At 37.6% G+C, this 144,179-nt stretch overlaps 3 protein-coding genes across 22 annotated transcripts in view; 1 reads left to right on the forward strand and 2 right to left on the reverse strand.

Annotated features, from left to right (window-relative positions):
• Positions 1 to 233: 233 nt before the first annotated feature.
• R3HDM1 (R3H domain containing 1) lies at positions 234 to 54,799 on the reverse strand. Of its 14 annotated transcripts, none has more exons than XM_086750299.1 (27): positions 54,662 to 54,799; positions 53,539 to 53,749; positions 45,893 to 45,934; positions 45,360 to 45,449; positions 39,529 to 39,643; positions 35,845 to 35,923; positions 34,215 to 34,274; positions 33,993 to 34,133; positions 31,364 to 31,472; positions 31,172 to 31,267; positions 29,739 to 29,776; positions 29,606 to 29,656; positions 29,232 to 29,458; positions 26,233 to 26,487; positions 22,663 to 22,817; positions 21,112 to 21,210; positions 17,639 to 17,899; positions 17,028 to 17,148; positions 11,867 to 12,021; positions 11,153 to 11,301; positions 8,760 to 8,863; positions 7,976 to 8,143; positions 5,451 to 5,620; positions 5,083 to 5,233; positions 3,561 to 3,643; positions 2,631 to 2,715; positions 234 to 1,655 (listed from the first exon to the last, which is right to left on the reverse strand). In XM_086750299.1, the coding sequence occupies exons 2-27, from the start codon at positions 53,707 to 53,709 to the stop codon at positions 1,288 to 1,290; spliced, it is 3,543 nt and encodes a 1,180-aa protein (XP_086606425.1). In that variant the 5' UTR covers positions 53,710 to 53,749; positions 54,662 to 54,799; the 3' UTR covers positions 234 to 1,287. The 14 variants fall into 14 exon arrangements, with proteins under 14 accessions (XP_086606425.1, XP_086606427.1, XP_086606423.1 ...); XM_086750301.1 differs by having other exon boundaries at positions 3,561 to 3,640; positions 21,109 to 21,210; XM_086750297.1 differs by having other exon boundaries at positions 21,109 to 21,210.
• A 31,054-nt stretch (positions 54,800 to 85,853) lies between these two features.
• Positions 85,854 to 134,719, forward strand: ZRANB3 (zinc finger RANBP2-type containing 3). 5 transcript variants are annotated; one of them, XM_086751123.1, is made up of 21 exons: positions 85,854 to 85,891; positions 92,879 to 93,037; positions 105,299 to 105,317; positions 107,768 to 107,946; positions 111,237 to 111,468; positions 113,265 to 113,350; positions 116,744 to 116,915; positions 117,294 to 117,422; positions 118,873 to 118,992; positions 119,615 to 119,734; positions 120,242 to 120,421; positions 121,921 to 122,073; positions 122,715 to 123,183; positions 124,170 to 124,361; positions 125,060 to 125,151; positions 126,571 to 126,672; positions 128,974 to 129,116; positions 130,576 to 130,719; positions 131,599 to 131,992; positions 133,232 to 133,363; positions 133,885 to 134,719. In XM_086751123.1, exons 2-21 carry the CDS (start codon positions 92,886 to 92,888, stop codon positions 133,981 to 133,983), a joined length of 3,309 nt encoding a protein of 1,102 aa, XP_086607249.1. In that variant the 5' UTR covers positions 85,854 to 85,891; positions 92,879 to 92,885; the 3' UTR covers positions 133,984 to 134,719. The 5 variants fall into 5 exon arrangements, with proteins under 5 accessions (XP_086607249.1, XP_086607247.1, XP_086607248.1 ...); XM_086751121.1 differs by lacking the exon at positions 133,885 to 134,719 and having other exon boundaries at positions 133,232 to 133,878; XM_086751122.1 differs by lacking the exon at positions 133,885 to 134,719 and having other exon boundaries at positions 111,240 to 111,468; positions 133,232 to 133,878.
• An 892-nt stretch (positions 134,720 to 135,611) lies between these two features.
• Positions 135,612 to 144,179, reverse strand: part of RAB3GAP1 (RAB3 GTPase activating protein catalytic subunit 1) — a 22,591-nt gene continuing 14,023 nt past the window's right edge. The window contains exons 17-25 of one of the 3 annotated variants that reach the window (XM_086750921.1): positions 143,935 to 144,179; positions 142,695 to 142,832; positions 141,370 to 141,597; positions 140,738 to 140,834; positions 140,551 to 140,654; positions 140,322 to 140,437; positions 139,684 to 139,786; positions 138,100 to 138,120; positions 135,612 to 136,807 (exon numbers count right to left, since the gene is read on the reverse strand). The exon at positions 143,935 to 144,179 is cut by the window's right edge and continues 124 nt beyond it. In XM_086750921.1, the coding sequence (XP_086607047.1) occupies positions 136,565 to 136,807; positions 138,100 to 138,120; positions 139,684 to 139,786; positions 140,322 to 140,437; positions 140,551 to 140,654; positions 140,738 to 140,834; positions 141,370 to 141,597; positions 142,695 to 142,832; positions 143,935 to 144,179 (1,295 nt within the window). In that variant the 3' untranslated portion in view covers positions 135,612 to 136,564. Of the gene's footprint in view, positions 136,808 to 138,099; positions 138,121 to 139,683; positions 139,787 to 140,321; positions 140,438 to 140,550; positions 140,655 to 140,737; positions 140,835 to 141,369; positions 141,598 to 142,694; positions 142,833 to 143,934 lie in introns of those variants that run through there. The other 2 variants (XM_086750922.1, XR_015258916.1) reach the window with 2 other exon arrangements.

Raw genomic sequence — 144,179 nt, forward strand, 5'->3', positions numbered from 1 at the left:
TCAATTTCTCTCTCTTTTTACTTATATAGGGAAACATTTAAAAATTATGAAGGGCAGGATAATGTAAATGTATGTTTCAGGAAGAGGAACAGTGATAGTGGTTCTTTGAGAAGTTCTAGTATTTGTGTTATTTTCAAGTTATTTTCTCACATTTTAAGGGATCCAAACCATTAACACGCGTCCATCCAGGTTTCAGAAGACTCCGAGAAGTTTAAACAAGTGCACTGGAAAAGTTTGTGTTTGTAAACATTTATTTTCTTGAACTGAAAAAGGCTTGCATCAGCACACATTGTACAGCCTTGCAAATTACACAAATTGAAAAAAGTTTGTTTCATTTATGTGCAATGAATTTTTAATGTCCAGTGAGCATCTGCAAATGATGAAAACTCAAACCATTAAAAAGGTTTCCAGCACTTATCAAACACAATTATCTTAGCGTGAAAAGGAAGAGAAAGAGATCCATACTGGTGGGAACACAATTAAAGTGCAAACATTTTGTCACTTGTGAAGATACATTTTAGTTTCTTCACACTTTTTGCTAAAAAGAAGAAATATTAAAATGTGATTCAGTGAACATTCTTTGTAACCTATTCATATTCCCCTTTAAATAATTATTAAACTTGTTGGATCAGAAGCAAATCCTTCAAGGGTACAACCTACTTGTAATTTCTTTTGACACTGCTTGAATGAATCTCAAAAGAAAATGACCATCTAAGGAGTTAGTTACTAAATTTTTTTTTTTTTTTAAGGAAAAAAATAAAGAAAAACACAAGGGACAAAGAACAGGTTAATTTGAAGATTTGGGGCAGTTTGCTAGAAAATGAGTGTAATTCCTTGAAAATGGCTCTCTTTTTCCCTCCACCAATCCTCAGGTTCCTGCCTTGGAATGGACAGCTGTGTGCTGGCTGTGAAAAGGGATTATAAAATACAAATCTGAATATGGATTTTTATGAACGTTTGCTGTACAATAGAACTTTGGATCTGATACAAGAATTCAAAAATATAAAACAAAACTACTATAAAAGTAGGGGGCATTTCAACAGCATTCCTTGTAGAAAGCTGCCTGTCTCTAAGATGATTCCTTGTTATTGTCTGGGATTAACTCTGCTTTTTTTTTTTTTCTTCATCCTGTTGGATCACGGGGTTACTTATTCTTCAATGGCTAATGTCATATGACAAAACATCCCAGGAGTGTCTATGAAGAGAACAGAAACCCCATAACATCAAGCCAATCAAGGAGAGGAGGACGTGGAAGTAGTAAAGGCTGAGTGTCCACTGATGGAACTGCTACTGAGAACTGGCCCTTTCCAGAACATGAAAGTCGTAGTGCTTCTTGCTTGTTCTCAGCCTGAACTTGTTCACTGAGGTACTACTTTGTTTCTTCAATGCATTCTGAGCAGCTGACATGGTAGGGAACGTAGCTAGAACCGTGTAAGTGGAGGCCAAGTCACTAGGTTTGGATGGCTCAGTGTTCACGCTACTATCTCCGCTGCCACAGTAACGACGATGGTGCTGCTGCTGTGTTTGTAGACACTGCGAATCCCTTAGCCACCGAATCTTGGCACCAACTTTTAAAAGTTCTCCAAATAGTTTTTCTGCTTCCATCCGAGTTATGCCTTCTGGCAGTTCAGTAATTTCTAGAACTTTTCCCACAACTGGAACAAGAAAAACATTGGATCTAAATTGGTCATTGTGCTCAATGATACAACAAATACAATGGAAAACGAGTTATTTCATACTTGTATTTCCAGTTGGCTGATACCAAATACACAGGCATTCCATTTCTGGTATTCCAGAGGGCCTTTTGCTTTCACATTTAACACTGCTTACAGCTACAGCGTACAAATAAAGACTGAGAATACAAAGAGGGCCCTCAAAAGAGACAGGGAGAAATAATAAAATAATCAACACCTAATTTTGCAGCAGGTTTGAGAACTCACTATAGCTTTTCACTGGCTTTGCCTGTTAACTCTTCACACATCACTGTGCTAAAGAAATTGTCTTCTCTCAGAAAATCCTCTCTAGTAAATTGTTAGAAAAAGTTCATTTATCTGTAACTTTCTGGAAAGAGTTGATAATAGGTAACACTTGCACCAAAAATTCTTTCCAATAAAGATACAAAGATAGATGATGTCAGGTTTTATTTGGATGACATCTTTATGAGCTCCAAGGAGCTGATCTGTAGATCTCCTAATATGTCCCCCAAATCCATATGCTTATTTATATTAGGGGGGAGAAAACCAAGGACAAACTAATTTGTGGTTTATGTTATTTCACACTTCACGCAAGTAAAAGGAAGCAGGGCTATGTATATGTAATTTAACAATATTTAATGTAACAATATAGTAAACTGATAAACTTGCTTTTCCTTTTAGTTCTGTCTAATCCTGCTCTTCTCTGGTCTTCTCTCCAGCCTTCAAAATCACACTTTTATAGTTTAAGCCCCCTCTTTGCCTCCCTCAAAATCAAATCTTCCTCTCCAGCCTGACGACTGCAGTGTTTGCCATGTCCATTCTGTCCAACTGCTTTTCATTCTGTCCCTTTTCTCACCTGTGCTTTTCTTGTTACATTCCCAGCCCATCACCATAATTCATTTTGTTGGAGGACTGTGTCAATCAGCAGTTCCATACCTGGTTCTCCTGCACCAAGATCTGCTGAAGCAGCCTTCTTTGCTGGTTTCTTTCCCCTGTTTCCATGTCTGTTTCCAGGCTGACACTGGAAAGATTGACATAAATGAGGTACTTGAATGACATTGTTCTAGTATCTCAAAATCTCTTTGTTAGCTCAGTGAAAAATGGTGCAGGGGAATGTCTAGAAAATAGCCTGCTCTACCATGATACAGAAAAGATTTTCATGTCTAATTTTAGTTTTGGAGTTTAGTAATCCTGCAGTCAGGCACATTCAGTCCTTGCCTTCAGAAGAAAGAGGAAATGGTGACCAAAAACCCCTTTAAATCTTCTTGGAAGAACAACACCCCCCCAAATCCATCACATCTTCTGCCTGATCTGGGGTAGAACTGAGCAATGTAGAGGGGTAGGAGGTCAGTGTGTTTGTCCCCAAAATTAAATACAAAGCAAAACATTTTAGCTTTGCTAAAAGTAATATTGTGGTTTTGTTTTTCTTGTAAGAAACAAAGCCACTCTTTGTTTAGAAATACCCACATGTATTTTCTATTTTTTAAAAAATCTTTATTCAAATAAAAGAAAATCCTTTTAGCAAATGTTCTCTCTTGTGATTTTTGGAAGTGCTGTCAGATTGCTTAAAAAAAAACAAAACAAAACAAAAAAAACAGAAAAAAACCCCATGTTCAACACTGTGCCTAAATCTAAATCTGAGGAATTTTTTTTTTTTAAGACAACATATAAGAACAATGGGAAGTATCAACACAAAATGAAACTGTTATTGGAAAGCAAGCACCTTCCACTCAACTACGTTTCTAATGCAATAAAATATTCCCCTGTTCGTGGTGGTTATAACGGTAGTCCCGAACTGTTGGGTTTTTTGGTTTTGCGTTTGTTTCCCCCCACCCAGTGTTGCCAGAAAATTGCTCTCTTTAATACCTGTTGGCTTGTTACTTGTCCACGTAACAAAGATGGTGGATTGTATTGCAAGGGTTGGCCAAGCAATGGGTATCTGGCATCTCCTTAAAGAAAAAGGTAATCAGAAGGGTTTTACTGCTATGTGAAATCTGCCTCCAAGTTCCTCTTACGATGTGTATCTTGCACAGAAGAGGAAGCAGAATAACTATGCACAAAGTAGTATATTTGGCTAGGCTAACAAAATAAGATTTGGCGTGGTTAAATAAATGTCAGTCAGTCACGTACCGATCACAAGGTGAAAAGGTAAAGCTTTCTTGCCTTTAAAGATTACACTGAAAAACACAGTAAAAGTTTTTCTTCATTGCAGTCTTATCTAAATTCTCTCATTTCAAAGTGAGCTTAATAAGGCTAAAGTTCCTCTCGGTGTACTAATTTAATTATTTTCATGGTTATATCCCTGATTAGTGCCAGGTACATCTTCACATTCCTGTTTGCTGCAAGGATCCGTAAAGACAATGGAACAGAAGTTTTTAGTAATCACAGAAGATTAAGAAAGTTGAGAGGTACACTTTAGAACAGGCAACCTGGAATTTTTACAACAGCGGAATACAAAGCAAATGACAAATATTATGCAGAAGGTCAGACGAGGACAGACAAGAACATAAGGTTTTCTTTCTCAATAAGGAAGACATACAGAACTTTCTGTAAGTTTTGCTTTAAAGTAAATCTTTCTGGAAAACAGACTCGTTAATTCTGAATTTGGGAACTATACCAGGATGTCTTTTCTCGCTGACAGAGGGCGTTTTTTATCATTTGATTTAAAAATGTTTTTAAACTGTCACATCTCAGTGAAAATTCCCTACTTCCTGTTTTTCTGTTAACATGGCAGTAGAAGATTGAAACTCTTCTACAAGGAATTTTTCCTTTGGGTCGGTACTATCTGAAACACTAACAGAAGTAGTAGTATTGGCTCGGGGCTCTAGTCCCATCATGCTAGTTTTTCTGCAAAGGAATGAAGAACTCTCACTTAGGCAGTGGTTTCACTCAGTGCATCATCAACTGCATTTGGCAGAACATCCATCTCAACACTGCATTTCTGTCCTTTCCCCAAAAGATAACATGCCCACCTAATGTATTAACATCAGCTGCTCCCACATTACTTATCTTTGTAGCTCTAAAATTATATCCTTTGTGACAGTGTGTGCCAAGTTCTTGATTTATGGTTAAAACTTGAAGCTAAATTATATAAAACATTTTATTAATATTTTCAATGCTGAAATGGGGATTTCACGTTGAGAGAGCTAGCGGGTTATAGAAGCTCTCACAATAAGAAGATCAAAAGCTTCTGGGAATACGAGGGACAGTATCAGTGCAGAGAGATGTGTAATTTTCCATGATGCTTGAGTGGATAATTTTGACAATCTCGCTTTAAGAGCATTACTACTCAAGTGAGCTATAATTAACCACAAAATCCTAATATAACTTGTATTTTAAAACATTCAAATAAAAAGCACACACGCATTTTAGTTAAGTAAAAATATACCTTGTCCAGGGACAAAAGGTCTAGAAAACTGGGACACAATAGAAAGAGGTGTTAATGCGGGACGGATGTTCTTCATGTTTGATAGCTGAGCTGGTGCTGGTGATTGGGCCGGTGAGGTGACAGGACTACCTAGTTGAGGACTATGCTGCAACTGGAATAGAAAACAAGTTAGTGTTTTAAAAGGTAGCTAGCTGACCAAGCTAAACACCAGCTACAGCACTGAAAGACTGCAGCAAAGTTAAAATAGCTGTATGGAGTTTTATCAGGGCAGATTTTTATTCCACAAAAAGAACTTTTGAAAAAATATGCAAAGATGCAATTTATGCAAATTGTAAGTTACACTGGAAAACAAAACAAAAAACTCATACCTGTGCAGCACTGTCTAAAGTGCTAAGTTCTGTGGACTTCTGCCCCCTCTGATGATCACAGTAATATTTATTCTGTTTCCATTGTGGAGGTGAATGGTTGCGAGGCTGAGGGTTGTTAGGTATATTTAGCTGCATCATTACTACTCCTCCACCTGGTGGTGGTGCTACTGCTGCAAGACAAGAAATCAGCAGCATACTGTTAGTTCTTCATACATTCAATCTTCATTTTAGCAGAACAGACATGAATTAAAGGAATAACATAATGAATGTTTTGCAAAATCAGCTGAATTCTAGAAAATTAGAGTAGTGTCTCGTGTACAATTATATTCCTGCTATCGGATAAATCTGCAATCATTAACCTAGGGCTTCCCAGAATCAGAAAAGATAAGTAGAACCACTGAAACTCATTATGGAGAATATTTTTGAAAGAAATCATTCTATTTGATAGTAGTTGAAAGTATTCTGCATTCACTGTAGTTACTGCCAGAGCAATGTGTTGAAGAACATGTCGTATTAAGCAAAAAAAAAAAAAAAAAAAGCTTTAATTAAAACTAGACGTTAACTAGTTAGTTTTACATGATATACAGCAATATGGACTCAAAATGTTTTCTCTGATATGATGGAAATACCTGGAATCAACCTTCAGTCTGATGTTACCCTCATTTACAAGTTTTATATATGAAGTTTTTCTGGGCAGACTGCAAATGGCTCCCCACATCCCATAGCACTCAGCTACCGTAGTAGCGACAGGAATGCCAAAGTCAGGGGAGAACAGCCAAACAGGCAGCGTTGTTCCATAAGGTTTCACGTGAGGAGTTGTGATGAGAGGTTGCCTGAGAGAAGAACTGTCTTCCCCCTTTGACCTGGCTCTGTCCCAGTAAACTTATGTAATCTCTACATGTAAACCCAAGATGCTCCAGACAAACATCTATATACACAATACATTTTACATAAGAAAATTGGTTTAATTTTAATATTTTATGCATATATACAAATATTATGATACCTATTTAAATCTCACTGTTTTATTTTATAGCATTTTATTCTGCAGCACTCAGCATACAACTCTTGACTTCTCTATTCTGCAAGAACTGAACACTCAACAAAAAACATGCTTGTCTTTCAAAATCATCTACAGCACTGTTTCTAAAAAAGTGTCACAATCTGAGAATGCTATTTAAACTGCAAAAGAAAACTCTGTGGATCCAGAAAGACTTGTTCTTTCTATTACTTCTAGTTCCACTAGCATTTCAGTTAATCAAAATAAATGGAATTCTTTTCCTAAACAAGCATGCTGATGAAGCGTCACAGAATGCCTAAGTCAGTTTGCAGACACTTGACCCCTGTCAAAACCCATTAGAAGGAAAACCCAGAAGAAATCCTTGAAAGGCTCCCCAGATCTGCAGTCTGGTCCTGCAACTTTTTCAAATGAAAAGAAACACAACTCTGCTGCTTCTCTGCATATATCCTCGTTGTCTGTACCTCAGTGGCCTTGATTCATCATCTCAATATCACTTACTGAAAAGCATGCTTTTCTTTGTTCTCTCAAAATTTGTTTTCCCTATATCATAGAGGGCTTCCCCCTTCCCCAACTACTTTAAATCACAGTTTAACAGGTTTGAATCAGGCTTCCAAAACAGAAACCAGCATTACTAGGATAGATTAGGAGTGTAGAAGAACAAACTAGTGAGAGACCAATTTTGGACATCCTGAAATGACAATCTTCCAGAATTAAAGCCAAACTAACTTGAAGCAAAGTGGAAACAAAACCAAGCCTGCCCACAAACTAAAATACACTGCCAATCCAGCTATCTTACTACTTAACTGCATGTTATCTGTTTACTAATAAACAGGGTCCAAAAATATCTTAAATGTTGGTAAGAAACTCAACATCTGTAGTGGAGTCTAGGTCATTGACCTAGGGTTGTTTAATCTATTGCTTGCAAAACAGGGAGATAGCAGTATTTGTGATCAGAGGTTTGGCTGCCCAAAAACAAGTAATGTATCAAATTCCCTACTAGTAAAATAAGGACAGTGCCGCCATGATCACAGGATTGTTCTGTAGCCTCTTGTTTGGAGGCTAACACTAGTGCTCTTTGTTTTGGTTGGAAATTCAGAGTTTTCAAGTGTTTAGATGTTAACATTTATGAACATTTCATGGATATGACAAGCTCTGTGTCACTGCTGTTTTCACTCACCATTGAGGCTGCTATTTATAACGCTTTTTAAAAAAATACCTAAATATTTTGTAGATCAAAACATTCTGAACCTGATTTAAGTGCTTTTGCTAGCACTCTTATCTGCTGCCTCCAAGCTGCCCCCATGAAATTGTCTATTGCTTCACTTAAGTTCCAAGTTGTCATAAGTTACATTAATAGCAGTTCAGATGAAGAATTACTAAAAAAGTATTTGCAGAGATGGCACTCAAGTGGAGTTGTTCTAGCAGTTAGCCATGAAATAAATCTGGTAATTTACAACAGATTTCTAGACAGAATGGCTTAGATGAAAATCCCAATAAAATATACCTTTTATTGGCTGCATGATGGAAAGACCAGTGGGCGAACTTTTACAGGATGAGGGTGAAGACACTATGCTGTAGTGCACAATGGAAGCAGCCTGTTGTGGCTTTGACTTTGATGAAGGTGGCAATAATGTAGGAGGAGATGGCTTCTGACTTGAATGGTTGCTATAAACTATGAAAGTAAAAGCAGTAAATGAGGCTACCGTAAGAACAAAACCAAAACACCCCACACAGCTTTGGAAGATTTTGTTTAGCCTTTCAGCAGGGTCGCAAAGCTGCCTCTTCTCCCTGTCCAAATCCAGAATGCTTACAATGTTCACCCTCTTCTCCGGGAATCTTAAGAAAATTGCTACTCCTACTCCATTAAGTGCAATCTAGAATGCTTCTTGAGTAGAAGAGCCAAGCATACTGCTTCTCCTAGATGTACCTTGCTCTTGTTCTATGAAATGTAAACCCAAATCTCAAATTTTTCAGACCCATGTAGCTATTCAGGAAAAGATGAAAGTCATTCTACAGACAACGTATAGTTCCCACACCTGCCTCAACTCACAAGCAGACATGCAAGGCATTATGAAGTTCATTATTGAATTCTGAGAAACTTGAGAGCTTTTAATGATAAACAAATTGAGATGTCAAGTTGACCTGCCTCCAGTATAACTTCAGAAACGGAACACAGAAGGAAATATAACATCACAGTTAATTCTAAATCAAACCCTTAATAGCAACTATCCAATGACCCAGTGTAATAATAGCTAGACATTTTTGAATAAAAACTTTATTCCCCCAACCTGCACACTGCTGTCCTTGAAGCTGCTGGGAGTTGCATGGTGATGATGTTCTAGGAAACTGTATCTGCTCTGATCCAGGAGGCTGTAAATATCCTACCGATGAACTGTAATAATAACAAAAAAAAGAACATGACAGGCATTTATGCTACACTCATTTATTTAATCATCACTGCTGCATTTGCTGTCTATATGTACTGCAAATCACTCAGACTTCATTAATTTTAAAATCAATAATACCCCCACCTGCCCCTGAATCTACTTTCTTGAGAAGACAGAAGTTTCACATCTCTTCCCTGGGAAAAACTTATGCCCTGCACACATTGCGAAGAAGCTGTACCAATTCACCTATTTTGATACGCTCTTTTTGTGTCGCTAGAGCTATATCAGTATAAAGACATGTGGAATAAGAATAGAGACAATTTGTTGTCTTGCCCAATTACCCAGAATTAGGTCTCAGTTAAATGATCACCACAGAACCTGCCACGAGGATTTCAGATGCAGTCTCTCAGCTGGAGGCTGGCCCCACGCAGCTGAGCCAGCTTATTCAGCACACCAACCAAGTACAGACCTGCTTCAGTGGGAGTAACACAGCCTAAAGAGATGATTGCCTTTCCACGGCTTCAGCAAATAGCGCGTGGGAAAAGGAAAAATAACCAGTCATGGAAAGTTATTCAAAGAGATAAACCACCTCTCATTTGTTTGCAGTGTGTAGGAAAAAGATAACTTTAAAAATTCATTTATGCCACGTGCTTTCTCAGGGCATTGAGGCGAAAAATGGGTTACAGACATAGGCACATTCTACCGTACCACTGTGATCATACTGCCAGAGCCAGAACAGTAGGTTGGTGGGCCATAATCAGAATGGTGCCTATATAATGCTGTACTTCATTTCTGTACTAGCAGATAAAGTAAAAATTCTGAGGGAATGAGAAAAAAAAATATTACTTCATATTGTGGGAAAAAAAAAAAAAAGGAGGTGTAATCCTATTGGACTTACCATTTTTACCTATATCGTCACAAGAAGTTTGTTCCATCCTTTGTCCCACAGTTCAATTGTATAATGTTAAGATTGTCTTCCATTAAAGGAAACAAAACTGAGCGAAAATTAAATCAGGTGGTTTAATATCTGCATGAGATGTGTGCTCTCACACAGCTCCTCATCTGTCTACTGATTATCGTTTTCAGTAGTGACCTGTAGGTTTGAGACTATTCAGTTCCTGCAGAACAGTATTCTGCTTTCCTTGTCAAAGTGCTGCAGCGTAACTATTTTGATAAAAGCAAGATGCTGTCACTAGCTGCTAGTCTGCTCTGAATTCCTAACAGCTGTTTCTCTGTTCAAGAGCGGGACACTCTAAGTGACGCAAAAGATCAAGCGACAAAACTTACTTCAAAGAAGTCTGGGATTATGTCTGCCTATGACTTCACTGAACCTCAAATATAAACTACAGAAGAAAAGGATTAAAAGAACCTTCAGATACAAAGAACAAGAATTCAGATTTAAGTAGGTGAAGCCATGCAGCAGTGACACAAATACTGTTTATGTCTCTGCACTCACAAAAGGATGAAGCAAGCTCCATGCTATTGCTGCTTGTTTAAAAGCTGCAAGCAAGGTATTTTTAAATGAAGCACGTTTCCAAGTTAAAAAAACTCGAGAAAGAAAAATTTCTAACAAGCATTAATTCTAATGAATTCTCTCAGGTATTCGCCTATCTGTTCTCTCATAAATACTCAAATTGTATTGGGGACACAGATACATACACAGGGAGGTCTGTACACATAGACTAGTTTGCTGTTATGAGGTAGGTTAAAAAAAAAGAAAAAAAAAAGAAAAGAGTAAAAATTATCAAACAGACCCCAAGCACAGGAAAGTTCCTATACTTGTTTCATAGCCAGCTTTGTGCCAGCAGGCCTTGTTACCTACACAAGGTAAGCTAACATCCTTCCAGACAAAGCTCCAAAAAAAGAAGTTAGTCAGTCGTCTTCTGAGATTCCGATCTTTTCTCTACCTTATTAAAGTAGTATCTTTGACAAAATCAATGAATATGGGCAGTCATCTTAAATGTTACTGCAAAAAAACCCTAAAAGGCATTGCTAATGAGGTGTTGCATCCTAAAAAAAGGAATGCAAAGAACTTAAGAAATGGAACTAGAGTAAAGCATTGCTGAAAGTGATACGGAAACAACGTTTTCCAGTCTAACAAGTTTGTCCCAATTAAAGCAGAACTGGTTGCTTTAGTTAATTGCATAAGAGCAAAAATAAATAGATAATACAGTGTCTGTAAGACTACCTTTAAAATACATTTTAATATATGCAATACTATAGCAGATCCTGTCAATTATTACAAGGCAATTAAGCCTCGTTGCTGATAAATCAAATAACCCAGTTAAACTCACCTTAAATTATTCTGTTGACCGGATGGAATGACACTGTAGTAAACTGGCATTCCTGTTGCTGGCAATCCTTGATTTGACTGACTGGGAATTATAACAGGCTGTTGATACGTCTGCTGGGGCACTGCTTGGGAACCTTGAGGCACGGAAACCTAAAATTGAGAACACATTAAGATTTTCTTCTACAGACCATGTTTCTTTCTGCCTCTTGACCATCACCTAGCTTATATAAGAATTTTTTAAAAACCCAGAAACTGGAAGATCTGCTGGAGTTCTGTAAAGCCAGAAAACTAGCAATAACAATAGTTGAAATACTGTTTTATTAAAAAAAAAAAAAATTATCTTCTTCCCCTAAAATGGAAATGTTGGTTGCAAGGGACTCCATAAACTGAAAAAAAAAGATATTTTTTTCTACACAGAAAGTGGGGTGGTAGGGAGGGAAATCTTATGAGCTCTTTCTTCCCCATCCTCTGAACCTCAATTAACACAGCACTTGGCATTCAACAAGACCAGAACTTGTACACTTGTGACAGATTTTCTTCTCACTTCAGTTGTGGGTTTGTTTGTTTGTTTAATTTCTGTCCCCAGAGTCACCTCTGACACCTGCTTGTAGCTTTTTACCAGTTACAAAGCAATGCACTTAAAGTTTTTTTTTTTTTTTTAAAGCCATTCAAACACAAAGAAAAATGACTGGAAACTTCGGAATAAATTACCCACCTGATAAGATGGCACTGAAGGATATGGAACAATCACACCTTGAATTTGATTCCCAACGTTGTTGTGTTGGCCACTGACTAGATTTTGATTCTGAGACTGCTGAACTCCAACTAAACCCTGGTAGTTTTGCTGCTGGTTAGGCAAAACCTGGTAACCTGAAATTATATATTTAAATTTTATTTTGAAATAATGAACATATTTTATATACAGTTGCCTATGTGAAAATGTACGTGTAGCATTTTCCAATGGCTTTTTAAATCTGGCAACTTCATAAAAGAGTTGAACTTATCATGCATATAAAAAGAAATTAACATGAAAATTAACAATTTTTTCGTTGGATCCAGCATGAAATACTATACATACTATTTGCAATGCTGATCTCACATGCTTGCAATATTTATTTACACTCTAATGAGTAACATGCAGTAACACCTTGATTTGATAGGTGAAAGCCAGAACATTTGAACAAAGCATGCTAGATAACATCAGAGCCAATTAATTGTCTATTATTACAAACAAGGCCATTCTAGTTACGCTACATTCCACTAGTACCTCAGGTGCCCTAGGGATGAGAGTATCTTGACTAAGATTCAAAATGGAATCACACTTGAAGAAAATTTGTATAAAGCACCTGTGCAAATCTTAAAAAGGGCAATTCCTAATGAAATCTGTAATGCTAGAAACAACTGGGAACTGAGACAAATCTTCCAGGTAAAAGCCATGTTCATACACAATGGAAGACATTTTATATTCAAAGTTTTACTGGGGGAGAAAAAGAAAGATGTTCATATTCACCCCTCTGCAGTGCCTCTACAGCAATTTATTATCGTTTAAACTGGTATCCTCTGCTATCTTTAAAAAATGGCCTAAAAAAGTTCCCAACCCCCCCCAAAACCCAAACAGGAAATCTGTGCACTTATTAGGTCCAAACTTAGCTCCTGCTTTTTTAAAAAACATAGAGCAGGTAACTGCTACCATGATCAAGACATATGCAGAGCACAAGTAAAGTTCTTCCTGTCATATTCTATTACACAAGTATGTGCTACTTACCACATCAGCAAAAACCCACAAGTAACTATCAGTGTTTCTAAGACAAACCCAGTTATCGTTCCAGAATAACAAAACTGGGCTCGTCAAGATGCACTGACAGCAAGAAGAGTCTGTGTTTAACTTGGACACATTCACAGTCTACTGATCTTGATGTTCCCCATGCTCCCTACCTTGGTATGGAACTATAATAAAGGCAGATATAGCTGCAAAAACTCATTGGATTTTTTTTTTTTTTTAAACTGTGTTTAAAAAATTGCACGGTCTATTTTGAAAATAATTAGTCAGTTAACAGAAAATACTTTTTTTTGTAAACAAAACCCACCAATGTTCACTGATTACATACATATAGGGTACAATGAAGATTGTGATTAACTGTCTCAGCTGGCGTTCTCTACAGAAATTGCAAGAATGAAGACTAAAAAAGACTGTTAATGTCATCAAATATTGCTTCCGAAAATTAAAGGGAAAAAGGTTTCATTTGTTAAAACCAAGAGAGCTATTCATTAGAAACACACAACACACTATAAATGTTTTCAGAGTACTACACAAAACTTCAGAACAACACATGCTTGAATCAGGATTAGTAATTAGAATTTTTAATAAGTTTGAACTATGTACAAAAAAAGACATATCTGTAATAAATGCTTAAATCTACTTTGTTACAAAATGATCTGTGGCACCTAAAAAGCAGCAGAATGCAAAGTTGCAGTATATGACAGATACAATCAATACATCTGCAAGCCAAACCCCTCATTTCCCAGAAATTGCAATGTAGCTGTGAATACTTTTCAGCTTTTTCTGGCACTTCCAGAGACAGACATAATCAATTTTGCAAGCAGGGAGAAGTGGAACAATATAAATTGACTGCCAAGAAGGCTCCCCACAGCGTTCCAAAGAACGGTCTATTTTCAGCTTCACAGTTTCACCTCTGCATAGAGTGGTCTGACAGAAATGCAGCACTCAGCAGAAACCCCACACCTGCCACAGCAGATTGTCTCATTACACAGAAATACTCTAAAATAGTAGATAAAAAAAGAAGCATGGTTCTTAATATTTACATGATTAAAATGAAATCGCTGTTAGTGTAATAAAAGTTAACTTACAGAAACAGAAATACATTTTTTTAATAACACATCAAGAGTGGGAAATAACCTTTATTCAAACAGAAAAGCAAATACAATCGTTTGGGTAACAAGCTGTGAGTACAGCTTGAGTACAGCTATTTCAGCTACAGCTCTTACTACAACTGTAATAGTTTTATCACTGGCCCTTGTGACGCAGAAGCTAGTTGAACTTGAGCTGATGTTTCTACAGTAATTGTAGTTCCGATAATGTTTTTAATCAACATGGTTAGGTCTCATGGTAACTGGGCCCTCATTATCATGGCAATCAGAAATGCCTTTTTCTTAAAGAGAGTTTTCTTCTCCCAACATCTCTTGGACAACCAAAGCATTCTTATTAGAAGTGAAATCCTCAACTATTTCACCTGAAACCCCTTTAAAAAGGAAGCCAGGAAGCAGCTGAAAAAGAGACCGGTTCACTGTGAGAAATGTAAACCTCTCAGACAGTGTTACGGCCCCGAATCCAACAGCTCATAAATAAAGTCGGGCCACTCTGTAATATTAAACCAAAAGTGGCTTCAGTTGCCACGCTGCCAGAAGCTGTCATCTTTTATCTAAATCTGTGTTTGGAAAGTTATTTCGTAGTTAGTAACCACTTCATAAGATGAATAAAACCCACAGCTTTTATGTAATGCAAGATTTGTTCATTCTAGTTTTCGACCAGACACATGGCTATTTTAGCCAAGGAACACGCTGCCTTTTCTCTCAAAACCAGCTGTTGCTAATAAGCATCGACCATTTCGGATGTAGCTCTGTGTCAACTTAATACAAATATTTAAGGTTTAAAATAAATCTACAAGAGAGACAATTTCAAAAGACACCATCTCATGAGCAGTTCACAGGACAGAGAACATGACGTGAAACCTTCCATCTCTAGTGTGCCGATTCAGATGTGGCTATAAAGCAGTAAATGAGAGCCAGCAATGACTAGGTAGCAATTTAGAGATTTTGAGTTAAACGCTAATTACGTAGTTGGTAGTAAAATACTTCTTTCTACCATTAGTGCTAGTAAACACCAAGTAACCAAACAGAACTGAACAGAATCATTGGCTGGACCACCCCTTCACTACTTGAGCATGATCCCCTGATGTCAGGTTACAGGTACAAGGTACATTATCAGAGCCGTAAAGCAGCTGTCTGCACAGCTCTCTCTTTCTTATTTTATTTCTTCTACGACACAGAGGGAGATGATGATGCTTTTTACCCTGTCCACATTAGATGCAGTGAAATCCAGTTGAAACAAAGAGCTAAAAAACAGACAGGAGAGAAACTTACCTAACAGCAACTGATTTCTCCCTTTGCATCTTGGTGCTGATGCACCATCACCCCACACATTCAAATTCAGATGGTTTTGTTGAGCACATACATACACCGGGCTCTCTCTGACTGACAGAGTTTGTGTGCTATTCACATGGGGCGTCCCGTAAATGGGGACGGAACCTCAGCTGAGCCTCAGACTTACTGCTACTAAGCAGTGTAGTTATTCAAAATTCTGAGGAAGGAAAGCAAGTTGTGCAATACAATTGGATAACACATCCTTAACACCAATGGATAAAACAGGCTACAAAACCAAGTAATTTGTTTTCCTTTGAATAAATGTCAATATACTTTCACTTCCTAAGGGTGAAAAGCGGTGATCTATTTCGCAGTAAGCAGGTATAAGAGCACTTAAATGATCCGACAACCCTACCATAAATGGGCATCACATCTTGATGATTCTGCAATGAAATAATCCTGCCTAAATTTGTGAACTGAACCTTGAACAACAACTTCACGTGTTTCTGCTACTGGGCACTTCCTAGAAGGACTGCAGAAGAGGGAGCCATCCCTCTTACAGGCTACTTCATAGAACAGCGATAAAGAAATCGAGTTAGTATTTGTAAAAGCTGGAAAGAGCTGGGAAGCAGGGAGAGGAATTGAAAAAAAAAATCCTTCTTCCTGAAGGAAATTCAAAAGGACAAAGTCTAACACATTCAACTAAGACACAGTATAAAAGCCTGACTTTTAAGGATCTCTCCCTCCAAAAATCACTGATTACTTTCAAAAGTTTTGACTGTGAGTCAAGATATTACTCATAAGTAAATTTCAGGAATCCAAATCCTACTGAAGAAGTCAACAATATTTTAAAGTACAGATTATCAGAATAATGTTAGCTACAGTTACCATTTGTAAGGAAAAAAGACAATAGGAGAAAGGAGACAGAAATACAGCTTGATAACAATTATAGAAAGGTAACTCAAACAGCAGAAAAGTCTTTACAGAAATAGGAAGAGCAGGAAACTAATTCTAACCAGTTAAGTCTCGGTATGCATTCTATTCAATAACCAGGTATCTTTCATCGTAGGACAGAAAGACAAATTAAAACAGTATCACTATGGTTTTGTGGGTTTGGCTGGGATAGAGTTAATTTTCTGCCTAGTAGCTGGTAGAGTGCTATATTTTGGATTTAGTATGACAATAATGTTGATAACACACGGATGCTTCAGCTGTTGCCGCCTGGGGTTAAACCACAACACACAGGTATCTTCTGCCCAGCAGTCTTCTCATCCCACAACATCTGAAATTCCTCTCTTTTGTTTAGAGCTTTCAAGTTAAGGTATGTCTGTAATGTTACATCATTTAAAGGTACTAATTCATCTTGCTTTGCAAGTTACTAAGAAGTTAGTAACTAAGTTACAAGTTTTAAAAGTTGTTCAGTTATAAACTTAAAAAAAAAATCATCCTATAATTGAAGTTACAGCATGAGCCACTTATAGTAATGGCTCACATCTCAAGTTTCATGGACAGCTGCTCAAATTCTCCCACCTCAGTTATCCCATATTTGGGGATATTCTCCCACCACTTTGTATCCCATATTTGAACTTCCACTTTCTTTGAAATTATGCAGTAAAACACGTTTAAAAAGCAAAACCAGTAGAAAATACACATGACATGTTCTGATGAAATGCTGGGGAAAAAAAAAAAATAAAAAAAAAAAAAAATCAACAAACCTGTCTGCTGTCCAGGCTGTGCCAACGGTTGGTTTTGCTGTGTGTTGTAATGGACAGAAACAGGTCGATATTGTTGACTGGAGTGCGGATACTGATTGGGGGCACAATAACAAGCTGGCATCTAAAAACAAACAACAATTAAAGAGATTCGCTACCTGCAAGTTTATAGAAGGCAGACATCTAAATGCAAAAAGAATCACATGATAAAAGAAAGATGCAACTTATAGAAAGGTGCAACTAATGTTAAACGGTTTAGCGATTAAAAAATACTTGTACTACACAAATTCCCTCTTAAACAGTTTATTTCTTCTGCTTTCACTGTAGAAGTAACAATTCCTAATTTCTACAAAGAAACATCTGAATTACTAGAAAACCATGCAAGACTTGAGCTTTACCAGCTACAGGTAAATAGGAAAACCTGGGTGATTATTCCTCCTCAAGTAAATTTAAGTCTTTCATTTCAAAGCATGTTAGCCAGAAAAAAACCCCAACCCCAGAATAAATGTACACAGCTGCAACTTAACAGTCCCACACCATATAAAAAGCTCATTAATAGAAAGCATGATCCATTTTTAAATATAGCTTTAAGGAGGATGACAGAGCCGTTGTACCTGTGGCACAGGTTGCTGCATAAATCCCTGCTGCTGGAGTACTTGCTGGTTGACAGGGTGGCTAGATGTCGAGTAGCCTGGAGCAGAAACTGGCTGGCCAGAGGGTGGTGGAGGTGGAGCAGCTGCGATGATATAACCAGGCTGCTGTGGGGGCTGGAGGACTACAGTGGACTGGAACATAGCAGTATGGGGTTCAGCTGGATCAGCAGGTGGCTGGCGGGCAAGACTCATATGGCTAAATTGTGACCCTAGGTTGTCTTGCTGTAATAGTTAGGGAAAAAAAAAAAAAAAAGGTACATTCACAAATGTTCATTCAAGAAAAAAAAAGAAGAAATAGACAAGTATCTCAGTAGGTTTCAGATATGTATGTCTCAAATTATTATGCATTAGCAACATCAGCCAAGGAACAACAGGAAAGAACAAGAGGGAACACAGTTGTAAATTATCTTCAGGGCTGACAGCAGGAGAGAACATCCACATTCAGAAACTTCACTCGTTTCACTGCAAATATTTGATTTATGGATTGCATCTGCATCTATCTACTTATTGTAAGAATTCAGTTGTCAAAAATAAAGTCAGAATTTGTGTCACATTTTCTGATTGGACTCCAAAGCTTGAGTGAACACATCTCACTCCAGTTAGAATAGCAGAAGACATTAGCATTGCTAAAGTAATTTTTGGTTTTAAGAGCTCAAGTTAACAAGGCTCTAGTCCCGAGTGACAAGGTACATTCCTCTGACTTGGTATTATACTACAAGCAAGGATTACTTTTTTTTTAGACTGAAATCAAGTAAAAGCTACAAGAAATGTATTCTAGTGGTTACCTATTATCTGTATTTTATTAACATCTGAAACTATAATACTGACTGCGCTGAGCACTGCAGGAGCCCTGTGAAATTTGAAACTTCTATGACTGTAACACCAAGCTCCTTTTCTTTACAAGCAACTTATCATCAAATTATCAACATCTTGGAAATTAAAAGTGATCACTAGTATTGTATTTTTTTTGCTAAACAGGAAGATTTGGTTCATACTTCAAAAGCAGACTCTCCAAACATGGAAGAACACTAAAAATACTTTCAGACCACTCAATCTTCTCTTAGATCATGATGAAAAAGATAGGAGTTAATCAAGAAATATGAAGTGTAAGTTCTGTCTCTTACTGATCAGCTATGTTCACATTTTATGATTAAATTTTATAGTTCTCAGGCTAAAGGTATTCTCAATTATCACTGGAAAAATGAATTTGCACCTAAAATTTTATTTAGAATACCTTTACAGCTTAAAAAGCCCTGTTTTCATTATGGCAACAATCTAACTTGGCCTTTGGCATTTCATTCTTTAATGATGCCTATTAACGCAACTGTAATGCTTTTCTACATTGGATTTTGGATTCTGTTTTTCATAATTCCTAGTTTAGAGAGGAGATGCTGTATTTAATTATGAGGCAATACTACCTCTGAAAGTGTCCAAAGGATAAACCCGAGCAATGCACATTTATTTCTGTCACACTACCAATATGCGTAAACTCTGATCTGATGCGTTTGTCCTACAGTGGTACGTACAGTACAAGCATGATTAACCACTAAAACATGGTATTGCCAATAAATGCATAAACTAGACTTTCCTGGTACCAACTACAGATGTGTTGCATTTAGGTTACGAACCAAGATCACCAATCCTTTTCACTATGTTACCTAAGTTACCATCAAGACTAAATTTTTGAAATTGCCAGCACACTTAGTATTTGAACCCATTTCCTGAACGTGAAATGCTTTGAAACTATTATAGACCTGGAAGGAGTTTTAGTCTCTGCTGTAACAACCACATGGCTAACAATGATTGTGACTCACACTGGAACTACTTGCTACTAACAGCAATTTACTCATATGCTAAACTCATGCAGGAAGCTCACATGGGTTACTTAACCGTTCTCATTTCATTACTAAGGAGGTAAGTTATACTGGCTGCAGTTCAAACTCTGAAATAACACGAGAAGCATGGCTAATAACAAAACACTCTCCGTGAAGTGCAATTCCTTATAGAATTGTATACCTAAAGTACAGATAACAGTTAGAATGCAGTTTTAATTATATGCAGGCTTTTGAATTCAGATAAATCTGTATCTATTATTAGAAAACACTTCTGATTAATGTTGAAAATAATAACAAAATAGAACTCCTGCATACATACTAAAGTAGCTATTGTAGAGCACTGTGGTGGGTTAACATTGGCTGGCGGCCAGGTGCCCACCAAGCCGCTCCATCACTCTCCTATCCTTAGCAATACAGGGGGAGAAAATAAGATAAAAAGCTGATGGGTCGAGAAGAGGACAGGGAAGTCGCTCACCAGTTACCATCACAGGCAAAGCAGGCCTGACTTGGGGAAGATTAATTTAATTTATTGCCAATTAATAACAGAGGAGGATAGTGAGAAATAAAAACAGAACTAAAGACAGCTTCCTCCAATCTCCCTGCTTCTTCCCAGGCTCAGTTTCACTCCCAACTCTTCTACCTCCTCCATCAAGTGTAACAGGAGGATGGGGAATGGGGGTTGTGATCAGTTCACAGCACTTTGTTTCTGCCTCTCCTTCCTCCTCACACTCTCCCCCTGCTCCAGCGTGGGGTCCCAGCCACGGGATACAGTCCTTCATGAACCTCTGCCATGTGAGCCCTTCCCAGGAGCTGCCAGAAATTGGCTCTGACACGGGGCAGCTCCTGGTCTCTTCTAGCAGAAACCATCCCTGCAGCCCCCTTCACTATCAAACATGTATTCATGTTCGCCACATAAACCCAATACAAACATGTATTCATTAGAGTACGAGAGCAGTATGAGGAGTTAGGAAGCTTCAATTTTTGACCTGGACTCTATTTCAGATTCTGCCTTGGGTAACTCTTCTCCTTTACTAGGTTTCAGTTTCAATTTGTCTGTGGGTTTTTTTTGTTGGTTGTTTTTTTTAAAACACAAAAGACTAAGATATTTCATTCCCAGCTTCTAATTATTAAACAAAGGATGCTAGTGAAGTAGGAGTGTTAAGAGTTCTGGCAAAGAGACTAGAAAAAAGTAACCTCCAAAAAACAGCACAGCTGATCCCTCAAAATATATTACGGTTCAGCAGAAGAAAGAGCAGACAGAAAGAAACAAGAAGAAAAGATGGAAAGATGTTAATCTGGAGACATAAAGAGGTACTGATTGGCTAACAAAACAACAGCATTGAAAAGCTGTAACTTTCCAGAGGGAAATAATATATATCTAAATAGAGCCTTAATTGTATATATTTCTGCTGAACTTGAAATGAGCACATTAAAATCTCAGGAACTCTTTTTCCCCACTCAGGTAATACTTTACCGTGAGTGAAAAGCTAGCCAGTCATTACACGGGTATCACACACCACTGAAACAACCAAGCAAAGGTCAGCATCCACTAAAGATTAACCCATGCAGAGAGGAGATGAACAGAAGGTATAATACCACAGAGTATTGCTGTGTAGAGGAGACTGGCAGGAGCGGGGGTGGATAGGAGACTGCAGAGTACTGAACAGGCTGGGAAGAAGGCTGCAGAGGCCGCATAGGCTGAAGAAACAACAGGTTTATAAACATGGTTAACATCAGAGTAAGAGAAGGGAAAACAAAGACAAAGTCTTTTGTAATAGAAAAAAACAACTATGCTCCATTATCAGAAAGAGAATGGATACTTCTTTTTTGAGGAAGTCTTAACGCTAAAGACTGCACAGAATTAAAATGAAAGTAATTTTCAATATCTCAGTCTACCAGCAGAAATACATTTGCTTTATTTGTTACACATTATATTAGCTGTAAGTCAGCAAATTGCTTCTGTTTAACCTTTACCGTTTCTTTTAAAGAGATTTTTTTTAAATTATAAAAACTACACGTGCATTCTAAACACAAGTTGTTTCAAAGCATCTAAAGGCAGAATGAATTTACTACTAACCACAGATTAAAACATATTACTTCCACTTATTCAACACCGCTAAAATATTTTCTGTAGATTGTGGTTATTTGAATATCACAGGTGTCATTGCTGATAATATTTCAGGCAGGTTCAACTCCAGTATCCACTGAGAAGGCAGTAACAGAAGTGAAGTAGCAAAGAATTGGTGAAAAAAAACTGCAAATACCACACACACACTTTTGTCAACTAGATAAGGAGAAAGAGTACAAGTGAGCTTTTTTCAAAACAGACCATCTCGACTGCGGCATACGCAGGTATCCTGTACAGAAGATTTAAGCTAGGAAAAATGAACAAGGATGAAGGTTTATATGAAATTCTATAAATAACTTTGATAAAATTTGAGTACAATTTGAAAATACCACAGGAGACTATAGCCAGTAGCTTGGTACCTGAAATAGCTGCTGTAAAAAGAGGTGGATCCCTCCCTTCCCCTGCCCATACACACTCTGTTTCTTTTCTTCTTCATGGGCTGAGGTCATCTTTAGTCCGGCCTGTTTTACTAAATTGCTCTTGTACAAGACAAGACAGATAAAATATATCCTGTTCTTCAGTGTGCAGTTTTGTAAGCAGAGAAAGCCTGAGCTACCTCTTTTGTGCCACCAGTACTGCTTGTGTGGTACAGTCCAAGAATTCATCTGCCTGAAATATAACCTTAAGATGAGGAAACAAAGATGTCAGTTGGATTAACTCTCTTCCCAGATTGCTGACTGCACTGCTGTTAATGCCAGGGGTAACCATGCAGTGTGACTAAGGACAAAGACAGAACCTCTTTTCCAGAGCAATCTAGGCTTGGTATGTTCTTGACACCGTAACATTTCCATACTAAAGTATTTTCTGTATTTTTAAGACGAGGCTGCCTACCATGCTCAGTTATTAGCAGAACTGACAGTTCCAAGGACTGCGTGCATGGAAAAGTCCAGTTACCCATATCTGTGTACCTATTATTTCTTAACATACGCTTCAACACAACAAACCTACTGATCCCTTGTTATCAGACAGCGATATGATGGTATCAGTCATCAACACGAGCACCACGTGTTTGACATGTGCACCTGTGAGAGGATGTGATTAGCTGCTGGCTGTTGCTGAGGTGGTCCAGGAAGAGGTGGCTGTTGCGGAGGTCCAGGCACTTGGGTCCTAACAGGTTGCTGAGGCATAGGAGGATTGTACACAACTGGAGTGCCATCTGGATTAAGGAATGGCTGACCTGAACAGTGGGAAGAGAAGAAACACAACCAAATGACAGCCAGTTGCAGCATCTAAGTTTGGAGACAATAAAAAGACAAATGTATTTAGCAGTAGGCAAAATGAATAAAATAATACAAACTGAAAATAAGTGAAGTCATACTTATACAATTTATGCCAAATCCCCACAACTACATTTATAAAAGCAATGACTAAACAGGCCTCATTGGACAAACTGCATGCAGTTAAAAAACAAAGCATTTAAGATAAACAAAGATATCCCAGTCTTTAATTAGTGAACACAGATAAATATTTGCTGTACCCTGCTTGTCTTGAAAATTCATTTTTAATAAAGTGGGTTGAAAAGAGCAGGTGTAATAAAGGAAAATCTACTGAAATACTATTTTAAGGACCTTTTAAAAGGCAGTTAAACGAATCTCATTTAATCAGTTTGAACACCAATCAGAACAGCAGAGCTTAAAGGCAAATATTTTGAAAAAGTACACATAAAGCACTGGCTGCAATGGTACTCCCATAACTCCTAATGAGATTACTGGTAAAGGACTCTCTTCCCCTATTCATAGATGAACCGGCTTTTAGCTTTCAGATGAAATAATGCAGTATTTAATAAATTGCAACTTCAATATTACAGCAGAGGACTAATGAAAAAAATAAAAAATAAGGTATTTAAAAGTAAATTATAAACAAGCAGTGGTTTGTTTTTGTGCCTGGGTTGGGAAAAAAAAAAACCAAATCACAGGAAGAAAAGATTAGCTAGCGACGACCTGTGTCTAGCTGCTTAACGACATGTGTCTTGCATTGCCTTATTTTGATGCTTAAGGTCCAAATACTGATGTAAATTTTTCTCTCCTCCAATATAAATGTTTTCTTGTCTGAGATTCTTTCCAGAAAGGTATAAACTGAGACTAAAGCCTTTGCACCCTAGCTGGGGCTCTGTCAAAGTAGACCAATGCTCCTTCAGACTTCTGTGTCCCCACCGTATTTAAGTGCAACTGGCCAACATCAAAGTGTAAAAGTTACTGAAGAGAGGACTGAGGTAATTCATGCAAGAGATGCACAGGAAGCATGAACAGACTTCCTATATTCACTTTAGCTTAACAGGTTTATCTTTAAGGCTCAAGAATTGGGAATGCTCACATAAATAGGGAGCCAGATTTTCTTATTTCCTTCTACCACTTTCTAGTAATCACTGGAGCTTAGCTTGCTGCCTGTAGTGGCTGAATAAGAACTAATTATCGTCTTCAACTACTGAGAATGACGACTCTGTTAACCTAAGGTCACAAGATCCTCTGTTAGAAATGCTGGAGAAACTAATCTCTGTTTTTTGAACTCTGACTGTCATTTGGAACAATAAAGTCAGATGAACAATTACAGAATATGACGACTGGAGTACATTACAAGTGGAAAGTTTATCTGAACCTAGATACTCCTTGTTCTGGAAGTGCACTTGATCTTCTATTAGACACTCATTACATATTAACATAATCTTCTGTTATGATGGACTATTAATGACTGGTTTAAATACATTAAAAATGGCTAAAACGTAGGAAGAATCATAATTTGGAAATCGAGGTAATCTTAATGAATATTAAAGAGCGAAGCCTGCAATTCTGCTGCCTTTTCTGAGGAGGGTGGAAGTACAAGATGCTTTCAGCTGAAAAACCTTCACAACCACTTCTGTTTCTCTGTCCTTCCCTGTTGCTATGAGCAAGTCCCATCAACGTAACAGGGAAAATGACCAACAGCACAGGAGGAAGAAAGTTAAACTAGTCACATGCGAAATATGGACAAGCACATAACAGAAGATAACTCAAGACTCACTATTTTTTAAATTAAAAAATGATCATGTTTTACATGTTTACACTTCCAGGCTGGTGGTATTGTTTCAGTGCCTGCAATATCTGTTCTGCTGTACAGTAGCTCTAACAATTTTGGCATGGTCATGCTCTAAACTCATAACATGAAATATGACAGCCAACATTCTTCATATTTAATGTTGAGTACGAAGTACCCCAGTGTATACAAACGCTAACCCCTCTTATTTTTCTAGCAAAATTTGTTCACTAATCATTGTATTTGCCTTCAGATGGTCAACATCGCCAATGCAAAATTCACGTATAAGAAGTGCAACTACTACATTAGAACTAGAAAAACTAAGTCAGTAGCGCTATTATCCAGAACTTACATCTAAGATGGCAAATACATCCTCTTCCAAATGCAACGGCTATGTATGAAAATCAGATGCTACAGCTAGTCATTTGTAAACCATGTTTTAGCAGGGTTGGTTTAAACTATTCATTTATACAGTAAGGTATTTAAGAGAAACCTGATACTGCATATTGATATGCAGTATCATTAAGAATAATAATTAAAAAAAAATCAAGTTTTGTATACAACAGTAATTGATTGATATAATGGGAAAAAATATATTGATCTATTTCAATGTCAAACTTTTTTAGATATAAAACGATCAGTTTTTAAAATTATTTCTCTTCTAACAACTCTAATAATAAAAATTTAATTTAAAACATCACATGCAGTAATAAAGTCCATCTACAGAATAATGGGAAATATATCCTGAGGTATTTCCTTTTCTAAAAGGAAAACAAATCTTTAGACTAAATTAAAATATAATAAATTTGCCAAAGACTATGATGTGTTGCATAAAAAGTAAATTAAATTTTTGAGGATCTCTTAACTTCTACAGGAAAGTAAAAGCTTGCCCAGAGAATGCTAACTAGTAATTTAATCCAAACAAGTAGTTACACATCTCCTTGCATCTACATTAAGCATCAATTTCCTACTACTTTCTAAAAATATCAATATTGGCCAATTTGCCAAGATTGATTTAATCCTGTTTTAGGATCCTGACAAAGAGAAGTTTAGAAATAGCATGTAATCTCATGCTATTTCTTTCACTTCTATTAAGTCCATGTCATGAGCATAGAGAGACAAGAATATGTTGTGACAAACCAAATGAAGGATGATAAATTCTGTCAAGTCAACATGAACACTTCTTCAAGCCCTCTCCCCTCACTGAAACTGTTTTATACTAGCAATGGGACAGACTTTTCCCTCTCTGAAAAAAAAAAAAGCCAAAACAATTGATTTAAGTTATTCTGCATCCTGGATACTAAATTACAGGATTTTCATATTTTGTGCTCATTACTCATTAAAATTTTACACGTAAGTTAAAACTCTACTAGAGAAAATTAAATGAGTTTACTTGTTCCTTTTATCCTAGAGCCATGCTTTCTTTTTACATTAAATGCACTGAACGAACACAACCACAAAAAAAAATAAAGAGGAAAAAAAAAAAAAAAAGGACAATACTGACATTCAGGCTTATGTAAACACTCGTGCATTTTTGTCCAAGTTCTCAATTGTAACAACAACATCCACAAGCATGTACCAACCTGTTTGAGGGTTGATCAGAATACTGCCAGGCGGTATGCCTGCCGCTTCCAAGGGAAGCAAAAAGAAGCTAGTGCTAGTAGGTGCCACTTGCCCGCTTATGCCACCATCAAAGGAAAGAGAGTTACTAGTGCTGACAGTTGGATAGACGGCAGGCGTGCCATGAGAAGGCTGGCTTAGAGCTGGCACTGGAAGAGGCTGCTGGGTGTGAGAAAGAGAACCCGTGGATGACCCTACACTACTAGAAGACTCTGAACCTAGGAAAGGAGTAATGAGAAATTGTTTTTATCTAGAGACAGAAACATCATGCTCACTTAAAATATATACTTGTAAACGCTTACCCTTAAAGCTCAGCATTTAAGCACATTATTAAACAGTGGCCTTTTCAATGCACTCCTCCCTCCATCTCCCCTGGAATGCCATTACAAGATCCCTTTTGTGAACCAAGGGTCAATTCAGCACTGCTTTGCACTGTAAAGTGAGGCTTTCATATCTAGCTCTGATTTTCTGGACAGAAAATACATGCCTGTACACATGCACATGTGCTCATGTTCAGTTCACCCACAAATCATTTGAGTGACTGTTCACCTACTCCAAGATGATGCATGCACATGTATCAGTTGGACACACCCCAGTGATGCACACACAGCCTACAACTACTGCATACGTGCAGGCCATGGGGTCATGCAGATGTAGTGGGCCCAGTGTCCCTTCAGGTACTCTAGCCGAATTCACATGCTCTGTAGATGTAGCCTGCATGCAAGCAATGAGCATTTTCTTTTCACTACTAGATGTCAGAGATCTTCTCTGACTCATCTGCTGGACAAATCACAGAATACTAAAAAAACTCCAATATTTTTTTCTTCCTCTGACAATTTTCAAACCAATATCAAGAATTCAGTTGGAAAAAGTTATGGCAATATGGCAGCTTTAGCCTAGTTTATGTAACAATTCAAAGTTCAGAAGGGGTATGAAATAGCTGATTGAAAGCAATAATCATTTTACAGATATGAGTGACTGTAAACATTGCAAGGCAGTGGAGAACCAGACCCTGAGCTTCCTGAAAGCCAATGCATGCAGCTAAAAGCAATATGCCAAAGGTCCAATATGGAGAGGCATGTAGAACTGTACTGTTCCTAGACCACCGGATACCTACATCTCTAGGTATACCATTTATCATACTTTTAAAGTCTTTGCTATGATACTTGCAATACTTAGAGACAGAATGTAGTTTAAATTTAAGAACTCTTCCTTAGCAGTCTCTATATAATCTAGAAGAGAAAGCAAGACTCAAAAGGGCTGTGATGAAATTTATCTACTGTTTGAAGTTACTTTGCAGTCCTTCATAAAACTTTCCAATTGTAACCCGTTTACTTGGCTGTATGAAAAAAGAGCATAGCTTGAAGCATTTGCTCATGCTGACTATCAACCTTTTTTCTCTTGCTAGATGAAGTGAAACACAAGTTATTAATAGTAAACTAGGCAACATAGCATATCTCAGCTCTGTAGAACAGTCTTCACTGATCAGAATTACTTTAATTTGTTCACAAGTCTACCCACTTCTAGATTATGTAGAGAAATTAGGCTGAAACCATCACAATTAGAGCAAATGACACCCTTGATCAATATGAACAAACAAAACCAACACATGCAAAATCACCACAACCTGCAACTGCAGTAAAGCAACAACCATCAAGATAGGCATTCTGAACTTTGAATGTTAACTCTCTGAATGCCAAAATAAAGTTTCCAGTGAAATTTTAAGAATCCATTTGTGTTCTTGCAATTTAGAAAACAAAGATTTCTAAGAATGTGTTTTATATATATATTATTGTCAGGTTGCAGTTTATTTTCAAGCTGTGCCAAACAGTACTACTACATTGTTAAATGAAATAACTCAATAAGATGGCACAATTTTACAGCATATGCTGAAGTACCTTGGAATGCAATTTTTGATACAAGTATACACTGGACAGACAAAATTTCTGTTGTACTGCATTAAGATATAGAAGTGTGGTGATATAAGGTAGCAGTGGTTTAAGGGAAAGCAAAAAATTTAAATAGATCCTCATTAGAAACCAGTTTCATAAATAAGATCAAAGCCAAGCATAACACAGGCAAGCAATAATATTCTGCTTTTTTTTATAGTTCTGTTTCAAATTCTGAGGTAATGCATCTGTAACCCACCCATATATTACAAGCCTCAAAATTCTCCTGCAAGATTATCTATGGAATCAAATTATGTTGGCATTTAGAATACAAATATTTACTGATTTTCATTTTTGACCCACAGATCATTTATACCCATATTTACTGAGATTTTGGTTTGACATTAACTACAAGTTAACACACCTTTGAAACCCAGAATCTTATAAAATAAGCATTTTCTCGCAACATTTCTGAAACTTAAACAGTATGTTTTGTTCCACTGATCTGATTTTTCAGGAATCTAAAAATTAAGTAAGCTTTCTAGCCATATCAATTTAAGTTTAACAATAGCACTGAATGATAACACAACAAATAGCTAACAACTTGTAGGCTTTAATGCTGGCTTTTCCTAGCTAGTAGGATTGCAGCACACAGTTTCCTAAGACTGCACAATGCAGCTTTGCCACACTGCAACTAAAGAGTTGAACTCTAAATTTTTATTTTTAATAAAGTCCATATATTGATAAAAATTTCCAGATCCTTTGTATGAAATGAAACGCATTTAGCTTAAAGCGGTTTATAATGCACGTTAAAATTCTACTTCCAAAGTCTAAAGTGTTTATTTAATTCGTTACTTGAATTTTAGCCCTCTGGGGCAGTTACGCGCTACAGAGCTAGGTCTGTAGTCATTCTGTGTATGCAGCACCCACTGCATCCAGAAGGAGCTGGATGCACGGAGCACCTACAAGAGTGAGGCCTCTACATATGTACACATCTGCAACACGCATCGAGCATCAAACCGTCGGGTACTTCACTGCTATGTCACTATGTATTTGTACAGATTTTATTATACCTGTCTTAGACAGCCTGCCTGTGCTTTTGCTGCTTCCAGAGCTATCTCCTCTTGTCAGAACTGATATCCCACTGAAGCTGCTGGCTTTCGTTACAGCTGGCTTCAGATTGCGGATGGAGCTATCAGAGTCGGTGCTGCTCCAGGGACGAGGTTCACAGTACTTCAGCTCATTCTCAGTACTGCTCTGATGGCTGTTGGCTGATCTCCCTGATGTTTCCTTATTGATTCTGTAAGTTATAAACTAAACTTTTAGCACAAGCATCAATTGCAAAATAAGGGAAAAGATAAAAGAAAAAAAAAGAAAGAAAAGAAAAGGTGAAATGCATGCAGAATACTTTAGAATTTTTTTTTTTTTTAAAGAAAACATCAAATACCTAAGTATCTGTCGTCTTTGTTGTGTACTATTAGTTTCTTCCTCCTGGATTCTGTTGACATTTTAATAAGATAGCTTAATATTTATTAAGAAAATAGGAAAATGAAACAGAATTAGACTGCAAATTTGCTTACCTTTTATCAGTGAAATAATTCTCTTGGGAACACAGGGACTGAGGGGCAAAGAAGCGTAGAAATTAATATGAATGGCATCAGAACCGCTACCATAGCGCAGTAATAAAACATGCTGCAATTTGGATTCTTTTGTATTATACATGGACTTTTACAGCATCCTCTTTATATTAAGTTGCCTGAAAACTAAACCTCTTTGGTGGATGTGGGGGGGTGGGGGGGGGAAGGGGGGAAAAAAAATAGACAAAATAAAAAGGGCCATCTGCAGGAGATAAAAAGTTATTAGAATAGTTACAATGCTGACCACTTTGCTTATATCAGTATTTTTCTGAAGTTACAGTTCCTCCATTGGGCTTTCACTGCCTCATGTAACTTCCAGCTGATGTGTGACTTCACCAGTTGGTTGACACCACCTGAGCTGTCTTGTCTTCCGCTTTAAAGTGTGATGTAGAAGATGATGCTGGCTACTGTAATAACTGTACTGAATTCTTTGGGTACAAGTATGCATATGCTAAAAAGCAGACAGAATATACAATCAAAAAGGCTATTACTAACTTCAATTACGTTGTCCTTGACTGCGACTTCTAACATTTGGCACAAAGCTTCTAAGGGTACAATACACGGTAAATGAGTACGCAAAAGGAAAAGGTAATTTTATATCCAGAAGTCCATTCTTTTTGTTTGTAACCAACGTGAACAAAACCAACCAAAACCACACAAACCGAAACACTTTTGGAAAATACTTGGATATAGCAAATTAGCCTCTTGGAGCTCATTACTCTTTCTTCAGAACAAGAATCTAGTTTTGGATGTGTAACAGCTATAGATAAATGTCAGAAAAAGTGGATTATTAGAATTAACATGCAAGACATTTGTTCTGTTTCACTCAATATAACAAAACACAATCACTACTTGTGATTGAATCATAGTTTACAATGTTGTCAAGATAAACTAGATTTCTGACTGAAATTCCACAAATGTGACTACTGTATTATATATACACAAGTGAGAAAAAAACCAATGTTTTGGTTTTTGTTTGGTTGGTTGTTTTGTTTTTTGTTTTTTTTTTTTTTTTTTAAAGTAATTATTGCTCTGAGTAACAACTGAATTATTACAGTACCAAATCTCTGTAACTTAAATTTCAGTAAGGGGCAAAATAATGCATTGGAATAGGTAATGCTATATAATGCACCAAAATAATTCTTGGAAGTTCCTTGAGTTCCATACAGTAGTGACTGGAGAAAACAAAAAATTTTCAGTAACTTCAGTATTATTTAAAACTCACTCAGGCCACACACTAATGATTCTTGTCTGCTCAGTCCCCTTCAGATACTGAAAGCTTCCCAGAAAGAAGTAACTTTTAACAAAAGCCACACACGTATGTATGTGTGAGAAGTATTCATATAAAACACTATAGGATTTTCTTTGATACATACATCTTGTGCAAATATTCTTTCTCTAGCTCTCTGATATTCTTCTTCACGTTCTTCTATGGATTTACTTCTTCTATCATCTTTTAATCGTATTCTCATCTAAATTAAATGATATAGTGTCAACTTCTACAGGAAAATAGTATAAATACACAGTCAAATACAGCAAGTGCAAGGAAATAATCCGTGTGTCTTTACCTGGTTGTCATCTTTATCTAAACTAGAGTTATCTCTTTTAAGGATGTACCGCTTCTGGAAATCATCACTCTTCTCATCCTTTATATGCTCACAAAACTTTTGATCAGGTCTATGAAAAGTCGTTAGAAAGAAAAGATTTATGGTTTTGTAAAGATTTACCATACACAGTGGAAGAAACTGAAATATACTCAAGATTAACATTCAGTATACTTAATATTCTAACTGAAGTGATAGATTTTGGTTGTCCAGGCAATGGAAGAGGTACGAAAAACATAAGATGATGTACCCCTAACAAGTCCTGTTCCTGAAGCATAACAAACCTGCTTTTAAAATCTCTTCCTCCTTCAAAGCTTTTGCTTCAATTTCCAACTAAGGTGGCAAGCAAATCACATGCCTTTGGGGAATCAGAAGTGCTCTTGAATCCAGACTGGTGCCATGCAATGGATATTGGGCATGCATGGGAGTGAAGATAGGTGCTTTCTGCTAGAGCTGTAATACCTCAGAATTCATTTCAAGGGAAAACAGAAGATAAGAAGATAGAGGAGAAAGCATTGAAACTTACAAACTTCTAAAACAAAATTAAATAGAAATAAGTAAGAGAAGAAGAACAGTATAATGCAGGCAAGCAAGAGCTTTACAAGACCACAGTGAGAGGATGAAGCATCAAGTCATATATACTGTTTCAGTATTTTATCTGCTTCATGAAAGAAAATGAGATATTTTGCAAACTGGTTATCGAAAATAGATACCAAGTACCTATACAATAAAACTACTACTATCATAATAAAAGTTCTCAGACAATCAGGAAAAATGTGCCTAATGAAAGACAAAACATAGGTATCCTCTTCTCTATTTCTGCTTCTTTACTCATCACCCAAGACATCTGTATAAATCAGACCTTTTTCTATAAAACAGCCAATCCTAACTATGAATTTACTGGATGCCCAGACATAATTAGCAGGCATTTCAGAGAACCTTTAGACTGTCTTACCTCTTTCTTTTAAAGGTCCCTGAATTTACTGCCCTGCAATCACCAACTTCCCACTCCACTGAGACGTCCCAGTATGCACTGGGTTGTTGATGTCAGTAACATCACTGATCGGCGATGGAGCCGGGAATCTGCCTATGAGGAAAAGGTAAGTTTGGTTTTATTCAACATGGAGCAGATCTCCAAGGTTTTCTTTCTAAATTCTTATTTTATATCCAAAGCGATTTAAAATAAGAATACTGAAAACATTCAGAATCTTAATGTCTGCAGGTTAGATGAAATGCCTGCTAATTAGTAACTACACCTATAGGGGGCTTCCAGAGGCCATAAATTATTTAAATATGGTCTATAAAAAAAAAAAAATGCATAAAAAGGAAGAAACCATCTTTTAATAGTTCTTATTCCATACTTAAAGTGCTAGACTGAAGCTTCAGTCTAGAGGTGCTGGTAGAAGCAAAGGCAACAGATTTGAAGTGTATGGCTTTGTAAGTTAATTTAGATAGAGAATGTATAGCCAAAGCAAAACACACACATGAATATATAATTTAACATATATTTAGGCTCTCTATATTTTTCTAGAAACTTTTGAGGAGGAAACTGCTTAGTTAAGTGCAATTTCAGTGTGGTATGTTATTTCAGTTCTACTGACTCTAAAATTAGAGTGGACAAAGCTCCCCAAAGCTAAAGAGGGCGTACAGAGAGACTGGGATTAGGATGCAGGAGCTGTAAACTCCTCTCTTCATGTTCAAATCATAGAGTACTTATTAAAAAAAATCCCAATAAAAAATGGCGTCAGGCAAATGCTTGAAGTAAAAACTAGAAAGTAGGTGGCATAAATACACCAACAGAGCAGTCCTTTGTCTTTCTGAGACAGAATGAGGAGATAGAATGAGTGCAGGACAGAGAGAACAGCTGAGTCCTTTGAACGAAAATGTCAACTACACATCGGTTTTGGGGTTGCTGTGGCCCCAGTGCTACTTTTTCGGTAATATGGATTTGCCTAGTGGTTTCTCCAAGAACTCCCCAGCCCTCACAGTAAAGTAGCACGCCGTTGTTAACTTGGTTGACACTTCCATTGATGAGATACCCGTCTTCCCTGCTACATTTATTTTATAAGGCCATGCGAGATATGTAAGCAACATTATTCCAACAAAAGCCTTCAATGCCTCAGTTTTCCCAGGAGATTTTTACAGTACAAAAGCCAGAGTGGTGCAAGTCTTGTCCCCTCCCTTCACCAAATCAGAAATGACCCTGTTCTAAGTTAAGGGCAGGTTCTGCTTTCCAAAAGAAACAAAGAATGTACTTTCAAGATTTACACCAGTAAAGTGTACAAACATATAAACAGTTGATATAAATTCATATTTCATGGAAACAAAAAGTTAGCAATGAATCTCTGCAAGAAAACCAAGAAAAATTCTTAATTTAGAAAATAACATTATTTTTTCCCCTAAAAGTTTAAACATGAAACAGATCACATGATTACACAGCACTGGAACTCAAACGCTCAAGATCTTGCAGCTACCTCTCCCTGCTGCATGGTTCCCAATGACCTCTGCTGCTACAGATGCAGCATCATTGCATTATGTACCCCAGGTGTTAAATCTACGCACCAAAAAGTTTCTTCAAGACTTTCACACTTACATTCTTGTATTGCTAGTTTTATTTACTATGACTGACTTCCCACTCTGGTCCACGTTGTGCTCTAATCCAAAGTAAGCAGCTACCCTGTGCAACAGCATTCTATGGTAAGATGTCATTGGGGGAAACTTTTTTCTTGGAACTCTAGAAGAAAGGAATAGTAGCTTTATTAAATAAACAAGAACACTCTTGAATGCTTTTTTCCTATAAGAGTACAGTACTTACTCATTATTACCAATGAAATCTAAAATTTCCTGTTCTAATTTCAGCAGCATCATTCTGTCCCTGAAAATAAAAACACAGCAACTCACATATGAGACACTCCAATAACTGCAGCTGTATTCATCTTAAGAATACACAGATAGATCTGCGATTAAGGGATGATGACAGACTGTAAGTAGGACCACCAGTTGTCAAATGCAGTGCTTTTAGGACAAAGTATTCATTTTTTCACTAGCCTATATTTCATTGACCCCGGCCTACTGAACCATGCTGTTCTCATCTCAGAAACCAGAATACAGAGATCCTCCAAGTAATCTCTGCCCAACAGAAAGTGCAGTCATTGAGAAGAAAGTCTCAAGAAGAAGGAAAAGCTATGACTAGGTTGTTTCTTGTTGGCTAGCATGGGTAGTAAGGTTTGCAGAGGCCTGAACCAGCCCTTGGATTGTGAAGCACATCATGGGACCATCAAGAGACAGTGACTGAATACTGGTAACAGGAAGCACTACTACAACATAGCACCAACCAAGTGGTTAAAAGCTGGCACTCACTGCGGTGCGATGAGGTATCAATGGAAGATTAAAAAGATAAAACTCAAGGTGATAAAAATGAACATTAGCTGAAACATCTTAAACAAGAGTCTTAAAAATGCTTATGCCAGTTCCCATAAATCATTAACGTGTAATGAAATTAACTGTCCCACTGTTCATAATGCACATCTGCACATCAGATGACTAAGCTTCCCTGTTACTGTAAACCCACAGCAGACCTTCACCTACAATTTCTTATTCTCATGGGGATGCTTTATGACTTCAAATAAGAACAACATAAGAGTTTAGCAGAGGTCTGTGCTTTCTAATTTTACTCTATAGAACGATATAGCATTGGCCCCTTGTTATAGCTCATTTTATGTTTTTTTTTTTTTGCCAATAAAATGGAATCCTAATACATTATGACATTGGAAATCCTAACTATAATATTAATGAATAACAAATAGCATGTGCGCCAGCAGCACGATTCCACTGAGTTAATTTCTTGCCTTGTGTGCGTAGCTACAGATCTAGTATGAAACCCTGTTGTGGCAAAGAATAAACAAGAAACGCAGCAATGTACTGCAAACCTCAAAGCAGCAAAACCACATCAACTCTGTTGTTAACAAATTATGGACTTGAATCAGATCAGGTTTGGTTTCTGATGTGCAGAGTGAAGATGTGTATCTCTAACTACGACTATATGGTACAGACTAAAACAAGTTCCTTTGTCTATACATTCATGCAAGGCAAATTAAGAGAAGACAGTTTAGTCTCTAAGAAGCAGATGCTGAAAGAGTTCAAGTTTTAGAGACATAGTATGAGAGTCCCTTCAGATAGAGACCCGCACACAGACAACTCATTATTTGCTTATTAAGCACTAGAAGTTTTTAAACCATTTCAGTGTCCTGAATCTCTGTTCATATAAAACACAAATTATAGTGGATTGGTGCTTCAAATAGCCTGTGCAACAAAATCTCATCCTAAATAACTGACATACAGTGTTAGACATGGAGGAGGGGATAACAAAAAACCAACAGGTGGTGTTACACCTGAAACAAGGTGACAAGGAAAAATCCCAGAAAGTTGAGATTACTGATGCTTACCTGGGATTGTTTTTTAATGTATTTACTAAAAATTCATGAAGATCTATACCAGTGGAATCTGTGTATTCTTGGCTGGAATCTAAGGAGGAGGAAGAGAGCAAAATTACATTTTGAAAAACATTAATACTATTTTTTTTTTGACAATTACAGCTGAACATGGTATTTATGACTCAATACTATATAACTATTAGGCATATTATTTCCAAAATTAAACACTTCTGGTTTCCAGGAAAAAGGCTCACAAGTAAAAAAAAAAAAACCAAACCCAAACAAAACAGAAAACCCAATAACACTTCCCATAATTAAAGCATACTACAGAAGCAGAAGTTTCAGTAACACTGCCAATCTGTGACAAATTGCTATATATTTTGAAGCAGTGTGTCACCATGAGTCACCTGATTTCTCAATATCCTACATTGCACTGCTGTATGCACTTCCATGGACCAGCAGCTCTTCTACAGAATTAGTAGATGTTGCCTGAAGAAATATTGTCATTCAGAATGTAACAGTTTAACTTTCACAAATGTTATTTTGTATTATTAAAAATCCTTGCTCTGTTGGGCTTTGTTTTCACAACGTAATGTTTACAAGTTTTCAAAAAGAAGTCTCACAACCTTCTGTCTCCTTTCTGGTTTCAGTGAAACAAAATATTCAAAGTTACATTTTATTCTCTAACACCTATCACTGAAAGAAATTATTTAACACCAAATCTGTCCTCACATGAGCACCTTCCAGAGCTCCAGGTCTTACAAGTAAAAGCTAGAGGTACTTTAACAATATTTTTGGAACTAGATTTCTTCCAGGCCTTACTTATGTGTCAACCTAGTCTCAAGTTAGGCACAGCTCAAACTGAACGCCTACATAGTAACTGTTCCAGGTCTTTTTGTGGTCAGTACAAGAATGCAGTGTTCTGGTTTTGTTGGGTGAGGGGGGGCCTAAGGTGGCAGCTTCTGTAGGAAACTGCTAGAAGTTGCTCATCTTTGTTCAGTGGACTTGGCCGGGCCTAGGGTGGACCCGCTGCTGGCCAAGGCCAAGCCAACTGGTAGCAGAATGTCCCGTGATAACGCCTCTGCGATAACGTATTTCAGAAGGGGAAAACAGAAAAAAAAAAAAAAAAAAAAAAAAAGAGAAGATGTGAAGCAGCTGAGTGGGGGCAGAGAGGGGGAGGTGCAGGCCTCATGGGCCTTGCAGGCCTCACCCTCTGGCCTCTCGCCAGGCGCCTGACTGGGCCCAACTCGGCCCGGCCTGGCTGCAAGAAGTGGAGAGGAGATGAGAAGTTGAAGTGAATAAGATGTAAAAAGGATCCTGAGAGGCATCTGCCAGCCTGTTGTGAGGAACAGCTGCAGACGCCAAGGTCAGTGAAGAAGGAGGGGGAGGAGTAATGCAGCTCCTGGCCAAGATTCCCCTGCAGCCTGTGGTGATGACCATGGTGGAGCAGGTTGTCCCCCTGCAGCCCATGGAGGTCCACGGAGGGGCAGAGATCCACCTGCAGCTCAGGGAGGACCCCACGCTGGAGCAGGTGGATGCCTGAAGGAGGCTGTGGCCCGTGGAGGGCCCGCTGGGACAGCTGTTCTGGAGGGACTGCACCCCATGGAAGAGATGACCCACGCTGGAACAGTTTCACGAAGGACTGTGGCCCGTGGGAGGGACCCCACGATGGAGCAGAGGAGGAATGCGAGGAGTTCTTCCCCTGACGATGACACAGCGGCGTAAAACAGATGAACTGACCGCAACCCCCATTCCCTCTTCCCCCCTGTGCCGCTCGGGGTGGGGGAGAACGTAGTAGAAATAATGTTAAGCCCAGGAAGAGGGAGGGGTGGGGGGAGGTTATCTTGTTCCCTGTCTTGTTCTCCTGCTAGTTTTAGAAATAAAAGACTAGTTTTCCCTAAGTCGAGTCTGTTTTGCCTGTGATGGTAACTTTAAGGATTTCTCCCTGTCCTTTATCTCAAACCCCGAGCCGTTTTTCTTATATCATCTCCCCCTGTTCTCTCAGAGGGTGGGGGGAGTGAGAGAGAGAGACTGCGTAGTCTGGTCCCGATCAGGGCTGAACTACGACAGCAGTCATTGCAAATTAGCTTCTATTAGCAATGAGGGGACTACTGCACAAAGAAGAGTAGGATTCATTGGAGACAGAATCTATGCAGGCTTTTTCATCAGAAGCAACAGTGCCGGCAGCCCAGCTTCTTGGCATAGTGGGAAACCAGGTGACCAAAGTGTCCAATTTTCAAAAATGAGATCTAATTTTTTTTTTTCCTGGAGAGAATCCAAATCCACCTGAGGACAAGGAATCTCTAGTTCGCTAAAGAAGAATGACAGTGAGTTCCTTTATCTGCAGAGCTCCTTATGCTCTCAATTGTGTTCACGTATTATCAAGAGAGTATAAATGAAACCAAGCAAGCATTTATGGTTTGAGATTACTTTCGAACCTGAGGAAGGGAAGGAAAAAAAAAGGGTACGCCTCATAAAACAACTGGAAGATTTAATTATTATTTACTTTAATTTTCTTAATTTGCAAGTGAGCAGTAATTTAGTTATCATTACTAAAAGACTGATGCTTAAATTCCATTATTTTCTATTTTGGCACATCCTAAATTGGGAAATAATTAACCTCCAGAGGAGATACGGGGTGAATTTAAACCAGCTACCTCGACATTAGGCATTTTGTCACTTTGCTCTCAATTCTTCATCATTACGTAAGATGTTGGTTTGCCTTTTTTTTTTAAGGGTGGATGGGGGTGGGGTTCGGTTTTGGTTTTTTTTTCCTTAATTTTAGAAGGTGGGCATGTACTTTAAAGGTTGAGCAAGTTCGCTCTGAACAACCTATTATTTTAAGTCATCATTTCAAAGACTGAGATTTCTAAATGCAGTTAAGTTCTCCATCCCAGTGCTTTTTCTTTCACAAATACCTGGCTGCTAGCCGGGACAAGATGCACTGCAATGCCACGTGAGGAAGGCCTCATGGAATTGAGGGACACAAGATTGACAAGTGCTACCTGTCCCAAAAAGAATTCTAGCTTTAAAGATATTTCCTAAGCATTGGTCTATCTAAAATATATAAACAAACATTCTGGATCATTTGCTTAGAGCAAGAGCTGTACAATGTTTTGCCAACTTAAATGCATGAAGTCCTCAACCTTTAGGAAGTATTACAAAACATGGGCAGAGACAGGCTTATGCCATTAATTTTGTAGTTGTGTTCCAAGTTTAAAAAATTAAGGTTTTTAGTAGATAGAATAGACCTTCAATCCAGAATGCAGGAATAGTAAAGTGAAAACATATCAGAACAAGCACAAAGGTAATTGTCATTTTCACTTAAGTTTCACCAAACTTGTAACAACAAAGTCTAGGAATAAGATAGTAACTTCTACTGACTAGTAAAGTTGGTTTTCCAAATAACACTTGGACACAACTGAGGCAACACAATTGCTGTTATTGTGATCTGCATAGCTACACAGGTAAGAAAGGAAAAGCGTTTGCTGGAGTATGTGTGTCTGATGAAACCTCGAAAGCACCGTATCCTCTGGGAACAATTCCTTCTCCAGCTCAAAGATGTCTGATTTATTTGCTCACTTTGCTAAAAAAGAGCAATGTTTATGCAGTGATGTCCTGAAAGCAAACTGCATTTTCTGTAAATATTCTTTATCTCCACAGTACATTTAAAAAGCGTAATGACAGATAGCAAACCTCTTGACAACATTTTTCTGGATAGTTTATCACTGGATTTTTCCTTTTCCGTTTCATCTTTTGCAGGCTTTTCTTCTTTTTCAAAAGACTGTGACAACTGGATCTGAATTTTCTCCTGTCAAAAGTAAAAATCAGTCATCATGGAAATTATTTCAAACAATACCTGCAGGAGAACTGTTTTGTACTCTATTACCTGAAAAAAATTAAGAAGTAACAAGGAAAATAATTGCCTTCATATTCTTTCTAATCCCACATATACTTTATGCAACCACAAAACACAATTATTTATCAGCAAATCAAGAACTATAGAGAAGACAAAGTGCCATACACATTTTAGAATTTACACACACTTCCAGGCCCTGAATGCTATTTCAAAATGAATCTGAAGTATCTTGTTTGATACACATAGGAAAATATTCCAGTTTTTCAGATGTATAAGTTTATACAGCTTTACATTTTTAAGTAATGCACGATCCACAATGCTTTTTTTCCCCCAATCTTCACAATTCTTGACTATAAAAACTTGTTTCAAGTTTCAGTTTGGTTTATATCAAAAAGAAAAAAAATAAAATAAACATTACAATCATTCTCAGATCCACAAAAAAGGGAAACATTTACAGTATGATGTATCAAGGCAAAATTTGCAAATCTTACTGTTATCAAGACTTAGATTGTTAACTTCCTTTAATGTTCTGACAGAGTAGCTTTGTGTGTATATCATCTCAAAATCCACAATTTTATCCAGGTAAGTGAGCTATCATAAAACATCTTTCCCAAATACAGCAAAAAAGAGCTTCTCTTTTAATTTATAGTGACATAATGGCCCCTTAAACAGTGGAAGACTGTAATTTGTTTTTCACCCCTCTTTTTAACAAGACTGTCAGTGAAGGACTAACATATTTCAGACAGTAAAACCAGAGGAGGTAGGGGGAAATGGAGACACCATGTGTCTATATGACTCAAAGAGAAGCGGCAAATTCCTGTTAAAGCAACACTCCCTCATTACTTTTTATCTTGAACTCCCTCAAATGCCAGTTTTGCTCTCCTAAATGCCAACTGCGTTGATGCTGTCACCCCTGCCACTCAAGAACATCTGATCCTCCCCAACCCAAAGAACCTGCCTCTCATTCATTCTCGCCTATTGCTCTTCTGTCCCACACCTAGTCCTTTCCCATGCAAGTCCTCACCTTCCTTCAAACCTGTTCTTACCCATATCTAGGCACCTGCTCTAAGCTTCTCCTCACGTCATTCCAGACTTGATCTCACTGATATAAGCTGGCCAGAGTTAAATATAGTCAGGATTCACCACTGCTAACAGCTGTTTCACATGCAACACATCCTTGCACAACCTCTAGTAATGCTCTTCCCTGCCCAAGGACACTAAATTTGCTCTCTGCCCCTTGGTCCCTTCAGAACTGGACAATGGAAACCCTATACTAATGAGGTTATGGTTAAGAACTAGTTTCAATATGCATTTTTGGAGTAACAACTTTTTCAATTGAGAAAAAAAAAATTAGCTGACAGTTTTATCAGCTCTCTCTCATTTTGATTTTTCCCCCTGTATTATGTTCTAATTAAACATACTAATTCATATACACCCTGCAAAACAGCATTACAAGTGTGAAGATTTCTCAGCTTTTACGAGATTATCTATACCCAAGTCTGATAAAACCATTACCAATCACTAATAATGAACTCTTTTGTATAATTCTTTCCTAGTCTTGAGAATTCACTTGGCTACAAACTTTAAAGAGTCCAAACGAAGTCTTTGCATTCCTCACCTCACAAACCTGAGTACAATTCAAGTGAGCAATTTATTTGCCACTACAAGTGCATTACACCTACTGGTCACCTAGTAGCTGCGTAACAGTTATTTGAAAAAGAAAGAAACAAATGTGGTTTATGTCTTACAAATAAGTTACTTCTGACTTGGATCCGCCAATATTGAATCACAAAATCACAGAATGGTTTGGGTTGGAAGGGACCTTTAAAGGCCATCCAGTCCAACCCCCCTGCAAGGAGCAGGGACATCTCCAACCAGATCAGGTTGCTCAGAGCCCCGTCCAACCTGGCCTTGAATGTTTCCAGAGACGGAGCATCAACCACAATGGACAATGTGTTATTCTCCATTTTAAAATACTACTCTAAAAAACTACCAGTAAATTAAGGAAAGTTTCATAGTCTGATTTTCCTTCATTAAAAAATTGTTTGGCTGCATACTTTATACTCATCCAAAGTAAAAGCACACAGCAATAGTTTAGTCAAAGGATTTGAGCAAGTAATCATTTTCGTACTTCTTTCCCCAACAAGAGCTAAAACAGGAACAGCCATCTGAACAGTTGGTTCTTCTACTACCACCAATTCTACTTCAAAGTGTGATACCACAGAACTGTGTACCAAAAGGCACTTTCTTGTGATGTCATGCTATAAAAACTGTAGCATCTAATTAAATGTGACCTACTTGACTAGAAAGCTGCTGAAAAATCTTTTTACTTCTATTCCCTAAAATTCTTTTAATCCCACCCTGTTTGTAGCAGGTCTCTACCAGCATACTGATTTAACAGACTCTTCGTTGTAACTCAGGCCATGTATCTGAAGTCCTCATTGTAGCATTAGAAATTGTCACCAAATCCTGATTAAACAAGAAAAAGCTGAACAAAAAGCAAACCCCCCAAAACTATCAAAACTTGCTACATTCCTCTAGCTTTAAACACTTGGGGAAAAAAAAAAAAAAAAAGAAAACAAAAAAGAAAAAAAAAGGTAAGAGTTAGGAAACATTACAGAATATTACTTAAAGGCCCTACGTCCTGGGATCTTGGCCTTTTAGCAGCAATTTCTAAAACCAACAACAACCTGAAATTAAACAAATCAGTATAAACTAACATTAGAGGCTCTGGTCTTCTCGCCCCTCCCCCTGCCTGCTTTGGGTTGCTTTATTTTGCTAAAGAAGAAAAAGTTCAATGATTTGAAGGTTTATAAACTTGTTACCCATAATAATAACTCTTATTCATATGAAATCAGCCTTTCCTAAAAAAACCTGAAAGATATCATCCTTTGCTAGTGTTCATTTTAGAGCACAGAGAATCAGAACAGCTCCAGTACCTAAGATTTAGACAAAGGAGTGCAAGAGAATAAAGAGTTAAGTGTGTTTAAAAAGATAAAAGATCAAATAAATCAGTTTCTTTCTTCCTCCTGCAATACATTGTTAAGTTTGTACTTTCATAGCACCTTTTAGTAACAGGTCACCAGTGCTTTTTAACAATTAAGACTTAAAACTCTGTGAGCTCTTACTTAGGTTTCTCAGTAATGAACAGTATCTTTTTTTTTCATGTTGCAATTGCTCAAGAATATATAAACAAGTATATCAGAAAATAAATTGATCTGCTTGAGACAATTTGTCTGGTCTGTCAACCTCTTTCATTACAGCCTTCTGCGGCGGAGCTGCCAGCAGTGGCAGCAGTGACTTGCTAAGTGACATCTACACCTGGGTGTGCCCAGGAGTTTCACTTTGCTAAGAGCTGCTGTACAACTAGTGTGGAAGGCGTGACTGAAACAGTCACAGGCAAGACTATAGACTTATCCCAAAACTCACACCAGTTCCTAGTTGAGTAAGTATATTTTTCATCCTACCAAGGCTAACACTTTCTAATCATTAAAAATTGGGATTCTTCAAGCATTATCAGTAGCTTTATTCTGCATATTTTTCTTCTGAACTCTTAAAATCCATTTTAAGTATAAACACTAAACTGGACGCCATTTTTCAGTTGCAATCACTGATACAAGAGAGCAGTGACTTTTCCAGCAAGGGGAAGCAATCACAGAGGTTATTCTTGTGTTGCCAGAGAGGGCTGTGCAAGATAGTCTCTCACTTCACCTAGCCACTGGACATCCCACGTACAATTAATGCATACACATCATGCTTCTAAGTGTGGGGCTCGAGGCAGCCAGCAGCCAATTGGTGCTTACAGAACTCTTCCATGCCATTCCCAAAGATTATCTGGGAAAGAAAGCAAAACAGGTGAAGAAATTGCCTGTATGAGTTGTCACTGAGGGTCATGAAAGACCTGTGCCCCATAGGACATGCGCTACAGCACAAGAGCTTATGACAAATTCCTACTTCTAACTCTTTTTTTCAACATATATTTCTCCACTCTACAGGGAAGAATTAAATTTGTTCTCTCAATTATTTGCATAGTTATTGGGATTCATAAGCCATTTTTTCTAGATTACTGTTTCTAAGGAAAACTTGCAGCTAGATCTAATTTTGTTTCTTAATATACAATTTAGTTTATAGCATTCCTTTCGTACTAACTTAGATTAACACACAATTCAATTCATTCTACAGAACTGGCCTTTGCCTCTCTTCTACTAGCGCAATAATTCCTTTCAAGAAGAACTTTGCAGTACGCAGCTGAGGGTAGATTCCCAAAGGACACAGTAACAAATGCCATCTGCAGAGAATGCTTATTACAAATTTCTGATTTTAAACCATTAAATACATGGTGGAGTTCTAAAAATCCTAACATATCTTATGATTGAAATTTACTGTGGATGAACAGTCCATCAAATTAGGATTCTCTCTTCCTGTAGTTAGATATAGTGACTGAAAAAGTTAAACTCTACTGCTTCAGACTAAACAGCTAAGCCTGAACTAGATCTCATAGTCAATTTTGTTAATCTTACACAAAACTTTACAACAAGGTTGCAGCATTATCTTTTCTGTTCTTTTAGTCTCTTACTCTGCAGCGTATACCCATCTAGGACTTAGATTTTCATCAGATTAGGAGGTCTAGTTTCAAAATTTCTCTGATCAACTCTAAGTATTGGTATAGTAGTGAAGACTACGAAAAAGACTATTTTCTCGGTTTTCCCAAGGGAAGAAGCAACCTAGATATTTGTGGTTCAATCCTACAAAATGTCAGTTAGCTTGACAAATACCTACAGGAGTTTCCAACCTCCCTCCCTCCCTCCCCAAAACTGAATTACCAGTCCCCCAGCAAGACCTCATCACACCTTGGTGCTATTCTACTGGTTCCTTCTGCTTATTAAGACAAGCGAGATTTTTCAGAAAAAGGCGGTTTAGAAACTTTTCAAATAGCAGTAAAATAAGTCAACATGCTTTATGAGTAAGCCGCTAAGGATCATTTCAGTTTTGTTAGGAGGGAAAAAAGAGCATCAAGAAAAGCATTTTGATGCACCTCATTCACACGCAGAACTAAAACCACAGTAGTATTTTGCTCTAAAATAGAGACAGGTAGGAAGGCAAAGTCAGGAAAGACAGATTTTTTTTTTTTTTTAATTCTCTCAAGTATTTTTACGTATTTTACACAGCATTTAGGAACTTCCTTAAGTCTGTTATACAATCTTAATAGATTAGTTTTCAGACACACCTCAGGCATGTGTTAATAGAACTATCAGCAATTTCAGCTAATATGCAGGAATTCAGTTAGAACAACAGAACTTAGAACTGTTTAGATTTTCTAAATATAAAAAAGGCAACAAGTTATACTGCATATTAATAATAATTTTTCTGTCTTACTGATGGCACAGCACTTAAACAGTTTAAAACTGCCTCAAGTGCACTGTAATTCCAGAAAGTTAAAACAACAAAACCCCTCTTCCTGTTCCCCAGATATCAACCATTATCGTTCAGAAAAACAAAGCAGCGAATTCTTCATCTGATATTACCACCTCTATTAAAGCCGTATTAAAAAAATAATTAAAATCATATGGTGCCTGCATATTTAAAAAGAGTACTGCAAAGATTTTTTTTTTTTTAAACAATAAGTTACTTCAAATTGTTTCAGAAACTTCAGTAACATGATTTTTACCTGGAGGTCCTGTGATATTTCAGCTGTGGGAGGTGGTGGATATTCTTCACATACAGCAAGGCTCCGAACTAACTTTAACTTTGTGTTTGACTAAAGGAAAGTATGTAAAATTAAAAACTATGGCTTATAAAAAATTATATAAATATACCATAAGCCATTATTTTCCCATTCATTTTATGTAAAACAAAATGGCTGAAAACTGCATTTTAAATATTTTCAATAGAATAAATTTCCTTTAGAAAGAAAATATCCAAGCAATTGCAGCTATTGAAGGCACTTTCAGCACAATAGAGCACATCTAATGTAAAATAAATAAAATCTTTGGGAAAGTGTTTCTGTCCGTAACAATAAAAAGCCACCAAAAATACAAAGGCAAACCACAAAAGCAGACAACTAGGCAAGACAGAAATCCAACAGAATAAAACAAAGCTTCAATGCCAAAAAATAAAACTAAAGGCACTTTTCACAAAGTAACAAAGCTTCATCAAGCATGAAGGGCTTCCTTAGCATGCCAGCACACAAGTCTACTGTACCTTTGACCTTTTTGCTGTCTGTCCAAAAGACTGCACTGGCCGCTGAATGATAGGCACAACAGAAAAGGTTTATATTAAACTTAATAGTACAGTTTTATTAATGCAAAAGTCTGTATAAGATAAAGCTTTAACAGTTATTACTGACACGATGTGAAAGGAACAGCAGGTGCTTTTGGCTGAAGGATTATATGCTCTCCCATTTTCATTGTGCTGGTCCTTGATTTCTCTTCTTCATTTATCAACAACTGATGTTTTGAGAATTCAACAGGAAGCAAGCATTATTCTTGTTCAGTAAGATCCAAGCAGTTCACTCTCTCAGCCAGCTCCTACATTTTAAATTCTCATGTCCTAATTTCCCTGGCAATATGACATGCCTTTTATAAATTTTCTTCCTATTCCTGAAACCTACCTAGAAAAATGATATTAAAAAAAAAAAAATAAAAAAAAAAAAAAGAGGGGAAAAAAACCCCAAACCCATTACCTCCACCAGATAAGCAGGTTAAAACAGATGGTTTTTTTTTCCTTTCATCTTGAGAGCTATGAAAGTGGACTTTAATATAGGCTACTGGTCAATTTTTTTTTTCTTTAATTTAGTAGCTTACTATGCATTAATTTGCTCTTTCTCCTCCTAGATCCTTTCTTCTATTACTATTGTTTCTTCTTTTTTTTTTTTTTTAAAAAAAAAAAAAAGGAACATTACTGGAATCTTGCTACAGTATGCATGATTGAAAGATACATTTGAATCAATGACGTGTTTAACAATTTCTTAACTGTATCATCAAAACTAACTCAACCCTCCGTGACAGTTACTTGTCTATTAAGTGCCTTAATTTCTTAGCAGGACACGCACATTGCTAAAAAGAATACCTAACCTAAAGGGTTCTACCATGTAAAGGCAGAAGAACTGCTATTTCTCCCATTTACCTCACGTCTCAAGTGTCTTTTTTGGATGTTGTGCTAGCTTAGCTGAAGAGGAGCAAAGAGAGCTAATTTAAGCTCATTTCACTGTATGAAAGGATTTTAAACAGCAGCACTGAAAACTAACTGAACTCCTCATCAGTTTTTTAAAGGAAGCTTGCTGAGATTTCGAGCAGTAAAGACAGTTCAAATGGTCTCATACCTGGCACAACACAAAGACTGAGTTTTGCTGGTACCTGTAAAACGTTTTTTCCATTCAATTGACTATGCTGAAAGCGTACATTGCATATTGAAAGTTGGCACTCCACATATCCCTAGCAAAGTTTCTACGATACCAGGCTACTAAACTTTAAAGAACTGGAAGATTTCCCAGGCTCAGATCAATTACTCCATCATCAATTCTCTTATGCAGGTTCAAATCTAGTTGTTTAAAGTTAAAATCAAATCAGCACTTCAAGCAGAGTCCTCAGTTCACTGTCAAAACAGCTGGCAAAAGAACCAACACTGGGGCAATTGTTTACCTTCTGCAAAAATTCGGAAGCTTTGAAGCCTGTATATAACTGAAAAGAGTATATGGAAGCAAACACCCCAGATCCTCCATTTTGGGAGTGGGGAGATCAACTTAGTTATACAGGACACAAGACATTTTAAACTAGCCAAACAGAATTGATAATACTGTTAACCAAGACTTTCCATGTAAGTTACTGTTCACTAATTAGGTAAGACATACATATTTTATCACTTTTAATTTTAATTAAAATAAACCAGATGAGATATTGTTGCTGGGAAGCAGGAACCATATAATAATAAAATTTAATTTGGATCTGTACAAAGCACATCTCTTCCTCACCTTGCCTCAGTAAACTCTCAAGTTTTGACTGCAGTGGATTCCTAAGTATGTTTGTTCATGTCAGATAAAGTGAAGCAAATGCCTCAAAATTTGAGAATTGAAAATGAAATTATCTAGTATCAAATCTGAATGCTTTGCAAGAATGTTTGAAATTAATGCAGGTTTCAGACGTCAATCACAATAGCACTAGTTTGATGGTACATTCTTTTAAGTTTTTTACATGTCTTGTAGCTCATCTTCCATTTTTCTTGCAGAATTACAGTTCCGTTTCCAAGCTGGAAAGCCAAACCAACTGACACTGTCAACTATGCTGCATGGCAAGATTTCCTAAGGATAGGTGTTTGAATACCATAGCACTCAATATCATGACCATCTGACAATTTTCAGGGACCAAATCAACATCAATACTACTGGGGAGTGCTGAGGGGCCACTGTAGGAAGGAGATTATCCCTTGACTGAAACGACTCAAACCTCAAAGTTACACGAGATAAATTTAAGACTTGTTATCTAGAAACACCTGCCTTGTAAAACAATCCTTTGATAGGCATGGCTTCCTTGCTTTCCTGCATGCCTTTAAGTACGTCAAAACCCGAAACTCAAGCCCCCACATCCAGCTGTAACTGTGAGGAACGAGCACCACACAGTTGACAGGTAAGAAGCACCTGAATAAGTGTGTTACGGCTGGACTGCAGGGGCAGCTAATGTGAGAAAAGGCCTATGAAGTCAGGTCCATGCCTGGAAATACAAAACCCAAAGTCTTGTGATATCAACAGTAACTGCACTCACAAAACTTGAAGATGACTGGGCATCTGTTCCTTTGTGGGGCAAAATCGCATCGACTGAGGATAACTACATTTCCACTGGAATTCCAGGAGAATAGGTAGCCAATGCATGTTGTAGCTGTTCATGCACATTTTCCCACTTTTCAGGTCTGTGAATTTTAGTTCTGTCCCAATTTCTCTGCATTTACTAAGTTTTGCTCCCATAGAGCATCTTTATGTTCTCCACTCCGACAAACAATTTATAGCTACTTTAGAATATGTAATCCTCAGTGAGTGCAAATTAAGCACTCTTTATATTTGCACCTCTTGAAGCTTTTACTGACTTGAGAAAACACTGTGTTAATGAAAGCAAGATGGAAAATAAATTTATGCCTCATTTAAAGTAATTATGGGCATGATTTCAAAACAGTTTTAAAAGCAAGTATTCCAAACAATTGCATAATGACAGTAATGATTAGGTTTTTTGTCTTTTAAGAAACCAAAAAACTTTTAAGACCAACTACTACGCTTCGTTTCCAACTACAAAATAAAAAGGATATTAAGATAGAGTTTACCAAACACAAGTAATCACATATATTCAGGCTTTCAATAGAAGTACTTGACTGTTTTATTTTTTCCCCAATTACCTCCACAGATCATGTCTATTACATACAAAGTAAAGATCTGGAGCTTTAACACACTTTTCTCGATTATCTAAAGAAGCTGGATAAAAACAGGTCAGGCACAAGATGGCAAACTCAGAAGTGTGAAAAGTTTTGTCAGAAGGTACTACATTTCTGAAGTACTGTTTGGACATCTCAGAGGACAGGTATGACATGACAGACCTGAACAAAGTGTTTTAAGGACATTCAGTTTTCCACCTTTCTACTAAATTGGGTTCTAATTTTACATCCAGTTAAGGGCTACGGTCCTAACAACCACAGATAGCTTTGTCATACTGAAGGAAGGAACAGCCTGGCCTACGGTTACTTGCTGTCCTGTATTAGCGAGTAGTGACAGAAGTTTTCCATGACACAGGAGAGGATGACTGATGGAAAAATAGTTTCACCATTGGACGCAAAGGCATTTTCAACAGTTCAAAAAGTTCAAAAGTAACAAAACAGAATCTGCCCAATCATTTATCTATTAAAAAGTATTAAGTCACATATTTTGGAGACAAAGACCGATAAATCCTGACAAGACGAAAACAGCTGGGGAGCAGGCAAAGAAAGTCTTTAGAGAACTCAAGCTGTGGAACAGTGAGAGAATACAAAAGTTTGTGCTAGTATGGAGGGAAGAAACTTGTAGAAAGAGACATAGTTGCTAAGTTAAAAAAAAAAAATGTAAAGCCCCCAAAGGACAGGGGTATCTGCTTAATTAGTTTAAACTCAAACCAGAATTATACTCATTTAATACATTTGCCTTGTCCATATCATACAGTGGATGCATACAACCCCTGCATTCATACACGAGCCTCCATCCTTCTGTGAGGCTTTTTTTGTTGGTGGCATTTTGGTTTTACTCTCCACAGCTTGCAAGTGCTTTTCCCAATAAGTAGTGATGCATAGCTTGCTTACTGTCACTCTTTTACCACTTTGGCAATCATCATCCCATTAAGGATCTTTTATCTACTTATCAATGGTTATTTTTCAGTGCAGATGACAGTATTGAAGACTAACATTCTTCTTCTCCCCAACCCCCATAATACATGGAAGACTGTAGAAAAGAACAAACCTCCTTTTCTGGATTACACATAAGTCAACATGAATTTTTATGGAGATTTTAAATATTTTTTTGGTTTAAAAAAAATTAATCTTCCTAATAGAGAATAAAAGGCACTATCCCATAAGATAAATCCAGGCTGTTTATTTAAACTACCATAGTGCTGGCATGTACATGACTTCTGGAAAAGCACTTTTCATAGGATGTTTCTTATTTCCAGTCCCATTTGTTACTTGATGGTCACCTCAAAATACAACCATTCAAAAGTCTCCTCTAATAATGCCTGTATCAATTGTACCTCTCTCACACTGCTTGAAGAAATTTGGAGTGCTAGCCATGTACTCTAATAAGATATTTTTCTCATTCATATTGCACCTCCAACAGTGTACAAACAGCAAATAGGTTACTAATGCACAATATCTCAAAATAATCTGGAATTTAGAGCCAAAGTTACATTTCAAAATATAATCACCAGTTTCTGGAGCTGTGAATTCAAACCATGATAGGTTTACGTAGAGGAAAGATCATAGCTTGCTTCTTACTTGGCTGTAAAGAAGTTAAATAGCAACTTAGAAATCAAGTGATGACTGTACTCTGGAGTGTTATTGTATAGATATCATAGGTATGAAACCTATAAGCATTTAGCTACTAGCTAGGAAAGCCAAAACCAAACCCTATGCAACTCCCACTCCCCAACCCATCCTCTGATATACTCAATTAGTAAATTGAAGAATACAACAAATTCCAATAAGCTTCTGCTAATCCTCTAACATTTCTCAGCATATCCTTTGCTCTTTTTCCCCACCACTACAGCAACATTTAACCTGCTCTCAATGAAAAGCAGTACATCCAGTGAAATTTCACTAGACAAACTATTTAATCATTTATTAGTTAAAAACTCGCTGACTACTCTACTGTTCCCAGAAGTTTTGTTTACTACGGACAGGCCAATTTTTTTTTGTTTGTATTTTAGCGTAAGACATGCTCTCAATGAAAAAACCTCAAATACATAACAAATACATTTGCACTAGCAGCTTCCACAGTACAAGTGACATTAATTTTTACTAACTTCAGTTGTTGTAAAGGGCTTACATTAGCAAAGTTCCACTTCTTAATTGACTTGTCTTTCTACCGCTCTGGAAATCAACACCCTCAGCCTACAATCTCAGTTTTTAATTAAGCTAGTCATGTAACAGCAATGTTCTGATTCTGATGGAGACTCCTGGACACAACACTCACATCAACACTAAATGAAAATGACAGTAAAGCTGCCTCCATCAAACAGCATTCATTACACAGTTGTTCAGTTCATCGTGCATATGCTATTTCAGCCACCAGCTATTACTCCTGTACAAGAACAAAACCAAGCAACCAACCCCCTCACCAGACCCGATAGCCCTTGACAGCACCAACAGATTCATTTCTCTAGACCAGGTCTGACTATACAGGAACATGTGTTTGCAGGAAGGTAGATTTGCCGCTCGAGTCTCACAGAAGTTTCCACACTAAGATTTGTTGATTGAGAAGATGTGAATGATATTTTTCCAAGTTACTGAACTGTATGAAAATAAATAAACTTTAAATTATTTTTTAAGGCTCACTACTGGGATACTCCATTGATTAAAGAAAACACCAGCTCAGCTATAACATCTACCAGCTTTTGAGTAGCAGTTATTTCTCATATGTTGCAGGAGAAGTATTTAATTCTATGGAAAAAATAAACTCTTAAAATGATCTATTTACACTGATGTCAGCCTTAATAAAGCCAGCATATATTAAATTGTAAAACTGTGTTGTTATTACAGCGGTCTACATGATTTATTTGGAAGCAATTTAACATAGCAGATAGAGCATACTTCACTCAGTGGAATATTGAATTTTCAGTCTTGAATAAAACTTGTCCCCGAAGAACCTTTTACTCAATTCTCAACAACAAGAATCTAATAAGCTACTGTTCTCTTATGAGTTGCAAGAAAAGAATACTGCCGTATCCTATATCCCAATCAGGATTTTTATCAGAAAATTGTTTATTATTAACCCACAGTTAAAAAATTCCTATAGAAAATTAGATTTTGTCAAATACAAGCTTATGTGTTTTCTCTTGCAAATCTGCCCCGTTTTCTAGGTTGTGCCAGAAAATTTCAGTTGCTTTTCTTAAACCCTCACCTCATCTAGGACACTTACAGCCTTCAATGACCAAGTGGGCAGGCTGAGCTAGGAGTTACCAAGTGTGTCCCATGTGACAGAGACCCATCTTTCAGGACTCCTGAGCATAAACACTAACTGCACAACTAAACTTCAGAGGTATTAAATCTGCTGCCCTAAATTCTTGACCCATCCTTATTGGTATGTTCTCTTTTAACAAAAGATGTTTCCATATTATTTCCCCTCCTCTTTCTCACTTGAAATTTGATGCCACAATTTCTTTATAGGTACATTTCCCATCTTCCAAAGGCCATTCATTTATATACACCAGCTTTTCAGTGTATGTACGAGGACTACTTAGGCTTTCCTACCTAATAAATCATGAACATAAACTGTCAAGCAGTGAAGAGTGGAGGAAAAGGGAAGGTACAGGGAGTACTGGCTAGCAGACAAGACAAGATGATAGCTCACCAACTCACTCCATCACTGACACAGGGAGAAAGGCTGGACCTTCTGCTAGGGCAGGACCCAAACCTACTGGCCTCAGGAGCTCTGCTGACTTGATTCCTCTAACACCTGGGGATTTGGATTACCTACATCTGATTACTTTAGCCTTATGCTGTATAGTTCTGCTGTAAAAGTTACACCTGAGCCACCTGTAAGCTGCATATAGCTCAAGAGCCCTAGAATGGTCACCCCTACTCAGAGGGAACATGCTGAGCTCTGCTGTAGTGCCTTGTTCGTACAAGCAACACTCAATATTTCAGTATTTTGATCAAACCACACCACTACTGTATATTGTACTCTTAACATAAGCCAGTCTTTGCAAAACAGTCAGGATTTAGCAACAGCAAAATACAGCTTGAGTGCTGAGTTTTCCCCTTGTTCTGCTGCAATGAAAGACTCAACTTCACAGGTGCACTTCGGTGAACACAAATATGGACAAACTGTCTGATTCCCATAAAACCGCTCACCTACTTCAAACAATTAAAAATGACGGACTCATTTACATGAATATAAATAGAGAAGTGGGGCAAAGGAGGAGAGAGGAAGCAATAATCATGCTATTTGCTTCCCTAACATTGGGCAAGTTTTCCTGACCTGTACCAAAAAAATACGTAAGAGGATAACGAGAAAGGGAGAAGAACAAGACACAGACTTGTTTAACATGATGTATTGAAAAAATATAAGTGAACAAATAGTGAAATTTTTTACAAATGGTGAAAAAATAAAGTGAGAAGCTTCTTACCGGCATATTGTTTTTGCTATCAGGACAATTTTCATCCTTTTCCACTTGAATCTGCTCCTGACTTCCTGATTTGATAAGGTTTTCAACTGGGTCTGTATCTTTGAATTCAGCTTCTGAACCCTTCATTGCATCAGTTTCATCTTTTACAGTAAGAATATCAGACATCCTCATTAGAAAAGGTTATTTTAATATTCTACAAGAAATATGGAACCTTTAGGACAAAGAAAAAGTGAATCACTGAGTAATTTAAAATTATTTTTAAAAAATATCACATAAACAGCTACCCAAAACAAACATGATTTTTGCTGCCAAAAGGATTCCCCCTCCCGTTACAATATTTTCTCCTGTCTTGTATCAGAGATAGAGAGTGATCATTTTCTTTTTAACCACTTTTATCAAGAGGCTTATAATAATAGATATCTATATGAGAGGCTTACAATAACAGACATCTGTACAAGTTAGAACTAAGAGCTACACTATAGGATAATGTTTGCAGATTTTCCCTTCCATATTTTAAAATAAACACCTGAACATTCAGATACTCCAAATAAAACTAGATTCCAACAGGAACAAGTGAAGTTTTTCTCATTTAAAAGGAAAAGAGAATTACATATAGATTTATTTTAAAACAGTTGAAAGTAAATAGGCACCAAGTGTGCAAAAATTCATAAATATCATTAGAATCTTTACGTTTTCTAGTTGCCAGGTAACAACTAGATAAGTTCTGAATACAGGAACTCTCCTATCTACTCCTAAATGTAGTGAAACTAGTATTAATAAAATTAAGCACACTCTCAAAAGCAACAAAGAAGAGATAGCTTTGGTAATTAGGATAATAACAACCATTATCAGTGATTATAATTTATAATAATAACATACAATAATAATTTTAAGTAGCATATAAAGATAACTCATGATTAAAGCTATAACTGAACCACCTCAAATTTTCCCTATTAAATACAACTTGTCATTACTCAGCTACAGTGCAAGATGTAAAACCAAAATTTTTACATTTCTTAAAAGAAACAAAGAATAAGATCTGAATGCTTAAAGTTCTCCTTAAAAAAAAAGGAAATAACAATCAAATAATATTATGGAAAAGCCTAAGTATCTGATTTAGTACCTGGTATGTCCTACAGTTTGGGGATTGTGGTTTCCCACAAAAATAAAATAAAATAATCCAAAGTTCCTTTTCACAGTTGTCAACCAAGATGTCAGTTGTAATGAACCATCTGGAATCTGGCAGGAGGAGTCCCATGTCCTTATCCCCAGTGTAGAGTCGTGGACAGAACTATGTTGTCTTGAATCAGCAAGAACATGCCTTTTGAATGCCTAAAAGAAAAATCAACAAAGGAAATACATGATACTTTTATTTGGGCTGGGAGAGGAGAGGGAACATGATGACACCCAAAAACTGAAACAGTCATTTCAGGAAAAAAAAAGCACAGAAGAAATCAGCATTTGTCATATCTGTTCATTCTACTTGCTTTATCTAGCAGTAGTAATATTTTTCATTAGACTTCCAGGATATTTCTGTATTACAGAGTTAACAAGTAGTCATAATAAACGTTTTGTTGGCATTCCTAGTGAAACTGTTTCTATAAACAAGCAGGTATCTTCCAGAAGAGTCTGAAAAGACAGTTTGAAATAAGCAGCCCAGCAGGTGTGGAGGAGTAATAGGCCATGAAAGCTCACAAATCCCTGTTAGCATAACAGCATTTTTCCCTTTGTCATCGCTAATAATCTAAAAGCACAAAATACATAATCCATATTTTAGGCAACTTAAGTTACAGAAGACAATTTTAATTTAGTCAACAAAGTAATTGTCCTTGAATGAAGATTTACAAATTTCTACGAAACTGACAGTGTTCCATCGTCCTTCTTTTTCAGATTTGCTTTTCTGAGACATAAGTAAGATCACCACTCACAAGGAAGCAAGCATTTGAAGTGGTAGGCAACAACAGACACCTAATATCAAACAAAACGTAAATCTGAGAATACTCCGTTGTGCTGAACTACTCCCTCGATGTGACTGAGAAGACTGACGGCACGAAACAGCAGTACAGTGGCCCACAGACTGCCAGGTTTCCTTGCATGTGAGATTAAAGCCTGGCTACAATTACTTTCCTAGATCTGAAGAAACGTACAGTTTGACAAGAGAGATGAGATACTATAGACAATTTGACTCAATAAATCTTGCTGCAAGTAAGTATGGAAAAGAAAGAAAAAAGATGGGCTATGATTCAGGCCTGTAAAAGATACTATTCACTGAAGCTAATGGAAGGGAAAGGATTAAAGTCTTGTAAGCACAACTTCAACAGAGATGCTGTTTGATTTTGTTGGCTGACATATGCTTTGTTTTGTATTTAGAGAAATGTTAAAAAAGATTATAGGCTGAAGATAGAAAAAAATTATGTTCAGTTGCAAATGTAATACTGGAAATTAAGCATAATTTAATTGCTACTCCCTACAGAAGTCACAAATGTACTAACTGGAATAAACACCTTGATGTTTTTTCTTTAATTCTAACAAATTCACTAAGACCTCCTGTCCCTTTGCAACACCATTAAAAAAATAAAATTAAAAAAAATTTAAAAGGTTATCAGCATACTCAGTTAGCAAAACTCACACTGGAAACATATTTTCTTGCCTATGCCAATCCAGAAAACTGATGCATAAGAAGTGTCCTTACATTTCTACAATAACCTAACTGCAGATCAGCTTATAACTTGCTATGAATAGAATTTTGACATGCAGATAGACTTAAAGCCTGTAGATTTTGTGCTAAGTAACCCACAGTAAAAGGGACAGAATTGAGGAAAAGCTGTGTAGTTTCAATTCACACAAAATAATATGTATTTTTTAATTTTACAGAACGTAGCTATTTTGAGTCAACTGGAATCACTATATGCACACCCTGTAAATTACAAACCCTGTGCTTCAGACTAACAGCAACATAGAAAGAATTATCTTTGCCTACCAATTTTTTTTTTTTAGTAATAAAAGCCATAGATTCATTGAAATTGGTTATGCAACCTTGTGTTTCTGACCCACAATAGTGAGTTACTAGTACTCAGATAACATTCCATCCCTGAAATTTCCTCTAACTCAGACAATTTTCATAGCTGAGATAATTTGGTTCTAGTTTCTAAACTTACACAGATTGGATTAAAAAAAGAGTGAAGAAGTTTTATGTGCTGCAGATAGAGTGGAAGGACAAACCACAGTCCATCCTTATGAATCCACCTCTTTAATCTCCATGTATATTTGGATGTTAAGTTCTTGTGTCTCATGCAGGACAGCAAAAAGCAGAATTACAGAATCTGTAATATCTTTTACAGGTGACAACAACAGGCACCTACTTTAACAGACACAAAATACAAGGACTTATATGTAAGAGTGAAGGACTACTCTGAACGTGCCTCTTTTCAGAGGGAAAATGGTTTTTATCAGCTATAAGATGGAAGTCTATACTATATAGGCATATGGCTTTTCAGTTAGAAAATCATAAAAACTGTCAATGCTGAGCTCTTATTGCCTTTTTTTTTTTCAGAGACAACAAGTGATTAAAAAAAGAAGACATCAACCAAAGCCACTCCTGAGTGTTATGACAGAAGTCTCCTGAACCATGATGCATAGAAAACTACCGGTCCCTTTGTTTCAGGTTCTGACTTAAGAATCATCATATGCAAACCCGTTAAATTGACTTTAATGAGTGAGGATATTTCTGGGAACAGGATCTACTCAGCTTAATCCAATTTCTCTAATAGGCATCAAGACTTCCATCTCCTCCTTGTTGGCAATGCAGATAGAGATAGGCAGCTTTTCTCTGCCCATGACAGAAGAAATCCATTCTTTTTCTTTTAAAAAGAAGGTAAAAGACAGAAGGTGATTTTTTTTTTGTTCTTTGCTAAAGTTATTATTGATATCATTGTTGTCAAAAGATGCCAGCAACAGCTGTCAAAATAATTGGTATCAATCAAATTCAGGGCAGGAAATTGGAATAGAAGGGTGAGGGTGAAAAAAAACTACATTCAACACCAAAGTGAACACACTGTCAGTGGAAAGGTAAAATGAAAATTTATTTCTGAAATAGGCTTCTGTTCACCAGATATTTCAACAGAATTCTTGCATAGATCTAAAAAGAGTATCCCTTGTTGTGGACCATATCCACCAGCCTAATTTTTTATTATGATTATGAGTAATTTGCTCCCTGACAGCCAAAATCAGTCAGTGCTGAATTCCCAGTGAGGCTTGTTGCAAGTCATTCAGAAACCTCCAGACTGTATGCAGTGCCTTGTCTCAGCTCTCAGCATTTGCTCTCGTTAGAGGTAAAGCTGTACCTTCCAGAAATTGCTTCAACTTAATTATTCGAGGACTAAAGGCTGGAACTTCATTATCCATCTGTCCTCTCCCTGAAACTAGACCAAGCTTATGTGAAACGGTACAGAGAAAGTCATACTTGCTGTACTGTGTATCTGTTAGTGTTGAAAAAAAAAAAAAAAAGAAAGCAAAAACAATCAATGTATTAAGATTTGAAGGAAGAAGCAGCAGTAGTTGGGTTGTTTATCTATCCTAGCACCACAAGGCCAGCAACCACAGGAAAGATAGGTGAGATAGAGGACCGAGAAGCAGGTGGTAGCAGGGGGAAGTAAACGTTAAGGCACAGAAACAGGCAGTAAAAGTCTGTATTTCCCCCAGCTTCTTACACACACGTGAAAAATATGTGTAGTTTTGTTACATTTGTTACATAGTTTCCATATGCTGTGAGAAGAGATACACACACCGATTCACTCTGGTACCTCTAGATTTCCTGTAAGCATTTCTAAAACTTCATACTTCAAAAATCCTTCATGTCTTTCAGAAAAACAGTCTTAGGGAAGATGAATATCAGATATAATTCAGAAGATTTCTGACCAGCAATCAGGAATCTCATTGACAGCTATGAGAACCACCTTCACGATCATATAAAGTGGAGAGGCTAGGAACGTGCTCAAAGCAGGAGGGGATAGAGTTGAGAACAGTCTATATTAACCTAATAAGAGATATCCACAATTACACATTTTTGCTGGTGGCTTGCTTTCGCTACATTGTATTTCTTAACTCCCCTAGCTCAGAGTCACAGAGTTGACATTTCTCTGCTCAAAAAAGATCCCTTTATGCACGTACACATGCCCAGAGGAATCGCAGCAGTAGGTTATTTTCTGTACTATTTATGCTGTATGCCATTAAACTGAGAAGAATCAATGTTGGGTTTACTTACTTCTATGCTCTTTGAAGCAGGATTATAAGGATAATCATCCCTGGAGAGGAAGTATCAGGAAGGGGAAAAATACATAAAAAGATGCTCTGCACTGAACAACAATTACCTTTAGTACAAAAAGTCTAGACTAGCGTTATCCTCATCAGAAGCTTTACTGTCTACTGAAAGGGAACCTGCAAATTGACCTGTTTTTCCTTTGGGAGACCTGAGCTTTGTACAGGATCCAAGTTATGGATCTAAACTCTGTTATAGAAGTAGCTGCATCTTACCATAACTTACACAGCAGCTTCATGCAGCAACTCCCTCTGCAACTTAAGTGGAAGAACCGATTGATAAGCACAGCAAAGTCTCTGGGAATGAAGTTTCGCCTTACCCTACCATACTGGTGATACAAGCCTTCCTTCAATGTCAAAGTGTTGGTTTGGTTTTTTGGGGTTTTTTTTTTTGAGAAAGGTCAGGATCTTCTTTGAAGACTCTTACATAAAAGACTTGCCATAACAAGAACTTTTCCAGCTATTTTTCACTCCAATTATTTTATGCAACATTTAAACACAATATAAACATATTTATATTAGCTTCATAATCTCAGAGTTCCTGTGATTAGAACAAACAACAATCCTCCCAACCAACCAAAAACACTGAGAAAGAGTTACATTATGTTTCTCTGTTAGGATGAAAGGAGAAAATTTGTGCCTTAAGCAGAAAGATATCAAACAAAATAATCTCATCCTCACATTAACAAAAACTATGGGCATAACTAACAGAATGACTGCATCCAGCTACTGCTTAGTTCTTGAGGACCACTATTTACACACTTCTCAGAAACAATTAATTTTGGCAAGTTAGACTGATGCCTCAGACAGCTAAATCAACAGAGAACTCACTGCTGTCAAAAGGGGAGCTCTTGTTGCTGTTTCTTCTCCCTGTAGCCTCTGCCCTTGAAGTGTGGTCCCACCTCCACCTTCGCATCAGCTCTGGTGTTTGCTGAACTTTTCCATGGTGTCATTCAAGAAAAAGTCACTGAGAACCATAAAGCTCTTCTGCTGGAGTCATTTTTGCTGGGCTACTGAGCTATGGTGGTGCACAGGAAATTTATGGGAGCACTAGCCACCATGAAGTAAGCAGCAAGAGGGACAGAAACAGCTGTACTTCCCCTTTTTTGCAGTGGTGACTAGTCAGCGCTGCCCCAGTAGTTAATTAAGGACACTCTTCAACAGCACCAGCCTACCTAAAATAAAGCTATCTGAAGGTGCAGATCAATACCTTTTTTTCTGGGGGAAAAAAAAAAAATTAAAAATCTATGAACTGAGAGTCTGTAGATGAATCATGAGACAGAAGATGGACAAGCTGATAGGCACCTATATTTGGAACAGGTTAGTCCCTTTTGGGAAGCTTTCCTTAGGACAGGGGCAGGTGAAGGACTGGAGGAAACTGCCTCAGGTGATAAAGGAGAGGGAGAACGAAAAACACACACACACACCCCCCACCCCCCCAACTTTAAAAATCCTGACTTGGAGAGCAAGGGGGGATTCCAGAGGGAGCAACAACTCTCCTGCCCACAAACAGACTAAGCTATGCTCACAGATGCTTTGAGAGCCATAAGCCAGGGTCTACAACTGAAGTTCCACTCTCCCTCTTTCAATTAGTGCTTTACTTACCTGGCCCAGGGATTCAAAAAACTTAAGTCTACCACACAGCTTTTATAAAAATGTATCAGCTGATCTTAAGATTGCCACTCATTTAACAGCAAATTCAAAGCAGCTCTGTACAATTATGAGACACAGAAACTGTAATCATGCAAAGGCAGCTGTTCCCTTTTTCCAAAAAGACCTGACACATAACTCTGTGTACATGCATTCTGCATGTTATCTGATGCCTGAAGTTAGAGACCCATTGAACAACTAGCTAGGCAGCAAAGAATCCCAGCCTCCCTACTGGACTATGATACTGTGCAGGTCTGATCTTATTATTAATATAGCTTTTAAATAACAAATTTGTCCATTTTTGCAGCATGAATTAAAAAAAAAAAACCCTTATCTTGTTTACATTTATGTACTGGAAAATGTTGCACAAATGATTTCATGCTGCATTGACTTACACTTAAATCAAAGATTCATGCTTTCCCAATGAAACTATATACACAGATTTTAAAGTTATACATTAATCAGTTCACAACCGAATGCTATTTACTGCATTAGTGTTAGAAGATACTTATTTGATTCAATTTACCAAGCTATTTAGTAATCAGCTTTTCAAAGAAACAGTATGATGATAAATTGGAATACAAAGGTATCATGTGCAGTACCTCTTCCAAAATTACTTAAGGACTGAACGCGACCCACTGTCTATGCTAAGTTTTGTTCTACTACCTGCTGAGTGCAGACATCATTTAAAAAAATCAACTGGACAGAAATAGCACCAAATTTACCAGAAGATATTTGCAGACTTTCTTGAGAAAACTCCCTCCAAAGGAAATTCAGAAGACAAAATCCCACAATTGCAAACTTGATAAAAGGCTCTCGTAGGCATGCTATAGTTAATCTTGCTACACTGGTTATACAAAGTAATCTGCTCTCTTATTTACCTGTCTTGTCGCGCTATCAGAGGTACTACTACAACAGCAGAAGTTGGCAGAAGAGGAAGTGTTTACATCTCAATCACTCCAGCTTGGCTTGGTTTCTAGACTTACACCGGCCTTGACCGACTGCATGCACCCAGATACGGAGCTTTGCACTTGCGTGACCAAGTCACCAAACTACCTCGCAAAGCCACTGGCTTTGGTGTAAAATCAACAGCCTTGAGAGAGAGCAAGGAAAGACAGAAAGAGGCATTGTCTTAAAGCATGGCAGCAAGATTCAGCAGAACATATCTGTCAAACATCTACTTCAAACCTATACACATTTCAGACAGGTACAGGTTACCAGCACTATAGTATTTGCACGACAGTAATGCTGTGTATCAGAAACTAAAATTGAAACCTGCAGTTGGAGTCTTGTAGTTCATTATATTTATAGACCTTATATTTAAAGACCTCCTTTTCTTTACTGAGAAGTTCTGCATACCACAATCTCTCAATTTTAAAAAACAGTATAGTGCCTCTCTGTCACACTCAGGCTATAAGCTAGGACACTACCACTGTTCAAAAAAATAACAGAGAGGCTTTTAAAGAGGACACCTTTCACAGTAATAGGTATGTGAGGAGCTAAAATTATTACTAATAACTATCCCCTCCTTTTTTAAATTCTTACCAATAACCTAAGGCTCTTTAACTGTGCCTCACCTTCTCCTGTGAGTCCACTATTGAACGCAATAGAAACACTTAGCTGACAGCGACAAAGAATAGTTACCCATAAACTAGAAATTTTGCCCTAGAAAAGTTTAAATGTACACTGATAGGCTGAAAAAACACTGGTGCTGTACAGTGCTTCTTCAGAGTCATCAGGAGCTCTGGCTCCTCAGGAGGGTCAGGCATTCCATCCTGCGCAGAGCACTGTCATTCTCTTATTAGTTCTCTTTGGACTTCACTTGGGACTTTCAAGATACAAACCATCAAAGCAAAGTACATCAAAGACTTGGTCTGGTTTCCTCATGGCAAACAAAACAGTCCTCACGGTGTAGCCCCTGCTACAACCTAACATGACAAAGGGGTTCTGCTAAGGTGCTTCCAGCTTACTATTAAATCTAGCAGGCTTTGCATGGTTTTCTTTTTGTACAGTGCAAAAATAATTAATTTAAAAAATGCAGACAATGTAACCATTTCAGGAACAGGAAAGGGTCTGCATACAAGGATACTGCCTAATAAAAAAAAAACTGCACTACAATCCTTGTTTTGAGTAGGGGAATTACACAATATGAAGAACAACAAAAGCCCTACTGACAGACTGGGAATATTCAATCCACATGTTTCAACAGATGTAGGGTTTCTGATGAAATTACCGTTCTAGCATGGAACAACCTGTGTTGGATGAAAACTGACTTGGCTAGCATATGCATATTGTTACAAAACACAACTCTGTGGCTAGTCCACTGTCATTAGAGTAACTAAAATAATCTTAAATGGTTTACACACTATTTAAAGTTGTAGCTCCACTAGGATCTGTTCTCTCTCTCTCTTTTTTTTTAAGCGGAAGAAGGAGAGAGAGGGAAAGAAAATTTCTGAAACAGACTTCAAGACAGTTAACTAAAAACTATTTTTATATCGTTGTGTCACTGGCAAGCATCTGCACAGGGTAACATACATTGGCAGTTAAAAGCCATTTTAGCCTGATCACTATTACAGCATTAAACTGCCAAAAATTGCATTCCTCAAACAGTAAAGCATTAGGTTAGTGGAACATACGTATGTTGAATGGCTAAGCCTATCCTTCCCCAAAGAACACGTCTGTCTAAAGGCATGAGGAAAGAATTATTTAGAAATGCTTATGAAATACAATATCACATATCTCTAGTTTTTGCTAGCATAGTTCCGTGGCTTGAGAGGTGAAAAATGAATGCCCTTCTCACATGACATTGCTGTACCAGCAAAAGCTCTGTAGGAACAACTATGCTGACGGAAGATTTTGTTGGCTTAGCTTACATCATTCAGAGAAACTTAACTGACAGCAGAAAAACTCCTCCTGTCTCTTAAGCCATTTCTACTCTGGGAGCTCTATGGCAGATGTACATACAGTTCTGTATCCGTGTCCTCACATCACCAGCACCCTCCCCCAACTTCAAGTCATTTCATCTGTCAAGCGATCCCCAGCTCTTCTCTTTCTGTTCATATTTTGTTTATATTACATGCTCACCCATCATCCCTTATCTGCTCCTTCGTCATCTTGCATAATTTATTTTTCCACAAAATTTTCATTCGTTTTCAACTACATATTTAGAAAGCCTCCAAAAATTCCAGGAAACACACTCTGCAATACCACATAGCACAAAACTCTGCATCACCGTATAATACTGTTGTGGATCTACTGAACACCTTTAGGTCAAAGTCATTCAGATCAAGGATCTCAAACAAAAGCAAAATCATCTTGCTACCCAAAACACTGAAAAGAAAACACATGAAGCACAGGCAGAAAACACAACATCAAATAAAGTACATGCCACGTACATGTCATCATATGACAGTAGCAAACTAAAACCTCAAAATAGTCAAAGATCGATTTTTCCCCAGTTATCTTAAGTAAATAACCTGAAGCGCTGTCTGTGACTATTTTCAGCGGATGTCCTTCAAAGCTTTCTCAAGAGATACAACTTGTCATTTAGAAAACAGCCATCCAGAACAGCAACTGATTTTTTTTTTTTTTCAGAATTCAAGTTTTATTCTTAGAATATGTAAGTTTACATTTTTCCTTCAGTATTTCTATTAATAACAACAGGGGGAAAAAGGGTCTCTAAAATAGACACATGAATTTCAACAGTGGATGGCAGGGAGAGACTCCTAGAGTTACCAGGCCGGATCAAAAAATTTTGTTTAGGGCCCTACATACTCAAGATTATGAAAAGGGCTTGGTTTTCAAAAAAAGTTATAAAGCAAAAGCTTCAAATGCAACAGGCACTTTCTTTCCCCCTTATAACAAGGATCACTAAGTTTGTGAATTACCATACACCATTATGGTCTCTCCTTGCGTAAAGTAAAATAAAGATTAAAAACACCAAAGCAAACAAGACAAATGTGACAAAGCTTTCCATGGGCCACTGTCAATACCCTCACCTATGTATTGTTTCCATGCCTTCACAAAATACCACGTCATGTGGACAAGATACATACATACATCATTTGGCAGCTTAAAAATCTGTTGATTAGAAACACCATGTAACAACAAATCAGAATTTTAAAACTGTCTACCTAACAAACATTAATCTTTTAGCACTGTATTTTTGCTCAGTTTATTACAAAGCCATAGTAGTTCTGATGTCTGCTGTTGATGGTGTAGAAACTTGAAAAAAATTTATGTAACCATTGATCTTCATGAAATCAAGTGCCATGTTTTTTAACAGCCACCCAAAACTACTTGTTATGTCAACAAAAGGAGATTTGCTCCACAATACAAAAAAGTTATCAATATTCTGTATAGGAAAAAAAAAATTAGGTAGTCTACTCTTCTTATCTTGATTTAAAGTCATTTTTCAGCTCATAAGTTATCTTTATTAAAAAGTTTAATCTTAATTATAGTTCCTCATTAGAATGGACACAACAGTAACACTTAAAAAAAAAAAGTATATATATACACACACGTCTCCCCCATTTTTGCCAGCAAGGGAAACTGTCTTGTTTTAGCAGAGACATTTACAGTGGTTTTCCAATTCCAGCACAAGTAGAATATCCAGTAAATAAAAATTAGCGTGAATGCAGTTATTAAACCAGATTACATAAGAAAAAGTCTTTTTAAAGTCAATGTTTAAAGAAATAAAATATTTCGGGATGCTGATGATCTCTGTTAATTGATTAGACCGAAAATTATTTTTGTGGAAAAAGAGAAAACCAAATGTAAACTGCAATTTGTCTACAGACATTTTATGCCTCTCATTTCAGACAGTTTAAATATCCTATTTCAGAACTCACATACCTTCATCATGTTGGCATTTTCTTTCATTATGCAGTTACTGAAGCCATGCTTTCCATAATTATCTCACACAAGGCTCTGCGTGCGCCTTTAGAGAGCGTACAGCACAGACATGCTTAGCTGATCACTCGGCGTCCGTAGGTCCACGCCGAAGCACTCGGAGGCACTTGGTGAAGCCTCTGAGATAATAGAAAATCAACAGCTAGGCGCTGTGCTGTCAGTGACACCCAGCCAGTCACCATGCACAGCCACAAAAACGCACAGAGCCTGCATCAAGCCTGTCATTTGCAATTCACAAGCAGCTGATGCTAAGGTCTTCTGAAGCTGTGAATGTGCTATAAAATGGCTGTACAGATTTTAATCACTTTCACCATTAACAGTCAGGCTACTCTCAAAATGAAAGTTTATACCACACTAAAAGAAATTTTGATGTCAGAAAGAAGTAGGACAAAAACATTTTGCCCTACAGTACTGTAAAGATACTCATTTCCTTTCTAAACATTTTTACGTATAAATACACACACAAATACACACTTCTATAATATAACAAGGATAGGAAACAATAAGTAACAAACAAGTATAGGAAGATTTAGACCTGCCACAGATCACAGCAGTCTCAATATCAAAAGATCTTGTTATAAATGTATAGAAACAAAGTATATATATGAAAAGATCTTTTGGTACTGAGACTGCTATGGCCTGCCACAGGTCTAAATCTAAATCTTCCTACACTTGTTATTCTCCTCTTCTGCTCCCTCTGTGCTCCATCCTTGAAGCCTTTAGTCTTACTGGCTGCAAATGGCAGTGCAACACACCACGCGTTTCAGTTGTCATCTCTGATCAGCAGATCAAAAGAAAAAAAAAATTACTAGGAATCAATGTAATAAAGTTGTCTGCATCTGTAAAACTGCAGAATTTTAAACAAAACCAGAAATGTCAACCTAAAGACATACCATGAAGCCATCAGTAAAACTTGACAAGTAGTACAGTACTCACTGAAACTTTCTGCAGTAAGTTCTCATTAGCTGCACTCTATTAAAAGGTGCCTCTTTTGTGTATTATGTTACAAATACAAATTAATACAAAAAGGGGAGACAAAAACAGTTAGTGGTGGTTCTCATTAAAGCAGGAAATGGGAAAAGACGGCTGAAGTGAGGGGAAGGAAAAAAATAAAAAAATAATACAAAGAAAAAAAAAAGAGGCAATCTGAGGTGGAAGATCCCAAAATGTGGGTCTAGTTATTATAATATCAATTCCTTCACAGGAGGCTTCTCTACAACCGCTACACTGAAACAGCCAAACCACCAATGCCTACAACAAAGTTTTCCTTGAGAGGAGAAATAATTTTTAGCTTAATATTAATATAGTCTTCAAGGCTTCTGTGCTTAGCATTAAAAAAGAGGATTTTGACAGGAAACAGTAGTTACTTGAAATATTCCAGCCTAGGAAATGTACCATATAAATGTCTGTTTGATGTTGTGTCTACAGCTCTACAAATGCTTTTATACAGAGATGATGCCAAATGCAACTATGTGTAAATGAATATAGAAATAACCTGTTTATGTATGTGAAAAAGGAAAATAATTTGAACCAAGTATTGTAAAAATTCTGCTTTAACGTTTCTCTTAAATGAGACAAGACAGAATTAATATACTTAAGATAAATAACAACTTATATCCTCAAAATAGGAGTTGGAGCAATCAGGGCTAGTTTACAATTGCATCTGCAACCCTTAGTGGATCTTCAACTTGGAACATGTGTAAATTATATCTCTTATCAAACACACACAATTACATTTGCTGAAACACTATCTAACAGAATAGGCATTAAGAGATCAGAAACAGATATGCAAATGTAAAGTTTCAATTCAATTTAAATTTCAAAGCAATACTACATATCAAGCATATAAGACAGATATTCAAGAGGCAAATTAAAAACAGTCTAGAAAGCAATCAGATGCTTGCTAAAGGAGGAAGGATTCTCTAGGCTCGCTCAAGGGAAAAAAAAAAAAAAAGTACGCAGCACAGCCACAACCACTTCAAAATAATTTTCCTGACAAAACAATACCCTCTATGATAATTGTACTGAAAACCTCAACATGAGTGATTGTGAAAATTAATATCTTCACTTTTTTTTTTAAAAAAAAAAAACTCATCGCAAAATAACACAACTTTAAGTAGCCAAAGTGCATCAGCAAACGCCCCCAGTCTCTGACTCACAGAAGAGAGGAAGCCAGAGTGCCCTGAATGAAATTTTCTTTAAAACTTGAACAGGAGTATTGAACAGACAGAAATCTGAACTGACCAAAAAAAAATTAGTATGCTCTGTTACATAAATATACTTTGGCAGCAGGTGTTACTACCTCTGCAACACCCAGTCACTTGAGGCACAAGGGCTCTATATTCTCCCAGACAACTCACAGCGAGATTTAGGGGCCTGTACATTTTCAGGACACAAACTCCTGGAGGAGGAAGCACACAGCTAACAAGGTGAAATGTTTAACAACAGCCTTTCCTTTTAAAAGAATGAACAAAGGAAGAGAAAGAAAATTAGTTCTTTGAAGACTCAAAGAACAAGCTAAAAAGCAAGCTTCTGGACCAACCAAAAGACATTTAAGAAAAAGCCTAGGGGAAAAAAAACAAAACAAAACAAAACCTAGAATGGGATACTTTGTTAAGTAGACTACTTATCACAATTCCAAAATTAAGTTTATCTATAAACCTAAAGGAAATCGAGCAGCTTTTCTCAGTTACAAGAGAAAGGGAGACATCTAGCAACATAAGGAATGTTTGGCCGATCTACATGAGCTTAACAGAAGGGCCACAGGAAGCCATCTTCTGACCACACCGTGTTTAATCCACGTGACTAATTTTAAGTTTGCCTCTTCTGAACTGCTAATAAGTCTTCAACATTTGATTGAACAAAAATATCTTTATCTCTACCGTTACAGAAATTACATAACTCCAGATTGGTCATGAATGCCTATTCTGTATTTAGTTCATATAATCTCCCTATAAAAACCTCTCACTTCCAAGAAAGCACAAACCCTCAAGCACTGCAATTTCATTCCTTTGCAACATAAGCAGTTTAGACAGTATAGTGATGAAGCTAAAATAAACATCTTTCTCTGGTGGTTTTATTTTTGTTCCAAGAAGTGAAATATATCCTCATTTTTACCAGTACAAATGAAAAAATTTTACTGCTGTTTAGAAACTAGTCACCAATTAGCTATAGTTACTAGACAGCAGGAAAGTGTTGTTCAGAACTAAATATGGCAGACCTTAAGCTAAAGCCCTAAATTTAAACAATCCCAAAACATTGACTGTGCAAAGTTAGTCTTAAGGACTAAAGGCTATTACATTTCAAATGCCTTCTGGAGAATGGATACCAAATGAGGAAGTGGTGGGTCCGTATCTAGGGTTGATGCTGACGAAAGACTACTTATTGTTACTTTAAAATTCTAGAGTAACAGCTGAAAAAAATACTTCCAGCATTCACAGATTTCAAGACTAAAAATCTCTTTACAAGTACTGCAGTTCAAGCAAACAACAGAGAAATGCCTCATGCTAAACAAGAGTGAATATATCACAAAGCCGGACCAAAGACCAGTTCCTTAGTTTTGTCAGACACGTTCAGTCACTGTATTCTCTGTCCTTCCACTCCCAGCTGTTCCTATTACTGAACATTCGCAGTCACTGTTACTTCTACAAAATGGGTCTATAATCCTATCAAAACCGTCACATTTTCTCCACAAATGACCTAACCTACTTCATTGCCGATAAAAATAAAATTTAAAAAATTAAAATAATTACAAGTTTAGTCTCAAGATGCATGCAAACCTAAAGAAAACACTACATCTAGTTTTGCATTCGTATCTTAACTTTTTCCTGAACTGCAGTTTAAACTCAGACTGTTCTAGACATTCTGCTTTTATACAGTCTCATCCAAATGTCAGGCATCAGCTAAGCATAAAATTAAGCTACTCACTTGCAGCTTGGAGTTTAAGATTATCTTAGCTGCCTGAAAGCAAAGCCAATATACTCCAATATCCTCTCAGACACATGAGATTCATTGTATTTTGGGTTTGTTTTGTTTTGTTTTAATGAAAAAGCAACAGTCTGAACAAAAAGTAACATCTCTGACAACTTTTTTCTGGGCTTCCCTGTAAGCGACCCAGTAAGAGGACTGACATAGTGATCCAGGCACATGAAGGTTCCAGATGCAGAACAGAAAATTTTTAAAATCACAAGATCTGCCTTAAGTACCAACACTCAGAATAAACCCGGGTTGTCTCACCGGATATGTTTTTCCCTTTCCCCCCTCAGTTTTTTTTTCATAACAAAACCTGCTCTCCATAAGGTATGTGATATGCAAATAATCATTCTTTAGAACGTACCAATTTTGAAGCCATGCCGTCCAAACCTCATGAGCAATACATACAGAGCTGTCACACTATGCAGGGGAGGGGAATGTTGAGGCGGTGCAAAATTGATTTTTTTTTTTTTTTTTTTGGTAGAGACATCAAGCAACAAATAATGCTAAGTTTTTGTCCATTCCAGCAAAAAGTCCCAATGACCAGTAGTTTTGTGAACCCAGAAATGAGAATAGAGAACTGTAAGAAACTGTTTATTCTAAACCAGTGTTATTTTCCGCTAGGGACAGCTGAAATAGAAGTTCCCAAATAATAACGCCTACCCCCAAAATAACAAACCCTCAAACAATAAACCTTCTCTCATGTTTGTGAAATTCCATGTTTGGATAGCACAACAAATTGTGTTATCATCCCAAAGAATTCTAAACAACTATGAACACCAGAACAGGGCTTCAGTGCCAGGTGCCTAAAAGCAAGAAAAGAGGCAAAGAGGAGGCTTCAGCTAGAAACACGATGAGCAATTCAGTTGTAATTCCACATTTCTTACTTCAATTGTTCCTTGTCCTTTCCCACAACTGAACATTTACTATGCCACCAGTTATTAGATGGCTAGATTAAATGCTCTTAAAATCACTATAAACCAAAACTAGACAATTCTTGAAAATAACAACATTACAGCAGCCTTCTGGAAAGTCTGACTTGTCAGAAGCCCTTTCTTTCTGTGTTCTCTCTCTGCAGTTCCACATACTCTTAAAACGTTGCAAACTGGTAGCCACAGCTGCCAGCAGGTGTTTATGTCACGAAACAGGCACAAAAAAAAAAAATCCCTAAGAAATCACAAAACTTCTCATCTCATCAATTCCAATCCTCAAGTACTTCAGAGGCAAAAGACTAAAGGAATGCATTAGTTTAAACCAAGAGAGATGCAAGAGTCTGGACAAATAAGTATTTTTCTAGATTGACTATAGCTTGCTCATTTAGCAGAACTCTCTCCACAACTCAGAATCTGAAAATCAACAGATCAGATATGACAAAAGCAACAAGTTTTCCTCAGAGCAGGTATGTGTTACCTTCCACCCATCCAGAAGGGAATGAGCATAACTGTAGGGTTCAGCCAAATAAATGACAATACAACATAGAATCATAGAATCATAGAATGGTTAGGGTTGGAAGGGACCTTCAAAGGTCATCTAGTCCAACCCCCAACATGGAAGCAGGATCTGAACCACATACAACAGAGGGGCTAGTGAAAGGGTTGCAGCTTTTCTCTTACTTCATGACAATGGAGAGGATTTGGGAAGTTGGATTTTTTTTTTTTTTTACAGTTTTTTAATTTTTTTTCTCTCTTGAAAAAGTAAAATCCAGAATATCAGCTTTAGTCCTTGTTTTCTTCTAAAAGAAATGGTGTTGGTATATCTTGCGAGATTAAGTACGTTCAACCTAAAACAGTGACAGCTGAAGTTGTGAGAGACTTCTGTTAGCAGTGGCATTAGCAGTTTCAAGGACTTAGTTATCACCACCCCTACTCCCACTCCAAACTCGGCTGATGCCAACTTCATCAGCACAAAGAAAGATCTTTTTAAATCCCAGTGTGCTTAAGGGTAAACAAGATCTGACTTTTCATGTAAAAGTCAACTAGGGGAGGAGAGAGAGGGGTAGGAGAGACAGAGAGGGACCCTAAGAACACCAGGAGTCAACATGCGATTTTTACTTTCTTGCATATCTCTACAGTCAAGCATCTCTAAATGAGACAATATAATGGCATTATCAGACCCTAAAGGGACTTTAAGCACCATATTTAATATCTATTACTTGTTAAAAGAAAAAAAAAAAACACACACACAAAAAAATCCCACATGCAAACATACAACACCTTTCAGTTAATATCACATAAAAGGAGATGATTATTTTTTAAACAACTAGAGCTAGGGCCTGAAGTAGCCACTTGAGATGCATCCTGCAATAATATACACTGGATAGTGGGCTTTGCTAGATAAACAAAAGCTTTTTCATAGATGAAACACTAATTTTCAGAATGTTGCTAGGGCAACAGCAGACTGTAACAAGAATTTCTGAATAACGAGCAGGTGGCAATATACGAAGATCTTAGACTCCTGACTGAATTATTCATATGTACTCCTGAATAGTGAGATTTATAAAAGCAATAGCCTTATTCCATCACCACAAATGGAAATACTATATAGGCTGTCTAGAATATTTATTACAGTTCTAAATATGCATCTCTCTACTGCTTTAACATGATATGTAAGGCAAAATCACTAGTCTGAACAAAAAGGCTCATGGCTCCAGTGTAAAGAGATAGAAGAAGTTATTTTGCATAAAATACTGTTACACAATCTAAAATAATAGTTTTTCTAAGTCAAAGTTAAATCTAATTTTCTAAGATTCTCCTTGTACTGATTCAACAACGATTCCAGAGGGACAGGAACCTATTTTGGCAAGTACAAAGTAAGGAGTAGTCTAACTGAGAGGAACTGGACACACTTGATCCATCATGACATCCACAGCTAGAATTTTGCCAGATACAAAATGCTACAGGGGGAAGCCTTATGCACAATCTGGAGATAGTCTATCATTGCACTAGGAAAGCAATGGCAGCCAGACTTGGCAAAATTTTTGTTAATTTAACACTTTCAGCTCTGGTAAATCAATACACCACTAAAACTTCAAAACTAACATCAATCCCTTCATCTGGCTTTCCAACAAAGTCTTGATTAAGCTGACCAGAAATTATTTGAGTATCTGGACAAGGCCAGCTGTAACATTCTTTTTTGCTTAATATGACAGAAGATAAGTATTTTAATGTATTATACAACTGAATTGTTCCTCCCTACAAATTCAATAAGAGGCTGTAGTAAGATACGCAAAAAAAAAAAACAACAACCCACTCAACCAGTCCCACCTTTTGGGGGCTTTTGGCCACAGATCTCAGATCTCTGTTTTTAAAAATCAATAAAATGGTAACATTTGTAGTTATTTTAAGCAAAGTTCCCAATTTCTGGACATTAACATAGCTTATGTATTGAAATATAAATTCATATGCCACAAGAAGCCTGTGTATTAATGTTTGTAACTACAAAGTTGTTTTAAAAAGCTGGCATTATCAAAAAAGTTGTAAAAACACCTTAAAAGATGGATAAGCTAACTATTTTATATTTTTTTTTATAAATACTCTTCAGTTCTCTATGAAGTATCTCTATTTACTATGCACAGTTGTTTCAGTTTAGCTGATTTTCAATTAATGTGTATTCATTCCAGGACAAGCCCTGCAACCAGCTACACATTAAATTGTCTTGTCATCAAGTGTGACAGCTGTACAGCTCTAAATACCTCACAGATAGCAAGAACTAGTTTTTAAATTGCAGTTAATCCAGTGAAATCTCACAACTGTAAGTTGACATCTGGTCCAGTTTTACCAGCAAAGCCTCCCATGTCAGCAAAGCTTCTTGAATTAGGTTATAGCTAAACCAGTTTTCTGTGGAATGCACTGTTCAAGAAGAATGTCCAGTGGAGACAGTCTAACTCGCAGAAGATTAAAGTATCTGATTCTTACAGTTAATCTTCCTGCATTGCTTATAAATGAGCTACTGTCCTCTGCAGCGGCTTTAGCCTAAATGGGTTTAAGATCCAGTGATGAACAGCAACCTGCATTGCACTTTAATCTTGTAAATTCCTTTGTTCAACTTTTTGGTCAGAGGGAGGTCAGAAGACAATTGCCTCAATTAATAGGATGGCCTCATCCAACAGCTGCATAAGCATAATTTTGTATGTCTGAACTGAAAATCCTGGTAACAAAGAAAAGTAAACTCAGCATCTTGCTACCTCCTAATGAACACTTCTGAAAGCACATCATCAGAAGAACAGCAGCTCAATTGTCCAGACCCAAGCACAAGGGAGATGGAGAGTTGATTCTTCCTTTCTCAAAAAAGCACAAAACAAAACAAAAAAAACACCCACAAAAAACCCAAACAAACAAAAAACAAAACAAAACAAAAAACCAAAAAACCAAACATGCCGCATCATTTTCTGCCACTTTGATACTGATACCTTTCCAACATACTTCATCTTCTTATGCAGATGTTTGGTCAAGGAACCAATGCTAACTTTTGCACTATAGCACCATTTTTTTGTGATGGCATATTCTCTTCTTTCATGGTACAATCACTGAAACAAGAAGCTACATGTTAAAGAAACTCAAAAGGATCAAACAATTTCTCTCTTTAGGGAGGAGGAAGGAAGGAAAAGTAAACTTAATTAAAATTTGTTTTCTAGGATGATGGATTTTTTTTTTTTAACTAAAAAAAAAAAAAGTATGAACTTAGGACAAATACTGCCACCAGTAAGTTTATATTCTGAAGGATCTTTAACTCTTACTGTTAAAAGTTTAGATGATAAACTAATAAACTGCATTAGAACTTAGTGAATTTATTTAAAAAGTTTTCTGGAAAACCGGTTTAGAGACAAGTATAAAGGCATGAGGGAAATTAAAAATATCTACCATTGTTTTCGTCAAAAATAGCTCAAAGATTGCACAACCAAGCCATCACAAATTTGACAGGAGAAAATACCCCACCCTCAAAATGCAATTACCAAATGCACCTTTCCCCAGCTGAACACAGGTACACAGCCAAGTCTGGGGGCTGAAAGGTAATAAAAGCTTAAAACAACAGGAAAGAAAATCTTGCTGGAAATCAGACTTTTCACATTTTAAGTGTATTTATTTACAACTTATATTATGCCTTGCCTAACATACTCAGGAAACGTGACCAGACCAGAAGGTCAGTGCTACAGTCATTCTCTGTGATACCAAACGTGGGATAAGGAAAGGAGATGGTTTAAAGAGACAGCAAACTTCAACACTGCTCTGCCACTGAATAAGTCAATCCTTAAGAATCTTATTCACGGAGTCAGAATATCATTAATAGAATACTTATTAATAATTATTAGAATCCTGCATTTCTCTAACCAAAAGGCTTTATTTCATAGGCAATCCAGGACAGGGACTTTGATAGAGCCTCAGGCTACACCAGTCCACGGACTGAAGATAATAAATCTGTCCTTGATGTATAATTTCCTTAAACGGATATACAACATACAGTTACAATAATATATATGAAGATATTGATCAACTTTACACAGCATTTAACAGTGTTATGTTATGTGTGTAGATTATTTAAGGAATCTTCCCTAAAATACCTGTGGAACTTGCTCTCACTACAGATTCCCTAAGGCAGAGGGGCTGGGAAGGGAGGAGAGCCCTTTAAAAGGAATAACCACAAATTTAACTGGATTAATAAATGCAGAAGCAGCAAAACACCAAAACAAACAAAAACACACCAAAAGAGACTGACCAACTAAAAGGTAAGCCTTGGAAGCCAGAAACAAGTTACCAGTTTGAGTCAGAACTTGTTAATAAAAAGTTCATTATCTGTATAAATAGAGAAAGAAAAGATGACAGGAAAACCACTATGGCAGATCTGAAATTGAATTTCAAGAGTACATTCAAAGTAAAAACAAGATTCACAATGTAAATGCTGAAGACAGCATACCTCCTAACTACAGAACATTAGAAGAACTGTCTCATCAGATCAGCAGTCTCAAAGTCGAGATTTTTTTGCAACAGTACAAAAACCATGATGGTATCATTTGATGTTAGAGTGACAAGCATAGCACTAAACATAAGGAAAAAATAACTGTATGCCTGGCTTTCAAACAAATTTTAAAGGAAAAAATTAAACAAAGGCACCAAAGTCAATGGAAAATTAGTTGACAGAAAAACATGTGTAACACAGAGATTGTGCCAAACAGCTCTATTTAATCATAGAATCACAGAATGGTTTGGGACCTTTAAAGGCCCTCCAATCCACCCACCCTGCAAGGAGCAGGGACATCTCCAACCAGATCAGGTTGCTCAGAGCCCCGTCCAACCTGGCCTGGAATGTTTTCAAGGATGCAGCATCCACCGTCTCTCTGGGCAACCTGTGCCAGTGTTCCACCACCCTCAGTGTAAAAATTTTTTTTCCCTTATATTAAGTCTGAAGCTGCTTCCCTCTATTTTAAAACCATTGTCCCTCATCCTGTTGCTACAGGCCCCGCTGAAGAGTTTCTCTCAGCCTGTCCTCATAGGAGAGGTGCTTCAGCCCCCTGATCATCTTCATGGCCCCCATCTGAACCCTCTCCAACTGGTCCATGTCCTTCTTATGTTAGGGGCTCCAGAACTGGACGCAGTAATCCAAGTCAGGTAATATTTCTGAAGAAAAATAAATGGAGTAAGCCTAATCTATTTGAATTATATGTGGTATTATACAGGAAAATTATAAAGTAGAGACAATGGAGATCAACAAAAATTATTTTAGTAATTTCAAGGCTTACTAACAAAAGGTATAACAAGGAATAGATTAAAAGAGAGGACAAGTCGGTAAGACAGTGAGGGGGAAATGGGCAAAGAGGTTAGCAATGGAGCTTTGTTTCATTTCAGTTCTACTACATTAGATGTAGTACTAACATCTTTGGATCACAGATGTGGGAAGTACCATCAACAGAGGCAAAAAGATAATCTTAAGGATGCTGATAACAGTACTGACTGTTACCAGTAACAGAAATTCTTAAACCATGCAGTCATCCAATAGAAACAAGATGGAAGATAAATAGTTAACCAATCCTAAGATAAGTATTAATTCTGTGACTAAGCCCACAATGCAATGTAGCCTTGAAAAGGGTAAATGCAGGAAGATGTATCTACCATTCAGGTTACTCTCAGAAAAGCTACAGAAGCATAAATGTCATTCTGATAAAGCCCTAGTGAGACCTTATACGGAACGTGCTATTTGCACTGGTAAAAACTTGTACAGAAAACTTCATTCTGAAAACAAGGTAGCTGAAGAAGAGATTGAAAAAGACCATCTAGCTTAGTCAAAACACAGACTGAGTAAGACAAGTCTTTATTAGATGCCACATGTGGCTGTCATAGATAACAGGTGGGCAGAAGAGCTACATAAGCTAGAGGAAAATGTTGCCAGAAAACCACATGTCTAGATTTGCCACAGTCCGATATGCTGGAAGCCAGGAGACATCACAGAACCAGACCTCACAACTGCTATTCAGCAGGAAAGAAGACAGGTAGCAATTTAATTCACATTGAGATAAAGTTTGGCACAGTTATGAAAGGATTATTTCCTGTAATAAGAAGGGATGGGAAGTGACCCACAGAGTCTCTGTTTTCAGTCTTCAGGCACATTCATGCAGTGCATTGCACTGAGTTGCATACTTGTTCACAAACATTATTTTACTGATAATTAATGTGATTTAATACCAGAGTACCTGGATGGTCTTGATTTAGTGGGAATCAACTGAAATTTTTTTGCTTATCCAACTTTACTTTCAATTAGTCTGGTAAGAAGTCTTCTTAGGGTGAGCAAGGATTAATTATTCAAATTAGAAGAAACTAGAAAAAGTCTACTTGTATTTTATTTCTAAAACATTCAAAGAATAGTTTAAAACCAATTTTATGTCCTCCAACATTTTCTATGGAAGTCTACAACATGAAACATGTGAGAGAATCCATCTTTCTTAGAGCAGTCATGCCTACATTTAACCTATATATAGTACATGGGCATTCTGAATTCAAACGTAGTTTAAAAGTTTTATAATCACTGCCATTATAACCATGTAACTACACACAGACATGAATAAAATATGGATACAGAGGACAACTACTGATACTGCAAACGTAAGAGACACGAGGTTAATAAGCTATGAGTAGTATTAAAGCTGAATGTCTGTTAACTTCACGCATGAAGACTTTCTTACTTGTCACATCAAGAGCTAGTCAGCTGCCCAGATACAGACATCTAGTGTGGGCAGATATAACAGGTCTACAGGAGACTCTGCTGCCTTTCCAGAACAGCATGGGGAGACAAGATATTTAGCCAGACAACTAAGTACCCCGTCAAATCACTCTGATCTCAGTCAAGCTTCAGAATTGTCAACACTGATCTAAAACATGCCTGAACTCACACATTGTCTGATTAGAGCTGAAAAATCTTTTCAAGGTCTCCTACCTCCAACTATTCCACGTTCAAAATGGTCTAAACTGTTTCCTGCTTAAAATTAGCCTATATTTCACTGCATATTGGAAGACAAGACAAGACAAAGAGATACTGAGAGAATACCTACACATTTACATTTCTTGATCTTTATGGAACATTGTAATTTTAAGCCTTCAAACTACTATGAACCAAGGAAGACAGACACACAAATCCAGTTTCTAACATTGTCCAATATTTTAACAGAAAAGGCCAGACAAAAAGCTGATTGTATTCTTAGCTGGGACAGCTTTCTCACCTATTTTGACATGCAAGTCTTAATAAGGACTACTACTCTTTGTGCTTTTCAAATTAAACTTCAAAGTGTCAGTAAAGGCAAGATTAAGTAGCAAGTAATGGGATGTCATCACGCCTAACAATGAAAAGCCAACTGTTGGAATACCATACATTGCAATAATTGGGTTAGCTCAGTAACATCATTTATTCTGTTCATATTACTGCTTTAAGGTACCATTCAGAGCTCAAATCCTAGTCAAAACATGGTATTACTTATTATAGTGGATGAAGGCTCTTCTGTATTTAAATCATTACCAGCTAAGCTCAGTCTGGACTCAGTTGCTTCTCCCAGTAACAAGAATGTCCACATAAATAGAGGTGTTCCTCTCCAGAAGCCATTATTTGAAAACAGAGAAGGAAACAGGACCTGTGTAGCATTACCACACAGAGCACTGGGATGAAAATCATAACATTCTTATAAATTAAGACAATAGTTTGTGTGAAAGATTCATATCCATTTACTAGACAAGAAGTCTAACCAGAAGGTGTTAGTACTCCTACGGCAGCCTCCATGAAGTCACTTAATAGCTCTGCATGTCCTCTTCCTTCTCCCAACCCACACCACAAGGATGACACCTCAGAGCAGTACTGGTATTGACTTGTGGTACAGCTTTAAACCCTTGGAAGAGTAGTTTATTTTTCCATGACAATAATGCCATGTGCAAACAAACACGTGCCTAGACTCCTTTTTAGACATTATTTGCAATGGAAATACATTAAAGACCACTCTGATGTGCTTAAAACAAAAAAGAAACCACAATACCTAATTAGAAGACTAATCATTTGTAATCTTCACGGCAAGTAAAAATCAGAGACTCGTTATTGTCAGTTCTAACAATAGAACTGTTATTAGCAGATACTACAAGCACCCAATTATCCATTTTACCACAGTTTCTTCCACTGAAGTATATGCAACAGTCATTAACCCAAGAAAGTTAGCCAGTTTCCCTTGCTTTTTCCCTTGGAAAGCTGTTAGGCAGAAGTTCTTGTTTGGGAATAGTCTGGCTTCCCTACTGCAAGAAGGATAAGGACGCATCAACTCAAAAAGACAAGCCAAGTTTTATCTTGAGTCACGGTACTGACATTCTATATAGCTATGCTAACCAATCAAGCTACTTTTAAGAGAAGACAGAAATTGGCAGGAGTTCAGTTCTTGCTTGAAGTTATGGAATAGATTCAATAGATTATAAAAGAATGGGAGGAAAAGAATCTAATCCCAGCAGCAAGTTTTACACTTTAAACACCTACAGAGCACACTGAACCTGAAATGCAGCTCTTCATCCAAAAGACAGAGGGATTACAATGCTTTAAAGGAAACATGCTTTTAACCATACCTTCTGTTGAAATGCTCCAGATCACACTGTGATAACATGGACAAGAATTCCCCACAAACTGATTTACTAATTTTGTTACTGCATCATTTGGGCACAAAAACTGAACACTTGATCAAAGTCTAAGTTATAAGGGTCAACAATTTTCCAATGCCACTCCAAACTCCTACTGTATCTACACAAGAACATACTGAAATCTTCTGAGCTCACTTAGAATATGAAAACAGATGGAAATCTTCTTGTGGATCCAGTATGTTGGTCAATGATGCAACTGCTCCCAGCTACTCATCACCAGCAGGAGGTTTTTATGCCCAAAGCTCTGACATCAAGAAGGACTGTGAGAACACTCCTCAATCTGCTGTTGGCAGAAGCACTCAAATTACTTCAAATTTCACTCACCAGCTGCACACCAACAGCCTTTTCTAGATTCAGCTGCACTAAAGAAGTCACTGATCTCACTTCCAGTCACCATTTCCTCCATCTGCCAGTTAAACTACTCCTGTGAGCCTCCCTATACACGTTTCAATTTGATAAGTTAAGAGATCTACAACTTACACAGGTGAAAGTGAAATGTTCAGAAACTCCTCACAGCAACAGCTCATTTGACAGATCAGAGGGGGTGACAGAGAGTATGAACAAAAAGCTAAGGGTATGTCAATGATGGCTCTTGCAGAAGGGCAGATATTTCACTGTAACATCAAGTAAAACAGTTTAGTTGGACAGTAACAGAAAGCTATTACACCTCACTTAGCTGCGAACATACTTCTTCAAAACAAGCGTGGTAAGTTAACTGCTACCCAATCATACAAAACATATTTTAGAAAAATACAAAACTCGGCACCAGATCTTTGCTAAGAATGGTCAGCTAAACCAAATCCAACAATGACACCTTCTACATTTATGCCTTTTAGAGGCTATTTTTTGATCCAGTAAGGCAAGTTATCCAAAACCATCCTTTCAAAATGAAGGAGTAACTATGCTATGCTATATAGCCATAGCTTAATTGGCATTTAAGATGTTTGTCCTGACAAAACCTGTCCCGCAGCCTTCAGACCATCCTATGTGATTGGACAAAGACCTTTCATAAATGAGAGTACAAACTTGCTAACAAATAAACTGCAGGCAGGGCATAGGAGAGAGTTGAGAGTGTTAAATAAAGGACAAAACCCCATTTTATACACAATTTTTTTGTTATAAAGAATGACAAGAATTGATGCTGGGAAAGAGATAAAATAGCAGAAAAACTTAGCAGCAGATGAACAAAGACAGGTGAACAATGCAGTATATAAATGTTTATGCAGAAACCAATGGCTGCAGAGAGATAATGCCCCATTCCCTTCTAGAGATCTAAGAGGAAGAATAGAAAAGACGCCCTTTGAATAAGCATCCCACAGTCATGCTCTTGAAATCTACAGTTTGCTTCAGCAGCCTGGACACAAGCATACAATAACAAAATGTAATATTCTTGGAAGCTTAATTATATATACTGGAGAAGAGTTTGTATCACAGAATGACACATTGACAGGATTCTTATAATACATACATCAAACTGCAGGAGATTAACTTATGCACAAGAGCAGCACTGGAGGCTGTTCTGTAATTAAGGCTGCTGAGCTTCCATAAATCTGTTTTCAGACACTATTTCCTCTAAAGCATTCCTTCAAAAAGTTATGAAATCAAAATAAGATTATAGGCAGGCTGAAGGTACAATTTTCCCAACAATATTTAATTATAACCTGTTGCTGATTCATGATCTCCTAGAAATAGAGCTTTCCAATACCGCTTTCAAAAAATCTCTTAACGTTGTTATAAGCACATCAGTCCACCACCTCAAAGAAAAGGCAGCAAAGAAACACAAAACACCTACTTTAATGTGCTTGCATAGAGGCTACCAATCATCCAGAGTAAGCACCATATTAAGGCATTTACACAGATTCTTCTTGCTTTAAGAGTATGATGTGAATAACCTTATTACTCAGGTCTTGCATTGCAAAACGACTCATCTTTCCATTACTAGAAGGCTCGATTTGCAACGCAGCATTTAACAAAAACTTCTGGTTCATTCCTATCTAACCATTACTAGGCGGCATGTACATGGGAAAATTGCCACCGAAATCTTAACTGGGCTTCCAGACCCCAACACTCCTGCAGTCCTTCCAACCTAGTGGTGCTAGGATGACAGCACACTCTACCACTTCTAAAAAAGCTCCTTAGATGTCACACCCATTACTTACAGTATTTTATACTTATTGGCTATGGCATAACTCTGTTCATATCTAGGAAATAAGAAGAATTAGAGTATGTTAGAGAATTCCACGGTCTATACACTTTAACAATTATTTTATTGGCTATCACTAATCAGGAAATACACAGTTGTTGCTATTTTTAATGCAAGTAGTAAAAATTATAGCATAGAGTTACTGAGCTCACCAAAGCTGAACAACACTGTCAGTACATATTAACAGGTTTAAAAAAATTGAATGTATGTTACATTGCAGCCAATTCAAATTTTATATTGCTCTATTAACATTATCTCACAACCAGCTCTTTAAGAACTTGCTGTTTTAAGTCCCATATTCCCCAAAGAGAGCAAAAAATGCAACTGTATCAACTACTTTAAAAAGCCTAGAATGCAATACCTTGAAACTTTAAATGTATCATTGTATTTAAAAAGACATGGCACTACACTTCTTAGTCAAATTAACTATGGGGAAAAGTAAATGTGGGGAAACAGTGATACAAAGATACACAAACCTAAATTAACCTAGGCTACTGGAGCAAACTGACACAACATTTCAAGTGAATAACACACAAAATCACAGTATTTATGTTCCATACCCAAAGCTATTCGTGAAGTACTTCCCCTAGAATGTCCAGCTAGTTGGAAGCAGTTTCACAGACAGACTTTAAGCAGGTAGTATATAATCAGTAAGAACATGATGCAAGGCAAATATACTGAAACATGAAAAGAAATTAAAACCATAAACTTACTACAAGTTAAAGGAAGAAGAAAAAAAAAAAAAGCATAGACAGACCTACGTTTAAGACAACAAAGAGGAAAGTAGTAGTATGTGTCTCCTTACATTTTCCTTCTTTATTAATCCATACATACCCACAAAATTAAAATATAATCGGAGGTCCACTGCAACAGATTCAAGTAATTCATGCTTCCTTGATCTTTAACAAATAGGTTCTGGAAAATTGCTAACAAACCTATCCCAGTACACTGCACACCCCTTAAAATTACTGGTACTCAGTCAAACCCATTTTTACTCCTGAGAAAAGCAGTAGCTGATCTCAACAGCGATTTACAGTTTTGTAAAATAAAAAGTGATCTAGCAATAGTGAGCAATGCAGTTACAAGTACTACATTTTTGACCTTCCAAGATTTATAAGACACAAGTCTTTCTATTATCTTTACCATGGGGGCTTAAAAAAAAAAAAAAAAAAAAAAGAAAAGAAAAAAAAAAAAAAGAAAAAGGAAGTGCAAGCTATAAATTATAGATTTTTACAAAACACTCAAACTCTTAACATCACAGTATTTACTGTAAAACAAACGCTTAATATTAGCTACGTGACAATAGTATTATCATTTGTAACAAACAGAAGACTGTCGAAGAAAGCATGCTTCCACTACCATTTCTTTCTCCTGAACAGCAAATTGTTTGAATAAAACCTTCTGAAAAATAATTGTGGAACTTCATTTTTGTTGCTTTTACTTCAACAATAAATACGTATTCTTAATTTAACATTCACAAGAAATACTGCACTGGTAAGACTGCTGTGATCACGTCTTCTGCTTGGTATTCAACAAAAGCAAGTCTCAAGTACAATACTCCTTGTAAAGACAAGACACGAAAAAGTAACCCCTGCTGAAAATTGCAGGTTAATGCCTCAATGCAAAAAGGCTAGCGTCAAACACTGAGAGAAAAAAACCCACAGCACATTCCCTATTCTGCATTAGGCACACAAGAACTCTTTAATTTCAGGATAATCAAAAAAGGGCATAAATATTAAAAATGAAAGCAATTAAAAAACCACTCCAAAACACCACACTTTTGTAGATTATATTATTAGACAATACACCCTAAACAAAGTACTCATCGCACATTTTGGTTTTTCTCCATCACCTTCCTAATTCAGCTTTCTATAGACATCACACAAATACACCAACATGTGTCTTGTGCTACAGGCTTAATTATGAAAAGCAGAATTTGTGCAAATCTCTTAGTGTGAATAATCTGAATTCTCCTTACACTCAATGTAAGAAACAGCTATGCCTGACTTTTTTCTGTCTTGCTGTAAGTGAAACCCTTCTTCAGTGCTGAAAATTCATTTAAAAATTTTATTAGAAGAGACTGAAAACCAGGCTGTGACACAGTTTGGTCTCAATTCTACTTACACTGTGGAATATAGTATGCTAGATACATCCACAGGCAAAATTGCCCAACATGCGACAGAAATAAAAAAAAAACAAAACAAACCAACACATAATAGATTAAAAACCCTCTTCCAACACAATCATAGGCAGCACGAATAGAACATTTTTCCCCCCAGACAACATAAGAGGAGGTCTAAATAGGAACTCACGACAGGTGATGCGAGCGCAGCACGCCTGCAAACAACGACCGCTAACCCCAGTGGCTAACCCCCCAAAACCCACCCCTGCAGCACCCGGCACCCCTGGAGCCCACGGCCAGGAAGGCTACCAGGGCCACCAACCGGCTCCCTACCCCCGGCTCGCCCAGGGACCAGCATCCTCCGGCAAAGAACCGCGACAGCGCGGCCGGGACAGAGCCCAGCCAGGCCGGGGCGGCGGCCCGAGGACACGGCCCCGGGGCCCACCGGCGGCCCCACAGCGAGGTGGCGCGGGAGCTCAGCTCCAGGCCGCCGTGCCGTGCCGTGCCCCGCTCCGCCGGCGGCCGGCCCTGCCTATATTAGGGAAGGGAAGCGGGGCCAGCCTCTTCCCATCGGACCGGGACCCCCCCCCCCCCGCCCCCCGGCCCCGTGCAGGTGCAGCGGCCCCCGCCGCCAGCCGGCCCCAACGGCCGCGCCAGGCGCCCCTCCCCCGCGCGGGCCCGCCCTCCCTCAGCGGCTGCCCCCCGCTCTCCGCACTGCGGGCGCGGCCGGCCCCCCTCCCCCGCCCCCGCGGAGCGCTCGGCCCCGTCACCCCCCCTCTCCCCGCCCGCAGGGGAGCCTTCCCTGGCGGGGCGGCGGGCTCCTTACCGCGGCGGCGCGGCCGGCGGGCTGGGGCCGGCGCGGCGGCAGGCTCACGCACGAGGGGCGCTTAACCCCATCGCCAGCCCCGACAGCCGCCCGGGTTCCTCCTGCTGCCGCGGCGGGGAAAAAGGCCCGCCCCGCCACTCCACCGCCACCAATAGCCGCGCGGAAAGCTAATGATTAACGGCCGCGCGGGCCAATTAGCGGCGCGACGACCTCCCCCGGGGCTGCCGGTGAGTGGCTCCTCTCAGAGCTTACGCGGTCGCAAGCCCGCCCGGAAGAGAGCGGCCAATAGCAAGGCGCCGCTGCCTTAACGGACGGCCGTGGCCACCAACAAGAACTTCCGTCTTGGCTTGGAGACCGGCACCGCTGCGCCCGCCTACTGTGGGCGACGGCCACTGGCAGCACGGCGGCGCGCAGACGGACCGCTCCCGCGGCTCATGACAACCCGCCTGCCCCCTCCCCCGGCCGGCGGCGGCCCTGCCTTCACTGTAACGCTCCCGGGTGGGCCCACCGCCGCCTGCAGTGCGCTCTGTCCACCGCAGCTGCATCCCAACCCCGCCGGGAGCCCCCCACTCGTCCTCCCGGCAGGCGCACCAAAGAGCCCGCCCCGCCCCCGGCCGCGTCGGGCCAGGCTGGGAGCTGTACTCCCGGCTTGGCCGCGCACCCCTTCGCCCATCCGGGCCCCTCGCCGTGGCTCCATCCCTCAGCCGCTCTTTCCGTCCCGCGGGCCCCGCGGCCCTGTGCCTGCCACCCTCTCCGGGCGGCCTCTGCCGTGAGGTAACCGCGCCGCTCTCCTCTCCTCTCCTCTCCTCTCCTCTCCTCTCCTCTCCTCTCCTCTCCTCTCCTCTCCTCTCCTCTCCTCTCCTCTCCCCTCCCCTCCCTCTCTGCCCCGCGCACCATCCGAGCCAAGCAGGGGCCGGTACAAGGCACGGCCGGGCAGCAACCTGCCGTTTAACCCGCTCCTGGGGAAGCGGAGCCGGGGGGGGGGGGGCGGGGGCAGAAAACATAAAAGAAAAAACGGTCTCCGAGCCCGGAAGCGCCGCGCGGGCGGCGGGAAGCGCGCGGGTGCGTGCGCGCGCGTGCGCTCATCATTCTCCCCCCCCCCCCCCCCCCCTCCGCCCCGGTAGGTGTCGCGTCATTTCCGGGTGGCGGCGGTTTGAGCGCAGAGCCCGCGAAGGTGCGAGGCGGCGGTGACGGCGGCCAGAGCCGTGAGTGGCGCGGCGAGGCCCGGGCGAGCGGCTCCTGCGGGGAGCGGGAAGCAGGAGGGGCCGTTTCCAGCCCGCTCGCTGCGGTTGCGCTGGGGGGTGATGTGCAGCGGCCTGGAAGGAGGTGGGGGGCGGTTGTGAGGGGCGGCCTAGGCCCCGCCTTACGGGTGGAGGTCGGGCCGAGAGCGCGGGCCGGCTCCGCGGAGCTGAGGGCTTGCGCAGGAAGCACCCCGGGGGCTACCCTAGGTGGGAGTTGCTACTTGCAAAGGAACGAGCTTCCAGGTGGTTCCTGTTATTTCTCAGGCCGCGTCTGTGCCAGAAGGTCTCGCTAGTTCCACTCGCCCTGGCTGCTGCTGGGTTGTCCCAGCATGTGCTCAGGTAGTTCTGGTATTGCAGGACACTGCTGCATGCAGGGAATTGCATAAGTAAAAAAAAAAAAAAAAAAAATTGCCCCTAGGTAGGTATTAAGCTGTCTGTTTTCCTCAAGCCGAGTACACTGGCCTGTGGAAACACTGTTGTGTGCTACAGAGCTTTGTGCTGTCCTTTGTGTGAAGGTCTTTTCTTGTAGCGTTTTTTAAAATGCTGTGTTCTAGTAACTTGAGTAGTGTTTAAATTCTTTATTGTTCCACTGGTGGAAAAGTGGTTGATGAATCAATCAGCCGAGGTCCTGTGGTTTTCTTAGAGTCCTAAATTCCCTTGAACATAGAGTTGTGCAGCAGTTAGGACCATCAAGAGGAAATTTATGAAGCAAGTGCTTGATGGAAATACTTGTTTGGTTTAAGCGCCTGCTACTGAGCTGCATTATAAGGCCATGCTTAGTGGCCTGTAAGAATAAATAGTGGGTTTGGATTGTGATATCAGGTCGTGTTGACAAACAGCTATTGCAAAACCTAAATAGACCTCTAAGTTCTCATCAGTCTTGTACCCAGACTTCCAATAAAGAAACATATCACCTGGGGTAATGTCCTCAATAAGCTGAGTGTCAATACATGCCTCCGGAAGGATGTCTGTTGTGAAATGCAGTGTAGCAGCAGCAGTAACACAAGGAATTCCAGAATTTTTAATAAAATGGTTTTGTTTTAATTTACTAGTATTTACACTGCCCTCATCCCTCAGTGGTTGCTTACTTTTCCAGCTCATTTATTAATTCATTGAACGTAGTAGAAGTTGGAGCAGATTTCTTTCAAATATTGCTGATGGTGTTTCTCTCATGTATGAACAGTCTACTTGCTTGTATTAAAAAAACAAAAAAAAAAACAAAAAAAAAACCAAAAACCAAACCAAAACAACAACTTTTTTTCATACGACAGTTCAGTTTCCTTAACAGTTTCAGGCACTCTCTCAGAAGTTTTCCTGGAAATTGTAATTACTGTACTAATATGTTTATAAAACATATTCTGTTTTAATTTAATTAATGTTGAAAAATAGTGGAAACTGGACTGCATCAACCAGTTTATAGATACGTTGTTGTAGATCCCCTTCAAAACAACTTCAGTAGACTTGAAAGGTAAGACTCTCCTTTACAAAAGCCATGTTGACTCCCACCAAATAGATGCATTTATCCTAGTGTTCACAAGTTCTGTACTTCATAATTTTTGTTGATTTTTATGCCCTATGAATGAATCATGCTGTTCCATGAGTCTTCCCCATTCAGGCTTTTAAAAGTCGGGATCACTTATCACTGGCTAGTCCTGAGCAAATTTTAGATGAAATGTTACTGGGTTTAGTAATTCAGCTATTTCATCCTTGATTTCTTTTAAAACGCTTGAGAAAATACTGTACAGTTTTTCTTTTTATTTTTTTACTCATAGAACTTCTGTGGCTGAATGAACTCCCTGAGTGAAAAGTTAGGTTTCCACACCAAAACTTTTAGGTCTGTTTTGTCTAGGAAAACTGAAGTTCCAGAGCTTGTGATCTAGAAGTGTGGGAAGGTTGGTGGGATGCATATTACAACATATTAAGGACACAGAAACAAATGAAAAATTGTAGTTGGAAAAAATGTACACTAGTCTTTCTCTCTCTTATTAGAGCTTCCAAATCTACAATGGGTAAGGCAGCAGACACAAACTGGTCTTCTGCTACACTGCTAATTTTTTTTTTTTTTTTTTAGAAAAGCTATTTTAATTTGTTGACACTATTACAGTGGTGTACATAGTTCATCTGTCTCAAAACAAAATATAAATGACCACCACTGCCAAAGTCGTTATACAAAAGTGAGACATCAATTCTCAGTAAAATTATTACTTTATCAAATCAATAAAAGGCAGTTTGGTGGAATTATTTCATCACTGTTCATTCTCATTTTCTACACAACCAAAATAAATCTTTAATAGGGTCAATATACCTTTCATAGTGCCTTCTGTAGCTTTGGATATTACAAAATAGTGCTGCAGGTATGAATGTAGACTGAATATGGATTTTTATCACTGATGTTCATTCAGAAATCATGACAGAGTTCTTTGAGTCTTCAGGATACGTTTCTTTGGATGATCATTAAAGAGTGCACAATAATTGAAATAAACTTGAAAGGCTGGGGAAGAACTATGTAAATGTTTTTTGGTTTTTTTTTTTTTTTTTTAAAGGTGCATTTCAGTTACCTAGGTTCTTAAAACGTCATTCTGAAGTGCATGTTCTCAGGTAATCATATCTCGAGCATCAGGTATTTCACTTGAGGTATCTTTTACTTGCCATGAACTCCATAGTAAACAATTGTGAGAGTGGTAGGTTGTATATGCACAGCAGATAGCAGAGTCCATCTTTGAAAGCTTGTAGGCCAAGTTAAAATAATAGAGTAGATAAGGTAAATGTGAAGAACTGGAGTGTAAAATTGGTAATTAGGAGGGGTAATGTAATTATGCACACTACTTCACCTTTCCAAGGAGCAGTGTTTGAAAGGTTAATGTAATGCACAATTAGTAATGCACAATTGATATTGCTGTCTTGCCTTGTGCTCACACTAGTCATTGTATATGTTTTTATAGTAGTCATTGTTCACTGCGTGTGGGCTTCTCTAATTATTCACCTATTCTGTAATTATTTGTTGTTAATTTCTTTAATTATTCACCTAGAGGAAAAAAAAAATAAAAACTTGTATATATCTGGTAGTGCTTTCTGTGTTGCTGCTTTTTAAGATAGATCAGCAAAGTCAATTTTAACCTTATTAGTGACTGATCCAGAAACATTTTTTTTATGGTAGTATTGTTATGTACTGATGAATCATATGTGCCTCTTCTAATTCAGATTTATACTTCTAAAACTGCGTGATTTTTATTCAATGTTTCAGTGAAAGAATCTTGTCATAATCTAGTTCAACAGAAAGTTATGTGAACATTTCATTCTCATATTGTCACTCACAACAAGCTATCAGATGTAAATCATCTTCCCTGCTTTTCTAGAATGGAAAATCGTCACAGAAAATGAGTCAGAAATTTTCTTCAGGGGTGAATCACAGAACTGCGTGTTGAACAATTTTGATGGGTCCACCAATCCTGCAGCATACTTGTTTAAGGCTGGCTCTGCATAAATGTTTAGTGTTTGTTTTTGCCAGCAGTCTTGAAGTATCTTAATCAACTTTTAATGAAAAAAAAAAAAAATTTTTGTGGAAAATATTGTGATAGAACTATTGAAGTAATTCTGATAGCTTTCTCAACAGTTAGAGCTGAAATGTTTCTGTTTGCCCAACTGAGAGATCAAGTGAGTATTAAACAGAGCTTTATGGCTTCTTTTCTGTGAAATACATCTCTTGGGTGTACAGGGCAAGCCAGAGGCTGTCCTTCTGTTGAGTAGAGTTCACTGATGGACATGAATCAAAGAGCTTTGATACTGATCATAGTACTATTATCTGCTATTGAATGTTCCAGAGGCCCAAGGTACAAGAATATTATTTATTTAAATATATGAGAGAGATTCCGCTTATAAAAATGAGGAGGGGCACAGTTATTAGTGCAATCACACGTAGGTGACACACAATGTCTGATTTGCAAAAGAAATCTAGATTTCCTTTCTCTATAACTGGCTATTTCATTGATATTCAAAAGGTATCCCTCTTTATCTTTGGACAGATTATATTCTAGAAGTCTTTAGTCAGAAAGAAGTCTGTATCAGGAGGATGTTTAGCAGCACTGGCTTGTCTCTTGTTAGGTTAGCATCTTGAGTGCATGACCTGATATGAATCTAGGGTAGGGAGAAAAGATCCTGCCTTTCTGCTGATAGTAACAAAGAAATAACTGGGCTTTCTGTACCTTGATTGTGCTATTTGAAGCACAACAGCAGCCTTTCTCCAGCCATGGAGTTCTTACTGCTGTGTGAATCACTTGCATTCATCTCAAGAGTACCATCGGGTGTTCAGACCCTTCAGTTACATGTTTTTGAGACAAGGTTGAAACTGTGTTTATACAGAAGTCCTTAAGTGTGTGTGTATATGTGTGCACACACCTATCTATGATTCCAGTTAGGATTGTTGTTTTTATACATGTGCAATAATATTTCTAGGGCTTTATATGTGGGGAAAAAAAATAACTCTTCAAAACTATGCTTCTTAAAATAGATTCCCTAGCAGCTAAGTAATTTAATACAAAATAGAGGAAAATCTGTAGTAATGGTAAATACAATTCTTATGCCTCAACTTTGAGTGTTGCTTCATAATTTAAATTTAAATTCCCTTTTTTTCCCCCTCATTGTCCAGCAGAATGGTACGTCAAAATGGTTGTGGTTACACACTGCTTCAGTGTAGAAGTAGTAATAGATGCCCAAGAAGGTATGCACAGAAGTTCTCCGATGTTACCCTGTTCAATTCTTTCACAATGAGAGTGTCATGGAACTTGACCATAGGCTTATTTTCAGCATTTTCTTTTCAGTTCTATGAATACTTGTGATGAGTATCTTGATAGGTATGCCTATAATTTGTCATATAACCAATAAAAGCACTTACTCATTTTCCATCTCTCTGAATATCATTAGCCTGATTGCTGATGCCAGTGACATGATGCTTCAAAAAACCTCATTTTTTTAAGATTCTATGACACTTTAGTGGAATTCTGGAACAATGGGGTCCTTATTTATTTTATTTCATTTTATTTTTTGAGAGGGAGTGGTCCTTTTTTTGAATTTGGTTTGAGACTTTTTTTTTTGTCCAGTTATGGACATTTTTGTCAACAGTATTGACAATGACACTTTTTTTTCCCTCCAGAAGTGGCAAATTCCTGATAACTGATTTTTTGCAGTGCTCTCTAGTCCTCTATTCTTTCCGTTTTTCTTTTACTCTCCCTGATTTTATTACAATATTACCTGTCAAGCAAGCCGGACCCTGGCCGGCTCGGCACTGAGAGGTGTAGAGGGTGGGGGTCAGCGAATCTCACTCCTACATTCTGCTCCCCATCTAGCAGCACCACGGCCAGGGGCTCCATGCACCGCGTCCCGGGATAAGCACCATGGAGAGGGGCTCTCCGGGGCCAGGGACTTCCAACGGCCTTGGAAAACTTTCAACAGGAACTCCTCTCTCAACCCAATGGAAGGATTTCTCAGTTTTAGTCTAACATAGGCCCGTGGAAGATGGAGTGTTAGAAGATGTTTGTATAGTTGCGGTGGAACAAAAGCCCGGTCTCTTTTAACTTACGCTATGTATGCATAGATATACTGCAGTTGTAGCTAGATTCTCTTTGCTAAAAAGAATGTGATTTCAGCTGGAAGACTGTACATCAAGTTTTGTAGCTAAAATTTCATGAGTTGAATTCTTTATGAATATAGAGGTGCTGTTCTTTCACTGTGGGATATAGCTTCATCTGAATCAATCTGTTTGGTTTACCTCCTCGCCTGTACTCCGTGACAATATAAGGAAAATGTTGCAAACTCTTTTGCATGATCATGCTTTATTATGTTGATTACTTTAACCATTTTCGTTGTCCCCAGGTCTATCTTACTTTGTAACCAGTCAGTGTAGAAAACCAGGTTTCTTAGTCCTGTAGATCCTTGAAGTGAATGACTATTTAGCTCAGCACATTTCTTCTTGTGAATAAGACAGTTCATCCCACCAGATCATATCTGACTTATATGTCAATATCAAAAAAATCTGAGTGCAACATGTTCAGAACTTTGCTATCAAGCCTGATGGTACGATGTCTCCTGTTAACAATACAGGAAGCATATTTTGGCTGATATTCTTTCCTCCTATAATCATTAAGATAATCCTGCTCCTCAAACTGGCCATGAATCTAAAATTATTAGGTAATGCTTGTGATGTAAAGGTTTGTTGCTTTCCTCATGTTAGTGCACTGCTACTGAACTTTTTAACCGTTTGTTTGTTTAAAGTCTATTGAAGTTATAAGAGAACAAAAGCTATTATTTCTTCTCTGACTCTGTCCCTGTGGACAAAAATGAATGAAGAATCCACATTTTCAGTCTGAAGCATAGTATGAAAATTTTAATTGATTAATTGTGTGGTTTAGGATTGTTTCTTTCTGAGGGATATTAAAGCTCCTCACTTCCCCAGACCCCGCCAACTGGGCATATTTTGCCCTTTTTTTCCTGATTTGATTCATAGGATTAAAAGTTTTAGAGGACTGTTAGTTCCATCATCAGAAGGTTAAATAACATTTTTTCTGTGACTTTTCTGAAAAATCGTTACTAAAAGAGTTAGATTTCAATGTCTACAAGTTATCTGTATATGAACGGCCAGTAACTGTGATCCATGAATAAGGAACTTGCTTAAGTAACTATTTCATAGTGTTCATAGTGTTGAGGAAGTGATACATGCTGACCTCTTTATACTGGAATAGTTCAAATATTTTATTGATACTGAGGGGGTGGTCTTCCTCCATTATCTGCATTATTCTATGCTTTCTAGGGAGAATTCTCAAGACTTGAGAATAGTTGTATAGATACTGGATATTTCAAGATGGAGTGATGATTATTGTTCCAGGAAGCTTTATTCTGTAATGTATTGCAGACCTGTCTTTTAAGTAAAACGTCTTTTTTTGCTTTTGTTTCCCTTAGGATCAACATGGCTAGTACATTCCAGGAAACACCTACACTTGAAGCTTCTTATTCAAAAACTGTTGATGCGAAGCTGTCCTTTCTACCTGAAAGAATGAGAAAGAAACTACTTCCTTTTCAGGAGAAAGGCATCCTATTTGCACTTCAGAGAAGTGGCAGGTAAAATCCTTATTGTGTCGTATGCTAAAAATAATTATTTTAGGTAAATGTAAATTAATTTTTACAAAGGCCGTGCAACAGCAGCAGCTCTTAGGTGAGTTATGTTACAGAATTTTTTTTGTAAACTATAAAGTAACATGGTTTAAAATGAGGGATTGTTTCGGTTTTTCCCCAGAGGATGAAGAAATGTTTAATAATGTGTTATGCAAAAGAGGATTGTAGTATCAAACATCTCTTCGTGTAAGAGGAGGTTGATATCAGTAGGACCATCCTTTTTGTCATGATAATAGAGAGTTCTTAAAATAAGTTAATTCACATTTGTTTCTTTAGTTCTTAATGGTATGGTAGAGCTGCTAAGAGAATGACTAACAGATCTTGATGCATCTGTGTGGTATTCTATTTTAAACTTGGTACAGTTCTGGCATGTAATCAGGGTGTTCTGGAACTCACTGAGCTGCAACAGCAGAGCAAGAAGAAGCCTTGCAGAGTGCTCCGTTAGCAAGTGCAGCAACTGATAGAGTAGACATTCAACAATTAAGTACCTGATAAATCAGAAAAATAGTTTATGCAGCAGAGGCTGGAAATATTTTGCTGAGTCAGAGCCTGTTACTGAGTTACAGGGGCAAAGATGAGGGAAAGGAAATGCTATTTCCATGTTTATAAATTTTAGAACACTTAGGCAATTGCAACCTAAAGCCATGAAACTACTGCACGCTGTTATTTTGAAAAGTTATAACATTTTAGAGGTCTGGCACAAATGAAATTATTTTACCTTAGGTTTTAAAGAAGAATTAAGTTAGTTTCTGATCATTTTATCGTCTTGCTAAGAGACTTAGGGTCCGAGGGAGTTGCTTGCTAAAGTTTGCGATTTTTTTTCAGGAGAAAATAAATTTACATCTTTTTCTCTAAAGGGTGAAAAATTGGAAGGGAAATGTTTATAATCAGTTATTGCAATTATATGGAACTTTTGATCAATTAACATTTCCTATGAAGATTTTCACTTTATTCTATTCACTTGGCTGAAAACCTTCAACAATTATAACGTTGTTATCTTCTTCAGGGAATAAAGCAAGCAATCTATCTTATTCTGCCAGACTAGGCAGTTGATCTGATTCTAATAAAGGGAAGCGAGGTTTATATAGTGTGCAATTGAGGTGCATTTGTGTATACGAATAGTGAAATAAGAAGACATTAGATGTGTATAACTTCTTTAATGTTAATTAGTGTAGGCTGGTGGATATATCTGAAAGTAGCATAATCTTTTGCAGCCTATTATATAATATAGAAGTTCCTCAGGAAGCAGCTTAACTGTATGACTAGATGAATTGTAATCAGATATTTATTTCTTCTTTTTGTTTGAAAAGTAACAATTGCCAGCAAGAAGTATCTAAAAGGATTGGGAATATCTAGGCTAATGACCCTCTGTCAAGGAGAGAATGATATTATTTTCGCTAGGATTATGGGATTTATGTTGCTTTGTTTTCTTGAAACCCTGCTTTAACAAAAGGATGTTGGGTAATATGGCACTGATGATTTTACTGTGGCCTGTGTATGAAAGGATTTTCATCATGATTGCAAGAAATCTCATTCATAGCAAATTCTGTATGTTAAGTGGGTCAAATTGAAGAATTGTGTGCCCACTCTCAGCCAGCCTCTATATACAGTAAAATTTATTAAGTCAAGCTTTCCTGAGGAGTATTTTTTAAAATCTATCCCTTGCTCAGGCAGATCTAATTTTTTTTTCTGTCCCAAAACAGAGAACAAGACCTTCTGCTGCTTGTAGCTGTATAGTCTTATTCGTTTGTCAGCCCTTGACTCACCCAAATCTTTCCCTTTTATGTGCTCCGTAATGATTTAAGCCTTCTTTCAGTGTTCTCAGTGGTATATTTTAGCAGGGTCTGGTACTTTTCCATAAAAGTGTCTTTTCTAGTTTTAAAAATATATAAACACAGGACTTGCAGTTTGTGCATCCCAGCTCTTCTTTCTTCTCTTCCTCAGGCTATGCACTCCCTTTGTAGTCATCACTTAATCCCTGCTTTGCTGTAGTGGCACGAAACTGGTGAAGAAAAATTGTTGGCTGAAGAGACGCAATTAATGTTATCTTAGGTTAGACAAGCACCCAGTGTGAAAAGGGACTTATTAGAACAAACTTTTATTTCTTGCTTGGTAGGGTCTGTGGGTAGGCTATTAATTCCCTTGTTTTTTTCCTGGAGCATAAATCAATATGCTGTTCTGATTTGTGCTTTTGATTCCTTAGCAAGTAAATCAAAACCTTTTTCAGTAGATGCTCCAAAGGCATCATCTAAACTAACAGAGACTGCCTAACACTTTTTTAGGAAATAATAATTCTAGAGCCAAGAAGATAATGAGTAGTTCAACGTATGCCAAGATAGGTTTCAGCTCCCAGACATGCCTTAAAGGTAAATAATGGCATGGCTGCTTATTCCTTACTGGAGATTATTCTTCAGAAGTGTACTTGGGAATAGACACCTAGGCATGGAAACAGTGTTTGCTCTTTATTTATAACCTCAAACATTGATGTGCAGAAAAGATGGGTGCACACAAGTTCTGTTCTTGAATACTGATTTATTTTTATGCTTTTCTTTCAGGAAAAGTATAAGTTACTTTTAAAAGCAGTATTAATCTGTATTTATTTATTTATATGTGCTTTAAACTGTCTCTTAAGTAGAAAGCAACAGACTTTTCCCTTCCAGGACAACGTTGTTGTTTAGCATTCCTTGCCTTGTTGACAGTATCTGAAAAAGATGCCTTCAGACACACAGATATCCTTTTTTTTTTTTTTTCTAGAAATGCTGGCAGAACAATTTGTTTAAGCTGTCTTGCTTGTGGATGCGAAAGAGGACTTGGAGATATTTATCGCTCATGAAATAAGCTTTTCCATTGTAATTGTATGTTCAAACTATTTTACAGGGGTAATCTAGTTTCCTGCTGTGTTTTCTTCTCACTTCCTTACATAAGGTTCAAGTGCATTAACATTGTAACTTCAATTTTGTAGGAGAAAAAAAATTTTTTTTTAATACAAATTTATCTAAATATTGAAATGCTTATTGATACATTCACCAGGATTTGTATTTTACTCTACTGTTTATAGGTAAGTTTTGCTCTTTAATGGTACCTTTGTACATTTTAGAGGTAATATATTAACTTATATTTGTTTGTTCTGGAGCATGTGATTTTTAGTTTCCCATACCTGCTGACTTAATGTTGGTTATTGAGTATAGACACAGGACAAAAAGCGGTAAATGACAGTGGATGGCAGTAACATGATACTTGGAGTTTATACCTGGCGTTAAAAGCTATCAGTTTTAGTGAAAGGGTATTTGTTTTGCTAGGCAGTCATTTTCTAGAGTAAGAAAAAGTTGTAGTGTTTAATGTTGTTTTGGATAGTATGCTACAGAGAATCATTGTGATAGTGAGCTCATTAAAGAATGGCGTGCAAGTGTCCCCTATTATAATAACGAGTTAGTTGGCTGCACTTCAAAATAGGACTTTTTTTTTTTGCCACTGACTGTGTGTCTGATCTCTAGCAGGCTACACAGGAGAAACGCATTAATGCTTTGTGAATTAAAATGAGTTTTTAGTTCAAAGACTTTATCAGTCTTCATAGAAATTAATTTGCTCCCCCTCCTCAAAGCAGACCAGAAAATCAGAGGCTCAGATCAAAATTTCCTCCAGCCTTATGAACACAGCTAAAAAGTTCTAGCTCCAGTTCCTCACTGGAAAGGTAAAGTATCTACAGTCCGCTGAGGTTTTAGTAGTTCACTCATAGAAAAGGTAGCTCCTGGGTAGGAAGCAAATAGAAATGTTTAGAATTTCCGGGCACAGTATAGTCCTTTGTAGGGACAGGAATTTCTGATGTAAGTCATATTTAAATTCTTGGGCAAATTTCTGCACTAATTTCTCTAACTTTCCAAGACGGTATCAGGAAGGAGTAATGAGAATGCACAGAAATAGGGTCTGGATATCTGTGCATCACAGTACTCACCTTTTTTTTTTTTCTTTTTTTTTTTTTTTCCCCCTTGAAATTAAAAAATCTAAAGTTCTAAGAAATCCTTGTTCTGAGTCTGCTTTGTTGTATCTCTTTCAACCTGCCTGAACATAAAAACCCACCCTATATTTTGCATGTCCAGTGTTTTGGGGGAGGAGGGCAGAAATGTGTCTTTTTAATAGAGTTTTTTAGACCTTGAGGAAGAGGTTAAGCTTTCTTTGTCTAGACTCTGAACTAGATAGCCTGAATCAGGTGAATTTTTCTGTTTTAGCCATTTAGTAGAACGAAAGATATCAGTATTTATGCAGAACACTTGTAAAAAGAATTTTTTCTTGAAGTTGTTTTCATATTGGGCCATTTTTGTTTTGAATAAGTTGCTGAAAATCTAAGTGAGCATTCTGATTGTTTCCCGGTAAGCATGTAACAACTGTCTGTTGTTCTTCTGTTCTGCAGATAAGGAGGTAGAACTGGTGTAAGAACCAAACAGAATATCCTTTGACTCCAGATGTTGTAGTGTCACTCTTCTTGGGAGACTGGAGTTAATCTGAATTCTTGTTATTAAACTTGTGACCAATTTGATCTTAAGATGGAGAGCTCATAATTTAACATAAAGACGATATAATCAAAAGCAGACAAGATGAGGGTGAGTGAGTGGCTACATGGTACTTAGTTGTGGGCTGGGGTTAAACCACAACAAATGTGATCTCTATCTCCAGTCTGAGTAGATTGTGGTTAGGTAGTCTGAAAGAGATAATTGAAACAGAGCATAAATCTCTTGCTAGAATAAGAAAGAAACTTTCTTTTATTCCAACATACTCAACAGCTCATTTTATATATATTAAGTGATTATAATTTTGTGACAAATCTGACTCCATAAACCATGCATTATAATGGATGAGCAGTTGTTTCTAGGCTTAGAAAACAATGCTGAAAAGTAATCCCAGGGGAAAAAGAATGGAGTGGCTATTTAATGAATATGTACAGGACCAAACAGTTAATTTAATGCATCTCAACAATTAAATATGAAGTAGCTCTGTGAATACTGTGTTTTTAAAGAAATGTTTCCTTTTTTTGAAGATGTTGGTTTATAATATTTCAGAGTACATCTCACATCTGAGAAGTGTCGAAGGAGGGGGAGAGAGAGAGATGATTAAATGAAGATGCTAGCTCACAGAATGAGGTTCAGATGCAGGAAGTATGAATGAGAGATTGAGCCAAATTCTGCAGAGCTTTCATGGCCAGGGAAGCTTGTTTGCAAGTGATGCTGGAGGAACTGGGAAGCAATTCAGATGGACCAAAAAATGCATTGTCAGTAAGTGAATGTAGAATGTCATTCCGGAGAGGAACTGTGTAGGGTTAAAACAAAAGGATTTAAGAACAGAAAAAAGCAATGGTAGTAATCTGAGAAACTGCCTGATCTTAAATGCGGACTTTTAGCAGCAGGAATAGAGAAGAAAATACAGATTTTTTTGGAAGTGCAGGTCACAATTTGTTAGAATGGAAGAGAAGAACCAGGAGAGATAAAGACCACAAGCGTAGGTAACAGGTTATCAGCAGTGATGGAGAAAGGGCAAATTCATTTAGTGTTAGCTGTATGCAATGAACGTTTGCACTGGGAGAATCCACAATGGAAAACCAGTGTGTTTAACTATAAGCATCAGAGAGAAGGCAGAATGAAAGTGATCAGTTTTGAGTGTGTGAGACAAGCTGCTTTAATGTGAGTGAGAAAACGTAAGATCTTAAACAAGTATGAGTCAAATTCTGACTTACTTAATGGAAGTTGAAAGGAAAGGAAAAATGTGGGCAGAAGAGAAAACTACCCTAAAGGTAGCTATGTAAACAATTTAAATCCACATGCTTTATGATGTCTTTGTACTGTGTTGAAGGGAGGACAAGGTAGAATAGAGGAGATAAAGCAATGTAGAAAAGATGAGCAGAATTGCTTAGTTCAGAGATATATCCCAGAAAAGTGGGATATTCTGTCAACAGTTGAATGGATGGTTGTTTTTGAAGTACTTGGGAGGTATGAGAGTATTTTCAAGTATCGATATGGAGAAGGAACCAAGTGTAGGAGAAAACAAAAAGCTGGTTTTGGGAGCTTGGGGTACTGGAGGGAAAAGACATTGAGTCTGGGAGCTGTTGAAAATGAAGAGGCTAGAGATGAGACACTCTTCTAGGTAATTCTTATCCCTGTTGCCTGATTCAGCTCCCTTTAAAGGAGGACGACATGAAGGGAGTAGTTCTTCTGCAGCTCTTGCAGTGCAGATCGCTGCAGGGGGAGGGTTGCTTGAGAAAGCAGAGTTTATTGGAAAAGTAGTAAGAAGTACCTAAATTCATTGAAAGTCATTATACTACATACTAAGGAAAAGCTACTGTTGCTCACAGATATTTCAGTCAGGCCAATTAATTCTGAGGTTAAGGTTTGTAGCCTAGATTGTCAGTAGTTGAAATTAGTTGATGTTATTCCAACTGTTCCAATTAACTGAAGACAATTTTTCTTGCATTGAGTCAGCTGGTGAACCAGTTTGTCTCTGAAGCCAGTGACTGAATGGGTAAAGAATTTTCACTACCACTATTAGCTGTCGTCTTGACTAGAATTTTTATCAGCTAGCAGTTAAATTAATATATCCTAAAAACCTATTGAAGTGTCTGAGCTTAACCTTCAACTTGACCACTTTGATATGTGTTATTCCAGACATCTTTGTCAAAGCTTATTTTAGATAACTAGAATATGTTGGCAAATGTGCTCTCATAGCTTTTAAATCTTAATAAAGCATTTTAGGTGTTTTGTTTTTTTTTTCCAGTTACATGTTGAGGAGTGTTGGAGAAAAGCATAAGACAGCATAACCATTCTCTTTTACACTCCTTTAGAGAATCACTAACACTGCAGATGTGGCAATTTAGTGCATCTTATGTTAGATTGAGAGAGTGTTTTATTATTTAGTTTTTTTTAAAAAAAAACCCAGTGTAGTTCAAGAGCAAGGGTATCATCTAGCTTAAATCTTCTGGGGCTCTATTTTTGGTGAAACAACCTTGATTGTTTTTGCAAGGAAGTCAGCTCTCTTTGTTCTAGTTTTAGGGCTGCATGCTGTGATTACTGACACACAAATGTAATGGCTGCTTGCGCAGTTTTATATAAAAATGTACTAAGTTCAGATTCCTTAAATAACCCTTGGTTAAGATGTTAGTGCTAAAGTGTTGGCTTGTGAGTAGGAGGTAAATTACATGTTGTAGCGTTATATAAAACTGACTCACATGAGTAGGTGAGAATCCCAAGAATATCAGGACACCCACACTACTGAAAGAAAGATGCGAGCTTCCTCTGTACAACATGTTCCAAAGACTGCGTTAAGAAAACCAGTTTTAATTTGTTTGAGTAGTAACAAAATTTTTCAGTGTTTTAAGAAATGAAGTGCTACTGCTTTGAGTGCTTGCATTGGAAAATGCATTTTAAAGTGAAGAGGTTTGTTCTGAAAAAGTTATCTGCGATTCTGGGGTTTTTTTCTGGATAAATAGCTGTTGAAAATTAACCAAAAATTAAATTATCCCCATAAGCAAGCAATAGTTGTATTGGATTGCTATTTCTCTTTAGCTTTTAATCCTCCATGTAAGGAAGCAGAACTGTCTAGTTTAGAGAGGATATTATACCAAAGTATTTCTGTAGTTCCAAGAAGTGCTGACTGTATGACTTAGTAGGATTCTTTGTTATATATATCCCAGTGTGTTGTTAATCAGTATTCTTGCAAGAGCAAAGTTTGAAATTAGGTTCTTTGTCTTTGCAAAGATACCTTGCTGAAGTAGCCATAATTAATATAAGAAACTTTGTGTATTGTTTGCTTGTTTAATATTGGTAACATTTCAAAAAGGGTGACCTGAATGTAATCCAGACACACAAAAATTGAAATTATTTTCATTTAAACATTTTTTCCTTTTCTGAAACTCACTTTATGAAGCTGTTTCAGTATTAACTTCCTTCTGATGCAGACTGTTTTCATGTGGCTTTATGACATATGCCACATGAGCTTAGCCTCAGTTGTCTTCTGCTTCTCCAATCAACTCAATCTGCATAAAATTTTAAAGATCTGCTTCTCCTTCTGCTTTGTAAAATTCATTCCAATCTTCTTGACATCAACACAACCAGGGGCTCTTTCTGTGCTCCTTGAGGTTTGAAAAATTATGCTTTCTGACCTTCCAGAGGCAGAACTTTTTGGACCGGAATTTTCACAGGACTAGGTTTTGTGTTTCTTCCCTAGTCCGTTCACCTGTTGTTTTGCTAATTTCTGGTTTTTCTCCAAGGTTTACTGTAGTAAGAATCTGTAAGTGCAGCTTTGCTTGGTGCTTGGTATCTTTACAAGACTGTTCTGATAGTGTGTGCTAACTTTTGAATATCTGGTTCTGGGGTTCTGACTCATCCAGCTTTATGCAATCTCTTAAATTATATGATTCTTTACATTAAGAAGAAAGCTTCAAACACTTGTGTATGAGCTCAAGTACTTGCATTTGTTCTCTTCTGTGTGGGGATCAGCAATAAGGTTTTGGACTTACGTGCACCTGAGGTGAACCAACACAGTAGACTTCTTGCTCTTTTCTCTGCATGCATATTCACTTACCAGGATATGTTCTCACACAAAGCTTCCTGTTTTGCTTTTTGTATTTGCATTTTAATGGAAAGTGTAGTTTTATTTTAAAGCTATACATCTTGAAATGAAAGGATTGTTAAATCCTAATGGAGACCAGACTATGTGGTTCCCTTCTATTTATGAAAGATACTACCATGTCTGAAGCCCACTGCTAACCCTACAACTGCAAAAGCGTTGTGAATAGTAGGAAGACTGTAGCAGCATGTGCAATGTACCAGCAGTAATGAGATTCTGAGGCTTTCTATTAGGGAAAAATTGCAGATTTCCTACATAAATGGACAGTCAGATGCTAGCCACAGGATTCACTATGAAAAGGAAATATTTAAAAATGTAATGGGAAAGAATCTGAAAGAATTTACCATTGACTGTGGTGCTTTTTGCATGATTGGACTTTACTGCTCAGAGTAAGTGTAACTGAGACAGCTAAAATGATTTTTTTTTTTTTTTCTCTGCTTTTCTGAAACTTTTGGCCATGTGGGCTGAGCCTATAACAGGATATGAAAGTGTGCATATCATAGCTCTGATTTATATTCTGGGATAGAGCTATTATTAAGGTGTCATATGAACAGATGGGGTATGAATGATGAAGCTCAGATTGGGTAACTACCAGTTGAGAGGAAGTGACTAATTGAACTTCAGAGAACAAGAAGTCTGTCTTCATGCAGTCAAAATATGTGAAACAAAAATAGATATTTGTCCCTTCAATGTAGCTGAGGATTTATTTCTTCTGCTTTGACAGCATGGAACCTTTATGTTCATGTTGGCTGCTTGTCTGGCTGCAGTAATATAGAACATACTGAAGTTTATTTTAAATAGGGGCTACATATTTTAAGATTATGTAAAGCAAAATTTAAAGTATTGCTTTTTAACAGCTTAATGCAACTATTAGACATCTTATAAGTTCTGTGTGATCTGAGCTATAATGATGGGAAACAACTTTGTATTTCAAATCGAATAGTTGTCATTATAAACTGGGAACACTTGATGATTTCCCTCTTGGTAATATAAGCTATTTTTCATTGCCCTAGAGTCTAATGAAAAAAATTTGGAATTGTCATGTTTTTAACGACTTTAAGCAGGCGTCTTTAAGATTCTTGCTCTAAAACTGTCAAAGCTGCAAAGGATGAATGCTTTAAAATACACAAAGTCATGAAATAATTTGAATATCTTCAATTTCCGTTTATATTAGTTTTGTTAACTTCTACCTGTGTCATAAACTCATCTTGTGTGTCATGTCAAAACTTCTATCGAGTGTAAGTGTCTATAATGTTAATTAATTGGCATAGATCAGCGATTTTAAAACTGTAGCAGGAATTCAAGTATGAACAGTGTGGCTCAAAGCAGTGATTCATGTTGCTAACTGTATCGTAACAGAGTACGTAACACATTCAGATGCTCTAACTGGAGCTTTAAAAACAATTTTGTGCACCTGATTCATATCAATCTGTGATATCTCTGGTCAAATGTTTAAATGACAAAAAATACATGGGTCGCAAGTACAGAAGGAAAATCCAAACTAGTCGTGATAAAGCTTTTTCATCACTGAGTGGGAGAAGAGAAGGAATACTTAACTAAAAAGCAAAATACAACTATAGATCAGTAACTTTTAAGCATGTGAGTGTTTCTACTTATATTAGTACTGCAGAAACAAGGAAGATAAAACTGTTTTGATCACTTTGCTGTGATTATCTTTTAAGAGTGGTTATATTATGGATAAAATTGTGGCAGTTTCTTTGTAATTCCATTCATTTACCAGCAGCAAAATGATGAATTTCTGTAGATATTTAAAAGCCAGCAACTTTGTTGCTGCTACATAAGAGGTTTCACTTCAGATGTATTAAGTGGAAGTTAATAAACATGAAAACAGAAGATACTCTATAGCAGCGAAGATTCTATGAGCGCAGTCTAAAAATGAGTGCAAAAAGAAAATTGGAACAACTTCTTATTCTTCAGCAGATACTCAGGTCATCAAAGTTTAAGTGTCTACAGTTCACTCTAATGAAAAAAATCTCATTTTATTCAAAAGACATCTGTTCCTATGGTTGACATTTTTAAGGCTTTTTATTTTAATTGCTATTCAGCTTCTAACTGTGAGAGCAATTTGTAAATATCTCTGAATTTCTTCATTTTAGCTTATTATCCTGAAAAAAAGAATGAAGGTCCAAATAGTTCACATATGCCAAAGAACAGTGTAAAAGGATCTTATGTATTCTCACTTTAATTTTTCTGGGTCTGAACTGGCATAATTAACATTTCATTATTTATTCATATAAGTTGATATGCTGAGAAATACTGTATTTGTCAGCACAAGTTGGCAAGGAACACTTGTATTCCTGTCTGCTTTACCACATTTCCTTACTGCCAGATGCTACTTGGATGTAATATACTCTCACTTATTGCTAAATTTGTACATTTGCTCTGATATCCTTATATTAAATATACTGTATTGATGAAGAAGGTCTTTGGTTTATTCTAGAGATGCCTCTGCTCTGTAGCTAATTGCTGTAGTCTTAACTCGTTTTGTGTATTTGTGTATGGGGCTTGAAAAACCCAGCAACACTAGGTTGTGCATTCCAGACTTGTTTTGTGAACTTCAGTTCAAGCAATAAGTATTAATAATGAGTATTAAAGGCCGGGGTGGGGGGGGGGGAATCAGTCTTTGAAGTGAGCAAAACCAGACATTTTTGTCAAGGTAAAAGTTTGTGAAATAGCCGAGAGCTGAGTTTGTGGAATAGCTGAGGGTACACATTTGGAAAGATGCAGCATTATACATTTAATGGCTTAACTGAATGTCCATCAAATAATTTCCTTTGTCCTTCATCCAAGTATCAAATATTTGATGAAGAAGCTTGCATGGACTAGAAACATTTAAGTTCCCTAGACCCTACTTGAGTTAAGAATGTACGTACTAAGTAACTGGAATAAACTAAGTAACTTAATATACCTATAAAAAAATGCATATCAAAGATGGCATTTAATGTTTAGAAAATGTAAATATGCTGAACAGAATTTACTGGTTTTGACTGGGGACTTAGAGTTGTCATTGTCTTTACATGAAGTAGCATTAACTAAGTGACTCCAAAATAGGAAAAAAATCAAGTAAATTTTCTAATACTTTAGCTGGTACAATTGGTAGGGGGAGAGGGAGTGTCTGTTTCTATTTCAAAACAAATGTGACAGCTCTGGAAAGCAGCTTTTTGAAATCAGTCTGACATATAAATAATCCTTAATCATGAAGCAGCAAAAACATCAGTGTTTCTGAAAGAAAAAAAAATAAATTGAAGATGTGCTTCTCGCCTTGAAAATGTCTCTTAAGGTTACAATTCATATAGCACTAGACCAAAGCAGCAATTCAGTTTTAAAATGCAAGTTTTTCAGTAGTGTCAACAAATTTAATATATATTTTTAGAACAGTTGTCATACTTTCAAATTCATACCAAATTTGCTTTTTGCAGTCGATATCTGTAGGAATGAACTCGACCTTTTTTCCTTTCATTCATTCAGTAAATCTATAGCTTAAATTTATAGTAAACAATTTGTAAGTATTGGTTTATCTGTTGTATTTACTATTAATTTCTGCTTTTTTCCCCTCTCTTCTTGTTTCGTATTTAGGTGTATGATTGCTGATGAGGTAAGTGATATTCCTGTTTCTCTAACACCATTTTTCTTGTTTTAATGTACTTCATTGCAGAAGTGGCTTTTTTGTTTGAGAGATTTGAGCAGAAGGGTTGGTAGTGAAAGAAGCCTAATTCTTTAAATGCACTGATCAAATTGTGATAGTGAAATTCATTACTTCCGTACATTTGAAAATTTATATTTTATTCCATATTAGGGAAACTTGAGTCCAGCATTTCTTCCCACAGATAAAACCTTTTTATAATAGAGTTCTTGATTTGTTGTCAGTATGAAACCTTACTGAAAAAGAGGTAATGTTTGGGGATTGCTATAGTCTCTGAGTTCTTAGAGAGAGAGGGAGATGGATTACTGAGATTAAAGCATCTCCTCATACTGTACTAATATCATTACAGCTGGAGATAAACTATCCTGGCATAGAATGTGAAATTTCTGGAAACTCTAGAGAATACAAAAGCATTCAGGGGAGGACAAAATGGAAGCTTGGGAAAAATTGAAATATCAGGACCAGCTATTTGTTTATTGAAATGAAGTTTCTTATTTCCTTCCTTGAATGAGAAAATGAACTGTGTGTAATTAAGTTAGCAATAAAAAGTACTGCAAGATACACATTATTTACTTTGGAAAAACTGTATTTTGTAATTACAATAAGCTGGCACTGGAGGAAGAATTGTGCAGAGGTGTGTATCTTACACTTGTTGACATATCTCTGAAATAAGAATAAAATGTTAGTAAAACATCAGTATTGTGAACTTGCACACAAAAAAGTTATGCATGAAAACTAGAGATTATATCATTACTGTACATATACCTGGATGATGTAATTATGTAAGGATTAAAGTACAGCCATAATAGTATATTTTTGAAAGATATTCTATATTGCCATTCTTTCTTGGAGTGGGGACAGACAACATTTTTCACCCAAAATTTGGGGTTTTCCATGTAATCCATTTCCATGACTGAGAAAGACGTGTTTAAGCCAGAAACCAAGAGGTTTTATATTCTACAGTTTTTCTTGTCTCTCACATTCTTACAGTCTAGACTGATGATCAGCTATATGGGATCTAGATTCAGTAATGCATGAACTATTGCCAAGAGACCTGCCTTTTATTCCCTGCTCGTTTCAGCTCAGTTGCCTGGATCATCACCAGTGCACCAGTGACTGGGCAGTCCTGAGTTAGGGAGACAACTATGGGAACAAATTGAAAATGAATGTTTGCTTGTGGCTGGATTTTTTTGTTGTTGTTGTTGGGTTTGTTGTTGTTGTTGTTTTTTGGTTTTTTTTAAACTTGGGTTTGTTTTCAGCTGGCTCAAGCACCACTGGTGACACAAGAGGGGCTTGCAGAAAAATGTTAATGATAACTTCAGAATTTTTAATGAAAACTTAATGTCACATTAGTTCTCTGTTTAGTTTTCTTTCTTGTAATAGTAGAAATATTCACTATATTTTCTTCTATATGTGGGAAATCTGCTTGTGATATTGTTACATTAGTCCATTTAAACTAAATACTGAGGATGTAAGTTGTTCTTTTATGTCTGTACCGTGAGTAGTTGGATGGCAGCAAGTCAACTCAGATATCCACTGGACTCTGTGGAAAACCTGAACAGAATATTTTAAGGCCAGTCTCTGCTTTAGTGCTTAGCAGGAGTCTGGAACTATCTCTTGCCATGTGAACACGTAGAGAAAATTGCTGCATTCTTTGATAAAGTCTTGGGGTTTTAATTTTTTTAACAAAACTCTAAATTCTGACTCGTATTAATCAGTTACTGTCTACAATCATAACTCATTGGGTAGTAGCATTCCTACCTTGACAATATGAAGCAAGTAATTTCTTGTTAAATATATATCTACGTACTGCATCTTTACACTTTGCCTTGTCTGTCAATCTGAATCTCCCACTAGGTGAACTCCTCTTCTGTGGAACAGAATAAAGAGAAACTATTAGCTATGGTGAATAGAAGCAGTAGTTCCTTTTCATTGACCTACTAGGTCAAAAGCAGAGTTCTTCATATAGATCTACCTTTTTTCTTCAGTTGCCTATGCAATTTAGGACAAAGATGTCATTTTTCTGTTAAGGAGACATCTCATTTTTCTTTCTTGTGTGTAGGCCTTTTAAAATGTTTTTGGTGGCTTAACAAGTTAAGAGTTTGATGTTTATAGTCTACCCTACTAAGGCCCTGAACAAAGAATCGTCTGAAATGAATGAAAGTGCTTTTTAGCTCTAATGAGTTAACCAAATGTAACAAACATATTGATCCATTTAAAGAGAAGCCTCTTTCATAAAAGATGATCTGTGGTAACAAATTGACAGTGAAATAAATACTAGCTATTTCACTTTGTTTCCTTTGTCTGATTCTGTCTTTGCAAAACATTTGGGCTCTTCTCAATAGAATAAGCTTTCTGAGCTTTCTATTTTTAATTTTTTTTCTTTTATGTTCTTTTTCCAGATGGGGCTAGGTAAAACAATTCAAGCAATTGCCATTTCGTATTATTATAAAAACGAATGGCCTCTCTTAATTGTAGTACCCTCATCTCTGAGATACCCTTGGGTTGAAGAGATGGAGAAGTGGATTCCAGAACTCTCTCCAGATGATATTAGCATCATTCAGAACAAAACTGATACTGGGTGAGTAAAGTTTGTTATTCTTCTACAGAAAGGCTTTTTCAAACCGCCCCTGCCCCCCCCCCCCCCCCCCCCCCCCCCCCAAGTAGAGCCACCAAGAGCTAGTTGCCCAGGGCTATTTCCAGGTGGTTTTTTAATATCTCCAAGGAAGGAGACCCCACAATCTTGCTGGCCAGCCTGATCCAGTGCTCAGTCACCTCTGCAGTAAAAAAAAAAAAAAAAAAAGTTTCCTGATGTTCAGAAGAAATATGCTGTGTTTCAGTTTGTGCCTGTTGCCTCTGGTCCTGTCCCTGGGCATGACAGAAAGGAGCTTGGCTCCATCCTCTTTGCACCCTCCTTTCAGGTATTTATAGACATTAAGAAGATTCCCCCTGAGCTTTCTCATCACTAGGCTAAACAGTCCCAGTCAGCCTTCCTCACAGAAGAGCTACGCCAGTCCCTTAATTGTCTTCATGGCCCTTCGTTGTACTCTTTCTGGTACCTTCACGTCTCTCTTGTACTGAGGAGCCCAGAACTGGACGCAGAACTCTAGGTGTGGCCTCACCAGTGCTGAGTACAGGGGAAGGATCACCTCCCTCAACCTCAGCTGCATTAGACAAAGTATTGCCAACAGGATACCGCTCACCTTCTCTGCAGCAAGGGCACATTGCTGGCTCATGTTCAGCTTGGTGTTCGCTGGGACCCACAGGTCCTTTTCCGCTAAGCTACTTTCCAGCTGGGTGGTCCCCAGCATATATTGGTGCATGGGGTTGTTCTTTGCCAGGTGCAAGACTCTGCACTTTTCCATGTTAAATTTCACAAGGTTCCTGTCAGCCCATTTCTCCAGCCGATCGAGGTCATTCTGGATGGCAGCATGACCCTCTGGTGCATCAGCCACTCCTCCTCGGTTTATATTATTATATTATAGTAATTACTCATCTCCTTGGAAAGTGAGAGGTCTGGTCTTTGCAAAGTAGCAAGTACTTGTCTGCTGAAAATTAGATTACTTCAGTGTGTCTCAAATTGAACATGTATAGTTATTTCTCAACTCTGATGAATTAGCTTGTATTCATTAGCTTCTGTAAAAAATTTTGAACACATTTTTGGAAAACTTCTGGTACACTTACAAAATCAGGAAGTAATTACTGGTAAAACTCTATTTAGCGCCCTGAGAAAATTTATAAGTTAGAATAAGTATTCTCTAAATAACTGAAAAGGTCATCATGACTTACACTATCTATCTTTAGACTTAATAGCATGAATTCATCAAAGAGAAGCTACAAGTCTTGTGTGTTATTAGAATAACTCTCCTATTACACTGAACTACAAGGATGTTTTTTTAGTCTGCGTTCCTGTAAATTACTTGATTGATTTAATGGTAATTTCTAGATGTTGCACTAAAACTTCTGGATAAGTGAGACTCATCTTCATGTTGTCTGGGGAGTAGCAGAAAGTGACTTGACCACCAAGATGTCCAGATGAGACAGTAGCTTGGAACCTTCCTTGTGGTAACCAGAGAAATCCAACTGACAATGCATTGTAAAAGCTTAATCAAGGGGTAGTTACTACCAATAGTCAAAATTTGAGTTTATCAAAGGAATATGGAACTAAAATAAGGATCCAGTGAACCTTTTATTTTTTTAGCTATTTAGCTAAAATGCACACAGACTTAATGCTTATAGTTGCTGAATGCAGAAAGGAGAAATGTGGAATAAGGGAAATGACTACAAAATTAAATGGCAAACAGAATTCTGTAATTTTCTCCTTTAAGACTTTTAAAAGGAGTAGACCTTAACCATTATCACTTACTTTTATGCAGTAACGAGGGAAGAGGAAAACTTGGGTTTCTGCTTGTTTAACTCCAGGAGGCTTCCTAACTATAAGTGAGGTAGCTGTTGAACTAATTAATATTTTAGCATTAAAGAGTGCTTTATGCATTTGCAAGTAAATGCAAACACAAAAATGCAGCTGTCAAGCTTGGTTTAGCATTTTGTAAAATTCTGCTTCCGTATGTTCAGCTTTGATTTCTCTCAATTCAATCCTTTGTTTTTCTTCAAAATTTCAGCAATTACCTTTACTGCTTGAATGTTGTTTAACTTCTTAATTTAAACAGGTTAAAATATACTTAGCCATCAATTTAGGATCTTATAACTTTTACCTAAATTTGAAACTGGATGTTTCTTGAGTAAATCGGTTCCACTAAGAATAAATAATTTTATTTGTAATTTTTTTATCCATCCTACACAAAGGGGTAGGGGAAACTTTTGTTTTCCTGGTTGCTATATTTGTCTGTACAGTAACAGCCGGAGTCTGGCCAGAGTCTGTAGTACATTGACCACAGTGCCAGTGCTCTCACTGTTGCCTCTTCTTCCGTATCCGGAATGTCCACATGCACATACTTTCTTCCTCTTAAATAGTCAAGGAAACTTCAACTTAGTTAATTTTTTGATCTATTGCTACTGAAGAACAAATAAAAATTGTGCCAGCAGAGCGATAATGTCTGACAGATGGGTAGACCAGCTATGACTCTCATTCTGGCGAGTTGTTTGTCTAACAACTTTGAGAGTTCCTGTGCTGCTCAAAGGCTCCTGAAGGGCCACAGTGCTCTCTAGTGATTTATAAAATCAGTTAGTGCCTTGGGCCTGTATATGCCTTTAAATTTATTGTAAGAATTTCCTTTCCAACTAAATACTATTTTTTCATCTTGTGCCTTGTTTGTTCCCTGCTTCCAGTTTTTTTGTTTTCTTCATGTTCTGTTCAAGCAAGAACTTGGATAGACAGCTCTGATAGAAATGTTTTTTTTAAGGTGGTGAGGCTCAGGCCAGACTGTGCTTTTACAGTACCCAAATACTCAGACACTCCAGTCAGTCATCTTAGGCTCCAGGTAAGGTGACTCTCTCTACACAGAGCAGTAGATAGCTTGCATACAGACATTATTACTTCGGGTGTTTGGATGCTGTTTGCCTAGTGTGCTCTTAATTAACTGACTTGTGTGTGTAACTTTTCATCCAGAAAGGGGAGTTGTCCCATGTGATGCTCTTCGAAAGGAGCACAAGTTGAAGCATTGCAACCAGATAAATGAGCTTCCTTTTAAATGCAATGTATGTCTTCTGAAAATGGTTATGAAATGTGTGAGATGCTAGAATGTTTTAAATGCTAAAAGCTGTTATTAGTCTGACAGCCCACTAATTAATCAATCCCAAAGATGTCATACACACCTTCTTAAAAAAAATTCGTTTAGTATAATGCCTTTGCTATATTAATTTTCCTACAATGAAAACTTACTAAGAAAACTTCTGGCTTTTCTCTTTCAGAAGAATATCAACCTGCAAAGTAACGATTCTAGGGTACGGACTGTTAACTTCTGATGCGCAGACTTTAGTTGATACTTTGTACAGGCAGAACTTTAAGGTAGTTGTGATAGATGAATCACACTACATGAAATCCAGAAATGCAACCCGCAGCAAGATTTTATTGCCAATTGTACAGAAAGCTCTTAGAGCTGTTCTTCTTACTGGAACTCCTGCTCTAGGAAGACCTGAAGAGGTATTTGAAGTACTGTGTTCTACTTCGTCGTCTGATATAGGAAGTCCTTTGTTTATCACTAGTCTTTTGAATATTCCTAATGTTCACTTGTATTGCCTAAGTGGGGAAAAAAAATATATATCTTGTGCTTGTTGCAATCTAGAAAGACATATTTTCCTTTGAAGAAAGTTCAACTTAGAACTGGGGAGGAGCAGAGAGGAAACCAAAAACCACTTGAGTTTTGTACTGAACCCAAGAAAACTGCCTTTATTTATCAAACATAGAAATAAATGGAATGTAAGAGCTGATTTGTATCCAGGGAACTTAGAAGGGTTATATTAATAATACTTTACACTTTAGAGTTTCTTGATGTGTAAATGGAATGTATTCCAAGACTTAATAATTTAATTTGTTCAGAGAGGTTATAACTTGAGAAAGATATCCACTGTATGAAAAAGGGCTTGGTGTATTATGAGTGTTTGCTTAAAACTTTAAAACAAATATTTATATCTGTGGGTGTGGATAATTATGAAATTTCCTGCACATGTACCAAAGCCATTGCAACCAACCCTGGCAGAAGAACTGAAGTTAGAAAATGTGATACCTTGATACAGTACATTGATACCAAGACCAGTGAGCAACATTGCTGAAGGTCTTCAAAGGAAGTTCCATACAAACTGTCCTTGATCACAGTAACGGGGTCAAAATTTATCACCAAATGGAAAACAATTTGAGATGTTCTTGTAGTGATACCAAAGTTCTGCCATGCCTTATAAGGCAGAGTATAAAAAGCATTACATTTCTTTAATCAATTTTGTGGCATAAGCAAAATCTTTCTATAAAGTCTTTAAATGGAGTATATATAGGAAATTAAAAGCATTATTAGTTTGTATTTATGTACATTTATAACAAGTAATTACAGGCTGTTCATTGTTTGGCCTAGATCTGTGTCAAAATAGCAGCATTTCACTTGGGTGAATAAATTGGTTTTGGTTTTGTTATTTTTTTCCTTTATGCTGCTTTTCAGTTCTCTAACTTCTGTCTTGAAATAAGCCTGTGAAGAATAAAATTAGACTGTAGTAATTTTCTTTTTGGGAGAGATCACTAGAATGTGATTAGGTAATATGAAAGCTTTAATGGCAAAAGTGATGTACAGTAGACCTAAGAGGATAGCACGGAAATGCTTTAGGAGAGAGCTTTCCGTATTACTGTTGTTATTATGCTACCCTTCAACAGGGTGTCTTGGATCTAGTAGTGATCTTTGAATCCGGAAAGCTTTCACAGCAGAACAGTTTATAAAGTAGGATTTATTCTGGCTAAGGTTGTCTAAACTGATGTTTGCCTCTTGTTACTCAACAGGGAACAAAGGCATGAAATTTTTGGTCTGTATTGACATTGTCTATTTTTTTAAGTAAAATTTAAGAATGAGTAGGCTTTTCATGTATTTTAAGAGGCAGACTATTAATGGAATACCTTTACTGAAGCTTTGCAGGAGCCTGTATACCTGGCAAATGACAAAAATTGTTTTTTAGGAATAACATCATCTCATCCGTGCTTTCTTTTTAAGTATAAATCTTTTCCAAGTCATCAGCACTGTGTTACAGTGTTCAGGGTGCTCTGTTCTTTGAGGGCTTCCCACAACTGCCCTGTCTCAAGACACATGCATACTCCTGTGGAATGTCTTTTGCATGTGTGCTAAGCTGTGTATTTTTGTGCAATTATTGAATGTAAACCTAATACAGTAATCATGTAATAATTATTTATGAATAGTCTTACATTTGCAGGCAATTTTTCACCATCACTATTTTTTTATACAGCTTTTCATGCAGATTGAGGCACTGTTTCCAAGAAGATTTGGAACTTGGAATGAATATGCTAAAAAATACTGCAATGCTCGCGTCAGGTATTGTACTTGCTCATTTATTTTCCTATGAGTGTCTTTGATTTTCTTGCCATGTGAAGTGAGAGAATCAGTAAGTTGTATTTCTATTGCTCTGTCTTACCATCTTGCTTGGAAACCCAGGGTTGGATACCATCTCCTCCATCAGAGGATTGGGAAAAAGGATTAAATTGACAAGAGACTTTATTTGAGGACAAAAATTGGAAGCTATTTAAGTCTGGAATAAATTTTAAGTGCCAGCATTCTGTTAAGCAAAATGGTTTACAAATTTACTGTCATTAGTATGAAGTGTATAGATTTTACTTTAGAACTGGAGTTTCAGCTAAAGCTGAAACTTAGGAGTTTTTGACTTTGTCTTTTGCTCATATCATGTAATAATTTTCATTTCTCTTTATTATGGGATGCAGTCTTTTTGCTATTTCACCATACTTGGGTGGAAAAAGTCCAATACTTGTCTTTGTACTTCACAGATTGATTGAGTAAAAGTGAAGGTATAGAACTCCCAAAAGCACAGTGGTATGTTTGTAACACTGTTTGAGGGACTGAATATAGGCATTGTAAGTTCTTGTCCAGCACTTTGTCTACAATTTGCTGTATAACATTGCTCATTACACATTTTTCCATACATATGGCTAATGAATTTTAACTCATTTTTATCCCTTGCTTGTTTCATGAATTTTCATGTTTCATGTGCTTTAAATTATTAGGTCGAGGGTTTATTTAGAATCATACAATCATAGAATGGTTTGAGTTGGAAGGGACCTTTAAAGGCCCTCCAGTCCTGCACGGAGCAGGGACATGCCCAACTAGATCAGGTTGCTCAGAGCCCCATCCCACCTGGCCTTGAATGTTTCCAGGGATGGGACATCTGGGCAACCTGTGCCAGTGTTCCACCACCCTCATTGTAAAAATTTTTTTCCTTCTATCAAGTCTGAATCTGCCTCCCTTTATTTTAAAACCATTACCCCTTGTCCTATCACAACAGGCCCTGCTAAAGAGTTTCTCCTCATCTTTCTTATAAGCCCACCTTGAGGTACTGGAAGGCTGCTATTAGGTCCCCCTGGAGCCTTCTCTTCTCCAGGCTGAACAGCCCCAACTCTCTCAGCCTGTCCTCACAGGAGAGGTGCTCCAGCCCCCTGATCATATAGCCCTCCTCTGGACCTTCTCCAACTGGTCCACGTCCTCCTTATGTTGGGGGCTCCAGAGCTGGATGCAGTACTGCAGGTGGGGTCTCATTAGAGCGGAGCAGAGGCGGAGAATCACCTCACTCAACCTGTTGGCCACGCTCCTCTTGATGCAGCCCAGGATGCGGTTGGCCTTCTGGGCCGCAAGGGCGCATTGCCTGCTCATGTTGAGCTTCTCATCCACCAGCACTCCCAAGTCCCTCTTCTCAGGGCTGCTCTCGATCCGTTCTCTGCCCAGCCTGTATTTGTGCCTGGGATTGCCATGACCTAGATGCAGGACCTTGCACTTGGCCTGATTGAACTTCATGAGGTTGGCACAGGCCCACCTCTCCAGCCTGTCCAGGTCCATTTGGATGACATCCCTCCCCTCCAGCGTGTCGACTGCACCACACAGTTTGGTGTCATCAGCAAACTTGCTGAGGGTGCACTCTATCCCACTGTCCATGTCGCCGACAAAGATGTTGAACAGGGCCAGTCCCAGTACCAACCCCTGACTTGCTTCTCTTAGCTTTAGTTTAATGGTTGGCTTCTCTAGCTATATTCTAAAATAAAGGGGACAGAAGAAGCTCTTATTTAAAATGCATAGCTTTACCCATCTGAATCTACAATCTGGAGTGAAAGAAGTTATGAAGAGGGAAGAAGTTTTAAAAAAATTCTTAGCTAAAAAATTTCTTATCTTCAACTTTGCAAATATTCAAAACAATAGATTTGGTCAGCTAAATAGGCTAGCATTTAGATTTAATTTTTACAGCAATAATTACATGGATTCATTTTCATATAACTTGTTTTTCTCCCTCCATCATATGCGTTTTATCAGCATTTAACTTCAAGTAACATGAAGAGTGTTGTCTAATTTTCAGACAGAGAAATGCTATTTTTTTCCAAGGTATTTTGACTGAATGCGTCTGTAATTTTCACACCACAAGTGTGCGTGGGTACAGCATGGTTAGCTACTCAATCATAGATGATTATCTTATTTTTGGAAGACCAGAAATATAATAAGAACCAAGTTGAGAGTTTGGCAAGCTTTCAATAAATAACTTTGTCTTCATGACTTGGCTGAAACAAAACATCCTGTGGTAATAAACTCAGTAGGATTACTTTTATGCAGCACTTTGTGTGAAAATGTTGTGGGTTTTTTTACTTAGGTGTTCATAGACACTTGTTTCTAGAGATGAGATCCAAATTATTTCTGTGAGGTTTTGCCTGCCGTTTCTTTTTTATCCCCAGTGCTTAAGCTGGAGGGAGGAAACCTTTCTAAGGACAGCCATATAAATAGAATGAAGTGAGTCCCTCAGCCCCTTTTCTGAATTATTATAGGCAGCCAACTAGAACACTATTGATAAGCTCAGTGAGAAATAATATTCTCTAAATCACGTTTAAAAAAAAAATATATATATATATACACCAGTAAAAGTACGTGCTTGCAATATACTTTCCTGGCCTTGGAAAATGCTGTCTGGACTTTTCTTCAAAGGCAGCAAAATCTGTCATGCTCGTTGTTTTGTTATTTCTTGGCAATGTTGACAGAGAAAAGCTGCTGTTCCTGCTGCAACACTTCCCTGAAAACAACAAAACAAAGAAAGAACAAGGAAGACTAAGTTGATAAGTTCTTTCTCTTTTCAACCTTTAGCTTTTTAACCTTAAACCTACTTCCTCTGTTTAACCTTGCTCATTAAATAGTAATACATTTAAAGATGGTACCCTAAGCTTTGAATCCTGCCTCTGACTGTAACTAGGAGGGAATTCTCAGAGAGGGAAACAAAGGAATATTAACAGTGATATTTGAGCTTTCATGATTTTTGCAGCTTTCTCCTGTCAGTTGTTCCCGTCTATAATATAATAAAGAACATTCTCGTGGTGGTGTATTCTTCTCATTTGTCCGTTGAAACATGAGTTTACAAAATTATACCTGAAACTTCTGCTTCTTGCAGAGGTGTAGCTGGGATGATATAGAGGGGTGCATACGTCTGATAGGTAGTAATGCCTGTGGGCAACAGTTTCTGCTGGGAAGTTGAAAGAGCTCTGACTTTGGCATTGGAAGGTATCAGACAAAAAGCAATCATCTCTGATGTAAATGGGAACACAAAGTATTGTTATCCAGCACACCTTCATATCTAATAATGTGCTTTAAAATAAATTATGTACTGAAGGTTTCTATTGAATTTGTAAGAGCTAGTTTTTACTCTCAGTGTTGATTTTTCATTTTCAGGTTTTTTGGTAAAAGAAGTCTATGGGACTGTAGAGGAGCTTCCAATTTAGAAGAACTACATCAACTTTTAAGTGAAATAATGATCAGAAGACTGAAGAGTGATGTTCTGACTCAGTTGCCTCCCAAAGTTAGGCAGCGTATTCCGTTTGACCTTCCACAAGCTGCAGCTAAGGTAAATTTTCCACTTTTGCTAAAAAGACATTTGTTAGTTAATAGTAATATCTATGTATTTATATCTCTGCATGGGTATTGTATGTAGTTACAATGCATGTGTGAATATATAGCATAGCATCTCTGTTATTCTTTTTAAAATATAACACAAAGAACATCAATATAGCAATTTTTTGGCATCAGATAATGATAGGATTTGCTCCAATTTTAGTACGACCTTTATTTCTGTCTTCCTTTCCCTTAGATTTTGAATCCCACAGTTACTTTTATCCAAGTTTGATGAAGAGTTCAGTTCCTAAACGTTTTGTGCTTGAAATGTACATGTTGAGGTAGAATATGCTTTGTACTTACCTAACCACCAAGCTCTTCTGCCAATTAGAATTTGAATACCACTTTTGCGGAGTGGGAGAAATTAATGAGAAATCTGAATTCAGATGCCACTGAAAGCCACTTTTCTCAAGTCATGAATCTAATCACACGCATGTATAAAGAAACAGCCATTGCCAAGGTAAGGGTGGAAGTCTTTTCTTAACGTATTTAAAATATCCAGTGTGTTTTTAACTTAATAAAATCAGTTGTATCGGCCTGAATACTGGATGAGGTTGGTTGTTTTTTTTTTTTTTATAACGGACATCAAAAACACTCTTTTTTTTTTTTTTTTCCCCTCTGTGTATATGGAATAGACTGAAGCCCATTATAATGACCTGAGATAAGGGATAAAACTGTTACAAATTAGATATCCACTAAGGTGACTGAGACTGTCCAGACATAGTCTCCTGAAAGCACTAAATACATCTCTCAGATTTAGGGATATACTGAAGGTGAGCACTTCAGGGATATGCCTGTGTGTCAGCAGCTGACCCAGGGTGGTGCTGATGCAGCCCTTACACAGACTGCGTTCTGTCAGTGCTGTTTCTCCCCATGGATAAATGTGGAAGAACAATCCCCTCTAGCTGGTCTCTTTCTGTTTTATCAAATGGGACCCCATGTTCTGTGTTTCCTCCTGTAGTACTGTAGCTTAAGATGTAAGGAAAACCAAGTTAATAACCAAAATCTTTTACATGTCTGCTTTTTACCCTACTATCAGGCTTCGTATCCTAACCTATTTCTAGAAAAGGATAGGAAAAAAAAGGTTCTGCAGGCTGCTGGAGCAGTAAGAGTTGAAAATCTGACCAACTCATTCAGTTGTTTTTTTTTTTTTTTTTTTCTTCTTGTCTTAAAGATATCATTGTGGTTGTATTGCTATTTCTTCCCCGCTTTTCTAGTCTCTCCCCTCTGGTAATCCATTTTCCAACAGGAAGTTGAAAAAAGAGAGGAAAAAAAGGAAATCTGAGGACTGCTGCAGTGGGTATTGCATTAACCATTGATCACTGATAAATTTTATTATTCACTGTCATCATTATTGTAATAGTTTTTGTAAAAGATATTGAAAATTATATTTGACACAAAAGAATTCTATGAATGTGTAAATAGAGCAATATTTTATGATTTTGGTATCATGAAAGTATCAAAATTATTCTTTGTTTTGATATATGGCTTTATGTGGATGCAGATACAGAAGTTCTGATTAAACAATACTGTGAGCAGAAATCAGTTTGTTTTTTAAAAATATTACTTAAAACATCAGATAGTGATGTTGTAACTAAATGAGGTTTTACCTACATCTTCATCTGGAGGAAGTGCTATGTAATTATGTGATCTTTTGAGGATAAATTAGGTTTTTTTTCTCTGCAGGAATGAGAGAGGTTTCTCAAAGACGTAAAGTTGTGGTATTTTTTTAAGCAAAATTAATTTGAATAATTTTATACTTAACAACGTTACTGTTTGAGAAAGTCTTAAATGAATAACAAAAAGTATGGAAATCTATCTTTTTGTATTAGAAAAAATTGAAATACATTAAAATATCTTTTTTAACATTTTGTATGTCTAACTAATGAAAATGCACTCTCTTATTCCAGGCAGGAGCAGTAAAGGACTATATCAAAATGATGCTTGAAAATGACAAACTGAAGTTTCTAGTTTTCGCTCATCACTTAAGCATGCTTCAGGCCTGTACAGAGGCAGTTATAGAAAATAAGGTAATGATTTAACAAATGTGCTCGCAAATTGAACTTCAGACTTTACAAATACCTGTGAGCTGTGTTTGGATTTAGTAAAACTACCTGTGTGTAGAGGAATTTATGAATTTTAAGTATATATAGATCAGTGTGACTGGGTTAAAAGGGATCATGTGGTTTTGAAGAACTGGGGTTTTTTGGGGGTTGTTTTGTTTGTTTGTTTGTTTGTTTGTTTAACAGAACACTATCATCTCACCATAATGTTTAATTCAAAGCAGTAAAAATGTTTGCAAACAACCATATTATTTTGGTCATGGACTCTCAACCATTGCTAGGCAGCGGTGGCTAACTTTGCTATTTTATGTTGTTATTATTTTGCAAATGCTTGGAATTTCAGTAAATCATGTCAGGGAAACTACAGATTCTTCTGCAGAGTATTCAATTTAAACAGGGAATACTAAGTCTACGCGTCTCTAGATAGAGGCTTAATTGTAAATGAAAGGGCAAAAGAGTGCTGATGCATCCCTATCCCCTTGCCAGGAATAGAACAAATGTTTGCATATTTTCACTGGGGGACAGAGGATGCCTGGGTCCAACGATGGACACTGATAACATAATTTTGCTCTATTATGGTACGTTACAGGTTCGCTACATACGAATAGATGGAAGCGTTCCTTCTGCAGAAAGAATACATCTTGTGAATCAGTTTCAGAAGGATCCTGATACCCGGGTTGCTATTTTGAGCATTCAGGCAGCTGGTCAGGTAGGACAAAACAGAAAATACATGGAATAAGAAACTTGAAATATGTATGTACTAAAGTCATTGGTGACTGAAGTGATTTACTGAAGGCAATTTATCTTCATGCAGTATGCCTTTTGTAGAGTCATGTATTCATTTTTTGCACTAATCATGTTAACTTTTGTAAGCCTTTATTGAAGTTACTTGAGCAAAATCAAGATAAGCAGCAGCATCTCATTCTTGAATAATTAGAAAAAACTCCATTTCTCTAGAAGTACCAGATGAATAAGAAATAAATGTTACTTTCATTATGAAAAGCAGTATGCAGTCTTTGCGTGATATTGAATTATTTTTTTTAATCTTATTTCTTCCTCAGATAGATTTAAATCAGTGTTAATAGGCCTATCTGCTGTCGAGGTGGTTGTACAACCTTTACAAGCTGTACAACCTTTAGCTTTCTTTTACTTCAGATCCTCAGTTTTTTGTGTGTAGAATCTTTTTTTCTAAAATGTATCTACTTATTTTGTTTAGGGTCTAACTTTCACTGCTGCTACTCATGTTGTGTTTGCTGAATTATATTGGGATCCAGGCCATATTAAGCAAGCAGAGGACAGAGCACACCGAATTGGGCAGTGCAGTTCTGTGAATATTCACTTCCTTATTGCAAAAGGAACAATGGATACACTTATGTGGGCAATGCTGAACCGCAAGGTACGTGTGGAGTAGGACAGAATAATCAAGAACTCACTATGGCTAGGATAGCACTTGGCATGTGCCAAGTAACATTCTTGCTTATCTGGAGCACTCTCCTGCTGTAAGACAAATTGATACACCTAGAATGGCTAATCATTAAAATGTCCATGTCTGTTCTGAATTAGTCTCTTCTAGCCTTTTGCTCTCCTTTAAAGATCGAAATATAAATAAGGTAACTCTTTGCCAAGATGAATGGGATGGTTCATATCTACAGGAGATCATCGTTTTATCTTTCTTCTAGCCTTTTATTGCTCTGATTGTTCAATTTACAATTTTAAGGTTTTTTGCACAATAATAAGAGCTAGAGTTTGTTGACTTTGTTTTGGGTTTTTTTTTAATTAGATGAATGTTATACCTTACTAAACTTCATTTCTGAGAGGCAGAAGCATTCTCAAATAATTCTTCTTCATCAGACCTGAGATTCTAGTGATCTTATCTTCTGTTGCCATTTTCCTCGAGTGTTACCCAGTCCTTGTTAGGAGGAGTAATTCCATCCTGCTTTCTTTCCTTACTTGTAAGGTCTTTGAGAGTTCACAGGACTAAGAAAAATAAGTTGGCTGTTTTACTTTTCTGGTCTTTTTGTAGCCTTTGATACCATTCATTACTGTCTTGTTTTGATATCTGAAGTGTATTAGTGTTCTGTCAGCTCTTGTTTTCTGACATTTCCAGAAGTGTCAACGTAGAAGGAACTGCCTTTTAAACTCTAGTTGTCAAAATTGTGTAAGATTGTGGTTACACAGGGTTTCTTCTGATGCAAATGCCAACTTACAGTTGTTGTTCTTGCATTTGTCTACCACTGTGTCGTAGTAGTGTAATTGTTTGTGTCCATACAGTTAGGAGAGAAACTGATAGCTGTTCTTTTGCCAGTATATTCCTCCTCTGCTTGAAAGTAATCCCAGCTTAAAGAATGTAGGTAGTGCAAACTGTATTTTACATTCAGTTGGGGTATGAAACTCTGTGTTCTAATTCCTGTAGATACCTCTGGAAAAAATCTCAGTCCAATACATTAAGAGTCTCCTTAAACATGACACAGATAGGTCTCAAAATTTTAGCAACAATTTACCATACAAGAGTTCTGTCACTAAACTGCTTCTTTCAATTAATTCTGCCTTTGTTTCCACATGCCAAGCAAAACATGTAAAGACTGTAAGAGATGTACACGATGCATATATTATCTTTAACTTTAATAAATGCTGACATTTTGTGTACACCTTTTCACAAGTCATAGTGTGTTCATGTATGCTACTTATTGTTATTCTTGCAGAAATGGCTGCAGGAAGAGGAATAGTTTTAATCACTTCAGTTATTTGTACTTAATACAGGGTTTCTTACTTTGCAAATGCTGAATTAAATTTGCAAGGGCAGCACATTGAGTGAATATAGGTAAATAAACTTGTTCCGACATGTGAATTCCTTGGAAACTTGATGCAAACTTGATGCAAGTTGTCTTTCTGCAGGCCAAAGTTACAGGCAGCACTTTGAATGGCAAGAAAGAGAAAATGCAGGCTGAAGAAGGTGATAAGGAGAAATGGGATTTTCTGAGTTTTGCTGAGACCTGGACCCCAAATGAAAGTCTAGATGATACCAAAAATGAACTTTTATTTACACATGTAAGACTTGAAACCTAAGTTTTTCTGTTTTCTTTCATTTAAAAATATAATAACCGTTATTCACTTAAGCTTTCTGTGCACTGCAGACTTTACTAATGGAGAAACACTAAACAAGTGGGGAAAAAAGTGTAAATTCCATTTTAAAAATTAGATTAAATTGAGGAAAGTGTGCTTCTGGGTATAAGTGTCATCTACAGGTTTCTGATGGGTCCTTATGTTATGTTTAGGTGACTAACGCACCCTCAGAGTCAGATAAGACCAAATAATTTCTGTTTAAATTACCACTTAATTAGCAGTCCTGAATTTAATTGGCTGTTATTTTTAAAAACCTTTCTGTGTAATAGGCGTCATCAAAAAAAGGCACATGGCATACCAGTTCTGTGTATTTCTTTTCTGATAGTGCTATTTCAGAATTTTCCTGAGAATATTGAAAATGTTTCCTACAAAATGGAAGAGGAATGTGGAATTGCTCTTTCTGCCAGCTCTTTGTTCTTAAAGGAAGATAGCTTTTGTTTCCCTCACCAAACTAAAAATAGCTTCTTGTTTTAGTGAGGAGTATTAATGGAGCAAAATCATAATTTTAATGGCTTCTGGTGCAGTAATTATAAGTGGGGTTTACATATTTCTTTCCTCTTTCCTAGTTTGAAAAGGAAAGACAGCATGACATACGTTCTTTCTTTTCCCCAAAATCCTCCACTGAAAAGAAACGCAAAATGTTTCCTGGTGATGAGTCATCACATAATGATTCAGAATCTTCTGAAGTCACGAAAGAAGAGGATGCAGAGAATAGCAATGAAAACTTGGATTCATCAAGAATAAGTGATGTGGATACAATTTGCCATGAAAGTACCTGTGAACCTGAAGCTAAACGAGCAAGAAGCGTAGGTGGATCTAGTCCAGTCAACTCCAGTAAGAAAAAGAAAAACTCTTTGACTGGAAAAAAGCCCTCTTTGTTTTCAGAAAAAAACAATGAAGTCTTTCCTTGTGGCTTAAATACTTCAAGCAAAAGTACAGCTTTAAAAAAAGTTTGGCACTGCAGTGTTTGCACTTATAGTAATAATGAACTGCTCCCTTACTGTGAAATGTGCAATTTCCCTCTAAGTAGTAATGGTAAGTAATGTGTGCCTGCAGAGAAAAATACCCGGTTTTTGTTCCAGTTGTGATTAGTTATAGAAATAAAGTATTTCTGAATATATGTCTATACACAAATCCGGGCAAAATATGAAGAATGGTGTCTTTATGTGAATAGATACCACTGAAGTGATCCTTCTTAATTTTGCTTTCCTCAAGGATTTTTTACTTTATTCTAATTTGAAACAAATGGAAAATTCAGATAAATGTTAACAGGATATATATCCAGTGAGGAAAAATAAGTGCTCAGTTTTCTTTGCAGCAAATGTAGCTTTCCTTTTCCTTGAGGTTTATGGTTATTCTGAGTCCAATTAAATGGCAAACTTTTTCTCTACCTGTCAAAACTAAATGATATGGTATAGATGTTTCATTAACTTGGGTGTTGTATATTTGTCGTGAGAGACACTACCTGGAAAATACAGCATTTCTTGCTCCAGTAGGTCAGAGTAGATGTCTTTTATTAAATTTACTTAATCTACCTGGAAACTTAATAAAAGATTTTTATAAATCTATCCCCACATCTGCCATTTCATTTGCAAAGCAAAGATTAAAGATCTTTTTCTTTCTTTTTTTTTTTTTAAATTTTATTTAAATCTCTGTTTTGTTTGAGTAAGAACAACTTGTGAATTTCACAGACATAGATCAATGCCTGGAAAACTATTTTGTGTGTTTATGGTACACAATAACTGTATATAATATAGAATACCTAACTGCATTATTGATTGCATATATTTTGACATTAAACTGGCTGCATGAAATTGCATAAATGGAAAACTTTGATCTGTGTGTTTATACTCCTAATACTAAGGGTAGCTCTAGTTTCCTAAGTGGTTGCACCAATTAGAGAATAAAATGCAATTTCTTTGTATTTGGGTTACATAGTCCTGTCTCCAGGTGTGTATTGATTAAGTTCCTTTTTGCACGGGTAGCATAAATAATTGCTTTTCTTGTTTCTTCATCTATAGTTGAGAGAAATAGTGAAGCTCCCACTAGCCAAACTGAGGAAGATGTGTCAAAGGGCTCCAGAAAAAATGAAGAGAGTGTGGTGTGCAATACTGAAGATTTGGGGGAAACGGTGATCCAGCAGTTTGTTGAAACCCGCGAACAGGGAACTGTTGAAATTGAAAATGAAGAAAGTGAAAAACAGTGTGGAGAAGGTGAAGTGAGACTCCTAAGAAAGAAAGATTATATCCCATTGCAAAACTGTATTAAATGCCTCTGGCATGAAAAATAAAAAAATTAAATTAAAAAAAATTAAATTAAAACCTACACATTTGAAAGATAGACAGGAGTACATACGCTAGCACGCTTTTCTCATTTTAGCCTGGGATGTTTATTGGATTTTGATGATGGATAAACCCAGCCTTTCTATGCAACTCCTGAAGCAATACAGGGGTTTTAGCTGACATAAAAAAACTATGTCAGACAAGAAACTGTGAACCTGTATGGTTTTATTGAAACTTATGGTGTCATTCACTTGTGTTCAGGACAGCCACAGACGATGGGTAATTCAGAAGAAACAGAAAAATAAAATTCATAAAGATTTTAACAGCTTGCTTCTTGAGCTGTGTATCTTATTATCTTGTTTTGGAATTAGATACAGAATCCTCATGTGGTATATATTCTCCTGGGTTTTGTTCCACAATTGGTGAACATTTGAAGAAAAAATAAAAAGGATTTACAATATTCATACAGAAATATGTTTGCATGTACACCAAATGGGGATATTTCACAAATAACTTCTTAAAAACATGTATAATATTATTTTTACTCTATTTTTTTTACTCTCTGAGTAGACTGAATTATGTGAATGAAGAAAAAGACTTTTTAATGTCAACATTGTTTCTCTTTATAGGAGGTGTAGATAAATCAGACACGTTTCCAGTATATGACGGTCTTATGTTTTGTGCAAGCAGGAATACTGATAGAATTCACCTCTATACAAAGGTAAACCTGAAATATGCATGCTTATTATAATTTAAAAATTACAAAATAAAATGTTGTCTTATGAAATGTGTATGTATACTTTCATGTTTTCTACTTAAATATATTAAGACTTGTATTTTTGTATTAGCTGAAGCGTACAAAAGTTATTTTATCATTCTAATTCTTTTTCTCAGTGGAATTATGTAATAATTCCCTAGATATATAACTTCTGACTCTTCTCTTAGCTCACAAAATGGAGCTAATACGTTAGATGTTCTCAGATATCTGTTAGAAATGCAAATTATAGTTATTTAAGATTCCTTTTTTTATTATAGTGTCTTATGACAAAATATTTTAATAGAAGAATTAAAATAAAAATTAGTGAATCCTGACAGAGTAAGTAAATAAAATATTGTCGCCACATTTTAAGAAAGCTAGACATTGGTGCTGTCTGTAAGTTAGTAAATTCCTGAAAAAATCCCATTACAATTAATCTGCAATGGTAATGGGAATACAGAACTTAACAGTTGGATAATTTTCCAGATCACTTTTTAAGGGGGAATCAGGGGAATCAGTGCCTTCTTTTAAGGGATAGAAAAGTTCAGTGAGAAGATTTCTTTGAAGCTGCTGAATGAGTCTGTATTCAGGTGCAACTGCAAAGCATCACAAATAACTGAGGGCAAGTCTTTGAAATAATACTTTTTTATTAGGATAACTGATACAGCTGGAAAAAAAAAGTCAAAAAGAATGTTGCCTTCTATCTGAAAACTCATTTAATATACTTGAAATGTACACTGCTTCCTAGCTTCACACATTTTACTGCATTTTGGATGGTATTTGGGCACTGTGTATTGGTCTGGGTTTTTTTGGCTTGGATCAGAAATTCATTATGCCGGATACTGCGCAAAATCTTTTTGCTGAACCATGAGACACTGGGGAATTCTGCTTTGATTCATTCTCTTGAATGTTTGTGAATTCTCAATAAGCTCCTGGTTCGTATGTACCCACTGGGACAACTTGTTCCTTAAAAATGCAGTGGAATAGAACTTGTTCAGACATTTATTAAAAAAAACAAAAGTTAAGTGTAATAAACAATGCTCTAAGACTCTGATTTTAAATTGTAATGAAGTGACATTCTCCAGTCTGAAATCATTCATGTCCCTTGGAAATTCAGTCAAGAGGATTATAATTTCAGTTTCTTAATTTAAGGCAGTTTGTGTGTCTGAACTATTTGCAAAGAAAAAAATTCACATATTTTCAAAGTTAAAATTTTCACTCTGTTTACTTTTAGATGTATTAATGTGGATCGTATTTCTTGCATCTGTGGTATTATACAGCTGTGGCTTTGGGGTTTTTTTTCTGGAAAAGTCTTGAAACAAATAGTGTTTTTTCTAGATTGTGCTACATTGCATCTGTAAACAAAACTGTTTGCTTGTCTAGGATGGTGAACCACTGAATCATAATTTCATTCCATTAGACATACAGCTGGATAACTGGGAGGATTTGCCAGAGACTTTCCAGCATAAACGAAATCGTTTGTTGGTAAGAACAAGTTCTACTGGCACCGTAATATAATATTTAATATAGAATGCTTTGACTTATTTTTTAAAAATAAGTGCGGAACACTTCTAGGCTTTGGGATCTAGGCACAGTTTCATCAGTGCAAGCAGATCTTATAAATGTTGATGTGAATATTAATTACGCAGTCTGTTACTTTGGCAAATTCTCATGCCTCCTGTTAACATTTCAATAGATGGAATTAACTAGGCATCGGTTAACTTCTACAGGATTAGTTACTAACGCTCATAAGTCAACAAAACAGCATTTTAAAGGTTATGAATTAAACAGGACGCATAATGAATAGCAATGTGCTAGATCGTATCGGAGCTGCAGTTCTGAGCAGGCCTCCTCTCTTGCTTCTTCCTTTGGTCTTCTAACAATTTTCAAAGCAGTGTAGGGCACAGCTCCACGGAGACATGTAGCTTCAGTTAATGAAGTAATAAAGATCACATTCATAATGTTGTTTGAGGAGAACATTAACACTGCAAAGCCAAGCACTCAAGGAAAAACAGAATTTAAATCGGATGTGCAATATTACCCGCTTAACATAGTTTTCTTAACTGTGTTCTCCATTTAAAGAGAAATATAATTTGGAAAATCAGATTCTATCATGTAGGAACAAAACTGATTCTTTTTGGTAGGTTCTCCAGCAAGGTTGGAACTTAAGTTCGTAAGACAGATAGCCGTGTCTTGAAGTATGGAAGTTTGTTTCTGGGTAAAACTGAAGTCACAGTTAAGTCCCTACTGCGCAATGTGTTTATTCTTCCCATAGTCCGTGTTCAGAACTATGTTTAGCATGATACTGACTGTTACAGGTAATAGGTTAGGAAAAGAGTGGAAAAATGGAAAGGAAAAAACCCCACAACCCGAGCCACTTGTTCAGTTCTTACTGTCACTTATTTTCTGTTGTAGAGATGAAGATTGGATGAAATAATTTTTCCCCTACACATATGCTAGAGCAAGCAGCCACATTATAAATTCTAAATTCCTACATAGGAATGGTTTTTCCTTCACTTCCTCACTGTCCTGTGGTGATAGTTATTAAGGAGATTGATAATCATACCAGTCCTGACAGTTTACAGCATCAAAGTTTGGGAGGTTTTTTTTTTGTGGCTTCCCAGCCTGAGGAAAAAATATTAGATTCAGTACCAGAAATTAAGTTCTCATGAGCCTCTTTATTTTATTATACTTTCAAATTCTAAATGCAAAATAAGGAAAAAGTGATCAATATTATCTATGTTCTCAATATTTTTTTGGGAATACTTTCTTCAAGAGTTCCTCAGTTTTTCCTCTGGATCCTGTGGATGTCTCAATTTGAGATTACTGTGAAAGATGATGAATTGCAGGTTAAACTGCTCAAAACTGTTGCCCTTTGAGTATTGTGATGCTAAAGCATGTCTCTGCTAGTCAGATCTTTGTGTGCTGCTCTGAAATGCCACAGAAAAGAGGATGACAGCACTGCCATAAAAACAGATGCGTAATTAGGATAATTTGGTGATCTGATTTCTTATGCCATTAATTGCTAATTTACTACAATAATTTTTATTAGATATGTTTTTCTGACACTCTGTTATTGTAAAGGAATAAGAGAAGCTCGAAGCAAGTACATCAGTGATTCTGTTAAAATTTTAATAGCTGGAAAACTCTTGTGAGAAAGGGACTGATATCTAGTTGAATGAAACAGCTCTTCCAGTTCACCTGTAGCTAAGCCTTCCAGGCTGACGTTAGGGGCTGTACACACCAGGCTGTTAATCCAGTGGTAAGTGTGTTTCGGAAGGTTAGAGGAAAGAAGAAAAGTTGTTCGTAAACCTGATTATAAATGCGATTCAAGTAACAGGAGTGAACTTTCCCTTTCTGAGAGGCTTGCTGCAACAGGGAGAATGGCCGCTGTAAGAAGAAAACTCTTTTACATCTCTGTTTTTTCCATCGGCAAAGTCTTGCTTACACAAGAAGGATTTACCTGAGATTTTTATCAAGAGACCTTTCTCCTGTCGCCACGGCTTAGATTAGTAAAGGCCATTTCCAGCCTTATTTTCTACCTTCTGGATTAACACACCTATCGTAGCAAAACCGTTCTTTTTGACAGTACCAAAGCTGTCACATTTCTTCAGTAGGTGACGGTGGGAGTTTGCAGCTTGTATGAAAAATGCCTTGAAGGGACTGTTTCTACTAATAGCTGTTTTCTTCCAGTTTTAAATGTATTAATTCATAGCGCTCTTTCACTGTAATTAAGTAGTTCTGTGTAATGCCTGTCATTCTGCTGACAGTAGCATTCTCTACCAGATACTGAGGTTTGTGAAAGAATGGAGTCACCTAACAGCAATGAAACAGAAGATTGTCAGAAAAAGCGGTCAGATATTTTGCAGTCCTATTCATGCTGCAGAGGAGTTGTCTAAAAAGCAGTCAGTGGTCAGCAGCACCAAAAGGTACGTGGTTTTTAACTTTTCTTATTTTTATTAATTGCTGCAGGAAGTTTGATACGTTTATTGTAGCTTTCAGTGGAATGATGCTGGGACTGTAAACTGAGTGCTCCATGGGTGCTTGTGGCATAGTGACAAACGCAGGCAACCGAGCACGGTGGTAAATCTGTTGAAATGGAAGTGTCTGCTTCCGTGTCCGGCACTGTGTCGCGTTCAGCAGCTGTTCTGGCTTCGGTGCGCTGCGTATTTAAACATCTGGAACTTGCCAAATATTTTTGAGGAAAAATCATGACCTCTGGGACTCAAAAGAGAAGTAAAGGTCAAAGAACCGTGGTGTTTTCCCCACCTGGAAGCAGGAATAAATCATTAGTTGCCAGCAATGATATAATGCTTATTCATAAATCACAGCCGACTCCAACCCTTTCTGATACTCATTTTTATTTAAGTAATTGTTTGTGGATGACATTTCTCAAAACTATTGTTTTCCTTGCTGAGTATCGCTGAAAAGGGCTGATGTTTAATCCTTGTTAAAATCTAAATTTACCTTTTTTTTTTTTTTTTTTTCTACTTACTTTCCTTTTTCTCGCATGCTGTTTTCCCTGAGAGACATTTGCAGCTTCAGGGTTGTCATTGCTCTCCACAAAACTTCTCATGTGTACAGGTTAACTCCCCAAGGTGCCTCTGCAAACGATCTAAAACCTTTTTATTCCTCTCAGTCCCTACTGTTAAATTCTGCAGGGCGACTATTTTGGCTGTAGGTGAGAATTCAAGTAAAATAATAGTTTGTAATTCCAGTAATATAAGGAGTAGCAGCAGGCAGTAAGCCTGTTGCTTTGTTGTTCCCTCCCATAAAAGTAGGAAAGATCCAGCTGTGAACTGTGTTAGAAAAATCTACTGTAACCTACAGCGGTCTTCTAAGGTGCTACATAGGATTTGGGATACGCAGAGAGGTGTACTTATGAGACGTTGTCTGAATAGTGAGTTTTGGGAGAATGATCAGAGCAAAGGGATTTTAAGAGTTTTCCTTAATAGCAGTGATGTTTTCTATGTTTTCACATTAAAATAAAGAAGTAAGTTCAAACATAAACTAGGGAGGAAGGAGTCCTCCAGAGCTTGTGAAGCTTCCTGTAAAGCATTAGCTAGAGTGTCAGTGAGACTTCATCTAACTGAAACAAAATGTCTTTCAGATTTCATTGTCAGGCAGTATCAAATTGCTTTAATTTTCATAGTTATGTACAGGACAGCTTATCTGTTTGCAGGCTGAATCTGTTTTTCAAAAAAAATATGTAATATGTAAGTATTATGGTGACGTATGTTTTCCCAACCTTTATTCCTTTCTCATCCAGGAAATGAGAGCTGTTTTAAGAGAATGTGCCATACCAATTTTGCTGCAGCCAATAGTGAGTATTCTTTGAAGGAAATTGTTCCCTTCGTAGTACATTGACAGAATTTTGAATTATTTTAGGTATGTGACCAAGGAGGATGTAGCAGCAGCCTCACTGAGCAAAGCCAGCAGCAGTGGGGGCAGCGTTCGCCTCATCTCAAAAGAAAGTGGGGTTTGTCTGAAGAATGAAAATGCTTCTATTGAACAATCAGATCATTCCACAAAGTAAGTTCATTAATGCAATCAGGTGATTAAGCTGTTTCTCCTCAGATTTTTTTAAGGTAGCAAAATTATTTGCTATGAGTGTTTACCTTGCTAAGTACAGTGTTTAGGTAAGAAACTTGCTGTAGTGCTAATGAGCTCTGTTTATTCTTGTAACAATTTAGATTACATCTGTTGTCTGCTGATATAGCTGCTAATTAACTGAGTCTGATTAAAGTGGAACAAGAAAACAGTTGCATCATTCAGTTAAGGGATAAAAAAGAACATTAGCTCAGGCCTGCTTCTGAGGTCAACAGCAAATTGGGGGCACTACATTTTCTTTTATTTTGCTTCAAAATTTAGAAAAAGGGAGAAAAGAACATGAAAATTCTAGATTAAAAGGGCATTTTCTAAGAATTTCATTAAACAAGCAGTGTGTGTCCTGCCTGGAGCTAAGCCTTGTTTAGAGCAGGAAACTGCTAGGTAGCTGTGAAAGTTGTGTAGAGAAACCAGAATGTTTCCTCTCACTTTTTACTTCTGTTGCAGAGCGGGCTGAAACGTTTTACATTTATATGTGTACATGCCTGAGAGAAGCCACCGTTTCTTTATAAATACAGCATTATTTCAGCTAATAATTCACTGTGCATGTGTAAATGTAGTAAGATGTGCAAAGGAAAAATCTGTTGTATTATCAAATGTTGTTTAAATAGAAACTGAAATGAAGTAAATTATCGCACTGTGCAGGTATCAACCCGACCAAGATAAGACATTATTTCAACTGAAATTAGTATTTCAGAGTATAAATTATATCATCTAGTGGAAATGTACAGTGCATAAAAACCTACTGAATTGTTTGCTGAATACTTCCTTTATTAACAACTGTACTTTGTTCTCTATAAACAGGCTGCTTTCAAAAAATGGAAAAGGCCTCTCAGTTCCTCATTCAGAGCAGACCGAAGCTGAAGGCCCCTCCCCATCCAAAGGCTACTTGCAAGCCTTGGACAGCCAAGGGAACCCGCTCTGCCTCAGCTGCCAACAGCCAACAGCTCAGCCGGACCCGGGCTGCCAGGCCCGTGCTTGGGACACGCGATTCTGCTCTCACGCCTGCCAGGAGGACTTCTTGATTCGCTCCAGTCAGAGCTACCTGAGGACTAAAGTGTTTGAAATTGAGCACGGTGTTTGCCAGTTTTGTCATCAAAACGCCCAGGAGCTTTATCTCAGCATCAGAAATGCACCCAAGAGTCAGCGTAAGAAACTTCTGGAGAGTTCTTGGATGTCTCACCTTCCACTTGCGCAGGTAATAATAGCAATTTTTAAGCAGGAACAGCTAATCTGTGTATTCCTGAAGCAGATAGTTCAGAGAAATCCAAAATGTTCTTCTTACAGGTTGAAGATCAAAGGTTAACTTAGCAACAGAATAAGAAAAAACAAACTTAAACACAAACAACCCCAATGTGTTCTAACGCATTTTTCATTGCTGAAAGGCACAAGCATGAGAATTCAGATTCCTTAGGGGTGTGACTCTTGCAGCCAGATTTACTGGGAGTGCACTTTTAACAACCTTCCTGGTTATGAAGTAATTAAAGAATGGACGTAGTCTATTAACTTTGCAGAAGGTTTGGTGGGAGCTTCACAAAAGCCAGTTGTCACAGCTCCTCTCTGTATCTCCTCAAAACGCATTACAAACTGCCACCATTCCACTGTGGCTCTGACCGCGTTTTGGCTGACGTGAAGGCAGCAGAGCAGGGAGAGAGAACATGCCTACATGAAGTGATATTTTTATTCAGAAACTAAAATGCTATTTCATTTTGTGCTGCGAAGTTTAAATTCTCCTTTTGAAGTTGCTGGTTCTAAATTGTTTAAATAAATCCTGCAGCCACCCATAGAAATTTGCCAAAGAAAAAGTAATTTACTGGCACTTGTCATCTGCATGAGATGAGCTTTGCCTGCACTTCTTAAAATAAGGTGGTGCACATGCAAAAGACTGAGCTGAGAAGTCTCGTGGAGTGAGGGTTTCTTCCAGCCTGCTAAGTGAGCGCAGGTCTGTGTCATGTTCCAGTTACCTTTTTGAAAGCTGACACAGGGCTTGATCACCTAAGGTTTCTCAGTGCTCCTTATTACCATTCCCACTGTCTCAACTGAAGATTTAAATAACAAATGCCTGGACTCCACTTCTTCAAGCTGTTGTGCATTTTTATTTGTGTACATTTCTTTTCAATATCAGTACTTGATAAAATGGCATTGAAGACAATTTACTGTACCAATCAAGAAAATGGAACCTTTTCATTCTGTTTTTCCTGGATCCCCTTCAATGTGCTTCAGCGTGCTGCAGGCCAGGTGAAAATACGCTGGCTAAATTTACAGTTGTTTGCTTGTGCAGTGGGAGCGACCAAAAAAAAAATGTGAACACTTTTTATTTCTCTTGATGAAAACTAGCTACTTCCTTGAATTACCTTCTTGTTCTTAGGGCAGGACATACATGTAGCTGAGAAACAGTATCTAATGCTTGCGGTGTCATGTCCTTTGTTTATTGCAGTTGAATGAAATTATAACGAACCCCACGGAAGGGCAGTTCTGGCAGGCAGACCACATCAGGCCCGTTTACAGTGGAGGAGGACAGTGCTCCCTGGAAAACCTTCAGACTCTGTGTACGGTCTGCCATAGGGAGGTCAGTACGGTCTGGGCGGAAATCCTCACCCTCTCACGGGGAAATGGTGTGGAATGCGCGCCAGGGTGGCATTTACCACACCACAGAAGTATTCTGGGCGCAGGGACCCCGGGAGCAAAGGTCGCCTGGCCCCAGGCTCAGCGTGGCTCACTCGGCGCCACTGTGTGCAGTCCTGTGCTGTCTCGCTGTCCCAGGCAGGGCTTGGTTCTCCTCCCCAGCCCCTCCTGCAGGCAGTAGCAGCCCATAATGAGCCACCTCCTCCCCTCCAGCATCTCTGGGTGAACAACCCCTGTGGTCTCAGCCCCTCCATCCTGTACTGTGAAGATGAAGCGGAGCATTAACCTGTTACAACAGTTTCCTCAGGATTTGTGAAAATGTCACCTTAATAGCCATTTGCATTTTATTATCTTGTCTACTGCAAAACTAGACTGAAGTTAAACTGTGGGCTAATGCTTTCCCATCGAGCACACTGTTGCCAAGTAACAATGCTTACTGAACAGAGCTGTCTTTCTCTTCTGCAGAGAACTGCAAGACAGGCCAAGGAAAGAAGCCAGATGAAGAGACGTTCTTTAGCTACAAAGTACGGCTGCGATATCACAAAATTTTTTGTCAAGATGTAAAGTGCAAAATCTATTCAGTTATGTCATAACTCGGAAAGCAATACAGCTACACTGTTTTCCTCTTGCACTGATTTTTAAAAAATTAAATATTTGTAGTCTAGAATGAAGAAAACATGGAATTAAAACCAATACACCATTTATAACACTGATTCTCAGAGGGTACCTGATCATGGTTCTATTTTTATGACCCTGTGGTTCGAAGCTGAATTTCTGTAGGTAAACCCCCATGCAAGTTGCAGTATTACTGTTTTGCTGTTACAGCACTGTTATAGCTGCAAGCATTTGAGGAAGTTCTGTGGACTGACAGGGTTCAGGTGTAGTGGGGACATTCTGGACCAAGGTGATACCTTAGTTTAACTAATTATTTTCTTTGTTCATATCTCAAAATTGCTGCAGAAAATACAGGCTGATATATATTATGACAAAAAAAAATCTTATGTGATTTGTCTCTTCTAAAACTGTCCTACACAAAAGGCCTACTGTTGGCACTGGGCCTGAGTTACAGGACTTCGGCATTCAGAATTAATGTCTGTTGAAATCTGTTTTTACTTAAATCAGCTTGTATTAACAACTTATTCATGCTAAGGAAAAATAAATATTACCAATGGTCAGAGGTAGTTCCTGGGAAATGCTACAGGCACATTCTCCGTAACAAGACTGCAGAGATGCTGGTTATTTTGGACTGGTTATGTTGCTTTCTTTATGGTTACTTCAAATAAATACATTTATCTCTTTCTTGGTGAAACTTTACTTTTTGTACTTTGTCTGTTTGTCCCCCAACCCTTGAATGCCAAAAGGCAACAATAAGTTCATAAAGCACATCCACACACTACACACTTTTTTTTTCTGACAGTACGTAACTGCAAGTTGAAGTACATCTAGTGAAAGTCAGCTGAAGAGCTTTCAGGGTTATGCTTAGGAGAAAAAATTCTTCAAGTTTTAAGCATTCTTTTTCTCAGTTAAAGAGTTGTAAGTACACCTTTTCTAGGGCATGAACCTAATTGGACTTTTCCAGCAAAGAGACCTTAGGTAACAAAGCCATCTTTAACTAAGTGCCTAGAAAAACTGTTGCATGATGTTTGTATTCTCAGTGTATGATTAGAGAAATAATCTCTTCAGCAGTTTAAAAGATCAGTGAGGGATTTTTCAAGTTTATTCAGCCTTTACAAGGGGCCACACTTTAATGAGAGAAGAAAGCAAAAAGTATCAGAGTTAAAGCATACTGACTTTGTAATTGGCCTCATGCAATTGCTTTTGAAGAAGCAAGACAGTTAAACAGCAGCCAAAGTGCTCTTTGTCTGTCTCATCCCTTTTGTCATCAGAATTTACCTCAAGTAAAACACAGGCAGCATAGAGAACAATTTATGTAACAAGATTTTTCTTTAAAGAAATTTAACTCTTCTTTGTCCTAAAAAACCCACAGATTTCTACTTGATACAGCTTTATTGGAGGAAAATGCTCTAGCCCCTGACCCTGTCCCCTCAAAGTTGTTTTAGGGGATCCTACTAGAGACAGAACTTAACTTTCTCTACTTTACTTAGTGCATTTGCAGTCATAACACACACAGTTCCAAGGTCAAATCCTGCATGGATGACATTTAACAACCCAAAGAAGTCTGAGAGGCAATACTAAGTTCAGATTTATTGAGTAATGTCAATGATACAGTATCTGTTCTTACCTTTCTCTTCTTTGTAAATTAACAACACTGATCTTTTGCTGATTCTCATTAAAACACAGGATGATGATGGTAAAGCAACATTGGCATGTATACATCATAGTATCTGCAGGATACCCAGCGGGTTGGTTCACAGCAGCTGAGGGGATTGTTTCACCGTATCAGACCACAGACACAGCGTGCAGTCCCACGCGCTCTGCCAGTACCAGTAAGTTGTGGAAGTGTGAATTACACACAGCCTTACCTCCTTCCCTGCATGCCAGGGCCGAAGTTGCCAAAACCATCACTGATCCACTTACAGCCTCAACTACCTTTTGAGAGGTGTCCAAGCCAAGATCCTTTTGGACAACTGTTGCAATGCCAGGAGAGTTTAGCGTAAACTAGAAGGTACTGTATAAATAAGAATAGTTTACAAGTATTTGCAACTTAGTGATTAACTTAAAATACTGGACTCAATATTTATGATTAGCAATAAATACAAATTACTTTGCACATCAGTTTAAGTAAGCTAACGTCACTTGATAAAGGCTGATTAAGAACTGTAAAGCAGCACATTTTGCATAAATTTCAACATGAAGTATTTGCATACAGCCTGTTCATGGCCATTATTAAACAAGCAAATGCAAATTAAAAAAAAAAAAAAAAAAGCAGCTCCTTTTGAACAGAGAGGAGATTGCTACACTTTCTTCTCCCAAGATCTGACTGAAACTGCTTGTGAAGCCATTCCCAGCCTCCAAGTTGGAGCTGCTACAGCCACCCTTCCCAGCTGCCGCATCAGCTCTACCCTGACACCCATTTTGTCCTGTTCCCCCCCCACCAGCCAGTCTATTTGTCATGTGAACTTCCCAAAGGAAAACGAACAGCATCCTACTTGTGAGGACACACAAGATAACCCAGCTGCTGACATCAGAAGAACGTTGTATCTGCTGAAAAGGCACCCGCAAGTCGAAAGTCTTCCTTCGTCAGCACGCTGTACATGCGCTGGGGCAACGGTTTGGAGTAAGGGGCCGGGCGGGGGACGGTCGTGCGCAAAATCACCTCACGACCTGTGGGCGGTGGGAAATCTGAAACGGTGACTGTGTTGAGTCTTCGCTCCTCTGCTGAACCTGATCTCCTCAGGTCTTCGTCAAGTGGAGATACTGCAGAAGCCTTAAATAAGAGCAGAAGTATAATTACAGGGCAAGCTGTTTCTTAACCTTAGGATTCATAAAATATTTCATCAGAGGAACAGAGGTAGATCAGAAATGGTAAATGCATCAAAAGGCTTTACGTGTACACAGAGCAAGACATTAATGGGATGTCAAATAAACTGCACACGATCAAATGGAAGAACCTTCACTTGTGGATGGTGAAGCTCAGCCTAAGCTCCTGATTTTCTAGCAGTGTGAAGCGAGGGTTTTGACCACATGAAATGCCCTTCTCAGGCAGGGCTCTCTGTGGCTACACAAGGCCGAGCCAGTTTACTTTTAAAAATAACCAGCGCCACTACTGGAGTCTTGAATAAAAAGAGTCACTTGCCTTTTCTAAGTCCAAATACTACTTTGGCATGGGCTTTTCAGGGCCAAAATGACACTGCAGAGCAAGTGAGGTGCTGTGCCATCTCCATCGATGCTCCCTGCCTTGGAGCCAGTAAGCAGCAACACAGAAGTGTGAACAGTGGAAGAAAGGCTGGCATCCTCCAGTCTGCCCAATAAACACTCCCTCGTTACATATATATGCACCCCAATACCCTATACAGTCCTAATTTAAGTGCACACAACTCAAGCTTATCAATGTCACTGAGGCATGGCAGGACCCCCGGGGTGACCCTCGCGGCCCCTCTCAGCCACCCCACTGCCCCGCTCACTGCCCAGGAGCGGGGACCCAGGACTGCTCGCCTCTGCGGCCTGTGCCACAGGAGAATCACCAGGGACAAGTGCAGTTACCCCAGTTCACCCCCAAACCTCCCTGTATCTCTGTCCAAAACATTCAGTGGAGTCTGTAAGCACTGGTTATCAAGGATTGGGACATTCAGGTACTGTCCCCCTCTACCTTACCTCCCAAACACCTGGCTGTTCAATAAACAAAATACAGTGATGGCAACAGAGAAGAATATAAAGGCAAGGCCACATATTTCAGCATCAGAAAGTGTTAATATTCACATGAAGAAATGTTTTTTGTTTGGTTTTTTGTTGCAGGTTTTTTGTCGTTGTTTTGGTATTTTGGTTTTTGTTTTTTTTTTTTTTTTTTTGTAAGATTTCTCTCTCTTTTCCCTACCCATTAGGCTTAAAAATACAGTCTGTCAACAAGGTAAAACCATTCTGGAAACACAAAGTTATCTTTATGCTTCATATGTGAACACCAGTACAAACTCAGTCAGGCTGCTGTACTACAGCTACCAAAAGGTTCACCTCTACACAGCCAGGGAAGATGAGTGGGAAATGAGGGACAAAGTTGGTTACCTCATCAGAAGATTCAGTCAGCTTGGAAAGGGATGAGAAAAGAACCAGTGGTGAAAGACAGAAACAAAGGCAAGTCAGAGGTGACTTACAAGAGGTTAGAAGGAGATTGTAGGTTTAAGAGACATCATGCACTCTACTTCCAAGAACATGCATTTGCTTTCACCATTTTCCTGAGACGAACTTGAGAACATAACAACACATTTCACACAACTCACACAGGGGAGCCCAGGTTCAAAAGGTAACAAACAAGGGAGTCATTCAACTTCTATTTACCAAACAGCTCTGTACTGAAATAATTTATGGCAGATTCAACATGAGGGGGTTTTGGTACCAAGTTAGCTCCTGTTCCACTAAAGTCTTAACAGTGATCAGCTCTTAGTGGGAAGTATCTGTAACCCAACTTTCGTTATTGATGTTTCAAAAGAAACAAAACCCTAGAAATCACATACACCTTTATCAAACATTAACCCTGGAAACTCTTACTGAGAGTTAAAAACATAACGCCTCGCTATGAAAAAGGAAAGTGCACACGCTTGCATACGCGTACAAGGCACAATCTCAGGCTTTACAGGGAAGTCTGTAAGCAAGGCTGGTTGACAAGCTGGTATTTGCAACCAGATTTTCCCTAGAGACTAGAAGGATAAAATAAATATTCTGATTTTCATTTCTCAGAATAACCATGGTCTGTTTTCAGAATGGTCCTTTTTATGCTGAGTTGCAAAGTACAGATTATTACAAAAGCATCTGCACCTTAAAAGCGTTTAATTTCCAATCACAAAATTTTTTACAGCAGCGATTTCCAAACACGATTTCAGGCTCCACAACGTCTGCAGTACTATGCTACCTTTTATTAGCCACTGTGGTTAAATTTTAGTTAATCTGATGCTATGAATAGCTGTAATTCTGACAGAAACGGAAGGCTGACTGCTGTCCAAAAAGTTTGGAAATCAATACTTTAAGGGTAATTATTACAAAGACTGCTTAAGAGAAAAATGGAGTATTTATACCAATATAGGCTGGGGAAGGGCTGCCAGAAACAGATGCAACACTGGCAATAAGTAAACTGGAAGTGGAATTGTACTGGAAAAGAACTGAAACTTTTCCTAAGCGCGCTCATTTCTATAGAAGAAATCTCAAGTATTCCAAGTATAAGCCTCAGTCTAAAGTCACTCCTTCTAAAATATTTAGTGTCACAATGTTTCTCCATATTCCTGTGTGAAACAATCAACACACCTGATTGTTCGTGCTGGGATGTTGCGTATATTGTGTAACTTGAATAAAGCAGAAATCTGTGCCATACTAGCACTACTGATGTTACCATCTGAGGTAAATCAAACATAAATTACACCTTCATCTACCCAGATGGCTTTAATTGTTTAACATCCCAGATCACTTACTCTTCTGTTGTCTTGCAAGGTTCTGTTATTGCCAAAATCACGTTGAACATGACAACAAAACCTCAAGCACATTTATGACAATACATGCATATATGCAGACAAAATAAACTGGCATCACATGGTAAGTCACTGCCTCATACGGCTTAAATCAGAAACGTCTGCAAAGCAACCAAGAACTCTCTCTTACCCTCTGAGCATTCACAAACAGCTTGTGAATAATGCTACCAGCAGGTCCTCTTCCTGCACCGATAACTGACACTTCCGGCTGCTCCAGGAGACAGTTTACGAATCTGGTGGTACAAGTTATTGAAAAAGGAATGTTTAATTCTCAGCTGTATCCAGTTTGCTAGTCTAAAACCAGACTTTTCTCCTGTGAGGTTTCCACCTAGCACCATTATGGAAAATACTAAATTAGGAATTTCTTCTAATTTTACCTCTTCTAAGGTAAGTCCTTCTAATTTTAGCTCTATTGTAACAAAGTTCATCAAATGTACCTTTTACATACAGGAAAAAAAATAAATTAAATCCCCAGTACTGTCAAGATAAAAAACAAGTTCCACTAAAATAACCTGTAATACCCGTTTTCAAAGGGATGGTTACTTAGAAGGGCATTTAGAGCACCCACATATAACATCTCCAGGTAGGTTAGATGTTTATATACCTACTATAAACACCTGCTGTTTATAATTACTAAATACAATTCCTTAGTATTTCTTTATTATCATCACTTCCAGCTGTCCTCAATTTTCAAACTACCAAAAGTGCATCAGAGGAAAACCAAAATACAAAAGAAAAAAAAAAAATTAAAAAAAAGAAATCAGTCACCTTTGCAGATCTTCTTTCTCCTCCTCATTTTCACATTTCTCTACCCCAAATTTTGCTTTCAGAGACCTGGCCCTGGCAATGATAGCTTCCACACTCATAATCTGAGCAATGATTTCCTGCAGGATTTTTAATAGAAATGAAAATTAAAAATACGTTCTTCTAGCACTCCCATGAACAGCAAAAAAAAGTTTATTAGGTTTTCAGCCCAGGCCAGTATAAAAAGCCTTACTTCTAACTTCTTGTCCTCTGGACTGGGGAATCGTAGGACTTTACTGGAGTGAGATATAATCTGTTTAATAATCTTCTTAACAGAAGATATATCCTCCAGTGCTTCTATTAGGAGGAAAAGAAATGAAGTTGTAATTATTGCATCAGTGTTCACCCTAAAATATCTTAACTCATTAAACATTATTTACCTTCTTCCTTTACCTTGAGTACAGATGCATGGATGATGCAAGGCAAGAGATGCCTTGCAAGGTCAGCTGGTTTCTGAACTGCAAGGTAATGAAGCACCTATAATATTAGAAAATGTAATATTAGTGATCAAAACTACTTCCCAAAGATAAGGTTAACTATAAAAGATGAAGAATTCACATTGAAGAATTCACACGAAGGGAGCACCATTGTAAGACAGAACTCTGACAGGTAGTTTTTACATGAATTCTCAGAGATTGCTTACAGTCCCAACAGGTTAGGATGAAACTAAACCCAACTATTTTAAGACTATTTTAGGAACACTTCAGTTTCCTAACATATACATGTAGATAAAAACCTGTTTTATTTACTAATAATTCAAAGTAGTACCTAAGTAATACAGCTTATGAAGCTATGTTCCACACACTAATTATTTTAGGTACTTCAAACACACTTGTACAGCACAAAGAATTTCTGATTAACCCTAAGCCACAAAACAGTTTAACAACTCCAAGAGTATAGTGCAACGACCTGTTAGTGTTTATATCTCGCAGGAGAAGATGAGAGAAAGGACTGCGGTAAGTTTTGTACAGGCGTTACAGATGAGAATGTCACTAGCCACAGAGCTTTTTACCTTCTCTGCCTCTCTAGTGTCATCGAACAGTCTCTTCTGCCTCCGGGCTGGGATTGGTTTTGCTGTCTCCCAGGCCTCCACCCACATGTTGCTAGGAATCTTCATTCGGGCACTCAGCTCGCCCTTAATTACTCTATTCCCCTTTTCATCAACCACTTCCTCTTCGATGTAATCCCGAGGGGAGTACCACCTCACAAAATCCTCCAGGCAACAGCCAGGATTAGCTGCCTGGAATGAAGAAGAGAGAAAATTTGTGCCTGAGAAATCCTCTAAAAACATAATAACCTGGGTAGGAAGGCAATGCGGTTTGGTGTGTGGAGCACAGGCTAGGAGACAAAACTCAGGGAATTCTGTTCACAATCAGGAAAAAAAAAAAAAAAAAAAAAAAAAACCACACAACAGGAAAAAAAAAACCCTTCCTTTTTCATAGCTGCAATGTCAAAACAAATAAATAGATCCATAGGTCTAGAACATAAAAACAAATCCAGCTTTCTATTTTACAGTACATCTGTATCCTTTTACTACAAAGTAACATTGCAATAATTAAAAAAAAAAAAAAAGCTATTTCATTACAAAATCTCTAATCTTTTTAGAATTTTGAGATCCTTTGCTGACAGCAGCGTATGTGCTCTTAGCTCCCTCTGCAGAGCTCAAAAGAAATGGAACGAGTTACCCAAAGCCACAGCTAGTCCAGTCCCAATTTGATGAACAGCTGTAGAGGACTTTAAATAGTGATAACTTATCCTTCCTACTAAGGAACAAAACATCTTCAACTACACGTAAAAATTATGTTCACCTCCCCAAAGTCTAAATACAGAATAGTGAATCTGTTAACAGATTTTTTTTTCCTTTACACCAGCTTTACATTTTATCCATTTGGAGTCCGATTAAAAGTGCATTTTATAAAGCTAGACACACTGGAAAGTACAGGTAAGAGATGCTAAATTAAAGCTACAAGGTGGTGGGAAGGAGAGACGTGTAATTTTGATTCAGGACTTTGATGCTCAGTTTTCTTCTGACATCATTTTGTATGGGCTTGTCTGAGTTTTAATTCCCAATTTATCAACTATATGTTCTTTCCCTCACACAGACATTGTGCAAGTTTATTGGAATATCACAGCACAATAGACTGGATAGTCATAGATTTTGAAGCATTCCAAGAGTTCTATCAATAGGCTCTTATTTTCAACTTTCAACTATTTTGAAACTGTTTTGTGGAGGAAAAAGAAAATCTCATCAGAAAAATCTTCGAAGTTGTTCAACGTAAGCAAGGATGGTCTTATTAGGAATAAAGCAGTCTCTCAGAATTCTTTAAGTAGTATTACCTTAAAAGACTCCATATCTGACAGCAAGCAGGCGCTCTGCATGCGTGCCCGAAGATGAGCACCTTCTGCTGATGTACCCAGTTTTGCCAGTACCTCAGACTGTTCCTCCAGCAAATCTTCAGTCATGGGTGCTGGTTCCTGTAACATGGAAAAAGACAAGTTCACACGTCTCTCCTTAGCCCTTATGAAGGAAGAGGAAGCAGAAAGCCCCCTGTCACCAAAAGTTCATTTTACTTTATTGGTACTCACAAGAAAAAAAAACATAACTTTCTACTGCTCAAACTGTTTAGCCTAAACCTATGCATCTGAAGAAGACACTAACAAAAATAAACTAAAAAGAAAACCACCTGAGAATGAAGTACAATATAAGGACATGCTATTAAAAAGCCAAAATCCAGATGACGTTCAGGAAGTGTCTGACTGATGCTATTTTGTTGAGATGGATGAAAAGGCACCTAAAGCAATGCAGAATTTTTGGTGTTAATACAGTCAGCACGTAATTAACTGACAACATTTTGCCTACACTCTGCTCTTTTACCTTTTACCCCGGCAAAGCAACATTTATCAAAAAATAATTTCTCTCAAGTGAATGAAAAATGCTGTATTCTTCATGCACTGCTGATTTCAAACTACTTCCTCTGACACCACTGCTTTCTATTTCCCTAGTCACTCTGCAAGAAAGTCTGTGTCAGATAACATTTCTAGTTTTTTGATGATAATGGTACCAGAAACTGATGAGTATGGCCTTTTAGATACGAGTTGAGATTTTTTTTTTTTTTTAAAAGAGAAAAATTTTTTAAAAAGTAGTAGCAAAACTGATCTAGTACTCTGGTCAGTCAGCTAGAAATCTTCACAGTGGAAGGACCACGACAGTTCCTACTTCAGAGGAAAGAAAGTAAGGAGGGAGCGGAAGATGCCTCAAAATTTGGAAATAAAATGAAACTCAAGTTTAAGGTAGGCAAAATAGCTTTACTCTTGTTTAAAAAAAAAAGTTGTTTTGAGTGAAATTTGGTAAGGATGTCCAATTCTCAAATAAAACAAAGATTGTGAGACATTTCAGTATAACAGCTTCATCAAGTTAAAAAAAAAAAAACCCACAACATCTTAGGCCAAAAACAAAGTGATTTTAACAATAGATAAGGCTATAACCTGCAAACTATAAACAATTTCAGAATCTTAAATACAAGCCATATTGCATTAGAGTTGTATTGCACATCTGGCTCAGCTCTTGCTGCCTAACCTGTGTTATTGGAATGTAGAGAGGCTCTCCTGGATGCAGCAGCGTCAGCTTTCCGTGTGGATGCAGACGACCTTCTGGTTTTAAGTTTACAGGCTCTTTGTTGCCTTCTTTTGCTCCTCCCTTCTTTCCATTTTCCTGCCCATTTCCTTTAAGATCTTCTGTGTCACTTAGACACTCAAAAAATTCCTCTTCACTGTCACTCCAAGATTCCCAAGACTTGCCAACTTCTTTTTCCTTATCAGGGT

The sequence above is a fragment of the Chlamydotis macqueenii genome, chromosome 6 (assembly GCF_036417535.1).
Source record: "Chlamydotis macqueenii isolate bChlMac1 chromosome 6, bChlMac1.mat, whole genome shotgun sequence".
NCBI classification, from domain to species: Eukaryota; Metazoa; Chordata; class Aves; order Otidiformes; family Otididae; genus Chlamydotis; species Chlamydotis macqueenii.

What these genes read in the sequence shown, in the direction of transcription:
- R3HDM1 (XM_086750297.1), bottom strand. Translation starts at nt 53,709, where the DNA reads ATGAGGATGTCTGATATTCTTACTGTAAAAGATGAAACTGATGCAATG. An exon ending in AAATATCACAGGACCTCCAG is followed by an intron (nt 39,644 to 45,359) that starts GTAAAAATCATG and finishes TACTTTTGACAG; the next exon opens with GAGAAAATTCAGATCCAGTT. An exon ending in GACAAGTAACAAGCCAACAG is followed by an intron (nt 2,716 to 3,560) that starts GTATTAAAGAGA and finishes CAATCTTTCCAG; the next exon opens with TGTCAGCCTGGAAACAGACA.
- ZRANB3 (XM_086751121.1), top strand. Translation starts at nt 92,886, where the DNA reads ATGGCTAGTACATTCCAGGAAACACCTACACTTGAAGCTTCTTATTCA. An exon ending in ATGAACTTTTATTTACACAT is followed by an intron (nt 122,074 to 122,714) that starts GTAAGACTTGAA and finishes CCTCTTTCCTAG; the next exon opens with TTTGAAAAGGAAAGACAGCA. An exon ending in GAATTCACCTCTATACAAAG is followed by an intron (nt 125,152 to 126,570) that starts GTAAACCTGAAA and finishes TTGCTTGTCTAG; the next exon opens with GATGGTGAACCACTGAATCA.